This window comes from Sarcophilus harrisii, chromosome 2, assembly GCF_902635505.1.
Source record: "Sarcophilus harrisii chromosome 2, mSarHar1.11, whole genome shotgun sequence".
In the NCBI taxonomy this organism is placed as follows: Eukaryota; Metazoa; Chordata; class Mammalia; order Dasyuromorphia; family Dasyuridae; genus Sarcophilus; species Sarcophilus harrisii.
The window spans coordinates 115599141-115743319 of record NC_045427.1 but is presented as its reverse complement, the minus strand read 5'-3'; the positions used below and the strand labels follow the sequence as shown (position 1 = coordinate 115743319).

At 38.3% G+C, this 144179-nt stretch overlaps 2 protein-coding genes across 4 annotated transcripts in view; one reads left to right on the top strand and one right to left on the bottom strand.

Annotated features, from left to right (window-relative positions):
* The window catches only part of PRND (prion like protein doppel), an 8312-nt gene extending 2683 nt beyond the window's left edge, over positions 1-5629 (top strand). Inside the window, exon 2 of the mRNA XM_023494685.2 lies at positions 1403-5629. Within this exon, the coding sequence (XP_023350453.1) occupies positions 1403-1953 (551 nt within the window). The 3' untranslated portion in view covers positions 1954-5629. The remainder of the gene's footprint in view (positions 1-1402) is intronic.
* Positions 5630-48415: 42786 nt separating this feature from the next.
* Positions 48416-124606, bottom strand: RASSF2 (Ras association domain family member 2). 3 transcript variants are annotated; one of them, XM_023494688.2, is made up of 12 exons: positions 124426-124606; positions 123419-123548; positions 88006-88098; positions 77941-78016; positions 72986-73137; positions 71165-71253; positions 65967-66127; positions 64817-64918; positions 63537-63588; positions 61218-61339; positions 57568-57665; positions 48416-53871 (listed from the first exon to the last, which is right to left on the bottom strand). In XM_023494688.2, exons 3-12 carry the CDS (start codon positions 88062-88064, stop codon positions 53802-53804), a joined length of 981 nt encoding a protein of 326 aa, XP_023350456.1. In that variant the 5' UTR covers positions 88065-88098; positions 123419-123548; positions 124426-124606; the 3' UTR covers positions 48416-53801. The 3 variants fall into 3 exon arrangements, with proteins under 3 accessions (XP_023350456.1, XP_012395402.1, XP_012395403.1); XM_012539948.3 differs by lacking the exon at positions 123419-123548; XM_012539949.3 differs by lacking the exons at positions 123419-123548; positions 124426-124606 and adding an exon at positions 92473-92513.
* Positions 124607-144179: the final 19573 nt, after the last annotated feature.

The following is a 144179-nucleotide window of genomic DNA, read 5'->3' as shown; positions in this document are numbered from 1 at the left end:
CTCTCCTTCTGTCTGCATAGGATATCATACCCTATGTATGCTCTGTCTAGAGAAATATAAATTTTGATTGCTGAAATCTCACAAAATATCTTGGAGTTTACAGAGTAGATTTCTTTTTTTTTAAGCATCATGTCTAAAACCTAAATCACTCAGACTCCCACTTATTAATCAGCAATCAGTCCCAGCCCAAGTCTACCTTCATCATGAGGTTCTGATTGCCTCAGAAATAATATAAATAGTAATTGTTTTTGTTTTGATCAGAAACTCTGAAGGTCTTCCTGTCTCAGATATTTTTTTTTTACTAGAAATTATTATCTAGCCTTAATCAATGAATGGGCTTCAGACAAACTGAGACCTAGAAAAGATTTTAGCTTAAAAAGTCCAAGGCATAGCATTGCAAACCAGTCCATTGTGACTCATCCTGATCTATATCTAGCCACTGGATCCAGATGAGTCTGGAGGAGAAAGTGAGACAGGTGACTTTGCACACGCTTCCCTCACTTAATCCATGTCATCACATCAATATCATGGTCCTCTTTGAGAAGGACAAACAACAATCTAAGCTACCATTTCATTGTTATACAAGTTTTCAGAACTGAATTTTCATTCCTTTATTTTCTATTCAGCTATGGAAAATACTCTTTAGGAAGAGGAAAACAGCAGCCAGCCTTCCACAGAGCCTCCAGGAGACGCATTTCTCACTCTCTCCATGCTAGCCAGTACAGATGTGATCATTCATATTTTGATGTTAGTTTAAGTCTGACAAAACTCTTTTCTCACAACAATTAGATAAGGTAGGTGTTCCTCTCCCCATTTCAAAAATGAAGAAACTGATTCTTTTTGGCCTGAAGTGATTTGTCTATGATCATATTCAATTCTAGTCAAAAATTGCTTATTAAGCACCTACTATGTTCAAGGGTCTGTGTATGATTCTGGTGACTCAAAGTCAAAAATGAAAGTCACTGCCCTTAAGAAGCTTACATCATCCTGGGGGCTTCTGGGTGCCCTGGTGGATGGAACATAGAGTCAGAAAGACTTGAATTCAAATACGATCTCTAACACTTACTAGTTAGTTGTGCGATTCTGAACATTTTACTTCTATCAGCCTTAGTTTCCTCATCTGTCAAATAGATATAATAACACCTAGGTCAAAAATTGCCCCACCTAAGTATTTTAACTCCCAAGTTTCAGAAATTTTCCACTAAATCATGCTCACTCTAGTACAACCAATTTGCTTCTTTTAATTCATTTCAATAACACAACAAATATATATTAAGCATTTACATTCAGGGTCCTGGGATATGGCCTTAAATTACTAATCCAGCTCTTTCCACTACTGAGAAGGAATGTCTCATAATTTACAAGATTAAGGAAAATTAATCATTACTTTTTGCATTTTCAGGTTTTTATACAATGAGGACACCTTTGGAGACTTGGTGGATAGCCATTTTCTTCACTCTGCTCTTTAGCGACCTCTCCTTGGTCAAGGCCAAAGGTATAAGGCAGAGGAACAAGTCAAACAGGAAAAGCTTGCAAACCAATCGAGCCAACCCAACCAGAGAACAGCCCTCAAAGATACTCCAGGGCACTTTCATCAGGAAAGGCAGAAAGCTCTCCATCAATTTTGGGGAGGAGGGAAATAGCTACTATGAGGCCCATTACAAACTCTTCCCTGATGAAATCCATTATGTTGGGTGCGCTGAGTCCAGTGTAACAAAGGATGTCTTCATCAGCAATTGTGTGAATGTCACTCACACAGCCAACAAGCTGGAACCCCCAGAAGAAAGAAATTCAAGTGCTATTTACTCCAGGGTGCTGGAACAATTAATAAAGGAATTATGTGCCCTCAAGTACTGTGAATTTGGGATGCAGATAGGAGCTGGCTTTCGACTTTCTTTAGATCAATCCATGATGGTCTACCTGATGATTCTGGCATTCTTTATAGTAAAATAAACAAACACATTGACTGAGGAGGACAGATTGGGTTGAACAAGCAAGCCACAGGCAAAAGACCTAGTTATCCTAGACCTCCTTCTTCCCCTTTACAAACAAAACAAACTACCAAACAGTAGTGAGTGTTGTATGCCATAGACAATGTGCTTTTTTGTTCCACAAAAGCGTACTCAAAATATTCATTTCATGCTTAAAATATTCCATGCTTCTTACTCTAATGTCCATCAGGATGCCTTTCAACTTGGACCCTCAAGGCTAGGCCAGCAGATTCCAACATCTGTCAGGTTCTACAAAGGTGTAAAGAATTCAAGCACAGATTTAGTGGCAGGTTGTATCCCTATCCAAGGACCAGGCTGGCTTAATCTAAAGAGTCTCAGTGCTAGAAGATTGACCACCAAATGATAACTTCTTTTGGTCAATGAGGGAAACTATTGAACGCTGTTAACATGATCTAGAGGAACTTCGATCTGCCTCAGTAGGAGATCCCAATGAAACCACAGATCTGTTGTAGTTACTAAATGTATACTTAACTCCAAAACAATGACTTGTGAGCCTTTTTAAAGAAACTTTTCTCTATTCAATCTGGACCAGTTCCTTTTGCCACCAGAGAAAGATGGTGATGAGAATTATTAGGAAGAAACAACAATGCTTTAAAAGAGATACCAATAGATACTACATGCATTTACTGGGAATGAGAGCACAGACAGTGCCATCACATTAAAAATGTCAGCACCCCAAAAGACTAGCCCATGGACTCCTAGTAGTTCATGAATTACATATGGAGAAAATCCAAAGTATCAATTATACTTTAAAGTAAGTTTGTTATAAAGAGCATGTATAGGTATACAGCTATTGTTATTTTTTTGATGTTGGATTGCCCACTATTTGCAGTGTTCTTACCAAGGATAAGCTAGAGAAATACTTAATGTTGATGGTACCTCACTCTTCCATTCTTCCATAGCTCTTATTCTTTCTCATATTTTTATGGCAAATGGAACAATATCTGACTAGGGAGATGTGGGACAGTTAAGCACAAAAAAGACAATCTCCAATCTCCTGAATGCCTGGCACACTGACAAAAGTAATTGTGTCCACTATTAACAATTTAATCATAGAAGCAGATGGTATAGTCACTATGTTCTATGTCCATAGCTTCTCTCTGATTTAAGGGAGCATCTGACCATCAAATCTAATTGCAAAAGAACCTCTGTGGACTAACAGCTACTAGCAGATAGCAGCTAGACTCTCTTGGTTCATTTTGATGCCCCAATTAAATGTCATATTTCTGAGAAAGAAATGAACATTTATGGTTTGTGGCTGGAATTTCTAGTCCTGGACATATCTCAGCATTGGAGAGAACTGGTCTTTAGAGAAGAAATAATGGATTTTTAAAAAATCTCTAAATGTTTATAACAGTAAATTGCTTCAAGCACCTTTGTACAGTATATTTCCTGAACTTGCTGCCTACTCTCATTCTAAAAATATTAGCTTAGGAAATCAGATTTTAGAAGAACAACAGATTTGACTTGGACATTATGTATCTTATGGCAGAAGAAAAAGTTTTTGATCAGTTATTTACAGTGGAAAAGGATTTTAGTTGAGTAATAGGCTGGATTCATATCTTTGTTTTTCTACTTATTGTATGACCTGGGGTACATAACCTTCCTTAGTTTCAAATTCCTCATCTGAGAAGTGAGGGCAAGGATATTTGCTCTATCTTGCAGAATATTTGTAAATAAGATATTTTTAAGCTATTAAGTATTCTAGAAGGGTAAACCATTATTTGCAGCAAATTAGAGATGCTCAGGTAATGCCTATAATAATTACAAAATGCTCATCTTGGCTCTATTACCATTATCACCCCCTCCACACTTGTAAAGAGAGAGTAGGTTAATTCTGTGCATTCCTTTAGGGCCCTGAACTTTTGGAGCTAACTTAAATACTTAAATGGATCCAGAATGGGATTGATTTGGAGGTTTCTTCCAATGATGCAGTCCATAACCAGATATAAGACTTTTGTTAACTCTACTTTACAGTCTTGCCTATAAATCAACTTTAAGCTAGCTGATAAATGTAACCATAGAGTGTTATCAAAAGTTTGTTATATCCTGAGGGAGAAATCATTATTCTGTCACCTCCCCACTTGCAGGCCCCTCAGGAGAGGATGGATGTATCTTTAGCTTTTCCCTGATTGACCAGATTTCACTATCTCTATCCATGGTACTAGCATTGATGAGGAAACAAAGGTTTGTGGCCATTGATTTCTTTTAAATAAAAGGGAACAGATAAATCATTAACAGGATGGAAAGTGAAAGGACAAATGGTCACAGCTTGTAGGCTATAGCAGTGGCCATTGCCAAGTGCTTTTGATCACAGAAGCAGAAAATTACTTTTCTACTTGGATTCCTTCTCACTCATGGAAAGAATGGAGAGATAAGCCTTAAAGGAGTTGCTCATTTAAAAGCATAACAACTTTCCTCAACTCAGCTGAAGGGGAAGAAGGTAATGTCTCTGAGGGGTGCTTGGATTATCTCACTGTAGACCTTAATCAAGGCAACACTTACCCTCATCAGCCTAAACCCCTGCAGTTCAGCTGTCTGCTACCATCTTTCTGAAGATAAAGGCTGGGGAGGGACAAAACATATGAGTTTTTGGCTTCCAAGGTGGAGAACATTATATAAACCAAAATCTGTCTCCCAGAATTCTTCAGGCAAAATCCTTCAATCTCTCAGTTCTACATCAGTGCTGATGAATTCTGGGAAAGTGTCATATACCCCTTGGCAATACCAATGCAAATTTATGTGAATTATATATTAACATTTGTATTATACGGCAATGATTTAAAGAAGTTTATGGTAAAGATGATGAATGGGCAGTACAATTTTCCAAACTTGATTTGGTCCAGTTTTGCTTAAAGCTAGATATTGTTAGGTCTTGCCTCACATTCTGATGTAAATAGGAATTTCCCAATGGGCAGTTTATATGCTCAATTGTTATAGGGAATTAATGCCAAGAACCACAGTTCATTTAACAGCTTGTTCTGTAAGATTCAGAAACGTGCTTTCAATTAAGGGAGAACTGACATGTGGTCTGTTCCCCTACATTAGCCTGCACATGCTCATCTAGAAAGAACATTTCCTTGGACTCCTCTCTTTTCCTTTAGGGCAAGAGCTAATGGAAATACTACCCCAAGGTGTGCCTGAATACGTGTCCAAACATGTATATCTGTGGTCCCCTAAAACCTAGAGCAAATAAAAGGTTTAATTTACTCTTAATCCTACTGGTAATGAGGCCATAAATATTGGATTCACTCCTAACCACCACCAAGTTTTCCTTTCAAATGTCCAAGCCTCAATAAAGGATGGAAGCTTTCAATAGGAGGAAAAAATCTCAAAAGGTTTTCTGCTCCTCACTTGTCTGTCTGTCTGTCTGTCTGTCTATCTATCTATCTATGGGACTTTGGGACTTTTCCACTATGTAATCATTGGGAAAACATCATCCTGCAAGATTTCATCACCATGGGAACTCCATCTTATCAATATCTTCTATTCTTCTGACTGGAGAGTGGGGCTATAAACTCTAAATATTTCACTTAAAGAAGGAATTCAGCTCAGATCTTATTTCTTACCTGGGATAAGGTCAGGGTGGCATTCTTTCTTAGTTTAAAATAAATATGTGACAAATTCACAATAGCCATTCTCTATGGCAAAAGATAGGTTTATTTAGGAGGAGAGGTTACAGACAAAATGAAGATGTAAAATAGGTAAATATGAAATGGATTTGGGAGAGCAATAGGAGCTTGGAAGAATCCATTAAAAAAATATGCTTGAGTATGCTAGTGATTGGAAAGTTAAATCCATAGAAGAGTTTAAAAGTTTAACCAGAGTTAGCTATAGTAAGAAGAAAGGTACCATTAAAGAGGGACGGAGGGGGAGGGACAGAGGGAGAAAGAGAAAGAGAGTGAGAGTGAGATCGAAGGAGGGAGGGAGGGAGGAAGGAAGGAAGGAAGTATCTTAGTCTTGGAAAGGACATAGCAAAAATCTTTATGAGCAGATCTTTTTTAAGGGAAATACAACTTTGGGGGTTTCTCAGGGAAGGATGGGAAATATCAGGGAAGAATTTGGTATCTCAGAAGGAAGCAAGGAGGAGCTAGGTGGAATGCACCTGGCAGACCAGGTCCCAGACCTGTCTAAAGATATGCTAATGAATATCTTAAAGGTTGCTTGAAGATGCTCAGAGGTTTGAGGGACAGACAGTGGAAGTTGGTAAAAAATCCATTCTTACAAATCACGCTATACAAACAGGATAATTTGGGACTTGGTTATGCCTGATAATAGCCTCCTGACAAGAGGAAAGTAAGCTCTCAGCACTGCTTTGGGACTTTTTAGCAGGCCCTCACTTTTCTTTCCCCACCTCTTTCCAGTTTTCTTTTGTGTATTTTCTTCCCTAATTTGATTGTAAGCTCTGAGGGCACGGATTATGTCTTGTTTCTAAATTTCTATTCCTAGAACTTAGTACAGGGCTTAATAAATGTTAATGACTGACTGAATAAATTTATTTTCAAAACATAAAGTCTATCTATCCCTCCCTGAATTGTACCCTTTTCATTTCCCTGGAGCTGAAAGAATTTTAGAAATCTCCTAGTGCTATCTCCTCATTCTACAGATAAAGCCTCCAAAAGCAACATATTTTGCCCAAAACCATAGCAGTACTCAGCCTCTGAGCTATAGATTCAAGCCTAGGTACTTATATTTTACATTCAATATTCACCCTACTGCACCATAGGAAAGCAGCATCAGGTCTCCAGGACATTACCTGACTCAATAGTATGTTTCCTAAATGAAGCTGTCAGACTAAGAGGTTGTGAACTTGAGGTTGAGTCCATGTTTCTATTGTTAGAAGCCATTTAAAATTCCAACTCTGTACTACCTTGATTGTATAGCAGGATCCCATAGAAGCATGGCCCTTGGTATCTTCCTATTCAATAGACAAAGAAATTGAGTTATAAATCAGAGATATAGCTAAGAATTATATACTGAAGTCCTAGAAATAGGGAAGAATGTTCAACTAAAACCCCAAGTAAAGTACAAATGCCCCAAATTGAGCATATACCCTAAAAACCTGAGTGATAATAAAACTGTTTCTGGGGTATTCTTATAAATGTTTAACCACTGGCTCTGAAAAAAAGTACCCATAACAAGCTTTTAAGTTTAATTTACATTATTAACATTTTCTCCATTGCTTTCTTAAGTCTAGACAATCAATAAAACAATAAAAAAAAAACCTCCTCGGTTTATTGTATTTGCCAATTTTTAGGACCATTCCTGGTATGCTCTGGAGAACTGGTTCCAACACAACTCTGTCCCAAATCTAAACAAACCCAACAGTTGGGAATCAAAAGAAAAAGAATCTGGATTCCTTTTATCCTGTCCTAACAGTCCACACCAAAAGTTAGCATTTACAGAAAATATCACTATTAATAAAACATTTCCAAATGGCAACCTACGATTCAGAGTTTCAAGGGACTTAAGGGTCACATATGCTTTCCTACTCACTCACACTCTGGCTTTGGGTTCACTGGCTCCTTCACACTTCACATTACAGGTGATCTCTTTTTCTGTGCATAGAATACTAAAACCTTAAAAGAAGGTAATCAGATATGGGCACCAATATTCAACCAGCTGGATAGCCAATACCCAGAGGTACTAGATGAAAAATGCATTTCTCCCCATCTCCATGTCTTCCATTCACCATCCATACAAAAGGATTATCTACTAAGCAGCCTGAAAGATTAAAATAATGAGATAGGGAGGAATACTGCTTCATTAATATTTAGATAATACTATGTGGAAGGCATAGCTCTAAGACACTAAAAAAATTTTTTTCCAGAGCTGATTTTACTCATCTTAATGCCATTTTTGCAGAGATAAAAAGTGCTCTCTTAAATATTGCAGCGGTCCAACTAACATCATGGAGTAAGTGACCAATGGAGACACTATTTATTCTTTGTTCTGGATGATCATCACCATAATACTCATGAAAAACTCTTTTCCCAAGATTGAAACTACCCATTCTTGCCACTTGTCCTAATGGTGGGAATCGGAGGGACCTTAGACATTTTAACAATCTCCCTAATCTCCCTCACCTCAAATGCTTCCATATCCAACTCTACTTCAGAAGCTCAACCACAGAAAAAATTAGAGAATGAAAACACTAAATCATTAGAGGGTGAAATGAACCAGATTGAGATCTTCCCATGCAATCCTACCCATTTATTAAATACTATATCTTCATCCCACCCACCCACACCAAGAATAAACTGTCCAGTGAAACTAATATCACCAAAGAACTACATGAGTAAAAAGTGATGAGACGAGCAAGAATCTAGGAAAGTTTCATTGTAGCAACTGGAATTACCTCAAAGTCTAGCTCTGGTTGAAATAAAAAAACATAAAAAGCAGATAAAAAGCTGTATATTTTCTTGTTCTATTATTTAGATTTGTGATTCACAGATCAGTGATTTTGTCAGTGTGGAAACATCTTCTAAGGACACAGATAATGCCCCTTCCATGCCTTGGTAGATGACTTTCAATCATTCTATAGCCAACTCACTAGGGATAAGCCCCTTCATATTTAATTAAATTGGTCTTTGAACAACAGATCAAATATCCCATCCTTCCCCTAAACATTAAGTTAAGTACATTCCCATTGCTGTGATTGCAAAAAAAAAAAAAATAATAATCCATTTCCTGATAACCATCATTTGGGGATGTCTATCTCTGTACCAAATTAGAATTTTAGTCAATACAAATGCACTGGCTGTCATTGAACATGTCCCAGAGTTTGGGCTCCACTGATACAGTTATAGAGAACCCAAGGTCATCCCCACTCCATACTCTGCAAGAGAACTCCATTACTTTCTGTAATGAAGATTTATTTTCAACATCTTATCAGGGACTAGCTACAATAATTTTAAACCATGTCACTGGGATTGCAGGTTGAAATGAGGGGTTATAACTCAAAGCATTTCATATCTAAACAAAGGATCAAAAAAAAAAAAAGTGAGAAGACCAAAAGTAACTAGTTTCTAATTATATACATATATTGTCTTTCATTAAGGAGATGAAAGGGTTTGAAGAGTACTACTTAATTTATCTATATCATATCATAATATCACAGAGACATAACTATTACCTTCAAAGTCCAGACCAAAATAAATTCACCCAAAGCCATAAAGCATGGCCACCCCATGACTGGGAATGGGGTGTAGACCTAGATCTCTGGGAACAAAATAAGTAAGGCTCGCCATTGCTTCCCTCTGCTCTATGGGTAATGCTGGGTCACTTATGCATAAATATACCTATACATGTGTGTCTCTATACATACATACATATATGTAGCACATGTGTATGTATGTGTATATTGGAATTGTACTGTTATAATACCATTGCTAAGCCCTTTGGTGTCTCATTATGTTATGGAGAGGATGACTCTGGGGTAAGAGAAGCAGGAGCTCTGGAAGGTCTTACCAAGGTGAACAGGTTTCTAGTACAGGTTGGGGGATTGGCAGTTCATATGAATCAACAAAGATCCTAGAGAGAATATGGAGACAGGCACATGCCCAGAAAGTTGGCCACCCCTTAATGATTTCTTTTCAGTCACAATAAATATGAAAGCAATTCACCTAGTGAATGGGGAAAGGGAGGGGAAAGAGAAGGTACTGGTCTTCAGGGGCTTGTTACTATGGCTTTCTTCAGGACATAGGTACTCTGCAGCCTTACCCTGCAGCTGTCTCATGCCCTTCCTGCTCTTTGCCTCTCTGCCATCCCCATCTCATCTCTCATACTCTGGTCCTCTTTGTCTCCTTTATGGAATGGCTCCAAATTCCTCTGGACCAGCCTAGACCCATCCTTTCCTTCAGGACTTGGCTCAGAACATGCCATGGCTAATGAAAGAAGTATTTCCTACCTCCTCACTTGGGCAAAAATTGTTCCATATATCTTCTTAATTTGATCAAGTTCCTAAGTTATATCTTAAACATCTGTCATCTCTCCCAAAATGAGTATAAATTCTCTGATGGCCGGGAAGAACAACAATAAAAGCCAAGTAGTGTAGTGGAAAGAATTCTGGGTTTGGAGCCAGATCTAGGGTTCCAGCCTTAGTTCTGTTGCTACCTGTGCCATCTTGGACCACTCACTCTTCTCTTTTCCTTATCTATAAAATGAGGAATCTGGACTAGACAATCTCTAGGGTTCCTTTCTGGCCTCTTAGTCTTTTTACTGTTTACTCAACCCCATCCCAGCCCTATCCCCAGACTCTGTGATCTGGCCTTTTTGCCTTTCTTCAAACAACTCCACTGGCTGTGCCCCATGCCTGGAATGCTCACTCTCTCTCCTCATCATCTCTGCCAAGAAAGCTCTCTTCACATCTCCATCTCCTGGCTTCCCCTACTTCCTTCAAGTTCCAGCTAAAATTCCCCCTCTTCCAAGAAGCTTTTCCAATCCTATTTAATTCTAGTGCCTTATTTTTTTGTTGATTATCTCCAATTTATCTTCTATTTATCTTGTATACACGTGGTTATTTTATGTCTCCTGCCCCATTAGACTTTTTGTTTCTTGAGGGTAGGGACCATCTTTGGTCTTTCTTCCTATAACCCGGCCCTTAGACTGGTCCTGGCACATAGTGCAATGCAACCCTTTTCTTTTCTGCTGCCCCCGAATTGTGCTCTCATCAGCATTTCAGAAACATGCCCTTTAAACTTGAGCCAGAACCACTGAGGCATGATGCAACTGGATTCAAGGCAATCTGACTCCCCTTCTTCTCTGACCTCCCAACCACATGAAAGCACTCTGAGATACAGTCAAACTCCAATCTTAGCTGAGACACATTTCCAGAGCCAAACCGTAAGCCACAATGGATATTTACAGGTACCTCCCTTGATTGTATCAGAATCAACCAAAGGGAATTGGGACAATGTCAAAATCCTACTGCCTCAATGAAGTCAAAGAGCAAATTTCTGCAGCATTTTCAGGTTACAAAACCCTTCTACCACAATGGACAGTACTGTTACCCCACTGTATGGGAAAAGGAGACAAGCACTTATTAAGCACCTACTATGATGCAGGCATTATGCTTAGGGCTTTACCAAAAACCCATTTGATCCTTACAACAACCCTTAGAGATGGATGTTATTATTATTGCCATTTTATAGTTGAGGAATCAGAAATAGAAAAAGATTAAGTAGCTTGCTCAGAAACACACAGCTAGCAAATATCTGAGGACATATTTGAACTCAGGTCTTCTAGACTCCCGGGTCACTGTGTCACAAAGGTGTCCTTGTGCCTGGAGAGACTTACACGAACTGATGCTGAGTGAAATGAGCAGGACCAGATCATTATATACTTCAACAACAATACTAGATGATGACCAGTTCTGATGGATCAGGCCATCCTCAGCAACGAGATCAACCAAATCATTTCTAATGGAGCAGTAATGAACTGAACTAGCTATGCCCAGAAAAAGAACTCTGGGAGATGACTAAAAACCATTACATTGAATTCCCAATCCCTATATTTATGCACACATGCATTTTTGATTTCCTTCACAAGCTAATTGTACAATAATTCAGAGTCTGATTCTTTTTGTACAGCAAAATAATGTTTTGGTCATGTATACTTATTGTGTATCTAAGTTATATTAAAATATAACTTAGCATCTACTGGTCATCCTGCCATCTAGGGGAGGAGGTGGGGGGGGTAAGAGGTGAAAAATTGGAACAAGAGGTTTGGCAATTGTTAATCCTGTAAAGTTACCCATGTATATATCCTGTAAATAAAAGACTATTAAATAAAAAAAAAACAAAGGTGTCCTTGTAAGAAAATTAAGGTTCAGAGAGTTTGTGATGTGCCCACAGTCAATCACACAGCTCATAAATTTTGGAGCTGAGATTGGACTGAGCAGATTTTTGGTTGACTTGAGAAGGTTCCCTGATATCAAGTCCAATGCTCTTTCCACTGAATTATTCTTTTTATCCAAGGACAACAAGGGTTAAGCAGAGGGGCAGCAAAATGGCCCAGTAGATAGAGTGCTAGACCTTGAATCTCAAAGTCCAGCGTTCAAATTTGATCTCAACACTTACTATTCATGAGACTCTGTTCAGGTCATTTAACCATTGTCTGACTCAATTTCCTCATCTGTAAAATGGGGATAGTATTAGCACCTCACTTTCAGGATTATTGTTAGGATAAAATGAGACAACACTTTTCAAGTGCTTTGCTGTAAGTAAATGCAATGTAAGTGTTAAGTATTATTGTGGTTATTATTATGATTATCTCTTCTCTAATTGTGTTTTAGCTCAAAAGTCTTTGATTTTAGGATTCTGGATATGTTTGGCATGCATAAGGTAGGGAAGATTCTCTGATTTCTCAGAACCCAAGAGCCAAGTTTAATATCACAGATCAATTAGTCTTTAAAACTGAGGTGAACTAGAAGCCTGAACAGCTGGGGACAGAATAATAATGCATCAATTGCTGTGGACTCTCCCTATCTCCAAACTACATCCTGTAGTTTGATGTGGTCTACCCCTTGAATTTCTTCTTACCCAAATTACAAATCCAACACAAAGAGAAACTGTCCCCTTTTAAATAGATAAAGCATTTGAGATTTTAGTATGTGCCAGCCACTGTACTAAGTCCAGAGAAGCAAATATAAGGAGACAAGAAAGTCCTGTCATCAAGGAGCTTATATTCTAATGAGAGAAGACAACATATATATAAAAAAAAAAACTGGAAGAAGGGAAGAGGAAATATCACCCCAAAAGGATGGGCTTTGCTTAGGAGACCATAGAATGTAATATAGAGACAGCCAGATAAGAAGAGGAGAAAGGTTTGCCTATCAGAAGGGTAGGTGGAAAGGCCCAAGTTTCTGAGGGGATAGAAATGGTTGGAAGATAAAGCCATTGCTAGCAGACTGTAGAATGTCTTTTGCCTTTGTTTCTTCCAGTTTCTTTATTTCTTAAAGTTCTAGACTTTCCAAGTTAGTTGGAACCTTGTCCAATCCAACACATACCTCAGCAGGAATTTCTTTTACCCCTTCTCCAAGATGTGATCATCCAGCTTCTCTGCTCAAAGATCTCCCTTTAAGGAAAGCTTACTATATCCTGAGGCAACCCATCCTCCATTAGAATGTGAGCTCCTTGAAAGCATTTTGTTCTTGTACTTGTATCTGCTGAGCTCTTAACAAACTCTTAACAAATTGTGCATTCACTCATTCATTCATTCATTCTACAGCTTGATTTAACACAAAATTTTTCCATATAAGGAAGATTAAATTTAGAAGCATGACTTGCATACATAGAAAACCTATTGTCAAACATTTACCAATCCATTCCTGATACTAACCACTTATCCAGCATCTCTTTCACATACTCTTTTTTTAAAAATTATTTTAAATAATATTTTCCCCGGATTACATGTCAAAACAGTTTTCAAACATTTGAGTTTTTTTAAAGTGTTGAGTTCCAAATTCTATTCTTCCCCTCCCTTCCCCTGTTCTTGAGATGGTTGGCAATTTGATATAGGCTATACATGTATAATTCTGTAAAATATTATTTTTAAAGATAAAGTCAGTTGCTTAAAAAATCTGAAGGGTTATCATATGGAAGAGGGATTAACTGTGTTCTGCTTGGCCCTAAAAGGAAGAATTGGGCTATTTGTGTAGAAATTGCAGAGATGGACTTTGATTCTAATGTAAAAAAAGTTTTCCTAACAATTAGAGCTATCTACAAAAATAGATTACTTTAATATGCAGTCAACTAGAGCAGAGACTGGTGGTGAAGGAGATTACTACTCAGGGAGGCAGTCTAGTTGGGTTCCTTTTAACTCTTGGATTCAGTGATTCTGTGACATGTTTATAGCTCCCTCTGCTGGAAAAAGTGACAAAGGGCCTCCTAGGTTCTAAATTTTCTGAATTTAAGTCACTTGAAGTCAAAGATCTCATCTTCGTTATCACTGTAGCTAGAGTAGTGTTCCATCTAATTCCTTGACCTTTCTTTAGCACAGACTATTGATTTCATTGGTGAGGAAAAATTTTCAACGTGGAAACTTCCTCCATTAACACAAATTCAGCAGTTTTTCTGTAACTTACTCCCTTAGAGGATTGTCTAGGATGACGAGTTGAGGGACTTTCCTGTAGTTGTGCAACCAGCCTAAGTTACAGCAATGATTCTCTAAGGGTCTTTGGGATTCTTCCAAAAAATTCTTGAATCCAAAACTGTTTTCCCAATAATGCTGACACTATTTGCCTTTTTCATTTCCATTCTCTCATGAGTGTTTATTGGAGTTTTCCAGAGGTTACAAGACTTGTGAATGAAAGATTTAGCTGCAGATGGGAAGACTACATTAATGGGTCATCTGCAGAATTATACTTTTGCCTTACAAATGGATAAACGTGTCAGACATGGTTAGACTTGCTGTTTTGCTTATATTCCTCTGGTATCAGCACCAACTAATTATCACATCAGATCTTTTATGTGAATGTTTGGCAGCAAATAAGGAGGTACAGAAAGAGTCAAAGTGTTGAATAACCTTTTAGAATCTCATGGTTTATCCTGAAACAACTGCTTTGACGTTTGCACTGATGATATAAAAGCAATGGGAGGGGGGTTAGTAAAACTGTTGGCACCAAAGCAGGAATCAAGGCATTGCCAAGTCACTGGATTATTCATTGCCATGCACTTGCAGCAACAAGACAAACAGACAGATAGACAGACAGATAGATAAAGTAAATAAATAAATGAGCAAATAGGTGAATGAAAAAATGAATAGACAAATAAATAAAGGAAGGAAGGATACATTTTTAAAAAGTCAGTTTCACTTAAGAATGTTCTGGATGAAGCAATAAAAATTATTAATTTATTAAATCTTTATTCTTGAGTATGACTTTTAAATATTCTTGTGGCAAAATGAGAAGTCTGCTTAAAGCAAATGTTGTTGGATTGTTTTTTCACTTCATCATGTCTTCATTTGGTATTTTCTTGGCAATAATACTGGAGTGGTGAACTGAGACAGGGTCTCAGTGACCCAGGGTCACCCAGCTCAGGTCATTCTGATTCCAAGGTAGGCACTCTATTCACTGCACCATCCAGCTGTTCCTGAAATATATAGAATTTCATTAATAGTTACTAATTGATGATACCTGTTCTACAAGCCTCACAAACATATTTTGTGGAAAATAATTTTAAAACTTAAAGTTCTATTATAAGTAGGGGTGGAGCTAGACAGAAGAGGACACTCTTTTACCTATACAGCTCACCATCTCTTCTATAAGTCAAGGTTGTGTTGAACACTGAAAGGGAGAAGGAAGGGAAGGTTAGAGAGGATGGAAGAAGGAAGGAAGGAGGGAGGGAAGTAAGTAGGGAAGGAAGAAAAGAAGGATAGGAGGAAGGAAGGAAGAAGGAAGAAGGAAAGAAAGAAAGAAGAAAGGAAGGAGGGAGAGAGGGAGAGAGGGAGAGAGGGAAGAAAGAAAAGAGGGAAAGGAGGAAGGAAGAGAAGGAGGGAGGGAGGAGGAAAAGAGAAAGAAGGAAGGAAAAAAGGAAGAAAGGATGGAGGGAAAGAGGCAGAAAGAAAAAGAGGGAAAGAAGGAAGGAAGAAAGAAAGGGAAAGAGGGAGGGAGGAAAGGGAGGGAGAGTAGGAGGAAAGAAGGAAGAAAGGAAGGGAGATTGAAAGGAAGGAGGAAGGGGAAAAGGGAAGGAATGAGGGAAGGGAAGGAAGAAGGGGAAAAAGGAAAGAGGGAAGGAAGGAGGAAAGGAAGGCAGGGAGGGAGGGATGAATGCCTCAAGTTAGCTTTGTGACCAGGAGCTCATCATTTAATCTTAGTCTGTCTCAGTTCTGTCATTTAAAAAAATGGGGATAATAATAATGCCTACCTCCAGGGTTGCTGTAAAAATCAAAGGCAATATTTGTGAAGTACTTTGCAAACTATAGGCCATATGTGCTTCAGAAACTGTGCTAATTTGTAGGACATAAATAAAAGCAAGCAAGACAGTACCTGCCCTCAAAAAACCTTATATTCTAATAGAAGAGGACAACACATAGAAAGGGGTAGTAGTCAAAAAATAAAGCTTTGGAGAGAAGTCAGAGGGAATGGTTGTTGGAACCATAGGGTAATAGGGATTTATTAAGCACTTACTAGCGCCAGGCTCTGTTAAATAATGGGGATTTAAGAAAAATGATGCTCTCCAGGAGCTCATAGTCTAATTAGGGAGACAACATGCAAACAATTAAGGACAAACCAGCCACAGGATGAAATGAATGTAATCAATGTCCAAATGGTTGAAGATCAATGCAGTCCGAAAAAGCTTCCTGTGAAAGATGGGATTTTAGCTTGAACTTGGAGGAAACCAGGAAGGACAAATGAGCAGGCAGAGCCTTCCAGGTACAGGGGGAAGCCAGGGAAAAGACCATCCCCAATCCCATTTCCTAGATCCTTGGGCAATTTTGTGAGGTGGTTGTGTTGCTGCTCAGAGATGGTGGCAAGTGTTTGGATTCAAATTTATCTCTACAGCTTACAGCCTGGATGACTACCTCAGACTTTCTCTCTCTCTGTCCCTCAGTTTCCTCCTCTAAAATGAGGGTGTCTGATCAGATAATGTATAAATTCCATCCAGATCTATATCCTGTGGTTCAACAGTAAGTTCATTACACAGTCTTTTGCAATGTGCTGTCATCACCACTAGGTGGTGATTGTTTTTAACTGGTATCCGTTGGGATCTGGTCCAGCAGTACAGGGATGGGGTTGGGTGAGCCCTTTGGCTCTCTTGAAAGTATCTTTTAAAAAGAAACTCTGAGACTCACCTTGCCAATTGAAAATGTGGAAATTACAGAATTCTTCCTCAGTTCTCCAAGGACACCTGTGTGCACAAGTGCTCCTTTTCATCATGGGATTTCCTACTAGGTTATTTCATGAGTTACAGGACCCAGCACAATGTTCAATACATAACAAGGCAGGTGGCGAGTAAATGCATAATTGATTTGAAAAATAAAGGGTTTGAAGAAATGAAAAGAGGACAGATTGGGGAAACTATGCTTACCCAATGATCTTACTGAGAACTGAGAGTGGGAGAAAGAAGAGAGGGATAAAAATCAGAAGCAGAGGCTTACCTAGTCAATTGTGCACCTGGAGCTAAGGGGAACTACACTGTGAGCCAGTTCTTGTGGGATGCTATTGAAGAGAGAGTCTCAGAGTCCCAGAAAGTAGCAGGGTAGAATTCAAAATTATGCATGCCAAAGTTTTAAAACTCAAGTCTTCTTTATTGTGTAATTCTTACTCAGGCTCAAAGGATCATTCAGTCTCAAAGATGGAAAGGACCTAAAAAAGTCATGGGATTAGATTTAGAGTTATAAGAGACCTTGGAGGAAATTAAGTCCAGTTCCCTTATTTTAGAGATGAAGAAAATGAGGTATGGAGAAATTAAATGACTTTATCATAATCACAAAGGTAATCAGTGTCTATCTCCAAGCTCTATTAACTATATAGTGCTGCCTTCTCTTCATCAGAAGGTAGTGCAGTGGACACAACACTGGGCCTGGAATCAGGATAATGTAAGTTCAAATTCAGCCTCAGACCTTTACTAGCTGTGATTGTAATATGGGGATAGCAATAGTACCAACCTCCAGGGTTTTGTGAAGATAAAAAAATAGTATTTTGCTTGTTCCCTCTCTCTGCCAGATGCACGAAACTCTTCTATTACACTCCATCAAATGATAATTATTACCCAGTTTCATTTAAATATCTCAGGAAAGAGAAACTTGCATCTCATAATGGAAGATCTTTTACAAATCTAACTCCTCCAATTCTGGGAATTTCAATCAATCCAGGTATGGCTTAGTTTTAAGTCTTATCCTAGTCTTCTGGTCACTTTCCTCTAGAGTCATTGTTGCATGTCAATATTCTTTCTAAAATATGGCACCCAGCATTGAACACAGATCTTCAGTTGTCATCTCTCTCATATTCTGGGTACTGCTTCTCTTAATACTCTACTATACTGATAGCTTTTTGCCTACAAAGTCATACTATTGTCTCATGCTGAGCACTCCATTCCCTGGGAACCTCAAGTCTTTCTCCTTTGAATTGCTACCCATCCTGTGCTATTAGACTTGAGTTAATGATTCTGAGCATTTACTTTATAATTATCCTCATTAAATGTCATCTTATTACTTTCCACCTATCTTTTTTTCATTGTGCTGATTCTGATTAGCTATCCCAGCTTTGGGTCATCTACATTTCTGGAATTCCCCATCTCTGGGCCTCAGTTTCCCCATCTTATAAAAGAAGCTGGACTCAATATTCTTCCCAAGACCCCTTATATCTTTAAGATACTCTGGGAAAGTGGCCTATAATATTAGATAGCTCACATAAACAAACAACACATGCATATGTGTGTATATATATATATATATATATATATTCGTGGGGGTGTGTATATGTATGTATATAATATTATTTGAACCACAACTTTGTGAGGATAGGTACTGCAAGTGTTATTATTCCCATTTTATAGAAGAAGAAACTGAGACCAAAAAGTCTAAATTACTTGTTCAGCTATTATCAGAAATGAAATTAGAAAAAAATTCTTCCTAATTCCAGATTCAGCATTCTTAGTACTACTAAACCTTATATTTGTTATTACACTGGAACTATTTCCATCCCCACAATACATTCTCACCTTCATCTCACTTGCTGATAAAAATGTTAATGAGAACAAGACCAAGAACACAGTAGAACACATCACTAGAGATGTGTCCTAGAAACTTCTGTCCAGATTGACATCCCTCCAAGGGCCTGGAGTCAGATAAACTCATTCATGAATTTAAATCTGGCCTCTGACACTGACCCTAGCTGTTTGATTCTGGTTAAGTCATTTAAGTTAAGTCTGGTTTGCCATTTCCATTTTTTCCCTTCCTCCCTTCTTTCCCACCACCCCCAAGATAGCAATCAATATGATATGTTATACATGTACAATCATATTATATATATTCCCACATTAGTCATATTGGGTCAGATTCTTGTTTGATTCTACCCCTTTCAGCTCTAAAACCCAGCGATCCTGTAAAAGTCATTTCTAAGTGAACACATTTGCAAAGCAGTTTGGTTTGGTTTAATCTGGTTCAGAAGATAGAAATTCTACCTCCATCCAACACACACACATACACACACACACTCACTCCCCTTTATTGTTGTCATCTCTTGGGCCTGTTCTTACAAGCTCATTTCAATCGTTGGCAGATGTTGGATGCTGTATTCCTGGGAGAAGGCTTTAGCAATTATTTCAAAGAACTGTACCTTCCTCCCACTCCAAGCATCTCTAGGTCCAAAGTGGGATGGGGTTTGACCTTGTCTCCTTTTTGAAGGTTGAAGTCAAAAGCAGATGCCTGAAGCCAAGAGTTCCAAGGCCAAATGACACCATCAGCACTTTCTGATAGTATAATAACCCTGCCAAAAGATAAGCACCATGGGTGTGGTACTCAGGCTCCTGAGGATTAATATAGCAGACCCTAGAGATCGGCATGGCTTTCTTAATTGCCAAGTCAATCCTGCCTTTGGGCAAGCTCTTACTCCAGTTGGTACACCCATGTTCTCCAGAGATAAATCAACCTCTGTATTTGAAATGTTCAACAATGAAGTATCAACCAAAGGTCCTAGAGATAAGAGCTGGGGATGAGAGGTAGATGATTATCCAGCTGTGTACTCCACAAAGGGGCAGGGTCAATTTACCCAAGAGATGCAGAATTTGTGGCTCTTCAGATGAGCAGCACAAAGCATCGGTTCTGGTCTGGACTATTTAAACTCAACTCTCTGTATTCTGTCTACTTTGTTCCTTAGAGTGATTGGATCTCCCCCATATTTTAGCCCAACTTATTGAAGTCAATCTTGCTCACCCCATTCTAGACTCTTAGACTAGAATCTATTTCTTCTAATTCTTCTTCTTCTGTAACCATCACCTTGGACTATATCTCCCAAGTAGTTCTTCAAGAAAGACTTCCAGTTGGTCACCATCTTGTCTACCAGTATAACTTCCATTTTCCCTCATGAAAGAGATCTTTGGAAAAAGCCAAGGATGTGCTGGTAAATGTTCAACAACTGGCACTGGGTAGGGAGTATCTACTGGGCATAGGTTTAAGTTAGATTTTTCAGCTTAATGTGCATATTTTTATTTTTATTATGTTATAGAAAAGATGCTTTATTTTATAAGTTAAAAATAATATAAATGAAGTTTTATAAAGAAAGAAAAAATAAGGTTTAATTTGCATTGTTGATATTCTCTCTATCATTTTCTTTTGTCTAAACATTCAGCAAAACACTAAATCAAGCCCTAGCTTGTACCATTTGCTGATTTCTCAAGTGCAAATGCTTACACTGAAAATTTAACAATAATCTCAGAAGCTAAGTTGAACTGAGTCCAATATACCCTTGAACTGTCAGCCCATCTACTTTTGGTGGGCAAAACAATGGAAAAAGTATTATGATAAAGATTATTCAGAGAAGAGAGAAGTACAAAGAATGATCTCTGATCTGGAAGAGATTACACTCCATTTGATGATTTGGGACACAAATAAGGAAATGATGAAATAACACAAAATGGTGGAGAATCAGGAACTAAATTCTGCAGCTGATAATAAATGATAGAGAAGTCCCAATTCCTTCTGTCCTGGGGAATGTTAATGATCCAAATAGTTCAGGTAGAGAGGTTTGAGATTAAGCTCAATCTAATCTTATTCTGTGGGAATCCCGAACAAGGTCACAATTAGTTAAGAGGCAGAGCAGCCCATCTCTTCTATCTATCAGGGATATAGAACCAAAAGAGAGAGAAAGAGATAGAAAGATAAACAGACACAGAGACAGAGAAAGAGAAAGGATAGATGGAGAGATAGAGACAGAGACAGACAGAGGAACAGACTCAAAATTCCATAAAAGGCACTTAAAGATCACTTATGTACTGTATTTGGAGTCCAAAGACCTGAAATCCCAACTCTGTTATTCACTATGTGAATGTGGGTGGACACTTAACCTTTTTAGACTTTGGTTTCCCTTGTTTAGATTTCCTTTAAACTTCCTTCCAATACTAATTATATTACTAAATAATAGGTTAACTAGGATATCACAGTAGATAGAGTTCTGGGGCTATAGTCAGGAAAATCTCCATTCAAATCCAGCCTCAGACTTTTATGTGAATCTGGGCAAGTCACTTAATCCTGTTTGACTCAGTTTGCTCATCTGTCAGAAATGAACTGGAGAAGGAAATGGCAAATTATTCCAGTATCATTGTCAAGAAAACCCTTTGTGGCAGGGGTAGGGGAAGTGTCAGTAAGGAGTGAATAATATTTATATGATCCTAATTTTACCACGAGGGGGCACTAATAACCAATTCCTGGGACTTTTTTTTTTTTCTTTTTTTAATTGAGCTGAGAACCCAAATCCTGGTAATTTTTCTCTTTGGAGTTTTTCATTTCTACTTAACACCATTGAATTTTAGGGATACTATCAACTTCTCCTATGCTTCTCAGAGAATTGCTATCTTTGTTCTACACTTTATTAGTTTAGGAGTTCTTAACCTGGAATCAAGAATTTTTTAAAATGTGTGTATACATATCACCCCTGAAGTCAGGAGGACCTGAGTGCAAATATAATTTCAGACATTTAACACTTCCTGGCTGTGTGACCCTGGGCAAATCACTTAACCCCAATAGCCTCAGCAAAAAAAAAAAAAAAAAAAAAAAAAAAAGTGTATATATAGATATAGAAAGATGAATGGAGATAGAGATATCTATAGATAACTATATTTCAACATGATTGATTTCTTTATTTTATTTCATTTAAAAACATTATTCTGGAAAGGAGTCTGTAGATTTCAGCAAATGACCAAAGGGGTTCATTGCAAAAGGAAGGAAGGGAGGGAAGGAAGAAGGAAAGGAAGGAAAAGAGGGAGGAAGGAAGGAAAGGAAGAAGGGAGGGAAGGAAGAAGGAAAGTAGGAAAGAAAGAAAGAAGGAAGGAAGGAAAGAAGGGAGAGAGAAGAAAGGAAGGAAGGAAGAAAAAGAAAGAAAGAAAAAGGGAAAGAGGGAGGGAGGGAAGAAGGGAGAAAGGAAAAGAGGGAGGAAGGAAGGAAAGGAACAAGGGAGGGAAGGAAGAAGGAAAGTAGGAAAGAAAGTAAGAAGGAAGGAAGGAAAGAAGGGAGAGGGAAGAAAGAAAGGAAGGAAGGAAGGAAGGAAGAAAAAAAGAAAGAAAGAAAGAAAAAGGGAAGGCGGGAGGGAGGGAAGAAAGGAGGAAGGAAAGAAGGAAGGAAGAAAGGAAGAAAGAAAAAATGAAAGAAGGAAAGAAGAAAAAAGAAAGGAAGGAAGGAAGGAAGAAAGAAAGAAAGGAAGAAAGAAAAAAAAGAAAGAAAGAAAAAGTTGAAGAACCCTATTGTCTAGGGGCTGTGGCCAGTGTAAATTTATTCAGTTATAATCTGGACTTGAGCCCTCATTCAACAAGGAAAGTGCTATCCTCCATGGTTGACTATATTGCAGTGAACACTAACCATCTGAGCACAAAATAAAGGAATGTCAGTCTTAAGTATGGCTTAACTATAGTCTTTACTCATGATATAACAAAAGAAATCAAAGGAATATAATAAAAATAAATTAAAGCAACTACCACATGCTCCCATCTTCTCCCAGATTGTAGCCACACGCATGCAGACATGCTCCAAATCTAGGAGTTCCCAGACATAGTTTCCAATGACTAGACTTAGTCATTCACACTGGGAGTAGTCCAAATGTTGGATTTAACAAACAGCTCTTTGTTTTCTCATTCGTGAGTCCAGTGAGTTCTCTTCTTAAGGCTTCCTAGATGATCAAGTCAAGCTACCAGAGCAGCTTCCAATGTCATGCTGGTCTGTTACATATTTGTTGCTAGAAGCAGTCTTTGAACTTGCGGTCCAACTGCTGTAAGGCATGTCTCTTCATCAGCTAAATTGTATAGGATGTTAAACACGCCTTGTGGCTTAGTTATCCATATGGGTGGAAGGCAATGTAGTCAGTGGGTGTTTTAAGGTCAAGGGATAGTCAGGTTCAGAGAGAACTCCCTTGTACCTTCTTCCATCTTGATCTTGAAATGCCAATCTGGACATCTGCCACCATCCATACTTTATGATCAGGGATCCAAGGTCCACAGCTCATTAGAGAGGGTATAGATATAAACAGAGGTGTGCAGGAGCCAGCTCAAACTGGCTCTTGAGAACTGATGGTTATTTTTTTTTTAATTAAAGCTTTTTATTTTCAAAACATAGGCATGGATAATTTTTCAATATTAACCTTTACAAAACCTTGTGTTCCAATTCCCCCCTCCCCTTGATGGCAAGTAATCCAGTATATGTTAAACAGGGTAGAAATATATGTTAAATCCAATATATGCATATATAGTTATAAAATTATTTTGCTGCACAAGAAAAATCAAAGCAAACAGGAAAAAATAAGAAAGAAAATAAAATGCAAGCAAACAACAACAAAAGGAGTGAAAATACTATGTTGTGAACCACATTCAGTTCCCACAGTCCTCTCTCTAGGTGTAGATGGCTCTCTTCATCATGAGATCATTGGAACTGATCTGAATCATCTCATTGTTGAAGAGAGCTACATTTGATGGTTAAATTTTCTTTTTCTTTTTTTTTTTTTTTTGTTTTGTTTTTCTGAGGCAGTTGGGGTTAAGTGACTTGCCCAGAGTCACACAGCTGGGAAGTGTTAAGTGTCTGAGGCCAGATTTGATCCCAGGTCCTCCTGACTTCAGAACTGGTGGATGGTTAAATTTTCTTTTCTTTTTTTAATTAATTAATTAATTTTATTATAGCTTTTTATTTACAAGTTGTATGCATGGGTAATTTTACAGCATTGACAATTGCCAAACCTTTTGTTCCAATTTTTCCCCTCTTTCCCCCCATCTCCTTCCCAGATGGCAGGTTGACCAATATATAGTAAGTATGTTAAAGTATAAATTAAATACAATATAAGCATACGTGTCCTAACAGTTATTTTGCTGTACAAAAAGAATCAGACTCTGAAATATTGTACAACTAGCCTGTGAAGGAAATCAAAAATGCAGGTGACAAAAATATAGGGATTGGGAATTCAATGTAATGATTCTTTCTCTGGGTGTTGCTGGTTCAGTTCATTACTGCTCTATTGGAACTGATTTGGTTCATCTCATTGCTGGAGATGGTCACATCCATCAGAATTGATCATCATAGAGTATTGTTGTTGAAGTATATAATGATCTCCTGGTCCTGCTCGTTTCACTCAGCATCAGTTCGTGTAAGTCTCTCCAGGCCTTTCTGAAATCATCCTGCTGGTCATTTCTTACTGAACAATAATATTGATGGTTAAATTTTCAATGTGAGCCCATATATTTTGAAAACTGGAAAATGTTATAAATCAGGGTTTGATTTATTGTTTTTGTTGAAAGAGAAAATGTGGGGTGGGGAACAATTAAACGTAAAAGTATTGCACGGATTTTTTTTTTCCTGAAGAACTAGCCTATCTATCCCTGGAAATAAGTCCTGTGTTCTTATGGTCCTACCCCTAACACCTTCATTTGCAGATGAAAAAACAGATTCATTAGCGTGCCTGAAGCCTCAAAGCTAGCTGATAGTTCTGGAGGCCGATCTTTATCCATAAAGCACTACTTTTCCAGGGCTTTCTGCCTTTTTCTCCATTCAGATGCCTACGGTTTTTACTTTTCACCTACTTTAGGAAACTACCTCGTCTTCAGTGCATCACTAACAAGCCATAACAATGAAGTCATCTGGAGGGCAATTCCTTGCCCCAGGGCCTGCTGGGGTGGTATTGTTTACTTTTTCTGGAAGGGTATGTTCCAAACTATTGGGAAATGGAGAGTGAGAGTTGTTCCTGCAGAGGTCTTCCCCAGAAACAAAGCTTCAATAGAGGGATGAGTCAGGCCTCTCCAGGCTAGCTCCTGCTGCAGCATCCAATGCCCCCTGAGACCCAGAGCTGACTTGTCCTCCGGGTGGTCCAAAGCTGCCCAGCTGGAGTCGTCCTTTGTTGCCAAACCCAGCATCCTTCTGGTTAACCCCACTCTGGGCCTTGGGGCACTGTGGATGAAGGAGGCCGCCATCAGCATTGCTCCTCTCCCCCCCCCCCCCCCCCCCCCCCCCCCCCCCGCCTCGCCCCCCAACAGGCTGCAGGAGTCCACTTCATTCTCATGAACCTGTACAGGGACACCAGGCAACAAAATGAGTCCCCAGGGAAAGACTGAGACAGGCGTATCAGTCCATGTCCTGCCCAATGTGCATGAAGTCTGTACTGGGGCAAATACGTCAAATTTGGAGAAATCACCAAGAAATAAGAAACTAGAAACTTAATCATCAGTCTGAAGGAAAAACATCATTTAGCCTGCCATGGTCACAAGATCTTAATAACAAGGGATTTGGAGTCAGCTGACTTGGAATCTAAGACTGATTATTTTCTCTACCTGTTTGACTTTTGGCATAACACTTGATATCTCAGGGATTTAATTTCCTTATCTGTAAAATGAAGGGACTAATGTAAAGACCTCTAATGTCCTTTTAAAATCCTTTGATTCACAGTTAGATAAAACCCTAGAAATCCCAACTAATTACTAAAGAAAGAAATGCTTTCTTTCAAGAAAAATCATGACTGATTGTAAACCATCTGGCTACAGGAATTAGAGAATCATAGAATATTTAGAATTGGAAGAGACCCTGGAAATGACAAAGATTTTAAGCATGGTTTAGTGGGGAAAGAAATTAGTTTGGAAGAGAAAGTCTGAATTTAAATCCTGCCTCAATTTCCTCATCTGTTAAATGAAGGTTTAAAAAAAATAAAGAAAGGAATTGAATTAGATCATCTCTTAAAGCTCCACCTAAGGAGTCTAACTTTTAAGTTTATGATCCTATAAACCCCTTAATTTTACAGATGATGAAACTGTATGAGACACCTTCAGAATTACAAAACTGACATTCAAAATTAGGTCTTTGGTTAGTCAGACCCCTTTCAAAGTATTATTTTCAATCTGGGAAACCATATTTGGGATGGTGAGCAGGGCTTTCTGTAAAATCGTTCACAAGCATCCATCAATACTTTACCCATGAGATACAGGATAGTTCACATAAAAGGCATTTTATTAAATGACAATTTAATAATAACAACAAAACACCCCCACACACCCCCCAAATAAACTTGAACTTGTCTCATAAAGGTAGGCAAATGTTATGGAAAAATATAGCCTTTAGGACACACACACATATGTGAAAGGATGCCCACATAGGAAACATATGTAAGCAGAGATCTTACAAAGAGGTGCCATTCTAATCCATAAATGTGCTAATATTGTCTAGCAGTGTCATTTCTTGTGCTGCTCTCTCCTGGACCTGCAGAACAACAGAGAGGACTCTGCTCCTCCCCATCACATGTTGAGCCTTACCTGTTTCTCAATGGGCTCTGCACTGTTCCATGAAGGACACCCTATCTTGGATGCAATTGGTCTTTAACTCAAGGGATCCAACAACCAGTAGAGATTCTATTGTTATAGTTTTTTTATTTTTATTTTTAAATCATGTCTTTAAGCTACCATTTTCACTATGGTAGGAACAATACTTATTCCACATAAGTGAAAGAAGGAAGGAAGAAAAAGAAAGAAAGAAGAAAGGAAGAAACAAAGAAAAACAAAAGAAAAAGAAGGAAAGAAAGAAAAAAAACAAAAGAAAGAAAGAAAGACATAAAGAAGGAAAGAAAGATAGAGAAATTCCACATAGGCTAAGCTAGTTTTCCCTTAAAAAGGCAAGGAAACCACCTTTGAAATTTAATTGATTAAGAGGACTAAGGTTCAAATTATTGACAGCATTTTCCAGTTCCCTAAGTATAGACGCCCTCTGCAGAAGGGACCAGAACTCTTCAGACTTGATGGATACCTTGCTGCCAAAGAAATACGCCTTTCTTTTTGGGCATGTCAAACAATCAGTTCTGATGTGATAGGAGTTACATCTACCTCAACCAGTGCGGTATCCTTGTTGAATACCCTTCCTGTGTTATTGTTAAGTAAATATATTTTTGTATGTGGGCTACAAGTGTCTCTTTTTATCCTAATCCTGAACCTAAACTGATCTGGCCCGAGTCAAATTGCCAAAATGGCAATCCACTGAGAAGTGTGGTTAGTAATAAGCCTCTCCCTAAAGAAGGAGGACCACCTTCTTCTCAGTATCCTTTTGTGTCTTAGAAGAGGCACCATATTCTGGGCTACCTGTAACTGTCCTCCATCTACAAGAAGTAATGATTAGTAAACTGTTCTCCTGCAAAGGGAGCTACCTCTAACCTCTGCCAGTATTCTCCTCTGCCAGTATTTTCAGTTAATAGCAATAAATCTTTCTTCAACTTCTCACCAGTAGATACGAGGTTCTCTTTCCTTCAGGCTGGTTGCACCAGAAAGCTCAGAGTCCTAGGCTGAGATCCAAGTTACTCTGTGATCTCTTTTTAAATTCTTCTATTTTCACTCTTCTGTGAACTTACATATTTCTTCCTGATATCTACTGCTTCCCAGAGTCTTTCTGTTCAAATGTCACCTAACCTATGGTCTGAAATCTATTTTAATTTTAAAAACATCTTATCCCCTTTTTGAATTAAAGCTCCTTAGGGCTCTACTTTCTCAAATGGAAAAGGAATTGAGAGACACTGTTGGTAGGAAACATCATCTGATTAGCTTTGATCTGCTGTTGATCTTTGTCCTGCTTTCAACAGCACAACACACAACCTGTTTCTCTCAGGAATCCCTCCATGTATAATATTAAATGACCTTTATGGTCTCTTCTAGCTCCAAGTCCTATGATCATAAGGAGCTATATGTTTTATAAGAATATTAATACCAAGTTTTTTAAAATACTAATTATATTTTTCCTCACAATTGTGTATCTCTTTTTTATTGTAGTAAATTTATTTATTTTTAATACACATTGCTTTATGAATCATGTAGTGAGAGAAAAATCAGAACAAAAGGGAAAAACCATGGGAGAGATTTAAAAAAAGAAGAAGAAAAAAGAAGTGAACACAGCATGTGTTGATTTACATTCAGTCTCCTTAGTTCTTTTTCTGGATGCAGATGGCATTTTCTATCCAAAGTCTATTGGGATTGCTTTGGATCTCTGAACCACTGAGAAGAACCAAGCCTTTCATAATTGATCATTGCACATCCTTGCTGTTATTGTGTACAATGTATCCCTAGTTCTGTTTGTTTTGCTCAGCATCAGTTTGCATAAATCTTTCCAGGCCTTTCTAAAACCAGCTTGTTCATCATTTTTAATAGAACAATAATTTTCCATTACCTTCATTTACCACAGCTTATTTAGCCATTCCCCAATTGATGGGCATCCATTCATTTTCCAATTCTTTGTTACCACAAAGAATTTGCAACAAATATTTTTGCACATATGGCTCCTTTACTCTCCTTTATGATTTCCTTGAAATACAGATCCAGTAAAGGCACTGCTGGGTCAAAAGTTTTATACCCTTTTGGGCATAGTTCCCAATTGCTCTTCAGAATGGTCGGATCATTTAACAACTCCACCAATACCTTAGTGTCTCAGTTTTCCCACGTGCCCTCCAACATTTATAATTATCTTTTCCTGTCATCTTAATCAACCTTAGAGATATGAGGTGGTACCTCAGAGTTATTTTAATTTGCATTTCTCTAATCAATAGTGATTTAGAGCATTTTTTCACATAACTATAGTTGGCTTAATACTAATTACAATTAAATATACTTAAATTAAGATATGATTTAGAATGTAACTTTCTAAGGATGGCAGATTAAAGTAATAGAACTTGAAGTAGGAAAAAAAAAAACCTAGGCTTGAATAGCATCTTTGCCATTAACTAATTTGGGCAAGTCAATTAATTTCTAGGAACTTCAATTTCTTTTTAATCTATAAAATGGATGGGGATAAAAATATTTTTGCTTTCACCCTCATAGATTTGTTTGGAAGAAAGTGCTTAGTAAACTTTGAACTTGATACTTCACTAGATCTGTGATCCCACTGCAATGCATGTGTCCTTTATACATACTAAAATTATGCTACTACTAAATATGCTACAGTAAAATGGGAGCTACTGTGATGCTAATGATGTCATAATTGACATAAAGTAAAATCACATGTACTATAGGCATTTTGTAACCATAATCATGCTGTTGCTTCATTCACAAACATTACTTTATTTCCCCCAAATCTTTGAAAACTCCACAGTAAGCTTTAGAGAATAAGAGAGTTATTCTTTCCCAGAGTTTTTAAGGGTGTCAACAGCAGAGCTCCACTGGATCCTTATTGCATTTAGGATAAAATATAAACTCCTTAGCCAGATATTCAATACTGCTCACAAACTGGCTCCTGCCAGTCTTATTTTGCCCCAGTTTTCCATTAGAGATACTTGACTTATAATTGGAATTTCTGGTGATTTCCCAATCTCATCCCATCTTTTTCCAGTTTTATGCTACACAAACCTTATTCTGTTCTTTGATTTACCTCCTTTACATCTCCACCAATACTATCTTCTTCATGAAGTCTTTGCTCATCCCCACCCCACCCCACAGTTGACCTCTCCCTTCTTAAATAGGTCTTGCATATTCTTTTTATATCTTTGGATCTCATTTTTGCCTCATCACATACTACTTTGCCTCTTATTTGTATATTCATGTCTTTGTAAAAATAAATATAATGTGCTACTTGAGATGTTTTATTATTTTCTGTATTTGTTAATGTGGATCTAAAAACCTATTGCATCTTATCCGTTTTATCTAGTAAAAAAAGTAATTAATTGTTCTATATTAGATACTCAGATTGTACCAGATTATACACTCTTTCTATACTCATTTTACTATCCCCCAATATAATGTTTAGCACACAATGAGATGGTAAATAGATGTTTATTGAGTTGAATTTCGACTCTTTTAGCAAAAAAAAGAAAGTTCATAATTGAGACAGTAACCACTTAGGATTACTGAAAATTGACAAAGCAAGATATACAATTTTTGACAGAAAGAAGATGGATGAATCATTTCAATCATGTCCAACTCTTTATGACCCCATTGGAGTTTAATCATTTGGGAGGTTTTTTTTGTTAATAATATTTTATTTTTTTCCAGATACATGTAAAGACAATGTATAACATTTTTTAAAATAAGTTTTGAGTTCCAAATTTTCTCCCTCCTTAAGACAGTGAACAATTTGATATAGGTTATATATGTTCAATCATGTAAAACATATTTCCAAATTATTCATATTGTGAAAGAAGAAACAAATCAAAAGAAAAAAAACATGGAAAAAATTAAGTGAAAATAGTATCCTTTGATCTGCATTCAGATTCTTATCTGTGCTTTTTCTGAATGTGACCCCTTTGGAGTTTTCTTGACAAAGATACTGGAATGATTTGCCAATTCCTTCTCTGGTTCATTTTGTAGATGAGGAAAATGAGGTTAGGTGACTTGCTCAGGATCACACAACTAGTGAGTGTCTAAGGACAGATTTGAACTCATGAACTCGTGACTTTGAACTTCATGGGCTCATGGTGCAGACAATTTTTTTATAAGTCTGATGAATTTGTTTTGCTTGACTATTTGTATTTGTTATAAGGGCTTCATTTTTCTTTAATGGGAGGATACATAAAAGTAAAAATAAATTTTTGTTAGTTAAAAAAATTTAAACAATTTTTTTAATAACTGAGGACTACATGTCTATATCAAGAAAAACTAATTCAATAACAATCCATAACAATAAGAGAAGAGTTGTTACAAGGCCATTTAAAAAAGGGGCAGGGAAAGCTTAATTAAAGCTGTGGTTTTCCTATCTCCATTTTCCATTGAGTTGTGAAGAATTTAATGTCCTTTTTCAGGTATTGTATTTTTTTTTTTTTTTTTAAGAATCCTAGGACTCTGTTGGAGCAGCATGGATCTGGCAATGGCGGGCAACTTGGCCATGAACTGGAGAATTACTGAAGAATCCAATGGACTCCAATGCCAAGTACCACTGAACCAAGTATTGCAAGTTAATTTTCGGGTTAAAAGGGGCTCTGAGTGAGTGGTATAAGACAATTGGACTTTTTTTTTCTAAAAAGAAACATGAGTTAACTTGGAATGGGAGTGGAGGGAACATAGTCTTCAAATAATTGCAGAGCTATCAAGTGAAAGAGTAGTAGAAACTCATTTTACTTTCCCAGAGGACAGAATTAGGAATGATGAGCAGTTAACTACTGACTCTGACCTAAGCCCAAGAGAATGACACCTCTGAAAAGTTTTGCTATAAAGCAGAGGGAAGCCTGGAACACAAAGTCCTACCCAGGGAAGGCAAGCCTGGGAAATGAAGGAGGGAGCAGGGTAAAGGAGCTATGGAGTGGGAGAATTCCAGGCATCCAGAGAGTGCTGAATGCCCTAGGGCTGAGGGAGAAAGACATGGAGAGCCCTTAACTTTCTTTTCCCCTCCTTTTGCAATTCTGAAAAAAAGAACATGCCAGGTATCAACCTAAAGAGATACTTGTGCTCCATCGGCACAAGCTAGATAGCTAGAAAACTACCCTAAGGAAGCAAATCTGGTAGAAGGTTTGAATGAAAGACATGTAGAATCAGGAAATCTGTGTTTGAATCCTCATTCTATTATTCTGACAAGTCACTTCATTTTTCTATATTTCAGTTTCCATGTATATAAAATAATAGCAAGGATTTACATACATATTATTTCATTTAATCCTTACAACCACCTTGTGAGACAGATACTATAATTATCCCCATTTTTCAAACGAAAGAGCTGAGGTTATAAAGTTATTTGACTTCATCAGGATTACATAATTAAAATGTTTCTGTGAGAGGATTTGACCTCAGGTTTTCCTGTCTACAACATGGCCAGCAAAACATAGAGATTTCACCACCTGGACTCTCTAGCTCACTGGTTTGTTGAAAGGAAAGAACTTGGTGTCCTCTCATACATTATAAAAATAGCATATATCATTAGTAGCAATATACCCCATTTCTCAGGGGGTATATTCTCAGGGGACCCTAATGAAAGCGTCAAATTTCTATCTTTGATTCTGTCTTCATCCTATAGTAAATCTCCAGGGAAATCTCTTAAGCAAAACTTAGGGACTCATTTCTAAGGTCTCCTCAAAATGTGAGTATCAGGGTCTCTTCTGAAAAATGTTCTTGGTTTACAATATAGGCAACAGGGATAGGACAGCCCCAGAAACTTCCTAAGATATAAAAGGCCCATGAGCAAGCATTAACAAATAGAGAAAACATAAAATATCTCAAGTAGCCCATTACACTCATTATACTTTTCCCAGAAAGGAAAGACAAGATTGTTAATCAGATATTTCTCATTTACACCAATCCAAATGAGAGAAACTTCCAAATAAAGGGTGAAGGGCCAAAAGAGAGGGGTAAAGGCACTTCTACAGCTTTGATAGACTGGGGAAAGGAATGGGTAACTCCTCTTAAGAAGAGCACATTCTCTTGACTCTCAGTCTCTCACTGGCAAAACTTTATTTACCAGGGACCCATAAGGAGTTTCCTGTGTGATTCTAGCGAGGTGTGTATCTCTCAGCTGGGAGTCAAAATATGTCCAGCTCCTACTACATGAAAGTTTACCCAGTCTAGTATATCAAAGATTCCTCTATCACCCTTGCTAATATTGTATGTAAAAGCTCTAAAAAGAGAAACCATGGCTTGCACATATATGGTGCAAGTTAGGTGCAAGATAGCTCTTAACCTGGGGATAAATGGGAGAGTGGAAGGAAGGAAGAAATAATCCTAAAGTTCTCATTCTTTTCCTCCTTTAGTGACAACTTTTCCTGTATCCCCTCAGATACTCAGGGTCCTTAAGTTCTCTCCTTAAAATCTGTTCTCAAGAAAGTTTCTAATGCTGATTCATAGACATTTAGAATCAGAAATGATAGATTTAGAGACCTATACAGGGGTCCTCAAACTACAGCCTGTGGTCCAGATGCAGCAGCTGAGGACAATTATCCCCCTCACCCAGGGCTAAATGAAGTTTCTTTATTTAAAGACCCACAAAATAAAGTTTTTGTTTTTACTATAGTCCGGCCCTCTAACAGTCTGAGGGACAGTGAACTGGCCCCCTATTTTAAAAGTTTGAGGACCCCTGCGTATGTTTACAGATAAGGAAACCAAGGCCCAGAGATAATAAGTGACTTTCCCATGATCATAAATAGCAGAGCTGAGATTTGAACCCACAGCTTTTTGCCTCCAGATCAATATTAATTCCATTGCTCTGTCAGGAGACGTCAGGAGTCCTTGCTATTGAACTAAAAGGCTCTCTAATGTCCCAGTTAGGAGGTACAGTGAATGGAGTGAAGGGGCTAGAGTCTAGAATACTCATTTTCCTGAATTCAAATCCAGCCTCAGACAATTACTAGTTGTGTTACCCTGGACAAGTCACTTTACCCTATTTGCCTCAGTTTCTTCATCTGTAAAATGAAATGGAAAAGGAAATGGCAAATCACTCCAGTGTCTTTGCCAAGGAAACCCCAAACGGAGCCACAAAAAATCAGACATGATTGAAATGACTGAATACCAACAACAATGTCCCTTACAGGTCTTTCAATAGCTTTTTTTTTTCTTATAAGTATAAGGACATTGCAGATTATCTACATGTCTACACCATCCAACCCATGATAAATGCTTTCTCTTTGAGAAACTACACTCTTAAGACTAGAACAGAGATTGCTTCTCCTTCGAGAAATTTCTTCCCTTGTCCCCACTAGCCAGAGTGGGCATAGAGACTGGGCCCTCCCTAGCTGAGTCTGAGCAAATTTATCTAGTAGTACAGTAGTACTTGGGACAAGGTTAGACAGCAGACACTGTTCTCTTCAGTACATATGAATACACATACACAATCTAGATGAAGGTAGCAAGATTCTTGGAAAACAATGTCATCCCCCCATTAGAAAAAGCGGATTAGAATTTTTATAATCACTTTAAGTCCCACATAACTGTATGATTCTGTATGGAACAAGATATATTAGAAGTCTTCTTAAGATCTGCTGGAATAGAAAGCTGCTAGAAATTTTCTGGTTAAGTGCTTTAAAAAAAAATAACACAGATTTCTTACTGAACCTATCAACACAGTGCACAAAAGCAAAATGGCAGGATGAGTCTTTTAAATAGCAAATTTCTTATATCCATACCTCTGCAGACAGTTTCCAAAAGGGGAAGTTCGTAACATTTACTTCTTTTTTCATTAAAGTTTTTTTTAATTTTTAAAAGCTATGCATGGATAATTTTTCAACATTAACCCTTGCAAAACCCTGTGTTCCAATTTTCCCCCCTTTTCCCCACTCCTTCCCCTAGATAGCAAGTAATCCAATATATATTAAACATGATAAAAGTATATGTTAAGTCCAATATATGCATGCATATTTATTTATTATTTTTTGCAAGCAGTTGACATTCATTTCCCAGTGTTCTTTCTTTGGGTGTAGCTGCTTCTGTCCATCATTGATCAATTGAAACTGAGTTAGATCTTCTCTTTGTCGAAGAAATCCACTTCCATCAGAATGCATCCTCATACAGTATCGTTGTTGAGGTATATAATGATCTCCTGGTTCTGCTCATTTCACTCAGCATCAGTTCATGTAAGTCTCGCCAATGCTCTCTGTATTCATCCTGCTGGTCATTTCTTACAGAACAATAATATTCCATAATATTCATATACCACAATTTACCCAGCCATTCTCCAATTGATGGGCATCCATTCATTTTCCAGTGTCTAGCCACTAGAAACAGGGCTGCCACAAACATTCTTGCACATACAGGTCCCTTTCCCTTCTTTAGTGTCTCTTTGGGATATAAGCCCAGTAGTAGCACTGCTGGGTCAAAGGGTATGCACAGTTTGATAACTTTTGGGGCATAATTCCAGATTGCTCTCCAGAATGGTTGGATTCGTTCACAACTCCACCAACAACGCATCAGTGTCCCAGTTTTCCCACATCCCCTCCAACAATCATCATTATTTTTTCCTGTCATCTTAGCCAATCTGACAGGTGTGTAGTGGTATCTCAGAGTTGTCTTAATTTGCATTTCTCTGATTAATAATGACTTGGGGCATTTTTTCATATGGTTAGAAATAGTTTCAATTTCATCATCTGAAAATTGTCTGTTCATATCCTTTGACCATTTATCAATTGGAGAATGACTCGGTAACATTTACTTCTTATTGGTACCAGATGACAAGGTATTTGGGTTTCTTTAGACAATAGGATGTAGCTGAAAGAATGCTGAATTTGAAGTCACAAAAGCTGAACACAGATCCCAGCTTTGTTACTGACCAGCCTGTGGATAAGTAATAATAAAGTAATAATTATTAATAGCAATTAGCATTTACATAGCACTCATGATGAAAGAGATACTGCTAAACACTTTGCAATTAGTATTCTACTTGATCCTCACAATGACTTCCCTGGACCTATGTTTTCTCCCCTCAATAAAACGAGGGTGATAGACCACAGGAATTCTAAGGCGCCTTGAAATACTAAAGCTGAGATCTGTTTTTATGCTGGTAATACTTAAGCCTAACTTGAATCTTCTATAGCATCTCTTTTTGGAATTGCCCCCATTTTATTCATTCAATTCATGTGAATTCAGTGAGAAATGGGACAATGTTGCTTCTCTGTTGCCAAGATCTTATGGATCCTAAAAGTCCCCAGCAACAACCAATGGAAGGGAAAATGGGACATTCCCTTCCAAGTTCATAGATTCACTCACCAATGCCTATTTAGAGGGTTTGTATATTTGCCTGGTTGTCTTTTGGCTGAAACTGTGATTTCATTGGCATAGGGAATTCCTGAAGAGGAAACGACTTCTACTTATGCAGTTCATTGGTTACTCACAGTCATAGAGTGTGGGTGGTGAATGGTTAAGCCACTTGCCCAGTGCCATCCAGTTTGCTCACTCTATCCACTACATAGCCAAATGCTCCAGGACATAAGGCACCTGACCTAGAGTCAGTTTGACTTTGGTTTGGAGCAAGTCTTACCAGCTGGGTGACTTAGGCAAGTCCCTTAACCTTTTTTCCCTCCAGTTTCTTCTTATGTAAAGAGGGCACACTAATAGCACCTACTTTCCAAAGTTGTTTTAAAAATCAAATGATACCCATTTGGAAAGAACTTTGCAAACCTTAAATATTATGTGATTGGTAGCAAATTGTTTGTCCTGTTACAGCAGCTTCTCATGTGTGAGGATTTTTTCCCTTTCCTTTGCTTCTTTTTCTTATTCCCTCCCTCCCTTTCTCCTTTCCTCCCTTCCTCCTTCCCTTCCTCCTTCTCTCTTTCCCTCTCTCCTTCCTTCCTTTCCTTCCTCTCTCCCTTTCTTCCTTCTTTCCCTCCTTCCTTCCTTCTTTTCTTTCTTCCTTCCTTTCTTCTTTCTTTCCTTCTTTCCTCTCATTTCTTTATAAATTCAGAAGACTTTTAACCCCTTTAAAATATGTTTTTTCTCTCTTTAAGCCAGATCTGATATGAGTAGAGTTCCATCTAAAAATCCCTGCCTTATCCTCCCCCCTCTCTATCCACTCACCTTCTTATTTCTTTCTGAATTTAAAAACTTTCATATATACATACATAAATATACACATATACATATTTATGTATGTGTGTATATCTTATTCTCTCTTTGAGCTATTCCTGGTGAGAATAGGGTTTCAGGATTACCAACCCTTTTCCCCCATCTAATTCCTCTGATTCAGTTCTTCCTCTCACACTTCATTTGTATAAGATAATTACCTTTAATCTTTTCCACACAGTTTTGCTTCTTAGAATTACATTGTACTCAACTCTACCCCAATCTTTTTTTTCCAAACTGTCCAATTACTAATGGCAACCTTAGACCTATGGTATACATTTCAATATATAAAACAGAAATAATTTGTCTTTATTAAATTCCTTATAATTAGACTTTGATATTTACCTTATATGTCAAATTTCCTATTATGCAACAAATCCTGAAAGTCTGACAATTCATTAAATGTCCATTTATTTTTTGTTCAGAATTATGATTAACTTTGCTAGGTATGATATTTTTGACAACAACTCCAGTTATTTTGTTCTTTGATTTACAGTGTTCCAACATCTATGGTCTTTTAAGGTAGCCTCTGATGGGTCTTATGTGATTCTAATTGTGGCTCCAGCGTTTTGAATTGTTTTTTCCCTCATTCCTTGTAATATTTTGCTTGGATTCTTTCTCCTTTGCTTTTTCCCTCGTTCCTTGTAATATTATGCTTGAATTCTTTCTCCTTAGCTTGCTCATTTTTGTTTGTTTTTATAATAGCAGCTTATAAGTTTTTAAAGCAGTTTGTAATAATCTGTAGTCCTGGAGTACAAGAAATGGTGTCTCTGACTGTAAGCCCTTTTTCTGTTATCCCCACTAACCTGGAACTGAAACCCAAGAACTCCTACCTTTCTGTAAGTGCCCACAACCACTAGTGTATATGGGATATATGCTGGTTCCATCTCATCCATGGCCATGTCTCTGGCAACACAGCTAAACTTGACATCCCTAATTAGCAGAGGTTCCCTCAGTCTCCTTCATCTTCCATGGTTCTTCACACTGTCTGGGGTGGCAAAAATTTCTGTGTTTGGAGCTGAGACTCCCTTGCAACACAACTAGTCCAGAGTTCACACTTGTTATTTCAATGGAATTAGCCTGGAGATGTTTACACTTCATAGGGGCCAAATCTCCATCACGGTATCTTTCTTCAGATTTTTTCTGGCTGTCCCAGGAAGACAAATAAGACAAAATAGCACCTCAAGAGTTAGAGTTGAAGAGTGATCTTCCTGGGAACATACAATTGAGCAAAGATAATGTTAATATGCGATTTTCTGAGTCAATATGTAGCCCATGGAGATTAAGAAAGTAACATCAGAGGTGAGACCTAAATTGAAATGAGGAAGGAGTGTATACCAGGAAAAGGAGAAAGATTTCTAAATCTATGTATTCAATTCTTGTCCCTATCCTGAACCACATCACCAACTGCCAATTGGATCTTTTGAACTGGGTAGTGCATTGTGCCTTGATACAGATCTCAGAAAATACCAGAACCTGAGGCTTGGGGCATTATTCCCTATACCTTGGGACTACAACTCAATTATACTACTAGCTGATTAAAAAAAAAATAAAGCAAAAAAATAAATAATCAAAAATGAGTAAGTTAAAGAAAAAAAAAAACAATGACAGATAATCATTAAAAGGATAGAGAAGATCTGGATTCAAATTCAGAGGAAGATAATGGAGCTAAAAAAAAGTCACTCGTTTTTCAGTGAGAAACATCAAACAGTCCCAAGCACAAAAAGAGTTCTTGGAGGAACTTAAAAAGAGACTTTAAAAATCAAAGGCAAAAAATAAGAGCAATCCAAGAAAATCAATAACATTGTGAAAAGAAAGTCAATCAATTGAAAATGAAGAATCAAAAACTTGGAAGAAAATCATTCCTTGAAAACTAGAATTAATCAAGAAGAGTCAATGATTTTCTAACTCACTAAAAAAAATCACAAAAACAAAATCAAAAGAATTAAAAAATGGAATAGAAAGTGAAACAGCTCGTTAAAAACTGGAGAACAGATCAAGGAAAAATAATGTAAGACTAGTTAGACTACCTGAAAATTATTATTAAAACAAAGGAATCTCAATATATTATTACTTCAAATTATCAAGGGAAAATGCCCTTGAAGTTCTACAATAAGAAGGGAAAATGGAAATAGCAAAAAATCACTGCTTATCACCTGTAAGAGATCCCGTGAGGAGAAGTTATAGGAATATCATAGTCAAGAATCAAAGCTTCCAGGTTAAGGAGAAAATATTGGAAGCAACAAGAAAAAAGTAGTTTAAATATCATGAAGCCACAATAAGGATTACACAAGACTATGTTGAAGGACCATAAGTCTAGGAATGCCACATTCCATAGAGCAAAAGAGTGGGGTTTACAACCAAGGATAACTTACCAGCAAAGTTAAATATAATCCTGAATAGAAAAAAAATGCATGTTTAACAAATTCAAAGACTTTTAGATTTTTGTAACAAAACCCCAAAACTTAAGGGAAAATTTGACATTTAATATACAGAAGAAATAAATGATAAACATTAAAGACCAATTATAAGGGACTCAATAAGGTTTAATTATTTACTTCATATATATGAAAATATTAGCAGTACTCTTAGAGTTGTCATCATTATTTAGGTAGTTTGAAAGATATGAATTGAAGTAAGAATGATAGACTGTTTCTTAAAAAATAAAACTATATGGAGAAATAAAAAAGAAATTATCTCATACAAATCAGGCATAAAAGGAAAAATTGATACAGAATAAACTAGTGGGGGGAAGGTGGGTAGTGTAGAAACCTTGCTCTCATCAGAAATAGATTAAAGAGGGAGCTAGATATAGGTATATGTCTTCTAAATCCAGAAAGAAATAAGAAGGCAAGAGAATAGGGTTGGGGGAAGAAGATAATTAAGAGATTATTAGAGAGATGGGTAGGTTTAGGAATAAGAAGGCAAAGTAGCAGGTAGAAATAAAGCAGAAGAGTGAGAAGGGATAGGGTAAATAGGATAAGAAGGATAGTAAGGAAAAATGGGAAGGAGCAAACTACACAACAAATAATTGTAGCTTAGAATGTGAAGGGGACAGATTTGCTCATAAAATGGAAATGGAGAGCAGAATAAAAACTTGAATTCAACAATAGGAAATATTATAAAAACGAAAGATACACACAAAAACTAAAATAAAGGCAGGAATAGAATTTAGTATTTTAAAAAAAGCAGGAATAATAATCATGATCTCAGAATAAGTTAAAATTAAAATAGATTTAACCAAAAGTGAAAAATAGAGAAACTACACTGTGTCAGCAATATTATTCAGTATTGTTTTAGACTATTTAAAATACCTAAACACTATAAAACACTTGAGTATATACTCATCAAAACCAACACAGGAACTATATGAACATAAACATGGAACACTTTTCATACAAATAAACTCAGATTTAAATAATTGAAACATTATTGTATATGGGTAGGTAAAGCCAATATAATTTTTAAATGAAAAATTTACCTAAATAACCTATTTATTCAATATCAGCACAATTAAGTTATTTTTAAAAAATATTTCACTGAATTAGAAAAAACAATAAAGTTCATTTGGAAAAATAAAAGGTCAGGAACTTTGAAGAGATTAGGGGGAAAAGATGTAAGGGAAGTAGATTTAGCAATTTCAAACTTTAAATTATATTATATAAGATGAGAGTATTGATGAAGTGTGAAAATAATAATTTTTGATTATTTTTTCATTAAAATTTCCTTGTATAAATAAAATCAATGTAGCCAAGAATAGAAGAAAAGCAGGAAAGTGATTAAAAGCCTTCAAAGACAATCTCTCACATAGGATGTGATCGGGTCAGAATATTGCTGTGGTGTAAAAAATGATTAGCTGGCTGATTTAGAGAAACATGGAATAACTTGGCTTTATGAACTAAGATGCCATCCACTTTCAGAGATACAGATAATAGGAAGAAATAGCATACTACACCCTTACATATATGTGTGTAGATAGATAGATAGATATCTAGAGGTATCTATGTATTTTGTATGTTTGTGTATGTAAATGTATTGACAGTTAATTGCAGCTTTATTTTGGAGAGAGTTGGGGAAGAAAATAAAGGAAAATATGCACAGCAGAAACAAAAGAAGACCAAAAAGGAAGCAAAGTTGAGCAGCTTTGAAAACAATGGGTAATATTTATGTAGGTTTTCTTGAAATGGAAATTTATTGTTTTAAGGTCTGCTGTGTACATTTTTTTCTTTTCTCATTTTGCACTTGTCTAAAATTTTAAAATTTAGTAAAGAAAATTTTAAAAAGAATGCTTATCAGAGGCATCTGAATTTTGTTTTGTCCTGAAAAAGAGAAACTGAATAACAGAGTGAGTGAAATTGTCAACAGAAGATTTACAAAATGTTGCTAACTTGAAGAAAAGGAAATTCTGGCAGCATTTTCACATATTTGAGACTAATGGATTACCAGATGAAAGACAAACTTAAAAAGCATCTTGTTCAAGCACCTCATTTTGCAGAGGAAGAAACTGAGGTCCAGAGATAAAGAAGTGCCTTGTTCAGGGTCACACCTTAAAGTGAACTGCAGAGCCATGAGCTCAGATCTGACATTAATTGTGATATTCTTTCAATTATGTTATTGATAAGAATACCTACATTACAGAGATGTTCAATTTGCTAATTAGAGATTTTCCTTGGAATTTAAAGTTGTCAAAGAGTTCTTGGCCCTCACTCTTTCCCATGAAGGGAAGAATGGGCACCCAGGACATTTTCTCCATGAGGGCATCACTCAGCAACAAATACTGGCAATCCCAGGACAAAATGGAGCCTGGACTGTTGATTGGCCATGTCACCACAATGGTTGGCAAGAAAAATGCAATCACAGAAATCTTTATTAAAAAAAAAACAAGTTAGAACAACTGATTCGCTGGAACCATTATTAATTTTCCACTACATATTATCCAGAGGCAGGTGTGCCAAAAGCCTGCAGATGAATCACAGAACGGAAACTCATTAAAGTTGTCAGCTCCATTCATGAAAGGGAATTGAGCCATTCAGCTGAGGTCATTTGACTGTCAAAGGGAACTCAACACTGGTACAGAGAGTATGGGAGGAATGCCAGGTGGTAAGCTGTGGATTTGTCCTGAAGTCATGTTTGAGCAGTAGAAGGAAATACAAAGTTTTAGTTTATTTATGATTTGGGAAAGCAACCAAAAACATTAAGGAATTAAGTGACTGTCTATGGATAACTGAAGGAGGTTTTTTAACCCCCTCTTTCTGATGGCTATAACACAAGAAATGATCATTTGGTATAATACTGAATCTTGAGTCTGGTATTATTTTGACTTCAAATCTCAACACCTAAAAGCTGGGTAACTCTAACGAAGTCATTTTGGTTGCAATGGAAGGTGTGCTGAATTTGGGTTTAGAGAACCTGGCTTCATAAACTAAACTCTTTGAACTTCAGATTTCTGCCGTTGGCTGCGGGCAGAAGGAGATAGAGCAGATGAACTCTGAGGTCTTTTCCAGATTGAATCTTTGATTCTGTAACAAGACAGTACCTTTAGCACCATAAATAGCAATTTAGAATAGGATGTGCACAGAACAAAAGCATCTGGTAATAAGGAAGATATATATATATATATATTTTAACTAATTATTCTTATTACCTAGAGACTAAGCTGAATTTGTTGTTGTTGTTATTGTTTGTTTGTTTGTTTTGGGGGGGTCATGGTAATTGGGGTTGTTATTTGACCAGCTAGTAAATAAGTATCTGAGGCCAAATTTGAACTCAGGTCCTCTTGATTCCAGGTTGGTGCTCTGTCCATTGGGCCATCTAGCTGGATGGGCCATTCTAGGTTGCTGGATACGCTTCAAATTCTGATATTCTAGCATAAACCATCCATTTTTCCCACTCTAATCATTACTTTGGTTCCCTTCCCTGTAAAACCCACTTATTCTTCCCTTACTAAGAAAGCCCTTGGCAAAACTTAAAAACTAAAGAAATGAGAGTAGTCATTATTAACACTTGAATTGTCTAAATAAAAAAGCTAGAAGTAAAACAGTATATTCTGGGAAAGTTGCCTCAAATTAAGGTTTAATGCTAAGTTTATATTAAAAATCTCATTATTTTGGTCTTTCTTGATACTTAGGAGAGGTTGCTTGGCTTAGGGACTAGAGAGTTGGTCTTAGAGACCAGAAAACATGGTAGATCCAAGTCATACCTCTTAACCTCTGATTTTGGTTATGTGCAACTTAACCAAGTTACTTTACTTCTCAAAGCTTGAAGTTTCTCTTTAAGATGAAGTCTTAGAAGAGGTGCTATTTTTATGGAAATGTTTTGTATAACTGTGCTTCTCAGTGAGAGGCAGGGGAAGGTTGGAGAAGGAGGAAAGGAGAAAATGTGAAATTCAAAGTTTTAAAAAGAAATGAAAAAAATAAAGAAGAGAAGATGATGAATGACAATGGTAGGTAGCCTGGGAATTTCTTCCACAGGTGAAATCACAGGTTTAGTGTCTTCCCTCAATATGTAATTCTTTCAACCCTTAAATTTCTTTTATTTGTTCCTTCTTTCTGAGACAATCAAGGCTAATTGGCTTGCTCAGGGTCACACAGCTAGTAAGTGTATGAGGCCAAAAATAATCAATAATATGACAAGAAAATATTCTTGCTGTTATTTAATGAAAGATTTAAGAATTTGAACAGAGGCAAATCCCAGATTTTTGACATGCTTTCTTATGGTCTTTGAAATTTGATATAGACCAAAGGACATAACAGTACAATGGTTAACAAGCCAGCTTCGGAGTCAGGGGAAATGGGTTTGACCCATTTCTTATGTATACTGGCCATGTACTCCTGAGCATGCACTCAATCTCACTGTACCTCCTAAAAATTCTCTAAGACTGAAGTTTCGGATAAAGTACTGATTCTTCAAAGAAAGATCCCTATAAAGATATATAAAGTTCCAGTTTAATTTACAAAAATATGATGTGAATTCAACCCTGAAAAGTATATAAATGGAGCTGATTACTTTTCAGTGTGATTTTATCCTCTAAAAATATTACAGAAAACCCAAATGCTAGATTTTGAGTCAGGTTTGTCAAAGGATCAATGTTTTGGGTCTTTGTCAATGAGAACGCTAGCCAGCTACCTGAGACAACCCAAAGAAGTCTTTACAGATGACCTCATGCACCTAAAAAGAAAAGCATATAAGGAATACTTAGAGGGGGCAAAGATTCACAAATTTCTCTCCAAGGATAATAAAACTTTCAGAATCCAAATGGTGTCACCTGCCTAGCCACCTATACTATCAAATGAGATTGATTTTTTAAAAAAATCTTTTTAGGATACTCATCCTTGTAAAAATTATGTATCATAATCATATTCTAATTAAATCTCTATTTTAAATTTTTAAAAAATGAGTCCACGAGGAAATAATTGATAAGTTTTTCACACTTGAATCTATATAAAATATTTCCAGCATCACTTAAGAACTATTCAGAATGTTAAAATATGATTAGATATCATACCAAATGTTTTACAAATCCACCATTCATTCCCTCTCCTTCCATCCCCAATTTTATATGGTATCATAGGGAGAAGCAAATTGTACCAGATTTGGAGTCAGAACAGTAAGTATCAAATCTAGACTCTAGTACATACTACATGGGAGACTTTGGGCAAGTTGCAGTCTTCCTGGGCCTCAGTTTCCCCATTTTTGGAAGAATGGGCTGGACAGTTCTGATAATTAAAACTATCCAGAAAGGCCTAATATAATCAGTGGGACTTAAATCATGCTTTAAAGAAAAATAGGAATTTTTCAAGGTAGGGGTGAGGAGGTTTAAATGCATTTCAAACACAGGGAACCAACTATTCAAAGACATGGAGGTGGGAGATAAAATTGTATTTACAAGAAATAGTCCTTGGAAGTTTTTCCTCAGTTGACCATTTTCTTTCTTATTTGAGAAGTATTACTTTTGTGCAAAAGCTTCTCAATGTCATATACTTATTTCGTTTTATGTAATTGTCTCTATTTGGGGGTTAAGAATTCATCTCCCTGACTGTGAAAGTTATAATTTGCTTCTCTTCTAATTTCTTATGGTGTGAACTTTAATGTTTAATTTATTTAAAATATGTTTTGAACTTATTGTGGAATATAATAGTCTAAGATCTGTTTGGTACTTTTCCTTTGTCTTGCCATTAGGAGTTCCAATTTCATCTTATAAAGATACCCAAACAGGGACAAAACCAGGTTCTCCTTGAACCATTGGCAGCATCCCACTGGGCCTGGGGGGCTTGGGATATCTTACCTTATATCTTGCAAACAAGAAATGTCAGAGGTGGCTGGTGCATGTTGTGACACATGGGGCTGAATGCCATCCTGCCTTGCTTTGTGGGCATGTCTGCGTGCTCCACCCATGCTCCCAACCCCATCATTGTAACCCGTATTATTCACTGTCCACTCCTGCCCTCCCCTAATAATCCCCATACAAAGGCTGGGTGAGAGTTCTGCAGGAGCCTATTTCACAATATGGCTGACAGCAACAACAAGAAAGCTTCATTCTCACGCGCTACTCCCTCATTAGATATTTCCACATCCATGACCTGATTTAAACCTCATAGTAACCCTCTGAAGGTAGGTAGTAGGACACAAATTTTGCAGTGAAAAAGCTGAAGTCCAGAGTGATCTGTCAGTATCACACAGCTGGGCAATAGCATGGTTTCCCGCTCTTAATCCAGGACTCTCCCCCTTAATTTTATGTCTGCTGGGGATATTTAGGTGGAACATTGGACCTGGAGTCAGTGAGACCTGATCCTAAGATACTTACCAGCTGTGTGACTTTAATAAGTCATTTTGTCTTTATTTGCCTCAGTTGCCTACTCTGTAAAATAGGAATAATAATAGCACAGATCTCTCAGGGTTACTGTGAAGATCAAATGAGATAATAATGATATAGAGCTCAGTACAATGCCTGGAACACAATAAATACAATAGATTATTGTTCAATTATTTCAGACGTGTCCTATTCCCCATGACCCCATTTGGGCTTTGCTTGGCAAAGGTACAGGAGTGGTTTGTCATTTCCTTCCCTAGTTCATTTTACAGATGAGGAAACTGAGGCAAACAGGATTAAGTGACTTGCTCAGGATCACATATATATTAAGTGTTTGAGGTTAGAATTTAACTCGGGGAGATGAGTTTCCTGAGACTATCCACCATGCCCCGAAGCTGCCTGAAACACTATATAAATATTAGTTATTATTTTCATAGATCATTGAATGCTAATGGTCAAAAGAAGCTGAGGGATCTTTGGTCTAAGATGAGGAAACCCAGGGAAGTTAAGGTACTTGTCTGAGATCATATAGGTAGTAAGCATAGAAATAAGATTTGTTCAACACTGCCATTTTTGCAAAGGAAGAAGTTGAATACAAAGGACAAAAAACAGGAGCGAATTCCAAGTCCTAAATTCAAATTCTAATCCCAATCTCTCCTGCTAATGAATCTCAGCCTCTGACCAAATCATTGCTTCTTTTTGGCCTCTGTTTCCTCAGCTAAACAATGAGATGGTAGGGCAGGATGGTCTCTAAGCTTCTTCAGGCTCTGGGATTCTTTTATTTTCTAAGATGCCATGAATTAACCCTTTTCCTTGTAAGACTTACCTGCCACTTCACAGGATGTTATGAAGAAACTGCTATATAAAATACCAGAAATACTTCAATCCTTCCACTGATGCAGATCCCCACCCCTATTCCCAACTGCTGATTGTTGAGTCCTTGGGGCTGAAAAAACAATCACCCAAAACTCTGACAATATACCTCTTCACACCTTACCAGATAAGCCCTTGAAGGAGAGACATACAGCTCTTTCCCAGACCCATTCTTCCCCTCTCCCTTTTTGGGAGGTTAAGTGATTTATCAGGATTACGCAGCTAGTAAGTATCAAATGTTGGAGGTCAGATTGGAAATCAGATCCTCCTGACTCCAGAACTGGTGCTTTATCCACTAAGCCATCTACAACCCCTTCCCAGGTTTATTCTTGAAGTTTTTCCAGGCAAGCTCTGTTGAGGTTGCACTCACTAACACAAACTTTGAGAATACCACCTGAGGGTAGCGGCTCTGTGTCATAGTGCCGTAGAGTGGTGGTCCTGAAGTCAGGAAAGATTCCTAAATTCCAATCCAGCCTCAGACACTCACTGGCTGTGTGATCCTAGGCAAATCATTTAACCTACTTTGCCTTAGTTTTCTAATCTAAAAAAAGAGCTAGAGAGGGAAATGGCAAACTACTCCAGTATTTTTTGCCAAGAAAATGCCAAATAGGGTCACAAAGAGTCAGACAACTGAAATACCAATGAAATAAGAATTCTGGATAAAAATTGAATTATGGGACATTATCAGTAATAACAGGAAGAATATAGATGGAATTTCCACTGTGTTTTAAGACTTAAAAAGTGATTTACATCTTCTCATTTATTCCTCAGGAATCCTTTGGGAAGTAGGCACTAGAATTATTACTATTTTGTTGTTGTTTGTCCTTCGTTCTCTCAGAAGACCATGACATCAGAGAAATGATGCTGTGAATTGGATTAAAGTGATGGAGAACTGGGCAAAGACACCTGCCTCACTTTCTGGGTTCAGTGGTCAGATATAGATCAGGAGAGCTGGAGATGGCCCTGAAGACAATGGCATACTTTGGCCTTTTTAAGCTAAGGTCTTCAACAGGTCTCAGTGTGATTGAGATTGCCCCATTCAGTGATTAAGGCTAAATAGAAATTGAGGCAAAAAATCTCCTTTCCCATCTTGTCCAAAAAAAAAAAATCTAAATTAATGAATGAATGAATCTGGTAGGGTTTCTGGCCAAAGCAGAAATGACTGCTATTTACATTCACTCTGAGTCAATCAGTACCTAAACAATGACCAAATGGGGTTTGGCCTAGGACCTATTGGTGACTAATTAGAATCAGATTGTTTTTGGTTTAAGGTCTGATAGGTCCTTAAGAAAGAAATCTAGCCAGTAAACTCCAAGATATCTTGGAAGGGTTTAGAAGCACAAAAGAGGGAAAAAATACTTTAAGAGCATCTTTAGGTAAGTATATGATACCCTATGTGGAAAACTGAGGTACGGAAAAATTAGTTAAATGACTTGTCCAGATCACAAACTAAAGTGTCTCAGGATTTGAACTCAGGTTTATCAAGTTCAGCACTGTATGCATTGTACCACATAGCAGCCCAAACACAAGAGATATGGTGAACAGGGCTAGGCTCAGGGCCAAGAACACCTCCCTGAAATCCTTCAAATACTGCCTAAAAGATATATACTAGTTTGATTGTGAGCTCCTCAAAGGCAGGATCTGTCTTTAGTCTTTGTCCTTTCTTTGTATCTTCTGTGCTCAGCACAGGGCCTGGCACACAGCAGGGGGCTAATAAATACTTACTGATTGATCATGGGCAAGTCACTTCAACTGGTCATTGTCTCCAAAGCAACAGTCTACGTATAGCAGCTGAGTCACCTCTCAGCAGACCTGTATCAGTGAAGGGGTCCTCCCTACTGGGAGAACCTCCGCCAATAGTGAAATCACAGATCCAGAACAACAACAAATCAAAGGCTTAATTAACTTCCTTAATTTGATTCAGTAACCATTGTTTGGATTTTAAAACCAATTCCCACCAGTTTAATACCTCAGGGCCACAGGAAATCCATGGTTATGAACAGGAACAAAAATCATTCTTCCCTATTTTCTCCTATCCAACCACCCACTCCCAAAGGTCCAATTCACCATCAAAGCAGGATCATGTTGGAGAACTAAGACTAATGAACCATTCTCCACAAAGTGCTTTATTTAAAGAAGACTAAATCATGTGCTTCAGACTGTTTCAATGTGTTACATTAACATTCGCTGTTCATTTCCAACTGAGGCAGTGTCAAATCTTGTGCTTAAAATACAAAAAATGAAATAAAAGCAGTATCACTTTATAAGTTCATGTACCATTTTTGAGGTGTAAATAACAGGTAAGTAAAAGATATTTTCAAAGCTAAAGGGGGGAAAGGAATGGAGAGAGCCCAGGGAAAATATTATTAATGACATGAGAAACCACTTCTAAGTCAACTTTAGAAACAGAAATGCCTACAGATTGGACAACTGTCCTACTGGAAATACTTTAAATTTGTGCTCACATCCTAATTTGCCATCTCTGCCTTGCTTTACTCTTCAGAGAAAGGAAGTAGCTCTCAGTGTCCCCTCCACCACAGGGGGAACATCTGACCTAACAATGCTACATGGAAAACCTTATTTAAAATATTCACTTTCAATTAAGAGTCCAAAGCTCTTTTTTCTCCCTCAGAAATTTTTAAAAAGTGACAATCTCTCCCTTTCACTAACTATACCCCACTTCCCATAATCAATATTTGGTCACCAGGAATTCCTACTGTCTGTCCTCTGCCATCATTCCCAAATGGCTAATGTCTTCAAGGCCCCAAGCTTTTTCCAGAAGGGAGCTTTTTTCCATCAACACCTACAACTCTCTAGACAGTCTTCACCCACCCCCTTCTATCCACTCCACTGAAACTAAGTCACAATCAGAAGATTAAGAAAATCCTTAATCCTTTAGAAAATGATCACTGAGAACAGAATAGCATGTGTATGCCAGGGTTTTTGTTTGTACTTATAGGTCACAGTTTGAGTTACTAAAGCAAGAGTTTTGTTGTTGTTGTTGAATTCTGCTTGAGGGGATAAAAGAGCTTTCTCTTTGGCATCAATAGACCTTGAAGGAACAATTGCACTCTGGGGCTGATGGTCTTAAAATGGTTTAACAAAGTAGGGAGCAATTCCAACACCCAATCAGGTAACCAAGCCACCAACCTCATCCTCTAATAGTTGTTAAAACTTCGTTGTCCAGTGTTATTAATGTGCAAAAAAAATCTCCCTACACAGTGTGGCCATGGACAATTAATTCTGTTTTGTGTTACCTGATCTCTTTAATACCCACCCTTCGACCATCCCATTAAAAACTTGGTCATTCAAGTCAAACCACAGGCCCTCCCCTGTGACGCGAGCACAGATTAACACCATCATGTGCTTCTTCCATCAATACCTTTGGAAAGAGCCCCAGTCCCTTATCTGCCACCTGAGCTCAAGACTTTTTCTTTTCATTAAATCAGCCTATAAGCAAGTTGAATCATCTTTTAAGAAAGAAACATACAGGCACTGAGAAACAGAAAAAAGAGAGGGAGAAATGAAAGGAAGGGATTTAAAAAAACCAGGAGAAAAGAAAAAAAGGGGAGAAAAACCTTGCTTTTTATCTTAACCACATTTCAGGGCTCACAGCAAACAGCTGCAGAACCCTACAAATCAGTTTAGCATTTCAAAGCATCAAAATTCACAGGATACTGGTGGGAAAAGCTTGGCTTTCTTTGCAGGACTCAAAACATCTCCCCACCCCACCCCCACTTTGCCATCTGCCAACACTGATAGCCCAATTTCCTACAGCAAGAATAATATGGCTGAGACAGTTTCTAAATGGGCAATTTACAAATCAAATGGAGAAGTTTACTGTTCTGTGTTTATTCCTCTGCTCCTCCTTTCGGTTTCTAAGAAAACATATTTTGGAACTTTGGGGAAGTGGAAATTGAAGAGTGGTGGGACAAGGGGAGATTTGGAATCATTTGTCAACCAAAGGTTTATGATAATTAATGCTAATGGGATCCTAAGTTTAAATCACAAACAACTTTGGCATCCCAGATGTGGTGTCCAAAAAAAAAAAAAAAATAGATAATGGTGAGTGATAGATAAACCTAGATTCTTCTGACTTCTATGGGAAAATTTACAGGGGCCAAGGAAGTCAGAGCATAGCTGATCTAAGAACACACAGTTATTAAATGGTAAGAACAGGATTCAAAGTCCAAAGTTAATGCTCTTTCCACCAGGCTAATTGTCCTTCCTAAAGATACTGGTTGCTCCTCAAAACAGAAAGATGCCAGATAGTCCTCAAACAGTTCCAAAACTCAATAATAAAACCACAAGACTGAAATTTTTAAAAGGGAAAAGGAAGAAAAGAAGAGTCTCATTAGACTTGGAAATTCTCATTCTGAACAATCATGCTGTACTGTAGGTACTCGGCTGGGAGCTGGGTAATTCAATGATAGTACAGACTTGAGGTTATGAAAGCTGCCTCAGCTTATTAGCTTATTAGCTGTCTGGCCTTGAGAAATCACCTCACTTCTGTCTGCCTTAGTTTCCTCATCTGTAAAACAAAACTAAAAACAGTACCTACCTCCTAAGATTGTTGTTGTGAGGATGAAATAAGAGACTTACATGTAAAACTTAGTAAACCTGAAAGCATTACATAAATGCTGCTTATTATAATAGTTCTGTTTCCTACAGTCAACTACAAATGAACTTTTGAAACACGGCCATTTCTAAACCTTCCTGTATATTCTCTATTTTGCTTTAATTTGGATTATAGGTAAAAGTTTAAAATCTGGTAATTTTCTCTTTAGGAAAGAAACATCACCAGTTTGTGTATTCTAGGGATTTCTTAACATTCCAATAATTCTGGTGGGAGCTGATTTGTGAAGGGATCATGAAATGAGCTCCAAGTTCTTCCATCTTTTGAGTCTGTGATTCTTTGAGGAAGCGATGCTATAGAATAAAGAATGAGAGATTTTTGGTACCCCCCCAAAGGATGGAATTGAAACCCCAGAAACCCCAACTCTGTTACTACCTGTCTGATCAATTAACCCTTTCTTGGCCCCATTTTCCTCCTATATTAAATGAGAGAATTGGGCTCAATGAGCTCCATGGCTTGATCCTATCCTAAGTCCCCACAGAGCAACAAAAATTTTAAATACACAAGTGTCATTTTAAAATGTTGCCTTAGCCACATACATATGATTTTATCTTTCTATACAAAGGCTAGGGAAGGATTTCTTTTTTATCACTAGGGAAGGGGAAGCAAGTAAGTGCTGTCAATACTATTTAATGATTTTAAAAGAATTAAGCTTACACTTGAAACCTGTGGTTTCAGCTCAAAAGCTCAAAGAGATCCCTGAATGACAGGAGGCAAAGCCCTCTCCTGCTTCCTTCACCCAAAGCAAATAAGCACCTTCTATTTGGGGATCAAGGGGGAGGACCCTAAAGGCCCTTTCTCATAGAAATACTCTGTCCATTTAGCACAGAGCAAGCCAAGGTCAAGAAACTGTGACATGGATAATATTCTAAAAGGAAATAGGCTTTGCAAGGGTATCCACTCTTATCACTGAAGCCTAGCCTGTTCTCCAGCTTGCTAATGGAATAGAGAAGGGGGAGGGGAGTCCTTGATTGGCTAAAAAGTGCCCCTCTTTCTTTATTCTAAATTCCTGGAAGATTCAAGGTATCCCCTCATACTTCTTAGCATGCTAAGTGGAAAGGGTGCTGAATTTGGAATCAAAGAATCTGAGTTCAAATTCTAGTTTTGCCACTTACTATTCATGTGACTTTAAGCAAATCCTAATCTCTTTGAATCTCAATTTCTTCATCTATGAAATGAAGGAATTAGACTTGATGGCCCTAATAATGAGCTTCTCACTCTAAGTCTATGATTTTATATTTACCTGTAAGGACAAGCTCTCTAGGCTCAGTAACTTTGAGTCCTACCTTGGTGATGTAAGCACTGATAATGCTACCGGTGATTTCAAAAAACGCTCCAGTTTGAGAAATCTCAAAGAGGAACAAGCAGGTCATATTTTGCTCCAAATTCTATTTGTTCACATGTACTCTGTCTGTTCTATTTGTCTAGCTATAAGATTCAAGGTCCTGCTAAAAAATGGGGGTTGGCATCTAAAAGTTATGAGTAAGCCCTTCTTACTGAGGAGGCAGGATTGTGCTAGTTCATTCCTTGATTTACACAAAGACCCAGTAAAAACTGTGGATTGATTGCAGGGAAAGAGAATTCTTTTCATATTTAGGATCACCACCATAATGCATTCCAGACATTTTTGTTTTCAGGAAAGACAAAATTGCCAAGCAACAAGCCCGAAGTGAAGGGTCACACCAGTGGTCAAATGGGCAGCCGCATTGTCCAGCTCTGTTAACCTCTGCCTGGTTCTTTCAGACATACCAGGAGTATGGTCACTGACTCATTCTTTTCAAAAAGAGTTTTGTAAAGAATGCTACAGGTGGTGAGTTCAGTGTACAAAATGAAATATTTTTCAGAACTTGTCAGTGTGGGAATTGGTTTTCTTGATTATATATTTGTTACAAAGATTTTGTTTTTCTTTTCTTTTTAATGAAATGAGAGTAGGAGGTATAGGAAATATATTTTTAATTGAAAACATTTAAATTTAAAGGAAATCCTGCAAAGATTTGTTCATTAGCTAATTTTTGCATGTTTGTTAGATCTAGCTGGAGATCCCAACCTCAGCTACTCCCTTATTGGAGAGGCAATTGTGAAAAGTTATGAAAAGAACTATGGAGTTTTGAGCCATTCAACCTGGATTTGAATCCTGATACATGGCTACCTATGTGGTTTTCAACACTTCCTCCTGTTCTTTGTAAAGACAACAAATCATCTTTAAATACTAAAATGTAATTCCCAAATGGTAGCATCATTTAAAAGGAGAGCAGTAGGAACCATGGCCTCTGAACAACTAGCCCCTCTAATCAAGAGCCCTAACTAATCCTGGGGCCCTGGCCCTTATTATCTATCAGAACACATCATCTTGGTCTGAAGCATTCATTTCTACCAGATTCATGGCCCAGTTGCTGGTTGTTTGGAATTTTTAAATTGCATGTGAAAATACTCTGAATATTCAAAAAGAGATCCTTTCCCAATTTCCCCACAAATATACATATACTTCTCTCTTCCTCCCTCTTCCTCCACCACTCCCAAGCACACACATACAAGCCCTCTCATACAAGTGCACAAATGCACATACATACACATACCACAAACATACACATAATGAAGTCCTCTAGACACCATAAATCAAGATTCTCCCCCAGAGAAGAAAAAGAGGCAATAATTAAGAGTATCCAAGAGTTGTCTGCTGGTGTGTCTGCTTCCAGGTCCAAGATGAGGAGAGTAACTTGTATTCAAAAAGTTCCAGGTTGGGGGAAGGGGTTTATAAGGTCCATCAGGAGGCCTCCATCCTTCTCCATCTTAGGATTTCTTCATATAAGCAAAGGCTTAAGACTCATCTGTTTCCAGAAGTGCCACAACCTGGCTGCTTAGATTGTTGCTGGGCTTTCTGCTATCTCCTCTAACCTCTGTTCAATCATTAATCTGAGCACTGTGTATCTGTGAAAAGGAATTAAACATGAGGCATCAGTGATCTGCAAAATGCTAAATTCAATTAATCCCTAAATTTCCAAAGAGAGTTGGTAGGTAACATGATTTGTGAATCTGTGCAGGTGCCTTTACTAGTATTCAAATTAGGATGGGACCTTAAAGACAAATTAGAGTTTAATTTCTTTATGAAGTAGAAAGAGAATCAGATTTGAGGTCTAAAAACCTGGTTCAAATCCCACACTTTGACAATGATTCTGGGAGGCCACAAGCAAATAATTCCAATTTTCCTGAACCTTAGGGTTTTTAATCTGTAAAATAATAATAATGAGCATTTCCATGCCATTTTACAATTTGAGAAACATTTTACAGATATTATCTCACTTTATCCTCAAAACACTGGGAAGTAGATGCAGTTATTATTATTATTTTTAATAGCTTTTTATTTACAAGTTATATATATGGATAATTTTACAACACTGACAATTGCCAAACCTTTTGTTCCAATTTTTCCCCTCCTCCCCACCCTTTCCCCTAGATGGCAGGATGACCAGTAGATGTTAAATATATTAAAGTATAAATTAGATACACAATAAGTATACGTGACCAAACCGTTATTTTGCTGTACAAAAAGAATCGGACTCTGAAATATTGTACAATTAGCCTGTGAAGGAAATCCAAAATGCAGGCAGGCAAAAATATAGGAATTGGGAATTCAATGTAATGGTTCTTAGTCATCTCCCAGAATTCTTTCGCTGGATGTAGCTGGTTCAGTTCATTACTGCTCCATTGGAACTGATTTGGTTCATCTCATTGCTGAGGATGGCCAGGTCCATCAGAATTGGTCATCATATAGTATTGTTGTTGAAGTATATAATGATCTCCTGGCTCTGCTCGTTTCACTCAGTATAGATGCAGTTATTCCATGTGCCCATCTAAAATAATCTTGTCCATTCTTGCCATTTTACAGGTGAGGAAACGGAGGCAAACAATAATTAAGTGATTTGCTCAGGATAAGGCAGCTAAGTAAGTCTCTTAGGTCACATTTAAATTCAGGTCCTTCTGACTCTAGGACTGTCCTCTCCAAGATTTTGAGATAAATTGGATATTTTTAACTATTTTTGTATCATGGATCCCTATGGCCAATATGAGGAAGTCCACAGACTCCTCAGGATCATATTATTAAATACATTAAACAAAATACACAGGGTCACCAAGGAAACCACTTATACTAGAATATACTTATTAAAATATCCTTAAAAACAAGTTCACAAATGAGCAGAACCAGGAGATCATTATACACGGCAAGAACAAGATTATACGATGGTCAATTCTGATAGACATGACTCTCTTCAACAATGAGATGATTCAAACCAGTTCTAATTATTCAGTGATGAAGAGAACCATTTACACCCAGAGAGAGGACTGAGGGAACAGTGTGGTTCACAACATAGCATTTTCACTCTTCTTGTTGTTTGGTTGCATTTTATTTTGCTTCTCTTTTTTTCTTGTGCAGCAGGATAATTGTATAAATATGTGTGTATATATATATTGGATTTAACATGTATTTCTACCATGTTTAACATATATTGAACTACTTGCCATCTAGGGGAGGGCATGAGGGAAGGAGGGGAGAATTAGAGCACAGGGTTTTGCAAGGGCTAATGTTGAAGAATTGTCCATGCATATGTTTTGAAAAATACAAAGCTTTAATAAAAAATAAAATAAAGCTAACAAACATTGGGGAAAAAAGTTCACAGATTCCCGGTGAAGAATGCCTGAAACAGATGATTTCTAAGATTCCCTTCCATTCCTGACATTTCTGAAATATATTGTAATCAGCAGTTCACTATAAGAAGGTCTAGTTGAACAGTTCTCAAATTTGGGGGATTCTGGACTCCTTAATATTTTTAAAAAAATAGTCTCTTTGTTCCCTGGGCTTTTGTTGATATGAGTTCTGTCTACTGATGTTGCTCATATTAAAAATCAAAATGTATTATTATGTATTATTGTATACAGTATTAATGTTGTATATAGTATAATAATATATTAGTATTATTATGAAAATAGTTATGACTCCCTATTAGAGTCTTAAGGATGGCAGCCCACACTTTTGAGAACCATCGGTCTAAAGCAACCCTTTGACAAAGACAACATTGTAAGGCATCAAAGACATGCCAGATTTCATCAGTGTGGGGTAGTATCCCCTCCACTAATATCATTATAATAAGTCAGTCAATCAGTAGTGCTTTATTAATACCCTTTTGTTCTACACACTATGTTAGGCACTAGTAGACACAGTAAAACAAAGATAAAATAATCCCTTCCCTCAAGAAGCCTACATTTTATCATAACTTCACTAGACTTAAGCAGATGTTATTCAAGAGCTACTATGACTAAAACAAAATATTGCCCTGTGACCCACAAGATGATGAGTTCCTCAGTCCTTTGCTAGTCTGGCCTTTGAACAAACACACTACATTGAATGTATGACTGGGCACAAGATGAACCAGAAATAAACTAAGATGTTCCAGACAATCCAGTCTCACAAAGGTGACTCAGTTCTGGGAGGAATCAGCTTTGTTTGCTGCTATGATCTGCATCCCTGCTCCTACCTAACTGCTTATTAAAACAGCTTAACTCCTGGCATGTGGAATTCCTGACTCAGGGGATTTTCCTCCTTCCCCCAAGATCTTTCCCTTCATTACATTTCCACATACACACCCCCCACTCTTGCTTGTTAATCATTCCAGGGAAAGAGACATTCATTGCTGGGGGCTCAGTTCTTTAATTAATGCAGTCATGGACAAGAATGGACAAGATTATTTTAGATGGGCACATGGAAGGCAAGCCTGGAAAATGAACATTAAGACTAGTCACTCATTCTTGACACAGATCTATGCTAAAACCTGCATCAAGATGAAGACGGCCCATTCTGGAAGATGGGGAATTTGATGCTGGGAGATAGGAGAAGGGGATAAGAGAGAACCCTAACAAATTAAATGGAAGGGATAAACTGAGATGAGAAATAGAAATTCTTGCATTTCAGTCTCTCTTTTGTGTCTGGAGAGCCCAGTCAGAGTTTTAAAAGGTCATTCGTCTTATAGTTAAAACCTAAGATACCCAGATTAAAGTAAGCAGAGGGAATAAACTAAAACCAGATCATGATAAGGGGGAAAGGTATTTGTCTTAGAGTCAAAAGAGCAAAATTTGGGCTCAGATCCTAAATGGTGCTTTATCCCTCCCAATTCTGAATCTTTTCTTTAGGATCCCAGGATATTATTGAGGAAGGCCTTCAGCATGTTGGGAAGAATCTCTGGGAAAGAAGCAATGACTGGCATAGGCTAAGAATGGTATAGGTATGGGTGGCTTGTGGAAGGAACATCTGCCTCAAATGGGGCATTGATCCATTAAGAGTGAGAAAAAAGCTTAAAATGAGGATTATGACAAATGAACCACTTCCCAAGATTCTTGAGGGAAAAATGTTTGGAGAACTTAAACTAACACAATAATGTAAATTATCATATATTTATGGTGAATCATGGTACTGTTATAATTAATAAATCTCAATGAATATATTTTTCCTGTCAAGGAGTGTCCTCAGACACCTCCAGGCCCTTGCCATCCCAAAACCTGTCCTGGAAAGTGCACATGGCCACAGAGCACTGAATCAAAGCACCCCTCATCCCAGAGGGGCCAAGCACTCACTTGCGCATTAGTTTCTTTACTTCTCGGTCTTCTTCCTCTTTGAGTTTTTGAATGAAGCTCTTCAGGACTGGCATTTCAAATTTTATGTACTGGGCCACCTGTGTGGAGGAGTCAAAAACAAAGGAAGAATATAAGAGTAGGAAGAGGAAGCAGCTAGGTGGCTCTGTGGATAGAGCACTGGGCTTGAAGTCAGAAAGACTTATCTTGCCAAATTCAAATCTAGTTTCAGATAATCAGTCGGTCTTTGACCCTAGGCAAGTCACTTAATCTCAATTTACCTTAATCCACTAGAAAAAAGGAAATGGAAAACCATTCCAATATCTTTGTCAAGAAAATCCCATAGACAGCATGGTCAATCAGACATGATTGAATGGGTAGGAAAGGTGAAAGGGAAAGAAGGGGAGGAGGAGATAAATCTGACAAGGAAAATTTCTCAGTTAACACCTTAGTCCTAAATTCCCTTGGGCTGACTTCCTCCCAATGTTTAAACAAATTGCTTTAGTCTTCCTAATCTTTTTAGCACCTCTTAGACTTCAGATTCAAGCTACTGCCCTTCCATTATGCTGTCACAGACCCTGATCTTGTACCTTATTTCTCTTTTGACTCATTGACTCTGAAATGAAAGCAAAGCATCTTCCTCCAAATTGCTGATGGCGAGACAGGAAAACACAAAACATAGTATCCCTTAATCAGGCTGTCATCTCTCTGAAGGTGGAGCAAAAGTTCTCTCTCAGGGATGGGATGAGGGGCAATAAAGATAACAGGAATCCAGGAATCCTTGTAAACACTTATTACCTGTGCGGGAGGCTGATTCCTCCCAAGACTGAGTCACCTTTGTGACAATGGATTGTCTGGAACATCCTAGTTTATTTTTGGTTCATCTTGTGCTCAGTGACATAGTATGTTTTCTCAGAGTTAAAGGGATTCATTGTGGTTGGTCACAGGAAAATAAATTTTTTTTAACTATGATAAATTTTGAGTAACATCTGCTTAGCTCTCATGGGGTTATAATAGAATGTAGGATCCTAAAGGCAGGAATTGCTTGATCTTTGTGAAACATAAACTAAGAGCTGGGTGTCACTCTGAGGAAGAACACCGTGTACTTTGATCACCTCCCATTCTATGACAACAAAGTATGGCCTGAGGGATGAGGGACAACTCAACCCCATCCAAGTTCCCAAGTAGAATCCTAACACTTGAAAAATCTGGGATTTCATAGGTTCATCCGATTTAGAGCTAGAAAGGACTATAGAGACCATTCAATCCAATCCCCTCATTTTATACATGAGTGAAATGAAACCTGGAGCAGGGAAGAAATTTGCTTAAAGTCATATTGTAAATCAGCATAGCAAAGCCCGGAAGCCAGCCCTTCCAAATCCCATGCTCTTTCTACCACAACTCAACTTCGAGAACATCCTCCCCACTAAAAAAACTGGAGTCCTTCTCTCTGCCTCTCCACCCCCACCCCTTAAATAAACCTTAGTAGAAAATATCATGAATTGATGTGGCCATTATCCTGTGGCCTGCCTGAGTCAGGCTGGTCCTTCCACAATCAATACATAGTCCATCTGAGGCCCATAGTGGATATCTGTCCAGTGTGGAGGAGTTTATCAGAGCATGGCTTTCGAGAGCCCCGAGCCCCCTCCCTGCTACCATGAAGATTCAGAAAGGGATTTCAGGGGAATCCCCAAAAGACAAAGGAAGGTAAACAGGTGAAGGTCAGCTCTAGGAAGTTTTCTGCTTCTATGCCTCAGGATGGACACCAGGGGGCAAAAGCCAGCTATTTTCCAAAAGCATCCCCATGAGCCAAACTCGTCATCAGGCCCACATTGCCTTGGGTTCTTTCATCAGCCAGACGATGAACATTCCCCTGCGCTGGCCGTGGATCCCTGCCAAGAAGATGGACCCCCAGGGCCCAGTCCTGCCCCTGACAGGCCAGCAGAGTGAAACCTCTCAGAAGGAAAAACTGCACGTAAACTGACTTCTGCTCTGCTCCTCATTCTCTGAGCGCTTGACAGCTCCACGGGAGCTGACACATCGAGCCCTGGGGCCACCCACCCCATGGGACAAGCCGTGCTCCCGGGAGAACCGGCAGTTCCTCTACTCCAACAAGGGAGATCTGGAAGGACTTAGAGATCGCCTAGTGCCAAAGGGTCTGGCAGAGGGAAGCCAGTTACATGGAATTACGTGAGAAACACGCAGAGAGAGGCGAGGGAGCCTGTCCCAGAGCCCGAGGGCTGCTCTCCTCAGCAGGCCCCGACCCCAACCCCAAAGCACAGCCTGGTCTCGGCTCCTTCTGCTCAGGAGGGAGGCTGCTAACAGTGTTGGGGAGGGCTTGTTTAAAAGCCCAAATGCAGCGGGTAAAAGGACTTTTAGTCCTTGGGAACAACCCTTCCTTAGAGAACTGGTATATGTGTGTGTGTGCACATAATATACATATATGGAAATGGATTTGTATAATATATGTATATATATATATATATATAATAATATATATATGAGGGGGGTTGTGAGTATATATATAATATATGTATGTGGTATACACTCATGGATGTATATATATGTGTGTGTTCTATATAGTATGTACATATACAGACTAAGTGTATATGCAATGCTCATCATATAGTATATCTACATTATACACATACGTTTGTGTGTATATATATGTAATGTATGTGTATGTGGGTAGGTGAATAGAGGTATATATATATATATATATATCACCTGCATGAGTGTATAGATTATATATGTATACACATGTGTGTATGTATGTATATGCATGTACACACACATAGGTATGCATGTGTGTATGTATAGAACACATTGTGTGTATATGTATATACAGCACAGATATGTGTGTATCGATACAATATTGTTTGTGCATAAATGGATGCACACATATAGGTGTGCACGTATATATTATGCAGTATATATGCAGCACATATATGTGTGATATATATTATATATGTGTGCACACAAATACAGTGTGTGTATATACAGCACCTGTCTCTTTGCACTGTGCATATAATATATATGTATACCCACATATGGGGGTGTCTATATATACAACACATATATGGGAGTATGTTTGTGTATATAATATTATTATATATGTATATGTATACACTCATCTTTTGCTGACTTTAAATCTATTCTCCCACTTTTAAGCAAGAGATGGCCTTTAAATGCCTCCCTACCCTTTCTTCTTCTCTCCATTTTTTTTCATCAACCACAGTGGTAGATGGGAAGAATTGTTCTAATTTCCTTCATAAGGTGATAATGTGGTAGGGAGAAGATTCTGAAATCAAAAGTCCTGTATCAAATCCTGGCTTTACTATTTGTTGTTTAAGTGACACTGGGCAAATAACAACTTCTTTTGATCCCAGTTACAAGTCATTAGACTTGTGAGCCTCAAGGATCCGTTCCAGTTTGAATTCTGTGATTCTTTCTAAAACAACTCTTCTATCCTATATACTCCTGCCTGATTCCCTCTTCTCCTCTAGTCTTCAGCCCTGCGAGCTACCTAACTTACAGATATTACGAGAAGGGGAGGGAGGAGATAGTCGGGAACACATGGCTGCATAAACCTGGGCATGAAACACGAGCCCACAACACTGCAGAGACCGATGGCCTGTGCAAAGGTAACTCACATCATAGGTGACCTCTTCCACTTGGTCCTTCTCCATGAGGAAGACTTTGGAGACCTGTTCGCACGGGCCTTGGAGGATCCTGGCAATCAGGGGGTAATCTGTGACCTTTAGCTTCTGTTTCTCTGGAACAGATAATCACAGGCCAGTCAGCCCTCTGAGCACAAAGTTTCTCACTTTGGTATCACTCTCTCTCATACTCCCATAGCTAACTTTGACTCTGGGGTATTCATGCCGACTTAGGACAATCTGGGCCTGGCCCTGGGCAAGTCACGTACTCTATTTGCCTCAGTTTCCTCATCTGTAAAATGAGCTGGAAGAGAAAATGGCAAACATTCCAGTCTCTTTACGAAGAGCATCCCAAATGGGGTCATGAAAAGAAATGAGTGAACAACAACAAAATGGGGATTATAATAGCACCAACTCCATTGTGTTGTTATGAGTATCAAATGAGATCATATGTATAAAGTGCCTTGTAATTTTAAAGTAATATATAAACATTATCTATTATCATCATTATTAGCTAATGTAATAATCTGACTATGAAGTAGTCAGTTTAATTTCTGAAATTCCTTCCATCTATTTGGTCTATATTTTCTTTCTGTTTAATCTCTGAGATTCCTTCTATCTATTTGGTCTATATTTTCTATGTACTTAATGTCTTTTCCATTAGATTGTGAGTTCCTTGAACATGAAGGATGTTTTTTAATCAATTTTTATATCTCTAATACTTTGCATGGTACGTGACATACAGCAAGCACTTAATTAATGCTCACTGACTTGACTTATAAAACAATGACATATAACCAAAGGTTCTTAGAAATGTAAGAAACTCACCATCCAACCTACAGTTGTACAGATGAAAATTAAAGCAAAAACAAACAAACAAACAAACAAACAAAAAAAAACAAGTGTAGAGTTGGGATTCCAACTCATGCCCTCTGACACTAAATCCAGAGTTCTGTCCCTAGGATCTCGCTCCCCTATTTAAATATCCAAAGGGGATTCTGGCAATCCCCGGGGTAATCTGTGGAAAAAAGGTAATCCCTTCTGATTCTGTGAAATTCTGTGATTAAAATAAAAAAAAGTATACTCCATTGATGCTACCAGGTTCAAAATGTTCCATTCCTTGTTAGCCACTGTCCTCAAAGATTTTCTATGAGGCATACAAAAAAAATCAGTCCCAATACTTTATAATCATAATTTTACATCTAATCCCAAATGTTCTTCCCCAGCTTGATTACCAGATTTCATTCCTAGGAAGTTTGGGCTATTTTCCAAAATCAAACTCAATCCATTTCAATAAACATTTCTCAAGTGCCTTGTATATGTTAAACGCTGGGGAAAACACAAAACCTTTAAGAAATTTATATAGGAGATAAAAATTCATACACAAGTAGCTAGAATATACAATGTTGGAGAGTTATATTCCAAAAATCAAATAAAATAACTTATATAAAGTACTTTATAAATACTAACTTATATATGGGCTGGATTATACGTCTTCTGATGATCTTTCTGATTCTGTGAAATTCTGTGAGATTCTATGACCCTGTGATCCTGAGGGCTGGGATATAAGTTGGAGGAATTTAACATGGAAAAACAGACAAAGAAAAAATGACATTCCATTTATAGGGTATAGCCTGAGCAAAGGCACAGAGATGGGAAAACACTACTCCTGTTTGGAGGAAGGAGGGTAGAGAATTGCCCATTTGGAAGCATTATAGACTGCACAGAATGGGGAAAATACAAGAAAAAGCTGAAAAGTTAAGAGAGGACCAAAATGGGGAGGATCTTAAATTCTAAAGAACAGAGTGGGAGCTTTACCTAGAAGCTAACAGGGCAGTCTAGTTTTCTGACCAGGCTGATCAAGCCCACTGTTGTCATTCTCCCACATTTTCCTCCTCTTTTGGACAAGGTACAATTCTCTGGGTAACAGAAAAGTAGGGGGTGCAAGGTGGAAGTCCTGCAGAGAGCTTGTCCTCCCACATTACCTTTTCTCTAAACTTCTACTCTAGAATCCTAAGCCGTTCTATAGCCAGGAGCCTGGGGCCTGGAGCTTGGATGGCATCTCCAGCTGTCTTTCACTAGGGCTGCTTCTCTGGCTTAAAATCTTTGAGCTACTTTGAGTTACTTTGAAGTAACATGGTCAGATCTACAAATATAGAACAAAGACTTGTTCCCACCAAAGAGCTCAAAAAGACAAGTCCCTAAGTAAGGGCTTGGATATAATCTTATGTAAAAAGTCATCTATAAGTAATAATTAACAAAGTAAGAAATGCTACTTTTAAAAAGTTGAATTACAAACATTTTCAAGCTTACCTCCACTAGTATGAACGATATATAAAGCAAATTCCTCAGCAGAATTCTCAATCTAGAAACAAAGCAAATGTTATCAAGAAGGGTTGTTAATCAAACATCATGTACTTAAGAACATATCATGTACTGTTAGTTTTTTTTTTTATGAAACCATTTAATTTGAATTCCCTCTTCTTCTATTCTCTTCATGTCAAAAACCCTTAATATCATTTCCCTATTCTCTCCTTTCCCCCAGTCTGACAGTTATCTCATCTACTTGTATACTTGATCTCATCCCCCCTCCTATATTCTCCAACCTCAATCATCCACTTTTCCTTATCAACTATATTTTTCCTACTGCCTTCAAATATACCCATCTTTAAAAATCTTTACTAGATTCTATCATCCTCTCAAGCTATACTTGTATACTGTACTATAGTTTTTCTCCATTTCTACAGGTGTATTCCTTGAAAAAAGCTCTCTGTATACTTCCTCTCCTCTCACTCCTCAACTCTGCAATCTGGATTCCAATCTCATCACTCAAAGTGATCCTGCAATCATCAAATCTGATATTCTTTTCTCCATTCTCATCCTTCTTAGCCTATCTGCTGGATTTGACACTATTATTCGCCCTCTTCTAATAACTTTCTTCTCTGTGTTTTCAATTTCTCCTTCTATATGGCCAATTGCCCCTCTGTCTCCTTTGCTGGATCATTACATCTATGAAGTAGCTAAATATGTCTCTCTCTTCCCCTCCCTCACTTCACCTCTCCTCTTTCCCTCCTGGGGACTTGCCCAGGATCACACAGCTAAAAAGTGTCCCAAGGCCAGCATTGAACTCAGTAAGGCACACTTGGGTTCAAATCCAACCTCGGTTTTGTGATCCTAGCAAGTCAGTGAAACTGTTTGCCTCTGTTTCCTCAACAGCAAAGTAGGGCTCATAACAATACCTCCCTCATAAGGGTGTGATCAAATAAGATAATAATTGTAAAGCACTTAGCATAGGGTTTGTCATGGGGTTTTAATAAATGCTTGCTTCCTTTCTTTCTAGATTAGAATCTAGTGTCAAATCACAATGTTTTGACTCTCTAATCTCTCACCTATGGATTCCACTCTCCCTGCCTTTAGAGAAGCCGTTTGGCTATTGTCCTGACTCTACCCATGGGTATCTTTCTCTTGGCAAACTTACCACTACCATAATACATGCTAAAATCATCCCAGTAACCTTATTCTGCACATATACTATCAGCCATCGACTATTGCCCAGAGGCTGCTGGTCAGGGCAATTCTTGAAGACCACTTACCTTAAATTTATTGAGTAGGAGCTTAAGGACCTGAGGCGTTGTCATGGTGCTGTTAATCCTGACATTGGTGATGGAACCATAGGCTGGGGTGAACACAGATGTCTACCAACAGAAGAATACATTATTACAGTTCTCATTAGAGTCCCCTGATGGGAGAAGGAGGAGAAGGAGCAAGAGGAAGAGGAGGAAGAGGAAGAGGAGGAGGAGGAGGAGAAGGAAGAAGAGGAAGAGGAGGAAGAAAAAAACTCTAGAATCTTGAGGCAATGGTCTATTGACCAGGGCTTTCTGGGCAACCCCTCTGCCCTCCCACAGAGTCAGGGGAACCAGGTCAAGCCTAAGAGACATCAAGAGACCACCTTGAAATTTAAATGTTTGTGATACAGACAAATGGCTAGGCAGACTGCTGCTTCTCCCTACTGTCGCATCCTGGAGGGAGAAATCTCCAGACTGTTTAACAGAGAAACTACAGAAGCTTCATTCATTCTGGAAACCCAGATTCCCTATGTGGCTTGCTTTTTATAGGAGCTCTACAGAGCCCTAGAAACACTAACTTTAATATCCCTTCCTAGTGGCGACTAGGGATTTGTTGACCATCCTTCTCTTTTGACTATAAAATACACCATTCTGTGGCCCTTTACCATAAGGTGGGCTTCTTGGGCAGTATTTTTTTTAATAGAGAGAATAAAAGGGGCTGACTCTCAATTCTGAATCATTTGCCCTTCACTGCCTTTTTCACTTTATTTATGCCATATGTGTCCCTCCATAAACCCTTATCCTGTAGAGGGATTGGTACAAAGGGATAACATGTAAAGGTGGGTTTTACAGGTACTGGTGGTTTTGGAGGATGCCCTACTAAATATGCCCAATTATCAGTAAACTAGAGATTTCTGCAAGTATGGCTGTCAAAATTAGGGCCAGTTTCATTCCTGAGACCTTGTGGAAGGCACCTGATCAGTAGTTACATCTGCTCCTAACTATCCCACCAGCCTAAAATTCAGGAAGTCAGTATGTCTCCTCCCCAAGATGTTCTATCCCACCCCATGCCCTTCTTCCTTTGAAGAGGACCACCTACCCACAGCCCTGACTATAGCTACCCCATGTCTTAAGAGAAGATACAACTCCCCTCTCTCTGTCCACCCTTCCACTCTACCTTATGGTTGTAGTAGTGGCCATTGATGGAGAAACGGTGCCGCTTGATGCGCCGTTGGTCACTTGGGGTGCGCACGTTGCCACGGCGCCGAACCCCAACATCACTGTGTGTCCTCATCAGCTGAGGAGTGTCTTCTTGTAGAGGCTTCAGGTCTCTGGTCCCTGGAAGGAAAACGATAGATTATGAGCCTCACCTCTGGATCCATTCTCAACTAGAGACCATCATCTTCACTCAGTCACAAGTTTGGTTGGCCACTAGCCACATTTTCAAAACTCCATGCCTACAAATGTATGCCCTAATAAAAACTACACTGACAACTCCCAGACATCTCTTTTTGTCCAAATGTCTCAAGAAATTATCAAAGGGATCACTCCTGCTTTTCAAAAGCTTCTTTGTAGGCAGCTAGATGGTGGTACAATAGATCGAGTCCTGAACTTGGGACCAGAAAAACTTGAGCCCAAATCTGGTACTTCTTAATTTCTGTTTGCCTCAGTTTCTTCATCTATAAAATGGAGATAACAATAATAACTATTTTGCAGAATTGTAAGAATCCATGGAAAGCGCTATGCTAGCTGTTATTTCCATGCCTCTCCTCCTGCCTCTGTCCATTCCTTCTGTCCCCTGGGCTGGGACCTCTTCCTCCAAATCTTGAAACATGAGGTGTAAAGGGCTGAAAATCTGAGTTGATGCACTGAGGTGGGACAATAGAGCACGTAAGGCTAATTACCAATTGGACAATTCTCTATTAGCATATGCTGGAAAATAGCCCTTCCCACTATTCTACGCTGGTTCAATCTTTTGGTGTATACAGAGAATTGTGGTAAGCATTAGGGGATGGAGTAAGACAAGGCAGAGTCACTTTGGTGGGAGAAGAGAAGAAAGGAGGTTGTGGAGATCCTACTTCCATCCAATTCAATATCCTATAATATCCTATAATAGTTTATGATAATTTATGATAACACAGTTTATAGTAGTGAATGGTAGTTTGTGGGCTTGAGTTGAGCTTAATTACTGTTTACCCCTAAAGACCAAGAATAAAGACCAAGGACTTTTGCTTATCCTGACTCCAGCTGATTCTAAGGTGTCCAGGGAGCTAACTCAGTCTTCACAATGAGAGGCCCCTGCAATTCAGGAGCTTAAACTGATTTTGACATCCATGCTCTGATTTTAATCTCTTTTTTCAGTATCATTTCATATTATTTCCTTCCACAGACAAATTAAACAACTCTCCATTCCCCTTGTGATCTATCCTTTTATGTCCTTTGTCCTTTTTTCTTCACTCCATTCTTTTTTTGTGAATGTTTTACCATCACCATATGTTGAGGTACTCTTTCAAGGCACAATTCATTGCCCACAACCTCCATAAAGCCCTTGGGACCACACACAAAATCCTCTTTACACTGATCTTTCTTTTTGAAATTTGTCTTAAGAGGTAGCTTGACATAGTAGATAGAAGACTGGCTCCAAAGCCAAGAAGTGATGGGTTCAAGTCTTGCCTCTTAAAATACATTGCGTATTAATCTCACAGTGTCCCAACAATCTAAGACTATAATATCAAGCTACCTTACAAGAGGTAATTTTCCCTTTGAGTACTCGAGTCCTTGACCCATAAAATCACTAGTTTAAACCAAAACTACAACTGAGATCCAAAGATATCACAGGTCTCTTCTTTAAAGTGAAAAGTCTTATAATGAAATTAGTAAAAAGAGATCTCTGAACTTAGATGGATTTGCTTCAATACTAGAGACAGCATCATGTACTTGAAAGACCTCTAGAATAAAAAGATCTGGATTCAAATTCTGTCTCAGACACTTATTATCTCTGTGACCACAAGTAAGTCAGGATTTGATGCCTGTCAGCATTTATTACAGCTTTAAACATCGGAACTTTATTAGAATTCATGTTTCTGACATAGCTATAGGAGTAAATAGGATTCAATCTTTCATATCCTCCTTTTGTCCAATCAAACAGAATCAGTTTTTGTATTTCTTCTCCTTAGTAATAATAATAGCTAGTGTTTATAATGTTTAAAATTTGCACTTATTATTTCATTTAATCCTGAAGCCTGTGATGTAGGTATGTTATTATTATTATGGCCATTTTTACAGATGAGGAAACTGAGGTAAGTTGCCCAGGATCATACAACTAGTGTCTGAGGCTGAATTTAAACTCATATCTTCTTAACTCCAAGCTCAATGTTCTATCTACTGTGCTACTTAATTGCCTCAAGAAACTTCTCTGTCACTTTTCTGAGTTTACAGCTCCCAATGGTCCTGGGAATATTTTCCTTAGTTATAACATTTATTTACTATCCAAGAGAACAAAAAAGGTAGATAAATATTCTGAAGTTATACCTCCCAGCCTCTATTACCAAAGAATAGTCAAGGAGCTCCCCTAGAAAAAGAGAGTGAAAGGATGCCCATCAATTGGGAAATGGCTGAATAAATTGGAATATGTGACTGTCATGGAATATTATTGTTCTGTGGGAAATGAGGAGCAGGATGCTCTCAGAAAAAAAACTTGGAAAGTACTCTATGAACTCAAACAAAGTGAGATGTACCGTGTACAAAGTAATAAAATGTTCCAGGATGACCAGCTGTAAATGATTTTGCTATTCTCAGTAGTACAATGATTCACCACTAATCTGAAAGACTTATGACGAAAAATCCTATCCATACCCAGAAAAGAAACTGATTGTGCTGAATACAGATTGAAGCATAATAAAAAAGAAAAAGAAAAAAGAAAAGAAAAGGAGAGTGAGAGAAGTTGGAATCAAACTACCAGAGCTCAGCTGGGATTTGAAAGCACTGCGCCAGCATCGCCAGTCTGTTTTAGAGTCCACAGGAAGAGTCCCATGTGGGACCAAAGTTGGCCCTGGGGTGTGATATGATGGGCAATCTTCCTCAATGACACCTGAAGGAGGCAGGTGCCAGGGGCTGACTCAATAGATCCCATTCTTAGGAACTCTCTACTGACTTTTTAACATTACCCTAGGTGGACTCTAGCCATAAGTAATTTATTCTCATTAAACAGACAAGGAATTAGTCATTCCTTTGGCTTAAGTAAGGCCTTTCTCTAGAGATCACTTTTTATTTATTGTCAAAGTAGTGCCAAGATAAAGAACATATTAACTGTGATCCCAAGTTCCTACCACTTCAGAATAGCCTCACTGATTCATCATTTTCTTCAACTACGGACAAGAGAAAATTAGGAACAAAGAGATCCCTATTGGTCTGGCCTGGAGGGAGAAGTTTTGGGAAGGAGAAGAGAAGGTGAGAAGGGAGGAGAGAATAGAAGGGAGTGGAGGGAAGCCCTTTTCATTCATTTCATAAAATTCTCTAGGACTAATGGATCCCACATGGTCCTAGCATCTGGGGAACTAGAAATCCAGACCCTCTTCTAGTCTAGAGAATTTCTCTAAATTGATTGGATCCTCGCTCAACAAGGAATACTCCTCATATATTATATAAGCTTCCTGGAGCCTGACTAAAAGCAGAGGATGTGTTTGCTACAAACCCATATGTGTGGCTCAGCAGCACATAGCTCCTCCTGCACCCTCCCTAAAAGTGTAATGAGGTTGTCTCTTATCACCTCTTCTTATCCCCTAGCCATGTCCCCCCATGTCCCCACCTCTAAGCAGGAAAGATCTGAATTTGAATCCCAGTTATGCTACTTATTAGCATATGCATTATACCTAATTATAATTTAATTATATATAGTTAATATGCATTAACCTCTGTCAATCTTCATTTTCCTCACTGGATAGAGCCTCAGACACTTACTAGTTGTATGATTCTAGGCAAGTCACTTTACTGTTTGCCTCAATTTCCTCGTCTATAAAAAGATCTGGACAAAGAAACAGCAAACTATTTCAATACCTCTGCCAAGAAAACTCCAAATGGGGGCATAAAAAGTCAGACATGACCAAAATGTTTAAGCAACAAAAAAAAATCCCTCGTTAGATTGTTATGAAAATTGGAGAGACAACTTTGGATAGACAAAAGAACAATGGATTTGGAATTGAGAGCCTTGGGTTTGAATTCTAGTTCAACTTTCATTTACTACATGACTGATAAATCTAACAGTAAAATGAAAGTACTGGAATACATGACATCTCGTGTCCTTGCTTGTAATCAAGTTATGATTCTATGAGATCATGTGATCAACTGTGATGGACGTGGCTCTTTTCAACAATGAGGTGATTCAGGCCAATTCCAATAGACTTGTGATGGAGAAAGTCATCTGCACCCAGAGAAAGGACTTTGGGGACTGATTATAGATCACAACACAGCATTTTTGCCATTTTTCTTATTGCTATTGTTGTTGTCTGTTTGCTTTTTTTTTTCTTTCTCATTTTTTTCCTTTTTGATCTGACTTTCTTATGCAGTATGATAAATATGAAAATATGTTTAGAAAAATTACTATACTTAACCTATGTTGGATTACTTACTGTCTAGGAGATGGAGGTGGAAGAGAAGGAGAAAAATATGGAACACAAGGTTTTGCAAGGGTTAACATTAAAAACTATCATTGCATGTATTTTGAATATAAAAAGCTATTATTTAAAAATAAATAATGCAATCACACATCTGGACCTATATTCAGGAAGACCTGAGTTCAAATGTGACCTGAAGGATATCACTTAATCTTGGTTTACCTCAGTTTCCTCATCTATATACTGGGAATAATAACATCTCTTATTTCTCAGGGTTATTGAGAGGATCAAATGAGATAATACTTGTAAAACAGTTAGCACAGTGCATGGTATTTAGTATTCACTATAAGAATGTTACCTGTCATTATGTATGTCAGGTGTTTATTAACATCACTCAAAGATTCAAGCTGACTTCTTGAATAAAGCAAACCTATTTTTTCTCCCCATCCCCTCCAAAAAAAACCATTTCTTCATTTCTTGGGGTCACAAAAGAGAGGAGGGATGGGAAGAGCTGGGGAGAAGAATTTGAGATAGAAGCTAGACACTCTGGCTCCCCGCATAATCCTGCCCCTTTCTGGGCAAGCTCATATACTGGCCCCTTCAATTTTTCCCAAGCCTGAAATTACTCATTTCTCAAGTTAATCTGAGTCAAACTCAGAGAAAAAAAAAGTCAGGAAAACACATTGGCATTGAGATCTAGTATTACATCTCTTAATGGGCCTGTTCCCTGTGACCATCCCTCTGAATTTCCCCAAAGTTTTACCTGTTGGGCTAAGCCTCCTGTCACTTCCAGGGTTTGCATCTGTGTCTGTTATCTGAATATCTGGAATGGTAACAGGCTTCATTATAGACCTAAGAAACAAAACAGACAGACTATGAGCTCCTTGATGGAGTTATTTCATTTTTGCCTTCATTTTTCTGGGGCCTTTGCACATAGCAGGTGCTTAATAAATGCTTGCCAAATGGAGTAGAGAGGCCAGTTGAGTCCACAGCAAGGCAGTTGTCGTGTGGCTTGCTTGGGTCTTTCAGAGGTGACAAAGCTCTGGCTCTCTCACCAGTTCTCAGAATGGTACTAGCGTGTGGCAGGGAGTGTAGGGAACCTTCCTACTGGGCTGGCCCAACTCCCAACACCTGAGGATGAAGGCCACCTACAGAAAAGACAAGGGATTCTGGCACTCAACATCTGCAGCAATACAATTGCCCATTTCATCAAACTCTGGGCCAGAGAACAAAACCAATTTGTTGCCTGTGGTCGAGACTCTGAGTCCATTTGGGCTGTGTTGTTTATTTGGGAAAATGCTCACAGAGCTTCTTTGTTCAGAAGGATGACATCCTGGAGAGGTTTCATCTCTGAAGGATTAATAACTTGGGAGCTGCTTTTAGGAATCTTAAAAAAAGAACACCTGGAAAACCCAGGCCTTGTGGAAACAGAGCACGGACAAACACCTGGTGGGTACAATCACGTCTCTTACATTTCTCCATCTTCTTTGAAACAAAGCCCACCCACAGGGCTGGAAGAAAAGGAAGCTGGGTACCAAGCAGCTTCTTGGTGACCTATGACTTGATGACATCAGATCATACTGTGTCATCTTTCCCCAAAGCCATGGTGAGAGTGGGGGTGGAGAGAATGGGAGAAGACAGAGCAATACACTCAAAATCATTAAGGAAGCTAAAAAAAAATAGGTCAGGAGGGAAAAAATATCATTTGAGAATATTTAAAGCGTGATCAAAAAGCACATATTTCATGTAGTCTAGAGAATGAAATTTTTAAAAAGGAAAATTAAGGATGAAGCTATGAATTCCTGAGCAGTCCATAAAAGCATTCTGAAGAACAGCTCCCATAAGGGAAATTTCCTGAACTCATTTCCATCTCACTAGAGGTGGAGGACAAAGAGCAGACACTGTAGGAGCTGGGGGGCTCAACAGAGAAGGAATATCAAAGAAAGAAGCAGAGCTGACATAGACCTAGGCTGGGCTCCTACCAGAGCATAAGTTCTCCCACAATGAGCCATGTATGCAGGCCCTAGACCGGGTTATACCAAGGTTAGTGCTTGTGAATGAAAACAGTAGTGATGTGTTCCAACTCCCATGATAACTTCCTTTTCTTCTCTCCTTTCTCATATCCTCCTAACAAAGCTCAAAAGACAAAGGATCATAGATTTATATTTGAAAGGGACCATAGAAGTCATCAAACCTAACCTTCTTATTTTTACATAAAAGGAAACTGAGATCCACTGAAGTAATGACTTGTCCACATTCACCTAATTAATAAATATGAGGTGGGATTTGAATTCAGGACTTCCTGCCTTTAAGTCCAACTTTCTATCCACTACATCATTCTGGGAACAGATTGGTGAAAAAAGAGAAGAACAGATAAGGCCATAGTTAGGGAGAATCAATGGACTTCAGGACCCCAAGTCCAACTTTCTATCCATAACCCCAGAATGGGGGAGGGAGAAGAGAGAAGAATGCATAAATTTGGGGTTAATGAGAACCATTCAAGTCCCTTTCTTCCCCTACCCAAGCTTTTATCATATACATACACAGAGCTATCCCCCCAAGAGGAGGCTGCCACAGTACTGACCCATGGGCTCCCAGGTTGCAGCCAGAGTGCCAGGAGGAAGAGGAGGGAGGAGGTCTGATCCGTTCATTGTCATCTTGCATCTGCAAACGGATAGGCCGGCGCAGGCCCCAGAAGATGTTCAATAATCCCTCCACGATGAATTCATCTTCTTCCTGCTCCAGAAAAGCAAGGAGCTCATCAAAGCCTAGAGGAGGTGACCCTGGGCCCTCACCCTCTTGACCAAGTTGTCCATGCCCTAAAGCCTCATCCAACCTCTGGATTTCATTCTCACTGAAGAGAGAATGGACATTTCTGTTGAGCCGGGGCAGAAGGGCCATGGAAGAACTGGAAATATGTAGTAGATAAGGCTGTTATGACCACGGAAGGGAACAACAATTAGCCAGTTCATGATTCTAGCCTCTAGTTTTGTATTTATAGGATGGTCCTTTGTTAATTTAAGTAAACCCCTGGGTCTGATTGATCAAAGGTAGCAGCCAAGAGGTCCCCACTCTTAAAGTCAATCATGCTTAGGGAAATCCAGAAACATTATCATAGACTCCTATGTATGAATATCTTTAAGGAAGGCAGAATCTCAAGTAAAAATGCCCATATACATGTATATGTGTATGTATGTAAAAATCTCACTGACCGTGGCTAAACATTAAATATGGATCCCAATCTTCCCAGCTCAAATCCTACCTCCTTTAGGCCATCTTTTCCTATTCTTTCCTGACTTAGAAGAAATCTCTCCCTTAAATGAATTCCCATGAATTTGTTGGTGTCCGTGAGATGGCTCCTATCTTGTGTTACAGCACAGTGGTAAAAGCTGTAGATTTGGAGTAATAGACCTCAGTTCAAATATTACAGCTGCCCCTATTATTATGATCTTAGCTAAATCTGTAAAATGTGGTGGTTCTGCCTTGTAGTATCTGTCTGGGTTCAGATCCCACCTTGGACACTTACTAGCCATGTGATATAAGGCCCAAGTGCACAAATATATGTAAAATGTTTTATAAACTTTAAAGTGCTACATAAATATCAGTTGTTTTTTATCATTGTTGTTGTTATAATAATAATAACTATTTAAATGAGGCGTTTAAGGTTTGCAAAGCACTTTACAAATATTTTGTCATTTATCCTCATAACCACCTTGGGAAGTAGATGCTACTATTATCCCCATTTTATAGGGGAGGAAACTGAGGCAGATAGAGGTTAAATGATTTGAATTCATCTTTCTGATTACAAGTGTCACACTCTGTTCACTGAGCTAACTGATTCACTGTCCCCTGAAGGGGATGAATTAGACAATCTCTAACGTCCCTTATATCTCTAGATCTTATAAACCTCAATGCTTCAAAGATCTGGGACCTCATTAAGCTAAATCTTCCTTCCCCTAATACAGCTCACAAGTCCTCGATGATTTAGAAGATGAGTTTAAAAAGAGTTTCTCTGGCCAAATGATTCATCACCCAGCAGCTAAATTGGTGCTGAAGCTTTCTGCATTTATCCTGCCTGGTCCACAGATGACAGGCAGACAGTCTATTCCCGGACCTGTCCTCAAAACCTTTCCAGCTTGGGAGCAGCTGCCAAAAGTTGACATCCAACTGGCACAGCCTCCAAGAACTCAGGGTCACCTCCATACCATGATGAGGCATTGAAGTAAGAACTTAACGGAAAATAAGTCTATGAAATAGTAGAAGCCAAAATTATATATGTGTAAAGTGTCCAGGATTGGCCAAAAATTTTGTGACCAACAAAATGGGTAGTTAATTGCCTCCTAGAGGGAACCATGGAAGGTGCACCCCATGTCCTGTGCCCAAACTTGTCTTTCAAAGGCTATCATGATGACTGAAATTCTTTCATTAGAAATTTGTTTCTTTACATTAAAGGATTAGTTCATATTAATGAAAACACCTTTGGAAATGGCAATATTTCTTGATTCTGTAACTTACTAATATCTTGTTAAGAATTAATTAATCAGACGGTTTTTTAGACTTGACAGCTCACAGTACATAGGACTCAAGTCTCTAGATGGGCAAGTTTTTAATTGAGGATCAGAGATAGCAGGGAAGAGGCCTAGTAATATCTATCCTAAGCAAAGATACTTTTCAGGTGAAAAGCCAGAAGTTCTGTCTCACAACTGAAAATCACCACCAGAACAGACAAAAGATTTGCTGAGCATCATAGTTCAGCAATTACAAGAGAGAGAACTCATTCCCATACTTCTAAGACTCTAGAAACAAGCCTACCTGGCTTGAATATGGAAGAACAGTCTATTACAAAAAACATAAATGTAATGCATAAATTTGAATAGAAACTAAGTATTTTTTCATTATGTCTCAGACTCACCCAAATATCACTTTCACAGGAGAGAAATAATATGCTATTTATATGCTACAAGGACCACCATCATTCACATTTCTATAGCACTTTAAGGTTTATAAAAACACTTTCCCACTATTCTGGGAAGTAGGTGATCTCAGTTTTATAATTCCCATTTAACAGAGTAGGAAACTAGCATTCCTAAAGAGTAACTTGTTCAAGGTGGAACAACTAATTATAAATAAAGAATACAAGTTCTTAGTAGAATGTAAACCCTTTGAGGAAAGAAACTGCTCATGGTGATCTTACTAGTTTCCATGAGTTTAATCATCTCTATATAAATGATTCCCAGATCTATATATCTAGTCCTAACCTCGCTCCTTAGCTATAGTCACACATCATCAACTGCTTTTTGTAATAGCTTTTTAATAGAATCTCTGGGGTTCTCTAAGTGTACCATCATATCATCTGCAAAGAATGATAGCTTGATTTCCTCATTGCCTACTTTAATTCCTTTAATCTCTTTCTCGACTCTTACTGCCGAGACTAGTGTTTCTAATACAATATTGAATAATAATGGTGATAGTGGGCAAGCTTGCTTCACTCCAGATCTTACTGGGAAAGGTTCCAGTTTTTCCCCATTGCATATGATGCTTATTGACGGTTTTAAATATATGCTCCTGACTACTTTAAGAAAAAGTCCATTTATTCCTATACTCTCAAGTGTTTTTATTAGGAATGGATGTTGGATTTTATCAAATGCTTTTTCTGCATCTATTGAGATGATCATATGGGTTTTGTTAGTTTGGTTATTGATATAGTCAATTATACTAATAGTTTTCCTAATATTGAACCATCCCTGCATTCCTGGTATAAATCCTACTTGGTCATAGTGTATTATCCTGGGGATGATTTTCTGTTATCTTTTTGATAATATTTTGTCTTTTTGCTAATATTTTATTTAAGATTTTAGCATCAATATTCATCAGGGAGACTGGTCTATAATTTTCTTTCTCTGTTTTCAGCCTACCTGGTTTAGGTATCAGTACCATGTCTGTGTCATAAAAGGAGTTTGGTAGGACTCCTTCATTCCCTATTTTTTCAAATAGTTTATATAGCATTGGAGTTAATTATTCTTTAAATGTTTGGTAGAATTCACATGTAAATCCATCTGGTCCTGGGGATTTTTTCTTAAGGAGTTGGTTAATAGTCATCAACTGCTTTTTGCACATTTAAAATTGCATGTCATCTCAAATTTAACATGTCCAAAACTCATTTTCTTTCCCTAAAAACTTTCCCTTCTTTCAAATTCCGTGTTACTATCAAGGGCACCACTATTGTCCCTGTTATTCAGGCCTGCAACCTCAGTGTCATGATCAATTCCTCAATCAGTGGCAAGATTTTATCATTTCTCCCTTCTCAATTCTGGTCGTATACTTCTCCTTCTGTCTACTCAAAGCTACCACCCTGGTACAGGCTTTTATAACCTCATGCTTGAACTATTTCAGTAGTCTTCTGATTATTATCCCTATATCAAGTCTCTTCCAATTCCAATCCAGATTCCACTTGATTGCCAAAGTGATTTTTCTATAGAGCTCAGTGAAATCCAATGACTTCTTATTACTTCTAGGATCTAATATAAAGCTCTATATTTGGCATTGAACGTTCTGTATAATTTGATGCCTTCCTACCTTTTCAAGTCTTCTTATATCTTGTTCTTAACTCCACTCACCCCTTATACTCTACAATGCAGTCAATATGGCCTTTGTGTTCCTCACACATAACACTCCATCCTCCACTCTTCCTGTACTAGAATGCTCTTCCTTCTTACCTCAATCTCTTAGCTCAAACTTTGAACTCTCAACTCAATTTTTCCATAACAAAATAAGCCTATGGTTTCCTTCAAACAGAATTCTGGGATTCACATTAGCATACCAAGATAATATAATCACTACTACTGAAAGTCCAAAAAAGGTAGTTCTTGCTACAAAATTCCTTGGCCCTGTCAAATGGTTCAGTATCAGAAATTGATATAATTTTATCGGCATTAAAGAAGAGTGTCACTATCTGCTATGCTTGTGAATAGGGATCTTCCCAACTGACTTGCAATTGAAGCCTTCCATGTCTATTGTCTCCCTCATGAGAGGGGGATTTGTCTGCCTTCTCTGTATTCCTGATGCTTTACACAGAATAAGTATTTAATAAACTCTTCATTCATTCATTCAATGAAGGAGTAACTAAAGTGAGGAGTGACTCTCATCATCTGTTTTGGGGATTATGAAATGAACAGCTGGAAGGGAATTTCTATCATCTAATCCAATTACCACATTTTGCACATGAGGAAACTGAGTCTTAATGAGGAGTTTGTCCACAGTCACAGAGGTACTAAATAGCAGAGCTAGTAGTTGAACCTTGAATTCTAAATCTAGCAGTCTTGACATTATATCCCCTTGTTCATCATTTAATCCCTTTTGATTCAAGCATTGCCATCTCTGGCTGGAGCCAGGTAATGTCTGATCCTTGAAAAAAAGTCCAATTCATTGCCATTATCATTGATGAGGAATCTATTGTTTGAGAGGTATTGTTTGGTGGGTCTTGTTCTTCCTACCAAAGTAAATAAGGCCATGTGTCACTTACCATCTTGGATTTCTTACCTCTCGATGCCGCAGTTGCAAGTTCTGACCCTCATAATATAAATTATAGGTCTTCAGATGTACCAGAAGTTCATTTCTTTAAAAGGGGAGAAAAGATACACATGAGAAGGCATGAGGTTTCCAGGTGTAATGTAGGCAACTCAGTCACTGATGAATTGTTTCCTCACCTCCAACCCAGCTTTGACTCCAACACAAAATGTCAGAGCTGAAAGGGAAACAGGCATTTACTACAACCCAAACCTGGACAAGAGTCCTTCTACAATAGCCTAGCAAAGGGGGTTACCCTTCAAGCTTTTGCTTGAAGCTTTACAGCAAAAGGCCAGTCAATACCACCTAAAGCTATCCATTCCACCTTTAGAATGTGTTCATTTTTAGAAAGCTTGATCTTAAATCTTTCACTGATTCTCTTTTGGGCGAGAAGAAAAGAAGTAGATGGAAAAGGAAGAGGAGAAAGCAGCAGCTAGCATTTACATAGCACTTTAAGATTTACAAAACACTTTCAATACATTAACTCATTTGATTATTGCAACAACTTTGTGAGGTAGATATGATTATTATCCCCATTTCACAGATGGGAAAACTAAGGCTGAAAGGGGGTGAAGGGTTTTGCCTCAGGTCACATAGCTAGTGTTAGAAGCAGGATTCAAATTCAGGTCTTTCTGGCTTCTAGTCTAGTACTCTATCCCTTGTGTCATCCAGTATCCTTATACTGATTATTATTAGCTAAAGGATTTGTCATGGAAATCCACCATCAACAATTTTATAGTTATTTAAAAATGCAATTTCATATGTTTCACAGCATCGAGAACTAGAAGAGATCTTAGAGAAATCCAACCTTTTCACTTCATAGAGGAGGACACAGGCCCAAAGATGTTAAAAGATTGCCTAAGGTTCCACAGCTGGTAAATGTCAGAAGTGAGATTTAAATCCATGTCTCTCCTGACTGACGGTAGCCTCCTTTTCATTACACTACCATACACTTTTCAGGGTCTAATCACAAAGCAGTGGAGACCCAAGATTGTGGATTTTAGAATTTCATTCCTTTTCCTTTTGTAATATTCCCCTCCTCATCCTGCATTCTACTACCATTTCACTGTCCTGAAGGTCCTCTCCTTGACATATAATTGGATCCATTATTTACGGCTGACCTTCCTAAATGAAGCAGGATCTCTTAGATAAGAATAATGATTGACTTCTATTTATAGTGTTTTTAAGATTTGCAAAGCACTTTCCATACATCATTTCCTTTAATTCTGTGCACTCTAGTTTAAAAAAAAAATTAAGATGTTTTTATTGCTGTTATTTGCTAATATTTCCTGGACTAAAGCTAATGTAGCTTTTATTCTAGCGTTTCCAAGTAATTTTTAGAAATCACTCTGCTGGTATTTCAATCATCTTTCAAAATTAATTTTTGCTTCTTTATACCTTTCAAAGTCAGTGGAGATGAAAAGAAATTAGGGCAAGTCTACCTTTAAGCATCATCAATCAAAAGTCACTCAATGATTCATAAACATTTATTAAAAACCTACTATTTTCTAGGCACTGTACTAAATGTACCTGGCTGGTGTATTGCTTATTGCTTTACTCAACTGTACTTATTTGTTATAAGGGAAGGTTCTATTGGGCAAGAAAACATCACTGAGAAAATGACAGTGACATAGAGGATAAAAGCATCAAAACATCAGTTAAATCAATCTAATTTTTTTTTTTCAATTCCAAATTCTCCCTTTCTCATATCATCTCTCCCACATGGAGAAACCAAAAAATAAGAGAAAATAAAACATGGAGAAGGAAATAAAATAAAATATGCCAATTTGTATAGTCAAATAAAACAAATTTCCACATTAGCCAAGTCCAAAAAAAAAAGAAGGTAGATAGCATGTTTCATCCTGGGTCCTCTGGATTGGTGGTTGGGTCCACCTCAGTAAAACACCTTTAAAAATTTAAAGTATGATCCTAAAAATGATGACTTTAATTCTGAGTGCAAAAACTTCCTTTCAGTGTGTTTCTTATATGTCAGTGGGAATCAGCACCATCCTCATAACTAACATTTGGATAGTACTTGAAAATTTGTAAAGCACTTAATAAATATTAACTTATTTTATTTTTATACCCTAAGAGATGGATGAGATTATTTCCCTCATTTTGCAGATATGAAAATTGAGTCAGAGATTATGTGATTTATCCCAGTCACCCAGTTAAATGTCTAAGACCTGATTTGAACTCAGATCTTTCTGCCCCCAGAGCTAGCATTCTATCTATTGCACAACATAGGTAGTTTCCTATGTTGATAACCTAACTCTTCCTCTCACTCCCCAAATCCAAGCAGTCAAGTCTTGTCCCAAGATCTCATATCTGTTTCCACTCCTACCTCCCTTCTCTTTTTCCACTGCCTAATCCCTAGTACAGGTTCATTACCAAAGACTCCTAAATATTTATCTTGATCCAATTTTCTCCCTTTCCCAAGCCATTCTTTTGTAATACAACCAGACTCAATCCCCTGTGGAAAATTCTGCAATGTCTCCTTGGCGCCTTCTTGGCCAAACTCCTTGACCTACCTAGCCCAGCATTCAAGGTTCTCCACAATCTGGCACCCAGCCATCAAAATCCAAAATAAAAACTTCAAAGCCCTTCGCCAGTTGGCTGCTTCTCCTTTCCCAATCTTCTTATACTTTATTTCCTTTATACTTGTCATTTCTCATTGCTCTTCATCCCTCAGATCTGGGCCTCAGAACCAGAACTCTGGCTCCATGCCTTACCTCTGCCCCTGGCTTCCTGAAAAACTCAGCTCCTTCACCCCCTCTGATCCCTACTCCCAGTGCCTAAATAGGAAAAGCAATTGGGGCAGAAATCCTTCTTTGCCATTCTTTGTATCCATCATTCATGGTACAGAGGAAGCCCTTCATAAATGCTCACTGACTAACTCTCCTCCCAACCTCAAGTCGTATTATCCAATACTCCCTTCACAAACTCCCCTCAAGCCAAACCAGACTATTTCCTTGTTTTCAGCACATATCTCGAACTCCTGTGCTCTCCAACCTTCATATTTTTGATGAGACTGCACTCTGAACCTGGAGAGCCTTTTACCCCCTTTTCTGTTGCCGGATGAAACTTTAAAGTCCAGAAAAAAAGCCATTTCCACAAAGTCTTTTCTCATCACCCCTCAGGCAGCTAGGTGGTGCAGTGGATAAAGCTCCCAGCTAGATGCCTCATCTACCTGAGTTCAAATCTGGCCTCAGTCACTTACTATGTGATCCTGAGCAAGTCCCTTAACTGTATTTGCCTCAGTTTCCTCACCTGTAAAATAAGCTGGAGAAGGAAATGGCAAACCCCTGCTAAGAAAACCCCAAAGGGGGGTTGACACAATTGAAAAAGTCATTTGATCATCAGTTAAGAGCTGGATAAGACTTAAACAACCTTGAATCGAACCCCCTCGGTTTTATAAGTAAGAAAACTGAAATCCATAGAGGTTTAAGAATTTAACCCAGAGTCCCACAGCTAGATAGCATCTGAGACAAGTCTTACTATTCTAAATCCAGAGCACTACCCACTACACCATGCTGTCTAATCCAATAGCACACAAAGAACAGAGGTCCAGAAAGATTATTTCATTTCCCCCTACTTAATTGTGAATACGACAACAGAGACCATGTATCACCTGACTCTCTGAAGTTAAAGATTTAAGGGAAGGAAGCAAGAGGAAAAACTCTTCCGTTCTGTCACTTAATTTCATCCTCCCAGTTTAAGAGCTGTTCTAGAATACTCTCTCCAGGTCCCTTTCTTCCTTCCCTTTCTCAAACTTCAAAGACATGTATGAGGGTGTGAGTGAAGGTGAGAGAGCAAGGAAGCAAAGGGAACATGATCAGGGTGGGAATTTGCTTTCCTTCCACTTTAACATGCTGCTGGTGCTGCTGCTGACTGAGGGAAAACAGTCACCAGCTGAACAGTTTTCACTGGAGTTTGGATTCCCTTAAGTGATCAGTCTGGCTACCTCAGGCAAATCAAAATTAAGACCTTATTGTCAAAAAAAACCTTCATGCTTGTTATTTTCTCATCGGCCTTCAACAAAGATAGTGCATTTCAAAGACCACCTACATCTTCCAGGGAGATTAGATTCCAGGGCTACAACCAATGGGCCAAGTCTTGCCCATAAGGGAAACAGGTTGGCTTTGACTCTGCTAAGGAAGGGGGGGCTTCCCTCCCAAAAGAACTAAGCCAAATGGACAGCCAGCCAGACAGTGGGTGTACCCACACAAGATAGTTTCTTCTTTTTCTCCTTGGACTCCAACCGAGATCGGCTACTTACTAACCTGGACAGGTCCCAAGCTCTCAGGGTCCATTTTCCTCATTTACAAAACAAAAGAGGATGACCAGCAAGATTTCTGAGATCTCTGCTTATTCTAAATCCTCTGATCCCTTTCAAATGTTAGTCACAAGTTACTGAAAAATCATAGGAAATTCACTGGGCTCAGTAAGCTTTGAGTTCTTTTAAAATGGCAAGATTAAATCTAGGTCTTTGAATTTCACTCTGCATGGGCTTGGCCTTAATACCCAATCCAGTCCAACAAGCATTTATTAATCTATACTTGTTCTTAAGATTTGATCGTATCCAAGTTTTTTCAAGCATGGAATTTAAACTGGCCAACTTTTTCATTTCAGGACTATAAGCATAAGGCTGTAAGCTGGTGGAAATGAAGGAAGAAATAGAGGGTAGCAGCTCCCTCTTCCTGATTTCCCCCCGTTGTTAGTATCTCTCCCCATTACTGTGTTGTTTCTGTGTGTGTGTGTGTGTGTGTGTGTGTGTGTGTGTGTGTGTGTGAATATTATCTCCTCTTAGAAGGATGAAATCTCCTTTAAGGATAAACCTAAAAACTTATATATTCCTGACAAAGGAAAGGAAGGAGGAAGGAAGGAAGGAAGGAAGGAAGGAAGGAAGGAAGGAAGGAAGGAAGGAAGGAAGGAAAGAAAAAGAAAGGAATATAATAGTAGGCATCTAACAAACATTTGTACATTGACTTATTCAGTTCTTAGAATACTTTGATGTTTAGAGAGGTTTTTTTAAATTCTTCCTTCCTTCCTTCCTTCCTTCCTTCTTTCTTTCTCTCTTAAGGTAGGTCCCCCAAATACTTTCATTGTCACTTTACAGAAGGAAAACCTGAAGCTCCAACACATTAAAATGAATTGCCCAGACTTATACAGTGATAAGTAGGATTCTAACCCAAGCTTCCTGATCATTAAACCATACTGTCTTTTCAAATAGGGGGAGGGTCTAGCTAGTAGGGGCTTAGTCACTTGCTGGTTCTCCTGACTTTGGGGAGGTAGGGGAGGATACTTAAACTAAAATAAGCTTAAGCCTGATAAATTGGTAAATCCTCATTTCTAGAGACTTTGGAACTAAGAGCAGAGTGGTGACCCAGTAACTTTACAATGTAGCTACTCCCTAAATTCCTAAACATGTGTCTATCCCTAGGAATGCAGTCTGCCAGATTCTAGAGAGCCAATAACATGGCAAAATGGAAAAACACTGATTGGGAATCAGAAAACTTGAGTTTGGATTCTAAATCTGATACCTACCTACCCATGCAATTCATCTTGGTACAGCCATTTTTCCCTACCCCCACGCTCAGTTTCTCCATTTGTAAAATGAGGCAGTTCTAAAGACATTGTACTTCCCTATAAGTGAAACAGAGAAAAAGAGGGAACATAGTTCCTCTGTTCTCATGGCAATCATCTTAGGAACAGAAAATTAAATTGCCTCCAGAAGTGGTACCATCAAATGGTTCAACATCAGAGAAAGAGATGATTTTCTCAGTTAAAATGATATTTTAAAAAGATGCAATTATCCTGCTTTGCCACATTATCCTAAGGATTATGGGAGTTCTCCATCAGACTCACAACTGAAACTAACATGGACTATTTTCCCCTTAGAATATGAGCTTCTTGAGAACAAGGACTGTCTTCATTGACTATTTGCTTTGCACACAGTAAGCATTTAATAAATGCTTTTTCATTCATACATTCACTCATATTTAAGGTCTCTTCCAACTCAAAAATTTCATGATTCTTTAGCATTCTTCATTATGTTAGACGAGATAGGCAGGGGAAGAGGGCACCAGTATAAACTAATGAAGTCTGAACATGGACTATTTTAAAACAATTTAGTACTTTTAAGCACATTTAGTAATTTAGTGAAAGTTGTCCTGACGGACTTTAATGCAGAGATATGAGTTGTCTAGAGCAGGGTTTTTAAAACTTTTTCACTCACAACCCCTTTTCACCGAAGAAATTTATATGAGATCTTAGGTATTTATGTACATAAAACAGGTATATGTATAAATCAAACATTTACTGATATTAAATCATAATTTCACAATCCCCCCCATTCAGTTACATATGGGGTCACAAACCACAATTTAAAAAGCTGGGATCTAGAGGCAGCTTGGTGGATACAGAGTTGGACCCAGACACAGAAAGACCTGAATTCAAATCCAGCCTCAAACACTTAAGTAGCCATGTGACCTTGGACAAATCACTTAATCTTGTTTGCCTTGTCCATAGGGCAAGGAAATAGAAAACTACTCTAGTATCTCTGCCAAAAAAACCCAAACAAATAAAAAACTTGTACAGGGTCATGAAAAGTCAGCCAGAATTGAACAACAACAATGAAGGCTGTGGTAAAAATAATTCACATATTTTCTAGTCTCTGGTTTTTCTGGCTTTCTGGTTCATAAGTAATAAATGATACTATATGAAATAGGAGAGCAGTAGCCTTACAACAACCCTGAAAAAACTGCTTTTGTTTGTCCTTCGTTCTGGAAGACAACAAGGAATCAGGGAAGATGTCATGGCACGTAAGTGAACTGGATTGAAGTGAGGGCTGTGCAAAGTCATCAGCCTCACTTTCTCCTCCAGAGCCATCTGGGTCTCCTGAACAGATCAACAACCATGAAAAGTAGACAAGACACGTAAGCAGGGAAGTAGGAGGAAACAATAGATGAGAGAAGATAAAGAGTTTTCTTACTTTTCCAGCTGCTGATTATCCAAAGTGAGACTGCCCTTTTTACTCAGTATACCATGACCCACTTTTCACAATTGTCTCACAATTTACAATTGAGTGCTTCTAAAGAGCGTGTAATTACTTTGCTCTCTCAAGTAGCATTTCATAGCTCATCTTGCTTCCATTACAATTTGCTTAGCAAATCAAATCCTCTGGCCACAAATTCTGAATTAATGAGACTTTAGGATATAATCAAACAGAAATCCCACACCCATTCATCAATAGCTGTCGAAATCAGATTTTTCCAAATGAGAAACTAGAAATTCTCAGAAAATAAAACCTATAGAGAGGTTAACCTTCTTAGAGCTTCCTTTTCCAAAGAACAACACAGGTCTAGGAAACTATACAGAAATCAAAGACCAGACAGAGAGTAGTTTTTAACATCCTCCTCTATAAAGTGATACTGACACAAACTGCCTCGAAAAAGTCATGGTGTGAAATCCTATATAAATGTTAAAGCGCTATAAAGGGGGATTTATTCTTCTCCCTCTTCTTCACCAATCCTCCTAAACTCATAATTTTAAAATTAAAAACTTGAATAATTCACAAGTCTATATCAAAATCCTAAGCCTCATTTAGGATCCTCCATGGTGTCTATATTTATGTCCATATGTGTGTGTAAATATGTGTGAATATATTATCTCCTCCTAGGAAGATGTAAACTCCTTTAAGGATAAGACTTAATTTCTGTATGCCTGACACATAATAGATATTTAATAAACACTTGTGCAATTGACTTCTTTGATTCTAAGAATACTCTGATGTTTGCAAAGTGGGTTTTTTTTTCTTTCACATTCATCTTTTAAGGTAGGTTTCCCAGTCACTGTCATTATCACTTTATAGAGAAGGAGAAACTAGGCACCAAGGCATTTAAGTGACTTACTTAGAATCTCACAATGACAGGTAGTATTCAAACCCAAGCTTCCTGACTAATACACCATACTGTCTTTCCAAATGGGGGAAGATCTTGGTCACATGCTAGTTCTCCTGGTTTTTGTGGGAGAAGCATCTAGATTAGATTAGATTAGATTAGACTAGACTAGATTAGGAATCAGGAGATTTAGATGCTAGTCCCATTTCTAGAATGCATTTGCTGGGATATGTTGGCAAATTATTCCCTCTCTCTAGACTTTGGTCTCCTCTACACAAACATACAAACATACAAACTTCCTCCTCTAATACAAACTTCATATTAGATGAACTAGAAGTTTCTATAATAAGTTCTGACAGTCCATACTCTAAGATTCCTTCTACCTCTAACATTCTGTGTTCTAAGGTCTCTTCCTTCTAACTTTCTATATTCTATATTTTTCTAGCTTTGATATTCTGTGCTTTTTAAGGATCATTCCAGAGTTCCAACATTTTTTGTTCTATCTTTCAATTTTCTATGATTAATTATGATTGTTTTCAAACTTCACAGTCAACTCTTGATGATTTCTCTTAATTAAGGGAAGAGATGAAAAAGCTGTGGGGTGTGAGTGTGTGTGTGTGTTTATCTGTAGCCAAATTCATAAATATGTGCTCATATTGGTATCTTGAAAGCAATAAAAAATGTTAATAGAAGATTTTTCTCTCTAATTATAACTACCTCAGGCTGCTACTAAAACAAAACTACTTTATTAAAAAGAAGGAAAATGACAAATGTTGAAATGGCTGTGGGGAAAGAGCCCTCTGATCAAGCTGTGAATTGATATAGACATTATAGAAAGAAATTTGGAATTATGCCCCCCAAAAGTTATTAAACCATGCATGCCCTTTGACTCAGTTACACCAGTATTAGATTTTTATTCCAAAATGATCAGAAAAAGAGTGCAATATCCTATATATATGTGTGTATGTGTATACAAATATATATATATATATACACACATACATGCACACATACATGTGTATATGTATGTGTATGGGGGAGAGAAAGATCAACTTTTTTTTGTAGAATCAAAGTATTGAAAACTAAAGGGTAATCATCAATTAGGGGATAAATTAACACATTATGGTTTATTAATACAATATTTTTGTATTATAAGAAATTATGAAGAGAAGGCTTCAGAGAAGTCTGGGAAGACTTGTATGAACTGATAGAGCATTGTGACAGAGCCAAGAGAATATTTTTTGCTATAACAATATTGTAAAACAAGCAATTTTGAAAGACTTAAATATTCTCATTAATGAATTGATCAGCCATGATTCCAGAGGACCACTGAAAGAATGTTATCAGAGATCCAGGTGTAAAATATTTCCCAGCACATCTCTAGGTATTCAGTTTCAAATCCAATGTTCTTCTAAATGTACACACTATCATATCCTTCTACCAGATTGGAACACCTGATTAATTGCCCTCTTTCTGTTCTCAATACTCTTTGCTCATCCTATACACAGATTAAGGGAATTACTGTATATTGATTCCATATAGTATCTTGGCAGATTTACCCCATAATGTAACAGTATTTAATCACCCCCCAAAAAACTGAGATTATAGAAGGCATCTTGGAAGTCATCTAGGGTAGTTTCCTTGTTTACACGGCTTTAGTATAGGTCACTTATTACCAATAATATTTTGTCACAGCCCAAATCAACAGTTCCCAGTTTTAGTATTGAGAAACTACCATCCTTAAGATCATATAATTGGGAGAAATAGGAAATTGGTGTATAAATCTTATCAGAGCCCTCATAGAGGAGTACATATTAGTAGATGTTACAGCTGAATAAGCTGTTCAATTACAAGAGACAGGACCTAAATATTGTCAGGGAGCTTCACTTATGATGCCCTTTCCTTGGAACTTAATAACATTCTAAAATCTATGTCATATAACACTTTGAGACAGGGTGAAGGAAGGGGGATAACCCCTGAACTAAGCAGTAACACCTTATAGAAGTTTAAAAATTCTCAGGAATCATTGCCCTAGAAGCTGAGAGCTTCTCTATCCAACCTATCACTTGATTCCCATGAGCGTCCATAATAAAGTTAATGTGGTTTTCCATATGCATGTTATAAGTGGAAATCTTACTTGGAAATGTATTTATCTTGTCCACATGGGACTAAAGTTGTCTGGCTGCAGTAATCCATTCTCAGTGTCTTCTTTCATTAGTGCAGGAGAGATCTGCAGTTAGAAGAGGAAAAAGATTAATTTCATTAAGTCCTGGGAATATATATGCACATGTCTTTGTGTTCTAAAAAGTTAAGTAGGGCTACCTAAAGGGTGCAGTGGATCTGGCTCTAAAGTCTGGAGGACTGGAGTTAAAATCCAGCCTCAGACACTTAACACCTAGTAGTCATGTAACTCAACTGTCTCACAAAAAAACAAACACAAAAAGAAAATTAAGTAAAAATAGCAACCAGGACAAAAAGAAAATTAAGTAAAAATAGCAACCAGGACTATTGTATAAACCAGGACTTCTTAAACTTTTTTTACTCATGACCCCTTTTCACCCATGTTTATGCAACCCTGGATATGTAAGCATATAAAATAGGTATACATTTGCTGATAATAAATCATAATTTCATGACCCCCACATTCAATTACATGACTTCACATGGAGTCGTGACTCTAAGTTTAAGAAGCTTTGGTGTAAACCATTTTCCCCTGTAAGAATCCTCTTGGGACATCTAGGTGGGGCAGTGGATAGAGCACCAGCCCTGAAATCAGGAGGACCTGAGTTCAAATCTGACCTCAGACATGTAACACGTCCTGGCTGTGTGACCCTGGGCAAGTCACTTAACCCAAATTAACCCAAATTCAGCAAAAAAAAAAGGAATCATTTCCAGAGTCCACCAGTATGGGTAAAGAGGTAAACCATAGCTCCTCCACAGGCCCTGAAATTCAAAAAGGCTAGAAAAATGTCTAACAGTTGGCTATTAATACAATGTACTTCTGGCTTCAGTGCAATGACCTTCCAGAGGGGCCAAGACCTTTTGGGCACTGTTCACAAAAAAAACTTTTTAGAAGCAGCTGTTGAGAAAACAAAAGAAGGAATCACCTAAAAATTCACACATGTTAGTAATTCCCATTCTTTGTGGGAATTTTAAAATAAGAATAATAACTAATAGCAAACACTGCTATAGTGCCTGTATCACGATTAGTATCTTATTTAATCTTCACAATAATGGAGATAAGGGCTATTTTTAGCCTTATTTTATAGATGAGGAAACGGAAGCAAATAGGAATTACTTGCCCAGTGTCACACTGCTATTAATTATCTGAAACTAGATTTGAAGTCTGGTCTTTCTGTCTCCATGCCTAGTTCTCAACCTATTGTGCCATCTAGTTTCCCTAAATATGTTAAATATTCTCCCTAAATATGTCTCTTTGGGACAGTTCAAATTTTTTCTATAAATTCATGAGTAAAACGTGTTGAAAAGAGTAATGAGGAATTGGACTGATAAGGCAAAAAAGCATTCCCAAAGAAAAGCTCCTGTTGTCAGGATATCCTCAATAACTTAATTTAATTTTAACTAGACTTGATTCTACTGCCTTCATTGCTACTAGTCTCCTGAGGATATCATTATTCGAAGAGTCATTGAAGCACAGGATTTAGAACTGAGAGAACTTTAGAGACCATTCCCACCCATCACTGCTACTGGTCCCCCAGGATATCAGTCATAATCACTAAAGAATTGGGAGGGACCCAAGAGAACTCTAGGTCCAATCTCATCATTGTAAAGAAAGAGAATGGAAGGCTCCCAAAGGGGAGGTAACTTGCTTGCTTAAGGGTACATGGGAAATTAGTGGTAAATCTCTATATATTCATCTTTCACATGACAATCTGTGTAATCTGGGGCAAGGTCCTGTTGCTTCAGTTGGCAGTTATCCAAGCTATAAAATGAAAGGAGCAGATCTAATGATCCCTTAGCCCTTGACCCTTGGAATTCTTGGCTCCCAAGGTCTTGTCCTTCCTACCACACTAAGCTACTTAGTTTGCTTCTTGATTTTTTAAAATTCAATTTATGTTCTCTCTTATCATGATTTCTTAGATTTTAAAGTGGGAAGGAATTTAGAAATTATCTTGTCCATCTTTACTTTACAGATGAAAAGACTGTAAAGTATCAGAGATACTTTATACCATGTCACAGAGGTAGTAAGAAATCACTAGGACTCAGTGAGTGAGCTTTGCTTCACGATAATAGGGACAATCAGCATATATATATATATATATATATATATATATATATACACATATATGTATATATCTACACACAGAATATATACACACATATATACACTCAGATACACACAAATAAGTGTGAGTTATGATGGATACTAAGACAATAGTACAAGTCTCCATTAAAAACAGTAAGAGGAAGGGAGCAAGCATTTTGTGGAGCACCTACTACGTACCACACTGCATTAAAGCATTTTAGAAATATTATCTTAGGAACTGGAAATATTTAAAGGTATATCAGTTGCTTTGGGATGGGATTTTTTTGGTTTGTTTCATTTTGTGTTTGTTTTTTGTGGTTGAACTAGAAGCATATTTAAATAAAGACTTTTTCTTTGGGGAAAAAAAACAAAACCAAAAGCAACAAATATTATCTTAGAGTAGTTAGATTTTATATATCTTGTCCAGGATTTCTCAGCTAGTTAAGTGATTTAACTTAAATCTTCCTGATTCTAGATCCAATACTTCCTCAGAGAGAAGTTAGGTCAGAGGCATAGGCATATATGAGTGAAGCAGAAACTTCTTTTCTCACTTAGACTTAGAGCTATATTTTAGAAGCCTTCCAGTTTTTAAATTATTTATCTTCATTTTACAGATGGAGAAATTGAGGTCCAGAAAATTAAGTGACTTGTACAAGGTTCAAGTGACAGAACCAAGGTTTAAATCCAGATCCTCTGACTTAAAAATCCTCTGTCCCTCTTCACTGAAGAAGAATTAAAGTCAAAGGAGGAAAAACAATTACAAATTCATTATAATTTGGTTGGGGAAACTGAGTCACTAGGTGAAAACCTTGTGGCTGCCAGTAGCCAAGCCAGTACATGTGCAAGGATCTGATCACAAAGCAAGTCTCCAATACAAGTTGACTTGGAAAACTAGCTTGTTTATTAGACAAATAACTTTTCCTTTCTATAGTTATAACAACTGTATATTAAAAAACAGTAGTATCAATCTACTATTTTTTAAGGTTTGTTGAGAGCAGGAGTTCTTGACTTAGGTGTGTAAACTTGCTTTTTTTCTTAACATTTTGATAAGTATATTTCAAGTGTTAGCGATTTCCTTTATAAGATTATGTATTTTAATTTAAGGAATTTAAAAATATAATTCTGAGAAGGAATCCAAACATCTCACTATACTGCCAAAGGGGTTCATAACAGAAAAAATTAAGAGCCACTGGTTTAGAAAATGAATACTGGAGGGAAGATGAGGCTCATTGCTTGAGCACTCATGGCATAGTGCCAATAGATAGAGAGAATTCAGCTACTACAATGGGAGAAGAATTGGATATGGAACCAAACTGAATGGTCTTCAAAAGGGATTCGAAGATAGTTGAAATATAACCCCATCACAGGCAAAAAGACAGTTAAGACATAAACAGTTACCAGACCTAAATATCTCTTGCAATCTATATGAATTGAATCAAAAGTGTCAAAGGGACTTGTAGAGGCAACTAAGGAAAATCACGGGGGACAGAAAATTTTATTAGAATGGATTGGGCCAAAATGTTCACTGTTTTCCAAAAGTCAGGAAGATACTTTTCAGTACACTTTGTTGCCAAGCATACCACACTGATTCCTCAGTCATGCTATGAAAATTGGGAATAAATATTATAACAGCATCCTGATCTGAAGTCTTCAATCTTTCCTGAATGGAGACTCACTAGTGTCCTTCAAAAAGAACACAATTAAAATAAGGAATGTTTTTAATTACCTTTAAATTACAGAACCAATATTTCAAAATGATTAGAAGTTTATGGTAGCTAAACTATGAGTAGCTTTTTGTTGACCAAATGAGAAAATTTTTTTAATTAATTAATTAAAGAATGTTTAAACTAATTAAAATTAAATTTAAATACATAAATAACAAAAATATTTAATTTAATTTTATACAAATTAAAAACTGGTTCTTTATTTTACCTTCATATAGACTTGAAAGAGGCAGTAAATAGTTTGAAAAAGCTGTGTTTCTCCAAGAGTGTGTGTCCTTCTAAAAAACCCTAAATGAAACTAAATAAATGGAAAAAAACCAAAAACCTTGTAATTTCATTTTGCCACTGTTGTATTTTTCACCTTTTGTTTTTAAAAATTACTCTACAATATAAGCTGAACCATTTAAGAGAAGCCTGTTCTGATCTAGCAGATTGAAAAACAAAGTCAATGTGAGCCTTTCTCCAAGTAGGATGCTTGTACACTTAATAAATAATGTGTCTGGTCGAGCTGGCAAAAATGCAAGAGGAGATTTTTTTTTCTCCTGTATTAGATAATGGTTGGGCAACTAGGTAGCACAGAGTGGATAGGGTACCTGGAATCAGGAAGACTCACCTTGGTGAGTTCAAATCTGGCCTCAAATACTTATTAGCTGTGTGATCCTGGGCAAGTCACTTAACTCTGAATTGCCTCATTTTCCTTATCTGCAAAATGAAGCTAGAGAAAGAAATATCAAATCATTCCAGTATCTTTGCCAAGAAAATACCAGGGTAACAAAGAGTGAGACACATCTGAACTACGAAAGAAAGCAATTGGGATCAAATGAGATATTTGTTAAGTGCATAGCACAGTGTCTGGCATAGGGTAGGTGCTTAATAAAATATGGTTCCCTTCCTCATTATGGAATGTTATAAGTAGCTAGAGAGAAGCAGTGAGATACAGTAGAAAAAGCAGTGGACTTCATGTTAAAAAACAGTCCTGCCTTCATCCCCTCCAAAAAAAAACCAATAAACCAGAGCATAAATGCTGATATCCAAATTTCTATTATAGTTTTTTTAATTTTTAATTTTTTTGTTTTGTTGTTTTTATTTTTTTTTCCTAGTATGGATTCTTAAACACTTTGTAAGCATTCAGGATAGGGGGGAGAAGTGGTAGGTGTTAAGAAGCAACAAGAATTCATTAAAAATAAATTATGCCAAAAATCACATTTCATTTATGGTTAAGATTTTAGATCGGTAAAAAGCAGAGTGGTACTGTAGACTGGGACTGGAGTAAGGAGAGAAGATGAGAAGAGAGAAGAGGACAGGAAAAGAGAAAACAGGACAGGACAGAACAGGACAGGAGAGGAGAAAAGAGGAAAGGACAGGAGAGGACAGGAGAGGGCAGGACAGGACAGAACAGGACAGGAGAGGAGAGAGCAGGACAAGAGAGGACAGGACAGGAGAGGACAGGACAGAAGAGGACAGGAGAGGAGAGGACAGGACAGAAAAGTACAGGACAGGAAAGGGTAGGACAGGACAGTACAGGAGAGAGCAGGACAGGAGAGGACAGGACAGGAAAGGACAAGACAAGATAGGACTGGACAGGAGAGAGCAGGACAGAACAGACTAGGAGAGGAGAAAAGAGGAAAGGACAGGAGAGGGCAGGACAGGACAGGAGAGGACAGAATAGGATAGGACAAGGCAGGACAGGAGAGGAGAGGAGAGGAGAGGGAGAGGGATAGAGGAGAGAAGAGGCAGGAAGAGGAGAAGAGAGGAGAGGCAAGGACAAGATAGTACAGGAGAGGAGAGGACAAGAAGCTCACATTTATTAAGGTGGCAGATGACACAAACATGGGGAAAGGTAGTTACTTCTTTAAAAATAAAATAGGACTCAAAACTGTTTATCTTACACATGGTAGCTATTCAGTAAACATTTTTCTGAATAAATGCACACACATACACACACACACACAGATAGTGCTCAATAAATGCTTGCATTTAATGTCTTTCCTCAATGGGCTGCAATAGTGGCCGAATATTTACACAGGAATAAAAAGTAAAGTAATACACCACAAAAACAAAAACAAAACACCTGTTCAAAGACAGGTAACATAGAACTTAAAAACAGATCACACTGGGGCAGCTAGGTGGCACAGTGAATAGAGCACCAGCCCTGAAGTCAGGAGGACCTGAGTTCAAATCTGATCTTGGACTCTTAACACTTCCTAGTTATGTGACCCTGGGCAAGTCACTTAACCCCAAATGCCTCAGGGGGGAAAAAAAGTCACTAGTCTTACACATAGTAGGCACTTAAATGTCTTAAATGCTTATGGAATTAAATTGCATTTACAGGTGCCATAGATACTATGCTGTGGCTAAAATAAAGCTGACACAGTCATGGGCTACATTAAAGGAATGGTTAAGTCCCATAAAGGTAATCAGAGTTCTATTGTGTTCTATATCACATTGAGAGTATATTGTACTCAATTCTGGTTTCCACCTTTTAAAGGGGCCATTGACACATTGACACGCAAGCAGAGAAAGCCGACCAAAATGATCTCAGAACCATGTCATCTAAGGGCTAACTGAAGGAGCTGGAGAAGAAAAGATTTAAAGGAGACTGATATCTGTTTTCAGATATCTGAAGTGCTACATTAAATAGAGATTAAATTTATTCTCTGTAGCTTCACAGGGTCAAGATAGGACTATTGAGAGGCAGATTTAATCTGAATAAAATAAAACAAATGAAACAAAAAACAAACCAAAAAAAAAAAAAAAAGGAAAGAACTATCTGGTGAGGTAGTGAACTCTCCATTGCTGGATGTATTACTGTAGTGAGCACACAACCATCTATCAGGTATGTTTTCTTGTTTTGTTCTTTTGCGACAATGGGGGTTAAGTGGCATGCCCAAAATTATACAGTTTATAAGTGTCCAATGTCTGAGGCCATAATTAAACTCAGGTTCTTCTGACCCCAAGACCGTTGCTCTATCTACTGAGTCATCAAGCTGCCCCATCTGTCAGGTATGTTAAAAAAAGGATGCCTAGAACCAGGTAGGAGAGTCAACTAGATGCCCTTTAAGGGCACTTCCAACTCTGTGTAATGCTTTGATTATACATTATCCCTGAAAAAACAGAATTTCTCTTTAGAAATCTTTAGCCTGCCATCATAATCACCTTTCTTTAGAGGCAACTGGTGAGGCAGTGGATAGAGTCTACTCTGGCCTGGGGTCAGCAAGGCCTGAAGTCAAATTTGGCCTCAGACACTTACTATTGGTGTGAACTTGAGCAAGTCATTTAACCTCTAGAGATTTCCTCAACTGTGAAATGGAGATAATATATAGTATTTACCTCTCAGTAAATATTTGTAGGGGGAAAAAGGATCCCTTCCAGTATAGCTCCTCTCCATGAAGCTTCCCAGAGAGGACACACTTCCCCACTGTGAAGATGCTCACCAGTGTTCCAGACACCCAGGTATGACCTCTGGAGCCTTTCACAGAGGCACACCCCAAGAAAACAAAGCAGGCCAATTCCCCTCCAGTCCTAATGTTCTGCACAGTCCTAATATTTAGCACAGTTCCTGGCATATAGTAGACATTTAATAAATTCTTGTTTCCTCCCTTTCTTACAGGCCGTGAAAAGAAAAACAAATTTTAATAACACCCTTGGATCAAACCAGGTAGAAAAGCTAACAATAATAAAAACAGGAAATTCTGTTGTATAATAACAGTTATCTCCCATTTCTGGTCTTAAGATTGCTTTGCTTTCTTCACAACCACCTTGGGGGTGACTCATACAAATATTATGCCCATTTTATAGATGAGGAAGCCAACACTCAGAGAACTGAGTGGCCAGCCCAGGTCAGAAAGCTAACAATGGAGGCAAAAGCTAGAATTCACGTAAACTTAGGTTTTCTGATCTCTCTTTCCAATATGTGGAAAATTCCTCCCACACTTCCCCCAAATCCAGTTATGGCAATTTTCCTTCCTCAGAGTCTTATTTCTCAAATCTCAAAGATACACAGTGAGGGAAAAGGAGAAAGAGGAGGAGGGAGGCTTATGAGGATGGAATGTAAATTGAGCTGGACACTTTGTCCTCAGGGTTACTTTTGTTTCAAGGCCTGCTGAGGCCCTGTTCTCACTCTGAGATTTAAAACCTTGCTGGGCTGGGAGAGAATGAAGTACAACATCCAAGTTGCAATTAGCTAGCCTGCCCTATGATTAGTTAACATTTAGAGACCTTTTGCTTTATAGAACATTTCCTAAAAATTGTTTACTGTCATTATTTGACACACATAACGTGGCAGTAACTATTCTTTTGCCAGAGGGGGGACTGAGGGAGAGACCAGAGGTGTCAGGGTCAGAGTCATTCTATATCCAGGAAACTCAGTGCCTATAAGTATCAGGGGCCTAATATATACAAAACACTACATCTAATCCATGACTAAAATGGAAATTTATGAGAGCATTGATTGGTAGAAGAACAAAAGAGAAGGAACAAGACCAAGGAGTAAAGAAAAGACATAATTCAAATTTGTTTTTCCTACAAACCTTTGGCTGAGAATGAACCTTGTCAAAAGCCTTTTGAAAGTCTAAATAAATTACATCCACTGACTCCCCTGCTGATTTACCCCCTTCCAAGAATCTCAGGCCTGATTTCCCCTTACAGAAATTATACTGTCTTTCACTAGATAAATTACATTTACTTCAGCCCTGGGTGATTCTTCCCTTAATTATAATTTCTGCCAACTTGCCAAGAATGGAAATGAGACTCATTGCTCTACAGTTCCCAGGGTCCCCCTCAGCAGTGCTTATGAATGGAAGTCACGCCAACAAATTGCTGACACTTGGGCACAGTAGCTGTTTGTAACAGGTTACACATTTTGGCCAAAAGTTCCCATTTTCCACAGTTCCCTTGGAGCTGTTGGGAGGATGCCATCTGGTTGCACTGATTTTATTCACATCTAGTTTGGTCAGTTGAATCTAGAGCATCCTGTGTGCTTACCGTGACTTGAATATGTCCCACCTGCCTAGTCAAGAGACATCTGGGCAGTGAGAATCTTTGTAGCATCATCAAATACCTTGGGGAAAAATTAATTGCATTGTTACTATTTTCTTTGTCATATTAATTTGATCTTTTCCATATCCCTCATTTCACAGATGGAAAACTTTACAGACTTTCTCTCATCCCATCCAGAATGTATCTAGGCTCAATATGAGGCTTTATCTTTACCCTCCAGATAAGGTACAATCCAAGTAAGAGTGAGCAAGAGTGGGTCAGCACCAAGGTCAAAGGAAAAGTTTACTGGCTGGTCAGTGACAGCTCATGGGACTATCAACTCTGTATCACACACCCTTGAACTGCAAGAGAACAACTTCACAGCTGGTACTATCTGTCAGAGGGGAATGGGGGCCAAGGACAATGGAAAGGAATAACAGATAAAGGAGCCCCAATTATCAAGTCACTGACAAAATCCTTTCCTTGTTTCTCCTTCCAGTATCGCTCCTCTCCATGAGGCTTCCCAGAGAGGACACACTTCCCCACTGTGAAGATGCTCACCAGTGTTCCAGACACCCAGGTATGACCTCTGGAGCCTTTCACAGAGGCACACCCCAAGAAAACAAAGCAGGCCAATTCCCCTCCAGTCCTAATGTTCTGCTTTTGCCAACCCTGAGATGAAATGGAGACAGAGAGTCTAATGGAAATCCTCCAAGTTTGGCTGGAAAAACCCCATCCAAAAACAATTCTCTTCATAAGAAAAAAACAGAACCCTCAACTCAGCTGTTAACCCTTGGTTTTCATTAATACCCCAAACCACTATGGCTCTAGGACTAAATGGGGCAGAGAGAAGGAAGCTCCAAGCCGACATAAAGTATCTGCCTTGAAGCACCCGTGTTCATCTGCTCCATCATAGCAGGGGAGAACCCTGAAAACTCCCGTTTTAACTTCAGCTTCACTTTAGTAAATGTCATATAGTCCCCTTTCTAGTTAGCCAACTAAAATCTTAAATGTCACAGGAAAGATTTCTCAGCTACCAAGGACTATGGGGAATAGGGAAGAGTAAATCCACAAATTCAGAGTTGGGTAATCTTGGGCAAAAACAAATAAAACTAAAAGAAAAATCCCCTTATATTATATCTCATGGATTCCTTGAGTGTGGCAGAAATAACACAGAACAATAATCTAAAAAGCAAAGAGACCTTTGGTGCATCTAATCAAAGATGACAAATGCTCCAATAGACGTGTTGAAGAAACCCTAAATCTAAGAAAAGGAGATGGGCTGGTCATGTGGTGAGAAGTAGACAATATGGCAAAGGGACAAATGTATACTGGAACTTACACTGCCACATTTCAGGGCTCCATTGTTAGACTGAGGTCAGTTCTTCCTCTATTAAAGCAGACAACTCTGGATCTTACCAAAGTCTCTCATGAATTGCTATGGCTGAAAAATACATCATCTTAGGGCTAATTAGTAAGAAGTCTTTCCTATAGCAACAGATAAGGCACTAAACTTGGAGTTACAAAGATGTGGATTCAAATGCTGCCTTAAGATATTTCTAGCTGTATGGTCTTGACCCTTGACTTTCCAGATATTTAACCCAGCTTCCCACAGCTTCAGTTTTCTCATAAGTATAATGAGAAGTTTAGACTCATTCTTCACTAGGATTTTTTCTATTTCTAAATCTATGATCTTATCAATCAACAAGCATTTATTAGCAGTGCTCATGCTATAACATCACAGCCATTAATACCACAGCACCTCTTCCACATGAGAAAGAGAAGAGAGCATCTTTAGTTAGGGGTTGCACATTGATTATCCACAAGATATTAAAGTAACAGAAAGGATTCTATACTGCAATTTAAAGTTTCCAAAGCTCTTTACATATATTATCTCATTGGGTCTTCATATCATTGTGAGGTAGATCCTGTTATCTCTATTTTACAGATAAAGAAACTGAGGCTCAGAGAGAGTTAGTAAATATCTGAGGCAGGAATTGAGTATTAGGTAGATTGTCATTTGAAAATTTAAGTTAGAAAATGGACAAAGATCTCCTCAGAAACATTAGTGAGGGCTTGCGATGTGTATCCAGAGTGAGAGCATTTACACAGATAATATCACAGATTCATAGAAATAGCCCTTAACTACAGAGGATTCATTTCTGAGTCCAGAAGGCCACTAACAAAATGTATTTCCTTTTTCTCGGTACCACCTTAAAGTCTTATTTTTCCAGGTTATGTGGCAGGAACTGGAGCTGAGAATTGCTTCTCTCCTACTTAGAAAAATAGAACAAAGAGAAAATAGAGAATGGGGGAGAAGGTAATGTGCAACAGGTCAAGCTCCCCAGAAAGAAGAGTGGAAGGGAAATTTTGTATGGTTGGGTGCCAAAATGTTTTTGGAGAAAAGAGCTAATGGAGTTTCCATTGTTTGGGCCTTTGTCCAAAAGACAGCCAACATTTATAGAGTGCTTTAGTTTTCAAAGTGCTCTGCAAGCATTATTTTATTTAGTCCTCAAAGCCATCCTGTAAGGTGGGTAATACAATTATCATCACCACCACTTTACAGAAGAGGAAACAGAGGATGATAGAGGAAAAGTGACAGCAAATACAATACTCAACTTCAAGTCTCCTGACTTCACACTTTTCATATTTTGTAGCTGCCTCCAATCCATGAGGCCAGTGTAGAACCACTCAAATAACTGAGAAAGAATGATGGATAAAGGGAAAAGGCAGAAGGCAGCTACAAAGGAAGCCCATTTAGAAAGAGTTCCCAAATTCTCCAAGGGATCAACACAGGCAAGAAAACAATAAGCCAGAACTCAACATGATATTTGTAAACCTAGGGTTAGAGGAGGAACATACCTGTATTTTCCACCACATCTGTTGTAGAGACAGCTTAGGTTACATTAAAGAGAAGCAGGTGATAAGAGAGGGGGGGAGGGAGGAAAGAAAGAAAGAGGGGAGGATGGAAGAGAGAGAGAGAGAGAGAGAGAGAGAGAGAGAGAGAGAGAGAGAGAGAAGGAGAAGGAGAAGGGAGAACAAGAGGGGAGAGAGGAGGAGAAGGGAGGGAGGGAGAAAAAGACAGATAGGATGAAACAGGGGAGAAAGAAGGAGAAAGGGAAAAGGAAAGAGGGAAAGAGGAAGGGAGAGGGAGAGGGAAGGAGGAAGAGAGGGGGAGAGAGACAGAGAGACAAAGAGACAGAGACAGAGAGAGAGAGAGAGAGAGAGAGAGAGAATGAGAATATAAGAAAAAATAAGAAAAAAATAGAGACTGTCTCAAAAACATGGGAGACACAATGCCTGTCTTCTTTCATACCTATATCATATTTCTGGAAGGATATGGATCAGCTTAATCAAGTCTAGAGAATGTCGACCAGGATTTTGGGGAGTCTCAAGCCCATTAATTGACCAAAGGAAGTGGGGATATTTAGCATGAAGAAAAGAAGATTTAGGGTAGATATGGCAGCTGCCTTCAAATACAAGGTTGTATTGTGGAAGAGAGTCCAGATTTGTTCAGAAAACAAGTCTAGGAACAGAACAAGGTGGAAATTTCAGAGAGGCTGATTTAGATTCATTTAGAGGAAAAACTTCATAACATTTAGAACTGTCTAGAAACAGAAAGGGATGATCTGTTAGAGGGTACTGGGTGTCCTCTCATTAGGTTTTAAAAGGGAGGATGGCAACCACTTAGTGGTATCATTATGGAAGAGATCCTTTTGTGGGTTCAGATTAGATGATCTATCTCTACAGTAACTTCTAATTCTCTGATACCTAAGGTGACGGTGGACACTCCATATGGCTCTCCAAGAGACTTTCACAAGTGATTTCTCAGAAGGGAAATGGAACAATGGTAAGTAATACAGGAAGACCTATGTAAGAACACACAGACATCCAAGAAAACCAGAGACAACAAAGAATTTTTCCTCTGATTTGGGTAACAGTTTTCAAACTCTAAGAATAAGATTCAAGATAAAATTGTGAAGTAAGGTCTGACTGAGGAAAACATCCTCTTTCCCTTCTTTCTTTCTATGCCCTTTTCTCCCTGAAAAATACTAATCCTAATTACTAATTATTATCTGTGGAACAAAGAGTAACACTGCTTGATTGGATTTCAAGTCATCTGCCCCATGGCATTGATTTTGCTATGTAATTTTTATTAAAGTAGGTGACATTGCTATTAAACTAGAAGGACTCCTTCCCTCTTATGGAACCTGCTTTCTACTCAGGTGGTTCCCCACAAATGTCCTTCTATAACAGAAGCTCTAAACCTGAGACACTTAAAACTTATTATTTTGTATTTTGTAATCCTATGTGTTATTTGATAGACTTAAAAAGAACACAATTCTGAGAAGAGATCCAGGGATGTCACCAGACTGCCAAAGGATACTGGACAAAATTCCTGTTCTAGAGGCAGCTGTGTGGCACAGTAGCTTGTACACTGCCCTAGAATCAAGACCTGAAATCAAAACCAGACTCAGATACTAGCTGTGACCCTGGGCAAATCACTTTCATTGTGTATATAATAGATCATGTGTAGATGATAGACATTTGTGCATGCATATTATAAATATTATATAACACATATATGTAACAGAGAGGAAAGTAGCAGAGCTGGTCTGCTGGGGGCGGGGCCCATTCTGTGAGACACTAAATCTAAGGTCTTTCCTAGAGAAACATAAGGCTCAACTCCGAAGGGCTTGTCACTCAACATTGAACAAACAAACTTTAAGTAGTCCTTAGGTTTCCCTACCCCAATGTGCCTAGGAGAATTGGGTTGGGGGTGAGAGAATGTAATTCCTGGTCCTATCTTAGTGGGATTGACCACTAATTTGATTCAATGGATTTTAAAGGAAATATTCATGAGTGGTCTCACTTTTCCTCCTGCCCTACTCAATTCTCTCTCTGTCTCTCTCTCTCTTCATTATTCTCTCTCTCTCTTCCTTTCTACTTCTCTTCCTTCTCCCTCTCCCTCTCTTTTCTTTTCTCTTTCCCTCACTGTCTTTTCTCTCCTTTCCCTCTCTTTCCTTCCCTCCTATTTCTCCTCTCCTCTTTTTCTCCCCATTTCTCTCTCTTCCTCTTCTCCCTCTTCTCTACTTCCCCTTTCTCTTTGTCCCTTTCTCCTCTTTTCTCTCTTCCTCCTCTGTCTCTCCCCTCCTTTCCTTCTCTTTTCTTCTCTCTCATCCTTTATTCATTTTCTCTGCTCTTCACTTTCTCTCTCCTCTCCCCAGCCCAATCTGCCTAGCACATCAGAAGTCTTCTAGCCTCTTCCTTTGAGGAATTGGTAAACAATGGCATGCCCTTTCTCCATTCTGGAAGGAATGGCAGCTAAAGCTGGGGCTCACAAAGCTTTGGGCTTTTTTAGGTGCCACTTCAGCTTTGTGTTTTCTTTGCTGAGCACAAGCCAAAAATTGATGCTGAGAAGGATGTGTCTGGCTTTGGGGCAGATGCTCAAGTTCAAGAGGTTGGAAGTAATGAGGTTTCTCAGTAGGAGTTCAAAATGTGTTTGTATATATACACATTTCCCATCTCCAGTTGTCTTTCAAACATCTCCAATCGGATTTTCAGTAGACACCTCAAACTTAGGATGTCAAAAACTGAACTCATCTTACTCCCTAAACTCCCTTAAACTCCCCTCCAAACTCCCTATTACTATTGAGTACAGTCATATCCTTCTGGTCCTCCAGACTTATAACCCAGACATCATCTTCAACTCCTATCACTCCTCCTCCATACTCACAGAACTCTTGCCAAAGCCTCTTGATTTTGCCTTTGCTACTTCTCTTAAATACACTCTCTTTTTTCCTTTGACAGAGCCACTACTCTAATGCAGCTTCTTATCACTTCATGCTTGGATTATTCCAAAAGCCTGCAGATGGGTCTGCCTGTCTCAAGTATCTCCAAGTCTATTCTTTACTCACTCACCAAAGTGATTTTCCTAAGGTCTGACCATGTAACCCTCCCCTATTCAGTAATCTGCAATGGCTCCCCATTGCCTCCAGGATCAAATACAATATTCTTTGTTCTATTTCAAAGCCCTTCATAACCAAGACCCCTTCTACCTTTTCCAATTGCAATTGCAATTTGTAATTTCATACATACATACATACATATATATATACATATATATATGTGTGTGTGTGTACGTATGTGTATATATATATATATATATATATATATATATATATATATATAAGCCTCCTGGCTGCTTTACAAATAAGATACTTATGCCTGGAATGTACTTCCTGCTCATGTCTGCCAATTAGCTTCTTTGAAGTCCCAACTAAAATCTTTTTTTTTAAACAGGAAAACCCTCAGGTCTTCTTAATCTAGTGTCTTCACTCTGTATCATTTCCTATTTATCCAGCGTATAGTTTGCTTTGTATATATTTGTTTGTTGTCTCTCCAATTAGATTGTGAGGGCAGAGACTGTCTGTTTTTTGATTCTTTTTGTATTCCCAGAGATTAGCACAATCCCTAACACAGAGAAAGTGCTTAATAAATATTTATTGGAACATGTATGTGTTCACATGATATACATGTAGAGTGGAACAAATAATAAAAAGTGCTTTACAAACTTAAAGAGCTACATATATTGAACCATTCTTATATAGCGAGTTCAAATACCTAAATATTATATATTACATATAATATGCAATATTATGTATATGTCTACAGATATGTTGTTTTCCCCCAGTATAACACAGTATCCTCTGTGTGTGTGTGTGTGTGTGTGTGTGTGTGTGTAAAACACCTTAGACTCTCTCTTCTGGGTCATCCCAGAAAATATTTCTGGGCCTCTAAGTCTGAAATGTAGTCATCTATCCCATGATCAATCCCAGTGGGCTAACAGAAAGTTTTAACAGGACTTTAAAGGACTTACTGTATCCCTCAAACAAGGATGATAAACTTTTCAACTTTCAAGAAGCTTGTAGAGAAGTCCCACAATGCTCCAAAGGCTTTGGGCCCCTTAAATAAAGGGGTGTTTGGGAAGCTTGCTGAAGCTCCTCTCTCTTCCTTGTCTGGGAGCACTGGGTGGGTGTTCTTAAAGAAGCCCAAACTTCTGTAACTGATTATGTGTTGGGCGAAGGCAAAGTTGGCAGAAGCATCTGGGTGTGTACAAGAGAATTTAGCCTCAGATTAGAAATGAACATGTATGATAAAATAACCGGAGCCTGAAAATACCAAAAAAATGGCCTGACCACCCATGAAATAAATACCAGAGATTACATCTTGCCAGTCATAGAAATTCCATGTCTTATAAAATACCGACAAGTACAGCAGATGCTGGTGCTTGAAATAATTAATACCAGTTAACAGCACCTGGGCTCCTTCAGTGTTATTGATTATTGACAAACCTAGATACTCTAAGGACTATCATAGACGCATACAACTAGACCTGGCAGAGAGCTCAAGAATCCATTTCTTCCAATGACTTTGTTTTGCAAAAGAAGAAACAGGATGTGCCCAAGGTCACACTGATAGTAAATGTTAGAAGTGGGATTTGAACTCAAGTCTATGAATTCCAGAATCAGTGCACACTGTTGCCATTTGTACTGATCCTACAAGTTTAAGCAGTATTGCTACTTGGTTGTTATAAGGTCAGCTAGTGGCTCAGTGAATAGAGCACTGGTCCTGGAGGAAGGAAGACCTGAGTTCAAATTCAGGTTCAGACATTTACTAGCTATATGACCCTGGGCAAGTCACTTAATCCTGTGTGCCTTAGTTTCCTCACATGTAAAATGATAAAATATTCCAGTATCTTTGCCAAGAAAATCCCAAATGGGGTCATGAAAAGTTTGATATAACTGAATAATACTAGTCCATTTGGTGATCTCATCTACTTCCAAGGATTCAATTATCATCTCTAGGCAGAGGATTCTGAGATCTATTTATCCAGTTCTAACCTCTTTCCCAAACTCTTGTCATATCTTAAGATGAATCTTGCATCTCAAATTGGATGTCTCTAGACCTTTTAAACTCAAAATGTCCAAAACTAACTTCATTTTTGTCCTTCTCCCACCATCAGCCTTTTTATCTTCCTAAATCCCCTATTACTATCAAGTGTACCCTTATCCTTCCAAACCCTAAGCTCCTACTTCTCACTATCTCACCAGGTTCTATTGATTCTACTTTCCTAAAATTTCTTTTAGTGCTTCCTTTTGTCTTCTGATACTTTCACCATCCTGGGATACCTCAGGACTTTTTTAATAATAAAATTGATTTCTCTGCCTCAAGTCTCTCCTTTTGCTAGTCCATCTTCTATAGTCCATCAGAATGATCTTTATAATAATAATTATCATTATTAATTATTATTATATAATCACATAGTATCATGATATCTTATAATACTATGGTATATTTATGATATGAATTATATATAATATTGTGATTACATGATACATTTATAATATATGTGATGTAGAATAGTAATATATGATGTATAACTAAAAGCAATATAGAATGTTGTATATAATTGTATATAATACATTAAATACAATCATGTCTTCTTATTATAGTTAGAATTTATATAACACTTAAAGATTTACACAGTGCTTTACTAATATTATCTCATTTCATTTTCACAACACTGAAAGTTAGGTATTATTATTTTCCCATTTTTATAAAGAAAAAAACTGAGGAAGACAGAGGTTCATTCAGTTGCCCAAGATCACAGAGCTACTTACTTGAACTCAGCTTTTCTTCACTTCAAGTACAACATTAACTCACTTGCCAAAACTGCAGGTTTAGCCAGGTCATCCCACCTTCCTATTCAATAAACTATACAATTTATTAACTATTAACTGCCAGGATCAAATGAGAACTCATTTACTAGGCTATTGAAAGCCTTCATAACCAGAGGCCTTTCTTAGCTTTCTAGTCTTTTTACACATGACCCCCTTTCACAGACTTGGTGACCCCCAACCCTGGTCTTCAGATCTTCCATCTTCACATTTTCATTGATGTCTCTCATGTCTGGAACCCTTGCTTCCCTGGCTTCCTTTGGGTCCAAGCTGAAATCCCACTTTCAGCAACAAATCTTTCTCAATCACCTTAATGCTAGTACTTTTTCTCTATGATTTTCTTCAATTGATCCTGTATATCTATTTTTTGTACATAACTGTTTGCAAGTTCTCTTCGCCATTAAACTGTGAGCTCTTGAAAGCAAAAACTTTTTGTCTTTTCTAGGACTTAGCATAGCACCCAGCACATAGTAGGTACTTACTACAATGTTTGCTGACTTGATTAAATCAGATTACCAAAAGAATTTATGATTTTTAAAAATTTAAGAAGCTTTGTAAACTTTGCCTCTAGTTGACTAAGAGTTTCTGTGACCTGCCTCCAGTTTGTGTCAGAGATGAAAAATCAGAGGCCAATTCTATCCACTCTATCCATCACATTGCCCCATCATATAGTCAGTCAACAGCAAGCATTTAATAATAAGTGTTTACTATGTGTCTGACACAAATGTTGGCTGAATTGAAACAAATTAAAATCCTTTCCTACTCAAACCAGGAGAACATTGTACACAGTAACTTTATCATTGTACCACGTTGTACATCTGTATCATTGTATCACATTCAGTTCTTCTCAGCAATACAATGATCCAAGACAATTCCAAGGCACTTGGGTTGGAAAATGCTTTCCACATAGAAAGAATTGTGGAGTCTGAATGAAGATCAAAGCCTACTATTTTCACTTTTTTTTCTTGTGGTTTTTTCATTTTGTTCTGAATCTTCTTTCACAACAAGACTAACATAGAAATATATTTAAAATGATTGTACATGTACAAGCTATAATAAATAATTTGCTTGCTGTCTTGGGGAGGGGGAAGGAAGGAGAGAGGGAGAAAAATTTGGAGCGCAAATCCTTACAAAGATGAATATAGAAAATTATCTTTACATGTAATTGGAAAAATAAAATATTATTAAGTAAATGATACCTTCCTGGTCCAATTCTATAATTCTATATTGAAAGAAAAGGGGAGAAAAGACAAAGGATGTTTTTCTAGAGTCATTTTAAAAGTTGAGCTACCAGGATCCAAGGGACCAATGAGACAAATGCCCAGACTCCCTTTACTCCTAACAAGGCCTTTTAAAACCGGCCTTCCAACCCTAAGAGGAAAAAAAAAATGATCCCATCATTCTTAATCCTATTCAAAGGATTTATTCATATAGTATTAGAGAGTTGGCTTCTTATAGCAGGTGGTGTTTTTTATACTCTTCTAACCTCCACAACATCAGGGAGTTTCTGTTCCTCTTGTAGTTTTTTTTTTCTCGTTTCCTTAAACAGAACACTCTTTGATGGCCAGTATTTCCTGTTTATTGACTTGTTACCAAGCTGCTCCCCAACTCATTTCTGATATCACATCCTCTTCCTAAAAAGAACCTTACCCATTCTTCCTTTTTTGGTGCTGTGAGATGACAGACCTATAGGTTCAGGTTGAACTCAAGCACTCCACCCTCTGCCCCATGGGCATTAATACCCCAGTTAATTTTTAAGCCTAAATGATGGGACATGGAGGGAGAAGAGGAGGAGGAGTGAGGGCAGGAGAGACTCTTTGAGGACATCATCGGTGCCTGTTAAGATTTCATTAATTCAAAACACATTCATTAAGTGTCTCATTAATGTGCCAGACACTGGACTAAGCAACTGGGAATACAGACCCTTCCCTAAAAGAGTTTCAACTGAGGACAAATAACATTTACAGAGATGAGTCAATACAAAATATATAGAAAGTATGCACTATATGTTTTATGCATTATTATGGTAGTTAGGGAGGGCAATAACAACTAGGAAGGATAAGAAAAAAGGCTTCATTGGAACTGAATTTTGAAAGCAGTTAAAAGATTGAAGGTGAGGAAGGAGGGCATTGTAAGCATGAGGTATACAGCTTTTGCAAAAGCAAGGGTATGGAAATGTCTTATACCAGGAAAAGCAAGGAAGTTAGTTCGGCTGGAAAGTAGTATACCTGAGAAGAGAAATAGGAGATCAGTCTGGAAAGTTAGGTGGGAGCCAGATTGTGAATAAGTTATCATTGTCTTTTGAGAAGCAAGAGGCATGAGCACCATGGGTAATAAAAACTGTTGACATTTACAAAGCATTTTAAAATTTGCAGAATGTGTAAAATTTTTATACATTATTTTATTTAGACAATCCTGTAAGATAGGTACTACAAGTGATTTTAGGGGGAGAAGAAAGAGAGCAGGACCTTTGTGTGTGTAAAATGCAGGTCTTAAACCTAAGTCTTCCTGACTGAGGCTTCTTCTCATTCACTAAAGGCATTAATATTTCCATTTTACAGATGAGGGAACTGAGACTCTAAGAAGTAAAGTGATTTACCCATAGTCACATAGCTAATAATGTTAATAATAAAAAATGTTAACTAGTATTTATATAAAGCTTTAAGGCTTGCAAAGGGATGTATATGTATTTCCTTATCTGATTATAAACGAAATCAACCTGTGAGGTAGGAGCTATTATTATCCCCACTTCGCAGTTGTGGAAACTGAGAAAGGTTAAGTGACTAAAAAGTGTCTGAAGTCTTCCTGACTCCAACTTTGGCCCACCAGTTACTGTGATACCCACTGTGATTCTTAACTCCAAATCTAACAGGTTTTCTACTACACATATAAAATGTGCCTCTTCTGGGACAATTTATTCTCAGGACTCTGCTGGGTAATTCATTCTCCCATCACAAATCTCATGCTCTTTAAAGAACAAACACCACAACAAAAAAAGCACAAGACAGGATTTGGGACCCAGCTTCCTCCTTGTAGCTCCACTCCTCACTGACTATGGAACCTGGGATAAACCAACACTAAATCCTCAAATTAATCTGATAGCCAAAGAAAAGAGTAATTTAATCCCAGGGCTGCCACTCCCCAGTCCACCCTGGAAATACTATTATCAAGTGGTACTCCAGAGGGAGAATACTTCACAACTCTACTAGTCATAAATATAAAGAGGAAGGGGGAAGTGCACCAGCTGTTGGATATTTCCTCATTATGACAGCAGGATTTAAACACAGCCTTGAATTTCAAAAACTACTTGTACCTGTTCTCCAGGGTGATGAAGAACCATCTTGGAATTTAAAGAATGTTTTCTTCAAAGGAGTTCAAAGAGCTTGACCTTGCATTGCCCTAATTATACTCTCCAAGCAGAGGACAGAGGCATGAAAGCAATAGCTTGCTTCTCTCCAAGGTTGCTCCTGAGCTCAAAATCCAAGTCTTTCTCCCCATCTGGTCCCAGTCCACCAGCTTTTCAGGATGCTAATTTAAGAAAAAGCTCAAAACATTTGGGTAGGAAATAAGTTCCTCAGGTTATATATAAGATCACCGACTAAGAGCCAAATGGAAACGAAGGTTATTGGGTCCAATACCTTCATTTTACAAATGAGGAAACAGAAACCCAGAAAACTAAAAGGACATACTCAAGATCAGTGAATCCAAGAAGCACTGATTAAGCACTTTTTATGAGCCAGGCACTTGTGAATACATAGATCAAATTAACACGGGCCCTAACCTTAAAGTTAGGAAACAACACATACCCATACAAGTATATACACAATATATACAAAAGGGGGAGGAGGGCAGCTAGGGAGGCGTGCCAAGGTTGGAGTCAGGAAAACTTGAGTTCAAATACATCCTCAAACACTGTGTGACCCTGGACAAATCACTTCATCCTACTTGCCACCATTTCTTTATCTATACAATGGGCTGGGGAAGGAAATGGCGAACCACTCTAGTATCTTTGCCAAGAAAATAGCAAAAGGATTCATGAAGAAGAGTCAGACATAATTGAAAAAGTATTGAACAATAACAACAAATAGGGTGGGACAAGAAGGGACTGAGGATGAGGTCGGGGAGAAGGCACTAGCATCTAGAGAAGATAGGCTCACAAAAGGCTAAATGTAAAAAGTGGAATTAGAGCTGAATCTTGAGAGAAATATTCGAGGTAGAGATAAAGAGGGAGAGTATTCCTGGAATGGTAGAGACTATAGAAAGACAAAGAGATGGAGTATCATATGTAAGAAACAACAAAAGCACACAGATAATAAGAGACAGAAGATAAAATTTGAACCTAAGTCTTCTGATCATTTGTATTGCCAAAAGGACATAGAGCATTTTACAAATGAAGAAACTGAGGCACAGAAAGATCAAGCAACAATCCATCCAAGTTGACAACAGGACCCAGAATGACATAGTAGAAGGGCCCTGAACTTAGAGTCAAGTTGAAATGAAGGTTCTGCCACTTCCTCATTGAATGTTCATGGGCAAGTTGTTTCTTCTTTGGGGACCTCAGTTTCCAAAAAACAGAATAACAGACTTCAGGAGCCATCTCATCTAACTCATATTCAAGAAAGAGCCCACTCCTTAACACCCTTCAAGTGATCTTCCATCCAGACTTTCCTGAATGGCTTCCACTGAAAAGGGACTTCCTTGCACCATTGGGTGCTCATTCCAACTCTGGATAATAATATTAGGAAGTTCTTCCATAAGTAAATTTAAGAGATGGGCTCATCTATCTATGCTCCTTGTTCTCTCCTCCAGAAGAAATTCTTCCACATGCAGCCTTTCAAGTTCTTAAAGAGAGCAATTATGTTTCTTCTGAATGTTTTCTTCTACAGAGAGTATCCTCAGTTCTTTCCAGTGATGTTTATGCGGATCCTTCACCCTCCTAGTTACCCTTGACCTCTAGGCTATAAGGGTCCTGCCTAAAATGTGGTATCCAGAACATAGTACTCCAGACATGGGATGATTATCACCATATTCTTGGAAATTACTATAGTCCACAACCACTTTGATGTTTTTTGCCTGCCATATACAATTCTGATGAATTGAGGTTGTTGTTGCTGCTATTATTGTTGAATCATTTCAATCATGTCCAACTCTTCATGATCCCATTTGTGATTTTCTTGGAAAAAATCATTGGAGTGGTTTGCTATTTCCTTCTCCAACTCATTTTATAAATAAGGAAACTAAAAAACAAAACAAAACTGGGTTAAATGACTTGTCTAAGGTTACACAGCTAATAAGTATCTGAGACCATATTTGAACACAGGAAGAAGAGTCTTTCTGACTTCAGGCTAGGTACTCCATCTACCGTACCACTTAGCTGCTCCAACATTGGACTTGCAATCCACTAACACCCTAGGATCTTTTTCTGGCAAACTATTGTCTTACTATGCCTCCCCTTTGTTATGCTTGAGGCTGATTTTTTTTTTTAACCCAAACCTAAAACTTAACATTTATTCCTATTAAATCCCAATGAAATAAGATGATTGGACTGGACACTCCCTTTCAACTTTCAATCTTATGATTCTCTGACTTTGCATGAGAAGTATATATGCTGACTCCTTCTCTTCTCACACATCATGGGATGGCCCCAATAGTGCCATTTCAGCTTTGGTTGTATTTCATTTTCTTCAGGAGACCACAACTACTTCCCCTTCCAAGAAATCTTCATTGCAAATATTGTCCCTCCTCTCTGTTCAACTAGAATAGCAGGAAATCCCCACAAAAGATTGAAATGAGAGGTCTGAATCATGGTCCAAGGTACTGAAACGTAATCAAGAGATGAGTAGGGCAAAAGTCAACCATTTCACCTACTATCCTATTTACAGCAGTCTATAAGCAGACTAGTAATTCTATCATCTTCTTCATCAGGCCCTCCCACAATAAACTTATTACCAGATATTTCACCAGGAAATTAATCACCTTGGAGATTGTCTCAGCAATACACTCAGTTGATTCTGTGGTTGTTCAGTCCTTTTCCAGCCTTGTCTCTTTCTGAGCCCATTCTTGGTAGAGATACTAGAGTGGTTTGCCATTTCCTTCTCCCATTCATTTTACAGATGAGGAAACTGAGGCGAACACAGCTAAGTGACTTGCTCAGGGTCACACAGCTAGTAAGTATCTCAGACAATCTGGCCTCACCAGATTTAAACTCAGTAATTCCTGACTCCAGGCACAATGTTCTATCTCTAGCACTACCTGGGTTCTATCAGTTGCTTCTACCTCCTCTAATAAGAGGGCTAGAGGGAGAAGCAAGAAAACTCCTCCCATACTTCCCCCTTTTTAGAGGGCTCAAAATGCCAGCTAGCTCATTTGCTACAAGATGTTCTGCTTAGTTTCAACTCCATCTTCATCTTCATCATGTTCTCCTTCCCCCAGCAGGTACCTCCTCTTTTTTGACTTCCTTCTGTATCATCCTCCCCCCTTATTAAGCTCCTTGAAGGCAGGAACTGACTTCTTTTTTTATTTGTGTCCCCAGCATTCAGCACGGTGCTTGACCAATAGTGAGCTCTTAATAAATGGATCATATGTAGCTATTTTAAAAACCCAAGGTACTTGTCATCCTTTAGCACCAAAGAACCAACATAACTTAGCACCCAATTAGAAAGAATAATCACTATAGACAATTGCCAACAGCTTGCTTTCTTTCCTTCTCCCCTCCAACCAAGATTATGTCTGACCCATTTTCAGTTTGGGGTACTTCCCTGCAATTGAAAAAATTTCCAAATAAGGTTTTCTTTATCTCTAAGGGTAGGTGTCAGATTCAATTCCTAACCTAGATCACTTGCTGCAAGCTTTATGTAAGTCAACATGTTAATAAAAATTTAAGCACCTATTATGTGTCTAGTATTATGCTAAACACTGGGAGCAAGGGAGGGATACAAATAGAAGTAAAAAAGAAAGCAATTCCTGTCCTCAAGGAGCTTATATTCTAATGGGGGAAGCTGAAAAAGTTGGGGGAGAAAAGAAGGGGAGGAGAAAAGGTTTCTGAATGAGAACATGGTGGTAAAGTCTAGAAAGTCTGAAGATGGGCTAGGAAAGGAACAAAGGTGTGACTTTGCCCTTCCTCAAAATGGCAGTTCTAGAAGGAACTCGCCAATGGGACATGTTCTAGAATGAGAAAGCCTTGGGGGCTGAGAGATCTTATGTTTGCTTGCATGTATAAGGCAACCAAGGCACAATCCTGAGAATTAGAGCCAGGAGCAGAAATCCCCCATCCTCTGAGAAACAATTCTAATTCCAAGGAGGAATAGGATCACATTCTGAAACAAACAACAGAGGCACTAACCAATACTAAGGACTCCGGGAGTCAACCAAACCTCAGAGACAAAAATAGCAAAGAACCCACAGATAGCAAATCATAGCAGAATCTGGCATTGGTTCCAAGGGGACATGAGAAATAAAATCATGCAGGCAACAAGCAACCCTGTCATTTAAAAGAGCTCCTTTCTCATTATGACCTAAATATATCTCCAAGCTGAAAAGGAGATTTAGCAGCATGGTGTAGTAGAAAGAGTGCTGGATTCTGAGACCCAGGTCTCAGTTTGTAATCCCAGTTATGCACAGCCTAGGAGTGAGATGTTGGACAAGTTGGCTCTTCTGGGCACCAAATGAGGAGTCTAGAATGGACAGACTTTAAGGTCCCTTCTAGGAATCAGTCTAGACTCCTATGCCATTGCATGCTGCAAAGAGAGGAGCTATCTTCTTCGTAGAAACAGGTTATTGCTATTATGCTGTCATGGCGACCGCTTCATATCTCCATTTGACATTTTCTTGGCAAAGCTGGAATGGTTTATCATTTCTTTCTCTAGTTCATTTTACAGTAGAAGAAACTGAGGCAAATTGGGTTAAGCGACTTGCCCAGGGTCACTTAGCTACGCCAGATGTGAATTTAGGTAACTCCACGCCTAGTGTGAACTGCTCCATCCAGTTGTCCTTAGAAATAGGTGAGAGAAACCTATAAAATCATGGTAGACAGAGGTTCTTTTGGTACTGAAAAATCCCATTCTAATCTCTTAGACAGGGTTCAAAAGTAGAATCTTGGAATTTATAGTGGAGCATACACTATAACTGAATGTTATGTTATATAATGTTTCCAGTCTAAAAGAGTCCTATTTGATGCTTTGAAATAGTTTCCTTTTTTTTCCTTTTTTTTCTAGAGTAGATGAAAGAGGTCAGAAAGAGGAAGCAAAAACAGTTCCTTTTTTGGCTTTCCTCAAGCAAAATTACTGAGAATTATACAATATTATAGACAGAAGTAAACTTTAAGACCATCTAGATCAAAGGTATCCTATTATACATGACCCAGAACATTCCTGAGGACTGCTCAAACCAGATTAAAAAATGTAATTAGGAAATACTTAACAAAATAAATAAAATTCAATAAAGCATAAATAATGTCAATGTGATTTTTCTAAGTCAATGTGCAGCCATTAGGGATCCTTTGTAAATTTTAACAGCCCCTATTTCTATTTAAGTGTGCTACCACTGGCCTAGTAGTGTCCCCTCTTTCATTTTATTGAGAAAAAAACTGAGACCCAGAGAAGAACCTCATGTGCCCAAAGTCACACAATAAATTAGCAGTAGTGCCAGGACTAGAATCCATATTTCTTGACTCCGGGATTAGGTGTTTTTTTTTTTCTTTTTCTGCCTAAACCTGAAAAGAGGATTTTGTTTCAAATTGGAGGACTTAAACAATGGGAAGGTACCTACCCCAGGGCCACCTTCTCTCCTGAAGTTTTTGTATGATCACTAATGTTAGCTTATCATTTCCTAAACTAAGTCAACAGAATAAGATCAAAAGTCATGCCATGGACCTAAGATTCTCCTGTGCCTTAGTTTCCCTACCTGTAAAATGAAAAAGTTGGTGTTGATGATCAAAAATGTCCAGTTCCAAATCCTATGATCTGTCATATTGTATTTTATTTTTATTTTATTTTATTATTATTTATATTATTTATATGGTTTTATTTTACTTATCTGTTTTGTTTTGTTTTTTATTTTCAATTAATTTTTTTCAAGTAACAAGCATTTGTTTGGCATCTCTCTTTAAGATCATCTTGGTCTCTATGCCAACTGATTGGGGTAACTGTGGGCAAGGGTTCCACATTAGACTTTTGCCACCAGATCATGGCTCCTGACCCAAATAAACTTCACCAACCTTTCATCCCTGATGATTACAGACTGCAGGGCCCAGAATCCCCAGATGACAGAGGAGCCATTGGAGTCAGATGATACCCATGTTTACACAGGCCTGCCCTTCCTGGGGTACCCCATTTCCCTCCCAGGCCCACCCTCTGCATCCTTCCCAGGAACACAGAGGAAGATTTAGTGTAAACAAAACCAATGACTACCCAGCTTGTGGTGGTGACCCATTTCCAAAAGACTTAATCTAAAACCATAAAAAAGGGAAACATGTTTTGTTGTTGCTGCTACTGTTATATTTTTTTAAGTGACAATGTCTTATCAGCTTCTTCTGGGTAGGATAACTGTCTGGCCTGCACATACAGGTGGCTGGGGAGGAGAATTCAGAAGATCAGTCCTGCAATTGTTTTAAAGACTCCCAGCCCGGCCTCCAAGGCTGGCTAGTATGCTAAGGAATATCCTTTTTCACCAAAGCAGGAGGCTAAGTCATTGTGGGAGTAGACTCAAGAGAATCACAGAATGTCAGAGGAACTATGCGGCCTCTTCATTAGACAGTCTAACTATAGCATTCAATTAATCAAGCACCTAATGTGCTGAGCTAGGCAAGGAGGTAAAAAACAAAAATTAAAACAACCGTCCCTGCGCTCAAGAGGTGTACATTCTTTGAGAAGAACCAGCTCTGATATCTATCAGTATATTCAAAATGTATGGAAGGTAAATTTTAGGGTGGAGGGAAGTACTAACAGGGAGAGGAGAGGAGAGGATGGAGTTCAGCATCAACAGGAGCTGAGCTTGAAGGAAACCACGGATTTTGAGAGAGGCATTGACAAGAAAGAAATATAGTATACAGTCTGTGTGGCCGGTCAGAGATGGAAGATGGAAGGCGAAGTGTTGCTTTTGAAAAATAAACCAAAAAAAGCCATTTTGATTGTACCATTAAGTAAGGGTATTAAGGGAAGAAAAATGAATAGAGGACCATGGCCTGGAACTGGGATTCAGGATTAATAATCCCAGCCCTACCACTAGCTAGTGTCCCAGAAGACCTAAAGCTGGAAGCTCCATTTTCTAAAATGCTCTACAATTTACAAAATATTACCCAGACAAAAACCCTATGAAGGAGACAATGCAACTTTTATTACCTCCAATATATAGTGAGGTCCGGAAAAGAACCATAATAGCTTACCCAGGGTTCTATGCATAGTAAATATCAGAGCTGGGATTCAAGCCCAGGCCTCCTTATAGATTTATAGATTTACTTCAGAGGTCACTGATTCAAAGCTAAAAAGGAACTTAAAAACCATCTGGCCTAACACCTTCATTTTACAGATAAGGAAACTGAGGTCCAGAGAGCACTTGTCCAAAGTCACACAGGGTGCATCAGAAGTAGAATTCAAGAGAAAGTCCTCTGACCCCAGATCAGTCAGAATTTCTTCAACTGTGCCAGGAAGATGCCTATCTGGCTCCAAGCCTTCCTCTCTTCCCACAGTACCTATTATTCTTCCACCCAGAACCAACTAGGATGAAGCTCCTTTTGGAAATGTCCCAGAGAGTTTGGGGGAAATGTTCTCTATGCAAAGAATTAGAACAGCAAACAAAACAAGGCTGCTGTGCCTTTGGGCTAACAAAGTCCTCACATACTAATTCCCATACTTAGATCCTCTCCTTTGCAGAGAAAGCAAGGAAGCACCAGACGGTCTCAATTGTGAAGGGCCACAACCAGTATCAGCATTCCTTAGTGTTTCATCCAAGCAATAGGGAAGGCAGGCAACAAACAGGATAAATAAATAGAAAAGTTGAGAGCCGCACAGCCAACTAATTCCCTCATTTCCCCAGGAGCAGAAAGGAAGATTTGCCTAAGATCACACAGCCAAGGACCAACAAAGCTAAGACTGTAACCCAGGGTTCTTCCCATTTCATCATGCTGCCTGCCCTGTGAGGACTTCTGATCCTGTCTTCAATGTTTGACTTAAGCTGAATTCACCTGCATAAAGGGAAATCCCCTGAACACCAAGAGCCTTGCACTCTTTAAAGACAACCCTGCATTGTCCAGAATTTTAGATCAGATCCAAAAGCCCCAAGATTGTCATGTCTACATGGACATGGGAAAGAGAAAGGGAGGGAGGGAAAGGGGAAGAAAGGGAGGAAGGAAGAGAGGGAAAGAGAAATGAAAGGAGAAAGGGAGGCAGGGAAGAAGGAAGGAAGGAAGAAATTACATTCTTACCTAGGAAGCACAAGTGTCTGTGTTTTTATATTGGGTGAAGATATACTTATTATCCAGAAACCAATCCAGAGAGCCACTGCTATTGTTTTTGTCCTTCCTTCTCAAAGAGGGCCATGTCATCAGGGAAGTGATACCATGACATGCAAGTGAATTGGATTTAAGTGAGGGAGGCTGTGCAAGGTCACTTGCCTCAGTTCTTCCTCCAGAGCCATTGGGTCTAGTAGCCACATATAGATCAGGACTGGAGATCAAGATCTTTTTCTTTTTTTGGCTAGGTATAAGAGGAAATTCTTTGCCTCAATTGCCACCTAGCCTTAAGCACTGAATAGGTGCTGCTTCAGTCAAACTGAGACCTGTTGAAGACCCAAGCTGACAAAGACTGAGGTCCCATTGCATTCAGGGCCATCTCCAGTGGTTCTGATCTAGATCTGGCCACTGGATCCAGATGGCTCTGGAGGGAAATGTGAGGCAGCTGACCTTGCACAACCCTCCCTCACTCAAATCCACTTCACTTGCATGCCATGATTTCACCTCCCTCTGGTCCTCTTGGAGAAGGAAGGACATATAACAGCAACAACCATCAGCCAACTTTAACTTTGAATGGCCTCTCACCAAGAAGGCAACAGCAAAATGTATGTTTTCCATGGAAACCCTCAAAGACCAACTCTACCCACCTGATTCCTTGTCAATCTGAGAGCTTGCTGTCTTTTGGAGGCCTCTGGTTGAGTTTACTAAAAGGAAGGCAACAAAGTCCACTAAAAACCAAAATCTAGCTGAAAGCCTAAATGTGTAAAGGATCCTTCATGGGTTATGACACCTAAGGCCCTATAGTGAAGCTTGGGCCACATTACCCAGGACTAATGCTCTATTAAGAGCAACAAAAGGAAATCCCATAGCTAAGCCCTGGAGAGTGATACTTCCACCACCTCAGTTTTCATCTTCTGAAAGTGTTTATTTAAATATTTATGTTATGACTAGAGGCCATGGAAGGAAAAAACAATTAGCAAATCCATTGTTAAAATCCAAATTTTACTTCTTTAGTGATGGTTGCTTGCTTAATAATATAATAACAACAGCTATCATTTATATAGTGCTTTAAAGTTTTGCCAAGTGCTTTACATAAACTTCATTTGAGTTTGTCAACAACATTTGGGATCTAGGGGTTCTTATTTCCCCCATTTTACAGATGAGGAAACTAAGGCTGAGGGAAGACTCAGGGACTGAGGCAGGATTTGAACTCATATCTCCTGAATTTAAGTCTCTCACTCTATCCTTGGCACTGCCAAGCTACCTTATTAAGATAAAAGAGAACTTTACTTTGTGATAGAGTAATCAGAACTCTGTCAACTCTAAAATCCGGCATTCATATAAGTATTCTTAGGTAAGAATATTGACTGAATCTGTGTCCCTCCTGCCAAATGCAAATTTTATCAAATTTAAACATATTACAGCACAAATAGGGCTCCAAAAAAGGCATAAGACTTTGTACTCTGCCTTGGTCAGACTACATGGAGTATTATGTTCTAATCCCGAGAAAACATTTTAACAATAAATCCTGGCCATTTTAGAGTATTTAGAGAAGGAAAATCAACAGGATGAAAGAATTTGTACTTAGGCTACCCTAAAAGACCTGAAGATGTTTAGTTTGTAGAAAATAAAACTTGGGAGGTGAGTAGGGAGAGATGGCAGTGATTTTCAAGTATTGGAAGGGCTGCCACAAAATGTGATTAGATTTGTTCTGCTTAGGCCCAGAGGGCCATGAGGCCCACAGGCCATGAATGGATAGAAACTTGCAGGATTTCAGTTTCATGGGAGGAAAAGTTTTTTTTGTTTGTGTTTTTTTGGCATCAGAATTATCCATAATGCAATGCACTGTCCAAGGAAGTTGTAGGTTCTACCAAAGAAGTGTTGGGTAGGGAGTAGTCTTCAAGATGAAACTAGATGACCACTTGTTGGAAACGTTGTAGAGAAGACTGTTACTCAGTATGGGTTGAACTAGATAGTTTTTGAGGCTCCCTCTAATCCTGTCATTGTATCACTTTTTGGTTGACTTCAAATAGCAAATGATCAGAAGTGTGATAGCAATGCTTAAGATCATTGGATATAATACCTTCCCTCTAAGATCATCTCCAGGTGATCTTGCCTATATATTATTTTGGGTGCAGTAGAGGGCTTACAGTCAAGAACACCCTGAATTCAAATTTGATCTAAAATCCTTATTAGCTGTATGATCCTGGACAAGTCACTTAACCTTATTTGCCTCAATTTCATCATTTGTAAAATGAGCTAGAGAAGGAAATGGCAAATCAGTCCAGTGTCTCTGCCCAAAAAAACCCAAATGAGGTCACGAAGAATCAGACACAATATGATTGAACAGCAAGCAATCTTGTTTTCACACAATTGTATATTTGTTCTCCTGTATAGATGTTGTATAGATATCTTCCTTCCCATTAGACCATGAGTTCCTTTAAGAACAAAAACGGTCTTTTGCTTTGCCACATGACACAGTCTCTGGCACATAGTAGGAACTGACTGACACTATACAGGGTGTCCAAAAAGTCTTACTGTAGTTTTAAGCTTTAATAATGCTTTAAAGATTAAATCTGCACTAAGACTTTTGGAATACCCTGTAAATCTAATGTGTACCTAATGATTTTCATATTATCTCTCCCCACCAATTAGATTGTGTATTTTTTTAACTGAGGCAATTGGAGTTAAGTGACTTGCCCAGGGTCACACAGCTAGGAAGTGTTAAGTACCTGAGACCAGATTTGAACTCAGGTTCTCCTGACTTCAGGGCTGATGTTCTAACCATTGCACCATTTAGCTGCTCCAGATTGTATATTTCTTAATGGCAGAACTGTTTTTGCCTTTCTTTATATAATAATAGTGTCTAGTTCGGGTCAATTATGTCCAACTTTTCATGACCCCGTTTGGGGTTTTCTTGGTTTACCATTTTCTTTTATAGCTCATTGTACAGATGAGGAAACTGAGGCAAACAGGATCAAGTGACTTGCCTAGAATCACACAGCTAGTAAACATCTGAGGCCATATTTGAACTCAGGAAGATGAGACTTCCTAAATTCCAAGCCAGGTACTCTATGTACTGGGCAACCTCGTTGTCCTGTAGTGCCTAGCAGTAAACCTTTACTAAATAAATGTTTGTTTACTTGAGTTGTTTTGTCACTGTTGCTCTCTACTTTGTCAGTTAGCTGTTCAATTATTAGCATTAAAGTAGTCCATATCAGCAGCCTCAACAAATAATGAATAGTCATCAGATCTCTGTGATTTATTAAATTGTCTTGTGGAGGTTTCCCTTTCAGCCCATTGACTGAAATAATAAGTGATACTGAGTACTTGAACATTATAGTTTATAAATAAAGACTTTTGCATAGTGGATTTCCTTTCATTAATGCAATCAATCAAAAAATTTCATTTCCCTTTATGTAATACCCTTCTGCCTCATCTTCACATCTCAGAATCATTAGTTTTCTTCAAAAATCAGTTCAAGTTTCATCTTTTTCTTGAAGCTTTTTGAGATTTCCCCAGTTGCTAGTGTCACTCCCCTCCCAATTCTCTCTGTGAGTCTATCTCTTCCCATATATGTGTCTGTATATACATATGTGTAAAATTATTGCATATATAGTTATATAGTTATTATTAGTATCTATGCCAACTTCTGTAAATAATGTCTTCCTTGATTGAATGTTAAGATATGTGAAGGCAAAGAGTTTCAGTTTTGTCTTTGTAGTTCCAGAACCCAGCAGGTGCTTAAGAAATGTTTATTTACTGATTGAATCAATTATGTATCCCATTCTATTTCTAACCCAAAAGCATTTCTTCAATTTAGCACTGCTTTCCAGTGAGCTCCAAAGCTGTGTCTTTTGATGCCATAAAGCAGCATCAAGTTCTCTTCCCTATTCCCTCTTGTTGCTCTGACTACCCTATTTTGTAGTACTTGTTGCCTAGCAAAACTGTTAATTACTTTTTTACACAGTTTGCTTAGAAGGCTAAGAGAGTATGAGAACTTTGGAAAAGCAAAGTTCAGCCTGGCACCCGACAGAGTACATGGGCTTCCTCAGTAGAGTTGGAACCTGGAAACAGGAAAGAGAGATGGAGAAGAGAGATAGGCTGATCTTTCTATAGCAACTGCACTATCTCACAAAACCTTTCCATCTTGGTAGGAACACCAAGAGCTTGAATTCAACTAGCATAGCTTTTGAGAATCCAAATTCATATTCAGCCTCAGGACAAAGCATCAGAAGGATTTCAGTGGAGTTGTATAAATAATAATCATTCAGTAATAAGCTGTCTAAATGGTAATATAAAAATTCCCCCTCCCACTTTCAAAGCAAATAAAATGAAGAAAGTTGTTTTATCCCTATCACATACAGGGATGAAAATATTACTCCAAACTCCTTCTTACTTAAAGCTATCTAGTGGACAAAACACCACTCATTTCAGAATTGATCTTCTTGGTTCCAAAAATCAAAGAATTTGATCTAGAAGAGAAATCCTGAATTTCCCATTGCCCTTAATACTCACTATATATGTATGCACACACATGAGCTTATATGTGTGTATGTATGCATGTATGTATGTATGTGTACAGACACATATTACCTAATTTATAAGGGAAGTTGGGATACACATAATATACATACATACTTATATATGTCTTTTTCTAAATTATTCTCAAAATGCCATATGACATTAAAATTTTTAATGCTATAATTAAAATGGGGGGATAGATTTCTTTTGGATTTTGACAATTTTTCTTCCCATCCCTAGTAGTCTATTAAGAGTACAGAAGAAAAGAATTTAGAAATAGTGGTAATTCAAAATGCATGAAGACAGTAATAGGGGTTGAATTCAAACCTCAGTTTGACTGAGATCCTTTAGACTAGATCCATTGCTCTTTCTGGTACTTCAAACTGTATCTTGACCAATAAACAATAGTCATGTCATGAAATTTTGGAAGAATAGCATCACATGGTGGAAAGGGCAATAGAATAAAAATTACGAGGCTCTGTAATACGAACCAACGCTGGCTCTGTCACAATGTGAGATGAGCATATGAGAACCTCTCTGGGCCTCAGTTTCTCCATCAGTAAAATAAAAGAATTAGATTAAATAATCTCAAAGATCCTTTCCATCACTAAACTTCTTTGTTTTATAATCACAGTTCTTCCTCCCCAAAGAAAATCCATGATGGTGCCCAAGTGACTGAATTTAAAACAAGAGTTGTTTTGTTTTTTTTTTTTACTTCTATCTGTTCACAAATTTCGTAGCAGCCCTTTTCTCTTCTCAAAATAAATGTCTTTCATCCAAGAGTCTAGTAAAATAAATGTACCAGTCATCTAATCTTAAGAAAAACAACAATAAACCTGAAAGATCATCTAGTCTGACCCCCTCAATTTATGGATGAAGAAATGGTTTTAGAAGAATGTCAAGACAGTTACACAACTAGTGATTGGCAGAGCCAAGACACAATTCCAAACATGGTGTTATACTAAATTGCCCTCTACCTTCCCCAGAGGCACAATTCAATTGAGTTTGGCCAATATTCATTAAGCATCTACAAGATAGAAGTTAGGTGGTGCAGTGGTTAGAACACTGGGACTGGAGTCAGAAAGACCTGAGTTCAAATCAGGTTGTACGACTCTGGGCAAGTTATTTAACTTGTTTACCTTAACCCACTAAAAAAGGAAATGGCAAATCATTATATATCTTTACCAAGAAAACTCCATGGACAGTATGATCCATAGGGTTAGAAAAAGTCAAATATGACTAAATAATAGTGCATGTGGCATTCTGCTAGGCACTGGAAAAGCTGGCTTTCAGTTTCTCTACTTCTCTTGTCCAAAGCTCTTGTTCATTAGTAACTCACAATTGCAATTAAATATCTGCACATAAGAACTCAAATATCTGTACATAAGAATTTATCTGTACATAAGAAGAGAGTTGTAGCTCGAAAAAGATCTTAGAAGATCATTCAATCAATCCCCTTACTTTGCAGGTGAGGAACCTGAGGTCCAGAGAGATGTAAGTGATTTGTCAGTAAGAGTCAAAATTGAACCCAGATTCCAGGACTTTAATTAGAAGGCTCATGTCATTCTGCAGGGCTTCCTAGGCTCCATCTACTCCTCAGAGCTTGACTGGCTAGAGAACTGGTACCAGCACCACCTATTAAAGCCTTGGGCCTATTCTAGAAACCAAGAAGAGCAATAAGTTTCTGGAGATAAAATGACTTCTTCACCCCAGCAAAAGACAGACAAAACAAAACAAAATATTTCATTTAATTAGATTTTTAAAAATAAATCAGGCACAAAACCTGAAAAGAGAAGAAACAAAGAGATAATCCCCTATCCTTCCTCCCTCCACTTCTGAAACAAGCCAAGTAACTGAATGTTCCTTCTCACCAGTGAGTGGACAGTGAAGTGGGCAGTGAAGAGTTTAACTCCCCCATCCAGATATGGAGCTGCTTGGCCAAAAGACCTTGACAACAAACCTGGACTGTAGGGAGATAGGGTTACTCCCTCTCTCCAAAAGCTGTTGAAAGAAAAAGATTAAAGGAATGTAATCGATTCTAATTTTAAGTAAAATTAGAAAGGCACAGTTTGCTGCCCCAAGCTCTTTTATTCCACCTTGGATCATAAGGATTTAGAGCAGGAAAAAATAGCGACTTAGAAATCACCCAGAGAGCCCAGCTCTCTCATTCTACACATTCAGAAAAGGGAAGTGATTAGTAAGGCCATACACCCAAAATGAAGAGGGGATAAACAGAATTCAAAACCAAGGCCTCTAACTTCAAAACTTGGGTACTTTCCCACTATATATCCTTCCCCCAGAAACAGCTCACAGCACCTGTCACTCCCATCCAATTGGAAGATTGTCAGGGGAAAGAATCCAGACTACCATCAAAGGAAGTGTAGTTTTTGGGACCTCAGAGGACCTCCAATGGGAGCGACTTAGATCCAATTGCATCTTCATAGGATTAACGAATACTCCAAATTTCTCACTGTACAGATGAGGAAACTGAGGCCCAAACGACGCCGTGAAGTGCCTAGGGTCACCCAATTAGCGGCGCTACAAGTAAATAATAGGGCTCCCCTCCCCGGCATTTGGGGACGGGGAGAGAGGGAATTGGAGAGATGTGCCTACAAAGATGGAGCTGGGATGCTAAACTTTGAGACTGAAAGAGACCTCGGTGCGGGCTGCGTGGGAGGACCCGGGACGGTTCGCTGGGGCTGAGAGCAGGAGATCCACCGGGAAGGACCCGAGCCCAGCTCTACACGCGCACGGGAACACGGACAGACACACACTGAGACAGCCCGCACAGACACACACGGCACCGAGACAAGAGGAAGGGGAAGAGCAAGCCGGGGCTGCCAGGGCAGCCCAGGGGAAGGATCAAAGACCGCTTTACCGTGCACCCCGGGCTAGCAGGGGGAACCTTTGGGGCGCCGAGCTACCCCTGCGGGACAGCTCCCGCGGACTGGAGTCCGGTCCACGCGGCAGCCGTCGCCTCCCGGGCAGGTCCAGCCCATCAGTCCCCGGGAGGGCTCGCGGGGCAGCTTCGGGGAGACAGAGGAGGGAGGACCGCACCAGCCGCCGGGCCACCGCCCTCCCCGCTTCCACCCCCACCCCCTCGATTGATGGAGCCCCCAGCTCCAATCCAGCCACGGCTGGCCTCTGGCTTCTGCATCCTCATTGGCTAGGCGGCCCCTCGCCTCCCCGCCCCCTTTTCTTTTCGCTCCCCCCTCCCCAGGGGCAAACGGGGGCGGGGCTTCTCCCCTCCCTCGCAGACAATGCTGAGGGCTGGAGTGGCTGATCTGGCGGGCGCTCTCGAACATCCAGCCCTTGGATTGTCATCGGAGGCATCTTTTCTTTGCTTTCCTTTTCATCCCGGGGCGCGGGAAAAAGGCTAGTGGTTTGTGAAGATGAGCTGAGCGGGGCTGGGCTGAACGCCGCTCGGGTGCAGCTGCCTAGTGCCGGGCTACTAGAAGCCCCTTCTTGTGGGGATGGGGGTAGCGGAGAACTGAGGGTCTGGAGAGGAGGGGAGACTCCATAAGGTTAAAGCTGAAAGGGACCTTAATTTTAATTGAGCAATAAACATTAATTTAGTTCCTGCTAAGCATCAGGTACTGCACTTGGCGCTGGTGATACGAGGACCCCCTACCAATTACAATCTCCTATAAATACACGCACACACACAAATGTACACCTGTATGTGTATATAGGAAAACGAGATCATAGGATAACAGAATTCAAGCTAGAACAGACTTCAAAAGTCGTCCAGTTCCGCCTCCTCAAGATGAGGAAGCTGGGGCCCAGGGAAGTGACTTGCTTGCCTAAAAGTCACAAAACTTATGTCAGAGACAGGACGTGAATCCGGAGTCAATGAATGCTCTTTTTACTGTTACACTGACAGCCTCCCTCCACCCCCACCCCATAACTGGTCATAGGATTTATAGTTGTAAGTAGGGGACCTTACAGGTCACCAAATCTTACCCACACCATAGAGTCATTCTTCTCTCTCCCATCCCAACATTCAGTCTGTTGCTAATTTTTTTTAACCTGAACAATATCTCTTAGAATTCTTCCCTCTTCTCTTCTTTCCTACTCATTGCCCTAATTGAAACCTTCAGACCTCTCTAATTATGAATCATCAGCAATTATTGTGTTTGATAGCTATCAAGAACTATGCTAAGTGCTGAAGTTTTTTGTTGTTGTTGTTTGTTTGTTTCTAAAGGCAAAAGCAGCCCCTGGTTCTCAAGGAACTTACAATCTAATAAGGGAGAGACAACATATAAATAAATACATATTCCCAATGCATAGAGATGAAATAGAAAATAAAGCAGAGGATCATAGGATCATGAATTTAGACCATCATCAGGTCCAACCTCCTCACTCTCTAAAGGTGAGGTTAAGTAACCTGTCCATGTCACTCCAAGTATAGAGCTTTTCCCACCATATGGCAATGCCTTCAATAATAGTTAGCATTTCTATAGTGCTTTAAGGTTAACAGGGAAGCTAAATGGTACAGTACATAAAATGCTTGGCTTGGCATCAATAACACCTGACCTCAGCTACTTACATACTCTGGATTTACTTTGGACAAGTCACTTAATCCTGTTTGCCTCAGTTTCCTCATTTGTAAAATGAGCTGGGGAAGCAAATGGCAAATCACATCATTGCCAGGAAACCTCTCCCAAAGAAGGTCATGAACAGTCAGACATGACTGAATAATTAAAGTTTGCAAAGCAAATTGCAATTATTTCATTCTATCCTCACAACAACCATGGAAAATAAGTACTATTATTATCCCTATTTTAAAGACAAGGAAACTGAGGCCCAGGGAAGGTAAATGACTTGCCTAGAGTTACTCAGACAAGTTTTGAATTCAAATCTTCTTGGTTAATTACCCAAAGTATAATCGTTTTTCTACTCTTTTCTGTCTCTATCTCCAGGTACTTTTCACAGACTGTTTCCTGGTCCTCTCCAACGCATCATAAGAACAAAAATCTAAGGTTAGAAAGGATCCCAGAGGCCACCTACACCAATTCCTGTAATTCACAGATGGCACCACTCTGCTCCCAAATCTTGGCCAAAGTCACAGAGAGATGGGTCAATGGCAGTACTAGGCTAAAAGTACAATCTTCTAATTCCTACTCCATGAGCTTTCCATGGCATCATTCTGCCAATCACAAAACATTGTCTTTGCTCTCATGAAAGTGAAAAAAATTAGGGAAGCAAAACATATATCAAGCCGTTGGAGAATAATTTCTGTATGAGGATGACAAATCTTTTTCTACCCAACATGCAGCTGGTGCTGAGGTCTTTCCCTCCTCCCTTTTCTAGATGTGTAAGGAAGTAGCCTCAGGGAACTTGAATAATTTTGCTCAGCTGTTCATCAGAGAAAGAAAAGTCACCAGAGAGAGAAAAAGAAGATGTCTCTCATTCCTCCCTCTTTTTTCATCTCATCCTGCCTCCCCTCCCCCTACCCAATCCCTGGGATTTAGTAGACAGGATATGTTGCTGTTATCAGAAGAAAGACCACCCAGGCACTGGGGGAGATGGGATACAAATACAAGTCGTTGTGAGCCAACCAGAATTGGGGGGAAAGGAGCATGTTCTTAAGATATAATTCCAAGTCCCCTGGAGATTACTTGTATTCGATACCAGAATTTGCAGAGCCAGTCTATGAAAGGAAGTTTTTGAAGAATAGAGGAGCTCAAATCATCATAGACAGCCTTTAAAGTCAAGGAAATTGTGGACTATAAAGTTTAATTGACTTGTCCAGGATCTCAAAGTCACTAAATGGCAAACCTAGAACTCAAATGCACATCTTGGCTAGGATTATAATAATAATAATAACAACAGTTATGTAGCACTTTATCTTCATTTTCTTATTTAAGCTTTATAGGTTCTGATAAAGGCCTCATTTCCAAAATATATAGAGAATTGACTCTAATTTATAAGAAATCAAGCCATTCTCCAATTGATAAATGGTCAAAGGATATGAACAGACAATTCTCAGACAAAGAAATTGAAGCTATAGAAATAGCTAGAAAAGCTAGAAAAGCTAGAAAGCCATATGAAAAGATGCTCCAAGTCATTATTAATCAGAGAAATGCAAATTAAGACAACTCTGAGATATCACTACACACCTGTCAGACTGGCTAGAATGACAGGGAAAGATAATGAGGAATGTTGGAGGGGATGTGGGAAAACGGACACTAATACATTGTTGGTGGAACTGTGAATACATCCAACCATTCTAGAGAGCAATTTGGAACTACGCTCAAAAAGCTATCAAACTGTTCATATCCTTTGATCCAGCAGTGTTGCTACTGGGCTTATATCCCAAAGAGATCTTAAAGGACGGAAAGGGACCTGTATGTGACAAAATGTTTGTGGCAGCCCTGTTTGTAGTGGCCAGAAACTGGAAACTGAGTGGATGCCCATCAATTGGAGAAAGGCTGAATAAATTGTGGTATATGAATATTATGGAATATTATTGTTCAGTAAGAAATGACCAACAGGATGATTTCAGAAAGGCCTGGAGAGACTTACATGAACTGATGCTGAGTGAAACGAGCAGAACCAGGAGATCATTATATACTTCAACAACAATAATATATGATGACCAGTTCTGATGGACCTGGCCATCCTCAGCAATGAGATCAACCAAATCATTTCCAATGGAGCAGTAATGAACTGAACCAGCTACGCCCAGAGAAAGAACTCTGGGTGATGACTAAAAACCATTACATTGAATTCCCAATCCCTATATTTCTGCCCACCTGCATTTTTTATTTCCTTCACAAGCTAATTGTACAATATTTCAGAGTCCAGTTCTTTTTGTATAGCAAAATAACGGTTTGGTCATGTATACTTATTGTGTATCTAATTTATATTTTAATATATTTAACGTCTACTGGTCATCCTGCCATCTGGGGGGGCGGTGGGAAGGAGGGGAAAATTGGAACAAAAGGTTTGGCAATTGTCAATGCTGTAAAGTTACCCATACATATAACCTGTAAATAAAAGGCTATTAAAAATTTTTTTTAAATAAGCTTTATAGTGATCCTGTGAGATGAGTGCAGTTATAATCTCTGTTAGAATGTTCTAGTTCTTCATGAGGTTGAGATAGGGAAGAAAGGAGAATGTAAACTGTGCAAATCTTAATGGTGGGGAAAAAACTGAGGAGTGTATGGAATGGAAGTAACAATGAGGAAAAAAGATTTGGGTTTTTAAGATCTATGGAAGGACACAATAATAAAAGAATATAAACAGAAAAAGAAGTTTCTAAATTCATGAGATGGAATTGGAACTCATGGGTGATGACAAGTTTAAGGTTATGACCATGTCTGTGGGCTATAGTAGAGTAGAAAAAAATAGGTCATAGAAACTAAGTAAATTTGAGGAACTGGGAATTTAGAAAATTTGAACAAGCATCAATATATATGTTTAAGTTCCCTGGTGTTAATGCAGGTGTTGGGATGGAGAGGAAACACTGAGCCAGGGGACTGAACTCATTAAGAAAGGAAAAAGAATGTTCTGCCAGGTCAATAAAAAATGGCTACCAGGATCTGGATTAAGTGATAAACTTGAATGGCATATAGATAGATTAAACATTCCTTAATGAATTAAACATTAACCATATTTTCTGGACATTCAGGATGTAGGGTTGAGAATTCAAATAGAAACATCATTTGGTGTACTTCAGAAGTTCATAGATCTGAGCATGTGGCTGGTTCTAGCCAAAACCAGTCTCTAAGTACTCATTGTCTAAGCACATGTACATTTTTAGTCTCTAAATCTCCCGATTTCATTCATTTAGAAACGTCCCATTATCCTATCCTAACTTCCAGAGTAGCTATAGAATCCACTCTAAAGCATGGAGGCAAAATAATTTTATATAATGCAGCAGATAGCAGGGTGCCTTTTAAATTGTTGAGCAAAATAAAGTAGGATTTATGCATTGTTTTTTAGAAGATTAACATGGTAGCTCTAGGTAGGGGTTACCTTTTAATGGTCCAAGCCACCCATCTGGCATTCTAGTATTAAACCTATTTTATAATTGTATAATATGCTTTTAATCCAGGTTAAGGGACTTTCATGCATTAGTAAATAGATTAGATTTTTTTTTGGCAGGGGATCCTTCCACACACACTTAGCATAGAAACTTAAGATACCATCAATGTCCTCAAGGAATTTACAACTTGACTGAGAAAGTGAGATAAAATACATGAAAAAATAAATGATGCAACATAGCTCTATTAGAGCTAACTTGAATAAGAACCTCAGAGACCCAGAAAAGATGAAGGTGGGTGGCAATTTCCTGATCAATGCCAGAAGAGCCACCACCACCAGCAATTGCCTCAGATAATGCTTCCCTCAGTTATCCTGTTTATATACCACCTCAGTTCCCAACTGGTAAGAAATTAATAAAATTAGCCTCAAACCTATAAAGAACACTAGATATCAACTAAAGGACCAAGGTTTACATCCCTGGCATTCACTCCCTGTGTAACTTTGAGTCAGTTTCCAAATCTTTAGTAATGGGGATAATAGTATCCTATAGGAAATAGCCTATATGAAGTGCTTTGCAAATCTTAAAGCAACACATAAATGCTAGCTGTCATTATTATTCTCATTATCATTAAGCCTCTCTGGGTCACAGATTTCTCATTTACAAAATGAAGAGATTGTATTAGAAAATAGGGAGTTTTAACCTTTTTTATGAGATGAACAATTTTGGCAATCAGGTGATTGCCTATGAATGTGAAGTCTATGGACTCCTTTTTGGAAAAAATAAAATATATAAATCATAAAATAAATTAATTATAATGAAACAAAGTTATTAATATATTTCTTTTAAAAATTGCTTCATGGATTCTTGAGCTAGATGATTCCTAAGGTCCTTTCCAGACAAGGGTGTGCTTTGTAAATGTTTAATAGTCAGCTTTTTATATTTGGGGTGTGGGGGATTGTTGCATATAACACATTCTAAAGTGCACTATTAACCTTTTTCCCATCATTTTCTTAAATATAGACAATCAACAAAACGATAAATGAAGTCCTGATTTGCAGTTTTTGTAAATTTCTGAGGTGTAAATACTCACATTGAAAATTGTCCCTCCAGCAGGACCAGGAGATCATTATATACTTCAACAACAATACTATATGATGACCAGTTCTGATGGACCTGGCCATCCTCAGCAATGAGATCAACCAAATCATTTCCAATGGAGCAGTAATGAACTGAACCAGCTACGCCCAGAGAAAGAACTCTGGGAGATGACTAAAAACCATTACATTGAATTCCCAATCCCTATATTTATGCCCACCTGCTTTTTGGATTTCCTTCACAAGCTAATTGTACAATATTTCAGAGTCTGATTCTTTTTGTACAGCAAAATAATGGTTTGGTCATGTATACTTATTGTGTATCTAATTTATATTTTAATATATTTAACATCTACTGGTCATCCTGCCATCTGGGGGAGGGGGGAGGGGTTAAGAGGTGAAAAATTGGAACAAGAGGTTTGGTAATTGTTAATGCTGTAAAGTTACCCATGCATATAAACTAAATAAAAGGCTATTAAATAAAAGAAAAAAAGAAAAAAAAGAAAAGAAAAATCTTATATCTACAGAAAGTACATTAAAAACAATAATTTTTTCCATGAAAAAAAAAAGAAAGAAAATTGTCTCTCTTGAATCACTTCAACCTAGCTCCAATATATCCCTGCTCTCTGGTTTAAATCTTATAATGATGCTCTATCTAATAGTCCTGTAGCATATACTTGACTAAATGGGATCTCACTTTCTTTTACTCTCTCAACAAAATAGTGCAATGGATAGAGCTTGGAGCCTGAAGTTAAGAAGATTCAAGTTATTTGACACAGCACAAGTCACTTAATTTCTATCTTGGTTTCCTCAACATTAATATGAGCATAATAAAAACATCTGCCTCATAGGGTTGCTGAGAGAACCAAATGAGATAATATTTATAAAGTATTTGTCACAGTACTTGGCACATAATAAATTATTATTTCCTTCCTTTTTTTTCTTCCTTCTAAATTAATGCCAAATTAATTTTACCAATGCATAGGACTACATTCATGAACAGGAAGTCTCGTAAGCACAGAAAAAGCTTTTCTTCTACCATGCTAGAAATGTCTCCAGTGTGATTCAGCAACAGACTAGGACTATTATATAAGCATCATCTTGGTTAATATAGAAAAGCTCATCATTAGGAAGCTGATCACAGCCTACAGGCTTTGGAGTTCAGAGGTCATCTAGTTCAAAATTTCTTAAACTTTGCATTGCAACCCCATATGAGATCTTGTAACTGAATATGAAGGTCATAAAATCATGATTTATTATCATCAGATGTTTGCTTTGTAGACCTACTTTATATACCTATATACCTAGGATTGTGTAAAATTTTCTTGGGCAAAAAGGGATTGCGTGAGAGAAAAAAATTTTAAGAAGCCCTGGTCCAGTCTAACCCCTTTCATTTTAAATATATAAAAAAAGGTTATTAGTAAATTTAAGTGACCAACGTTATTTAATTAGTAAATAAGTGATGAATTTATCGACTATGACAATCCATGAAATTCATGAAACATGAGTGATCTTCAGTCCTGGATGGTCTTCTTTCAGTGAAAGTATAGAATGATAGAAAAGGCAAGAGGAGGTGCTAAGATTCACACAATTGGGTCAGAATATGTCTGTAAATATTAATTTAGCAGTTAATACTTTAAAATGAGTTCTTATAATAAGCTGCCATACTTCTAGAGAAATTGAATTATAGTACAATTAACCCTCATTTCTTAGACTGCACAGGGGGCCTCATAACTGAATGTGGGGATCATGAAAGTCACCAAGTATCATGTAGTACATAGACTTGGTTTGAAAAGTGGAGAATATTTCTCGACCCTCTCATTCTCTGTGACAGTTGCTGATGTTTGAGGTGCAGATGTTGTCATGGTAGTCTTTTTGCTCATGTTCATTCTGAGCACTGACAATGGCCTCATGAAATGACCTTTTCCCAATCCTTTATTTGCCTCTTCAAGGGGAACTTATGAGTCATTCTTCCATTCACCTGAAACTTCAAAATATCTTTTGGTGTTATTTAAAACAGGGCATCTTAAACTTTTTCCACTGGTGACCTCTTTTCCCCCCCAAATTTTTGTGACCCAGAGTTTATAAGTACATAATAGACATATAAGTCAGTTACTGATAATAAATCATAATTTCATGATCCCCACATTCAGTTGCACAGTAGATAGAGCACCAGCTCTGAAGTCCGGGGGACTTGAATTCAAATCTGGTCTCAGACACTTAATGCTTCCTGGCTGTGTGAGTCTGGGCAAGTCACTTAACCCCAAGCGCCTCAGCAAAAAAGAAACAAGAGAGAAAGAAAGATGGACATAGGGGAAATGTTAATATAGAATATATATTTGTATTTATACATAAACATGTTATTTGAAAATATATGCATATATTTCTAAAACATATACATAGTGCGCATATTTACATATATGTATTTATGCATATACATATAAATGTGTGTGTATATATGTATTTGAAAATATGGTTCAGAGCTTTAAAGACTCAAAGAAGTTAAGTAATTAAAACTGCCTGGGTCAACTTCAACTGAAAGGAAAGAGTACTGGGGATAGTGAAGTGGGGGTAGGTGATAAAAGACAGTCCCCTAACAGATTTAGACTATGAGCACTTTGAGAGAAAGAACTGTCTTTTGTCTTGTTTTTATTCCAGCACTTAGCACAGTCCCTGGCACATAGTAGGCATTCATTGACCCAAAGTCTCAGTGCAGTTTTAATGATTAAGGCTTAAAAATGAAATTTGACTTTTGGGACACTCTTTATACATAATTGTTTTCATGTCATGTCCTCCCATTGGACTGTGTGCTCTTTGAGGTCAGAGACTTTGCTTTGTTTTGGGTTTTTTTTTTTTTTGTATTCAGAGAACTTACTGGGGCTGCTAGTAAGCCCTTAATAAATAAATGCTTATTGACTTGAGTTGATTTGATATAATTGCTCCCTACTGACTGGAATGATGGTGGATTCCCCTGGCCTTGAACTTCTTCAAGCAGAACTCTTAGAGGCACAGCCAATTCTGTTTTTCCTGGAAGGTAGGTGCTATTATTATCCACATTCTATAGGTGAAGTACATCATGGTTGTTCACAGACCAGGCTTGGAGAGTGGCAACCACATCTCTTCTTGGAGCATGCTGATGAGGTCAGAGGAGCAATTCTTATTTTAAAATATCAGGGGTAAGACACATGTAGCAAATTCACAAGGGCTTTCTCCTTGCCAAAAGGCACCTTTTTTTAAAAGAAGAGGTTACAAAATGAAGAGATAAAATGTACCTTTTTTAAGAGAAGAGGTTACAAAATGAAGAGATAAAATGTACCTTTTTTTTAAGAGAAGAGGTTACAAAATGAAGAGATAAAATAGGCACCAGGAATGGTAAATATGAAATAGATTTGAAAGAACAATAGAGTTTGCAAGGAAAGAGATTTGCAAGGAAAAATCATAAGGTGTGAGTATGTCATTAATTGACAAGATAAATTCATAGAGGAGTTTAACAGACAATCAGAATTACCTATAGTAAAAAGAAAGGACCCATTAAAGGGAAGACACTATGAGGATGGAAAGAGTATCTCATAGCAGTGCTAATTCTGAAAAAGACTTAGGAAAGACCTTTACCATAAAAACATCTTTTATAGGGGAAAAATAACCTTTAGGGTCTCTCAGAGGAGGAGGAGAAATGAAGTTGGGAACAAGGATGTATATTGAGATGTTGAGACTGCCTTGAAGATACTAACACAGGCAGTCTGGGAAAGCCTGACTTCCCATCATAGATATCTTAAAGATGTTAACTAAGGTACTTAGGGCACATCATGGTTGTCTTAACTATGGCAATAAGACAGTCTAGAAAACGAAGTTCCCAGGATGAGTGTTTTAGCATCCTGGAAAAGAAAGAGAATAAGCTGATTTCAGGATGTACATCAATGTTATCCTGGAAAAACTGAAAGCTTCTAGATCCCTAGAACTAACTCTATGGCAGGAATAAAAGTCTCTTGGAAAACAGTTAGAGAAAATGAGGCTAGAGATATCTGTTCTGCCTTCCTTACAGCCACACAATTACAGCCCCTCACAATATGTGCTCGCTCTCTCTCTCTCTCTCTCTCTCTCTCTCTCTCTCTCTTTATTTGGTGCACTACATGCATATGGATGCTCTGCTCATAGGAATATGATTTTTGGTTTCTTATATTTTATAAGCTTTTGGGGGATTTGGAGCTAAACTTTTTTTTGTAAAAACTGGCAAAATTTACTTTTTTCTCTGTGCAGTTTTTATTTATTATTTCTTGAAATATAGCTCTGAAAAAAGTCTTTGAAAAAACAATGACTTTAAAGGAATCCATTGATTTGTTTTAAATGGAACTTCTTGTGTCTTTAAACCAAAATCACTTAGACTTTCACAGAATGGATAATAATAGCCCCAGATCACGACTCTAGGGTTCATTGTTCAATTTTGATAGCTTAGAATCAATGTAAATAGTAATTGTTTTCTGTTCTGACCAGAAACTCTGAAGGTCTTTTCCTCCCAGATAATATTTTTGTGGTGACAAATTTTTTGTCTCAGTTCCTACCTAACACTCAGTCATTGAATGGGTATTGCCTCAGATAACTGAGGCCTGGGAAAGACCTTAATTTAGAAAGGTTACCATCATCTAGTGTATCTCAAGCCATCCCCATTTTTTTTTTTTTTTGCTTTTGTCTGGCAACTGGACTTTGATGACTCTGGGTTTTTTTGTTTTATTTTGTTGCAAGACTGACAACTTTGTGCAATTCTGCCTCACTTAAATCCAATTGACAAGAAAGTAGAGACATCACTCTCATGATATTGTTGAAGTTCAGAAGAGAACCCAAAATGTTGGGGTCACAGACCAGTGACAAGAAGCGTCTCAAAAAGAATTTTCAGACTTGAATCCATATCCAAGTCAAGGGACAAAGTTTATTATAACTGTAATGATAAAAAAAAAAGCGAGCTAACTTCCAAAAGAATTTAGCAAAGAACCAGGAGTAAGAAGACAAATTTCTCCAATTCTTCATGTCACTTATTTGCTAATTTTATGGATTACAGGTGGGTTTGAGGATGGTCTATTCACTATTGTCTCAGGAACATCAACACTGATCAACAGATTATCTATCTGATAGTCAGTAATGCTTGTAGACTATTCTAAATCCAGAAGATTTTAGAATTATTGATAGATTGTTAGAGCAATAACACTCTAAGGTCAGAGGGCCTCAGGATCACTACTGTATCTTCCCTAAAATCTAAGAGAAAAAATAATACTATATTTCTAGGCCAGAAGACTTTTACAATCATTGATGGGGAGATTGTTAGAACAGTAGCACTCTAAAGTTGGGGGAACCTCAGGACCATTGATTATAAAACCAGAAGATTTTAGAATCATTGACAGATTGTTAGAACAGAAACATTCTAAGGTAAGGGGATCTTAAAATTATTGCTATATTTCCCCTAGAAGCTGTTCCCTACCTTATCATTTTTCCCCTGTCAAGCAGTTTGAACTCAATTCATTTGGGACAAAAAGATGGAGATCTCATCTTCTGGAACTGCTCCATGCTGATAAGGAATATAGAGCTGTCCCTGCCTGGTGGGGTCCAGATTGAGAAGGGGAGCCATGAGACTTAAAGATAGCAGCAGCAGGGGCAGCTCGATGGCGTAGTGGATAGAGCATCAGCCCTGAAGTCAGGAGAGCCTGAGTTCAAATCTGATCTCAGATATTTAACACTTCCTGGCTGTATGGCCTGGGCAAGTCACTTAACCCCAATCGCCTCAGGGAAAAAAAGATGTCAGCAACAGCATCCAGGGAGTACTGAGCATCAGAACCAGTTAGTCAGAATCAGATTGAATAAGTAGTTGGAAGTTCATAGCTTGGAGTCTGAAGGAAACAAATCTCACAAATAGGTTAAAAATTCAGGGGCCAAATATGAGCAAAAAAAAAAAATTAAGTAAAAGTGATGTAAGTATGGAGGTTACTAAGGACCATAACCAGGAACCCTACCCAGAGGAAGAGTTGGGTGGTTAGACAAGGCTATTATGAATGCTTCACATCCAGACAGCTTTTCCTAGCATAAATGCCAAAGAACATTTCCCCCAAATCCCAACTTTTGTCTCTTCAAAGGAATAGAGGTAATGGGTAGAGGAGTGGCATTATACACAGGTGGCCCAGGGTGCAAGCACTATAGTATTTAAAAGGCATTAAGCATTGGCTAGAGAGGATGACATGCAGAGTGGAGATAATAATTCATCTTAAATGGGTTTGATCTCCTTTAGCAAAAACCTCTGAGCTTTTTCAGTCTTACAAGGAAAGGCTTTTACTCAAATAGTAAAGATGTCAACAAAAACCAAAAGCAGTTTGAAGCCCCTGAGAGAGGAAATATGTGTAAAATCTATCTGCCAGTCTTCCCCTGGGTATGTAGCCCTCCTCTGGGTGGGCTTCAGGATGGGGGCTTAACAGCCCTTTCAGGGTTTAATTGGGCACAAACTGGGCAGACCCGACAGATCTGTTGAATTGTTTCTCCCAGCTTGTGAACGGTTAACGTGAGTTTCACAAGGGATTGGAGAGCATTTTTTCCCAAGTGAGTAGCTTGGTGTGGGCCCAAGAGAACTTTCTACTGACTAGCCTCTGGGATTAGAAGTGGCCTGAAAGTGTTTGAAACCAACCATAAAGAGAAAGTATGTACCTCCTTTCTTTAGCAAGGGCTTGTTCCTGGGAGCTTCATGAGAATGTAGGAGCTGGGGTCTTAAAGGTGCCATGGTCAGGGGCAAACAGGCAGCAGCATGGGCAGCTGGATCTGCAAGCCTGCTTCCCTTGGCCTGAAGTGAATCCCCCCTCTGGTGTCCTTTACAGAACATACAAAAATCTCTCTAGGTCCATGGACAGCTTTCAATAATTGTAGAATTTCCCTAGCATACTTAATAGGGGAATTATTTGTTTATTTTTGCTTTCAAAAGTCCCTTTTTTTCCAATATAGCCCCATGAGCATGCAAAATATGAAAGGCTTATTTGGAGTACGTATAGATGTTCACTCTCATTCCTTTCCCCAATTCTAAAACTCTGGTTCTGAACCTGGTGGGGGACTTAGAATCTCCACTGATTTGTCTAGTTTGAGCTTAGAGGCTTCCCCAATAAGAAGGGTTATGGCAGTCGCTGCTCTAAGGCAGGAGGGTCACCCCAAAGACACCAAGTTTCTTTGAGAAGCAAACAAGGAGTCTGGGATCAGGTCCCAGGGACTGAGTCAAGACCCTTAGGATCTGGCCCTGCCTTTCATTAAAGCATAAAAGGCTTTAATAGGAGGCTGGAGCAAGAGATTAGTTTGGCTTTCAGGGTCTTAAAAGCCCCGATCAGGGACTCATTCAAGGGGAATTGTGTCAGAGCTTGGCAATAACCAAAGTTAGGTATCCAAATTCTACAAAAATCCAGCCATGCTCAGGAAAGTGCACAGCTGTTTCTTTGAGGAAAGTTCAGAGAGTGATAAGATTGGTTCCTCTCCACAGTGAGCAAAAGGGATGTGGGAATTAATTTATCTCCCAAATACTTAACAGACTGATAAGCAATATGGGCCTTCAGACAAAGAACCTTCATAGCCTTGGGAAGGGGGGGCAGGAAGTTAGGGGTTTTTTATGGTTGCAGCCTGAGCAGCCTCTGGGGTTGGGCTGCAGACCAAGCTCTCATCTACATCCTGGATAGCCAGGGCCTGTCCAAATATGTGGGGGCTGTCCTGGAAGCCTATACATGACAGTATAAAGCATCCTTAACTCTGTTTGACAGCCAATCATACTGTAATGATTCCACTTCACAAATGCCAGAATCAGGAATAATCAGGTAGGAAATAAAGAAACAGAACTGGGAAACTGAGTCAGAAGGTTCCCACCTTAAGCAGAGGCTAAGGTTGTCCTCCCAGCCCTTGCCCAGATAAGATGTCCTCCTATGAGAGTTCAGGAAGCCATTCCTCTAAGTAACTTATATTTCCCTCTAATCATGAGTTATTGACTTAACGATGAGGGAATCAAATTCAAAACTCAAAAGATTATCAGTTACAGTCCCAAGAGATTTTATCTCTAATAACAAATTCTACTAATCATAGCTTAGGGCTAGATCCATTATTTTAAGTTTACCAGGACTTACACACATAAGAGATTTTATTAAACATGTTTTAGATGTTTAAACTTATTGTGATACAAAGGATCAACCATTAAACAAGCTTATAGATTCTTATCAAACACATTCTTAGTAAACACAATCATTAAACAAGCTTATCGATTCTTAGTAAACACAATCACGACACAAGCTTATTGATCCTTAATGAACACATTATATTGAGTAAGCTCATTTCTCAGGGCTGATGACTTTGCTTACCCTGATGGTTTCAAGAAAAATGGCAAGCTTACAAATTAAGGGAGGGTTGACAGAGACCCCAGGGAAGGGGCTGAGCTTGTTGATGCCTACCCCAATTATTCTTAGTGTTTTTATGGTCTGTGCTGTTTGTTACTTTTCCCCACTCTGTGAAGGGGGAAAAAAGTATGCAATACTCATACTTGGAGGTGAACTGATAAGGCTTTCATTTCCTCCCTCTTATTCCACACACAATAATTACCAATTTTTAGTTTAACATGATGACAATAACTCCAAATAGCTTAGTTAACAACTTTAGAATTTTCCTAAGGAATAGTCAAATAGTATTAGGTGAAATTTCTATTCACTTAAATAAGTTTCCCTTTTGTTTTAGGGAGAAAACAAGACCATTCTTAAACCTGAGATAGAATACATTTTAAATTTGACTTAACTTTTAATGAGATTCCCTAAATTCTAGTTAAATGTCCTAGACAAAGTTAATTGCCATTTGATTATTTTCCAATTCACACAAACCATTTCCTTTTAGTGAGCCAGGAAAGGGTTAAAGTGTCATCTTTTTAAACTGAGAGGCCCCTCAGAAGTCTGACTCTCAATAACTCAAAAACAGGGTGTTTGTTTCAGAGTCTTTAAAGTAATAGCAAACTGCTTTTCTGTTTTCCTAAAGTTCCCAAACTCTTAAATCTTTTATTAACACTATCAGTGTAAATAGATTACAATTTACATATCCCTTTAGTGGGCTTTAATTAGAACTCCTTTAAAATAGTACTTTTACTATCACATTTCAAATAACAAATTTCACTGAACTGAATATGTTTCTTTCTCTTCCTGTCACCCCTTCATCCATGTATTCCTGCTGCAGTCAGGGAAAGAAGGGAGGGAAGAAAGAGAAAGAGACTCTCTTTCCTCTGTGCATTATCCTCTTAATCCTGGGGAGGCCTTAGTTTAGTTGAATTTGCTTCCAAATTACTTTACACACACATAGAAATCATTTATTTCAACACTGACACTTTATGTTGGTCACATTTAAAAACCCATAAAGTTATCAAATATAAAGCAATTATATTCAATAAAGCAGTTAACATTCATATAGCATTTGTTTTATGCTAAGCACTTTTGCAATCATGTGAACTTCACAACAACCACCACCATTATTGTTTTTCTTTACAAATCTGAAAACTAGACAGAGATAAAATAATTTCCTATAAATTACATAGCTAATATACCTCTGAAGCTGAAACAGAGAATGGTGGGCTTACCAAGTGCAGAGGCTGGCTGGCTTTCTCACCTCACACTGTCATGCTGGATGTGCTTCCCCAGGCAGTTCCTGGACAGAACCCACTGAAGGCTGGCCTGACTTGTGCCCAGGATCTCTCTGTGATGGTAGTTTCAGGAGCCAGGGTTCAGGGAATGCTGACCAGGGAGCCTGACCCCCACTCCATCTCCATTTCCCCAACCTGGATTGGCAAGGTTGTGTGGAGTCCCTATGGCTGTAGCTGCTTGCCCCTATTTCTACAAGTGAGGTGGAATTTGAATTTCCCTACAGTTCCTTAGCATTCTCTTTTCTTAATCTGATCAGAAATGAGAGGAGTTAGCAAACAGGAACTTGGGCTAGATTGATCTTGTTAGCAATCCCCACAACGGAGATACACTCAAGATTCTGAAGAGTGGAGTGGAGAGGGTCCCTTAATACCTTCTGGAGTGTTTTCCCAAAGGACCAGAAGGGGACTCTGGACAAGATAGGAGTCAAGGAAGAGTTAAAAAGTTGCTATTTACCTAGTTTGTTTTTTTCTTTTTCTTTTCTTTCAGAATGGGCTAAATTCCTGGAATTATCCCCAATGTTTCAAGAATTTTTCTTGCAATCATAAAATGACTAACTGCCAAACTTATTAATCATTGCTTTTAAAACTTTGAGAATCCACTAATATGTTATTTTAATTTTAATTAGCTAACTTTATTGCTTGGCCAGAGCTGAAGTTCACAGGAAAAAGTTAGGCTTTTTCCCTATTTAAGGTGGGAGTCAAGGATGTTAAGAAATCTTTCTGGCATTCTAACTACAGCATAGAACATTTTTCTTGCTAGTTGTGTTATAAATCTTTAGGTAACAAAATCTACTCACAGAACAAACATGACAGAGATATTCTGCACAGAGAAGCAGACACGGACAAAAATGACATGAAAGAGGATTGTCCCATCTTTGCCAAAAGCCATAAAATTTCTTTGCCAAAAGCCATCCTATAGTACTTTGTCTCCTCTGGCATCCCAGAGAAGATGAAAAGGTGGCAAAGGTTCCCTAAGAACTTTGCTGAAAATTGCAAGAATTTCCAAGTCCAATCAAGGAAAATTTGCTGAGCATGGAGCTCATTACTGTTCAGATAAATCTTTTCCTGGTTGCTTGGGGTTACCCAGCTATAGGATTGAGAAAGAAAATAACTGGAAGTTTACCTTGACAAGGAGGAAATCAAACCAGGGGAAGTCAGACTCTCCCTGTATGGGTCACCCAATGTTGAGGTTCAGAAGGGATTCCAAAAGGTTGGGGTCACAGACTAGTGTCATGAGGTGTCTCAAAAATTATTTGCTGGCTTGAATCCACATCCAAATCAAGGGACAAAGTTTATTGTAATTGAAATGCCAACTGAAGTGGGCTAAGTTCCAAAAGAATTTAGCAAAGAACCAGGAGCAAGGAGACAAATTTATCCAATTCTTCATGTCACTTATTTGCTAATTTTATGGATTACAAGTAGATTTGAGGAGTGGTTTATTCACTATTGTCTCAGGAACGTGATTATCACTGACCAACATATTATCTATCTGTTATTTATTTATTTATTATCTATCAGTAATGTTTGCAGGACTATTCTAAGGACAGAAAACTTTAGAATCATTGACAGACAGATTGCTAGAACAATAGCACTTTAAGGTCAGAGAACCTCAGGATCACTAATATATCTTACCTAAAGCCTAAGAGAAAAAATATTATTATATTCCTAGGCCAGAAGACTTTTGCAATCATTGACAAGCAGATTGCTAGAACGATAGCATTCCAAGGTGGGTGGGGGGGGGGGGTGAGAAGAGGGAAAACCTCAGGATCACTGATTCTAATGTGATTTAGAATCATTGACAGATTGTTAGAACAGAAGCACTCTAAAGTCAGGAGATCTTAAAATTATTGCTGTATTTTCCCTAGAAGCTTTACCTCTCCATATCATTGGTGCTCCTTCAGAACAAAGGACAAGCAACAAGAATTCCTTCTAAGAGGAAGATTCATCACACAGAGAGTCCTGGAGTAAGATCATTTCAGGGAAGATGCATGAAAGCTTGTATTAAGGAATGATTTCAAGTCTTCTCACACATTGTGGTCAGTCTTTAGGTTTTTATTAAGGAATGCTCTTTCTAAAATGTGCTGCCCAAAACTATTTAGAGATTCCAGATGTTCTGTTCTGACCAGATGTTTACAAGGACAACTTTCCAAGGGACTATAACCTTCCACTGGATCCAAACTAGAAAGGGACAGAAGACGAGAGGAGCTTTTACAAGAATTTCTTCTATATCTCTAACTGGTGATTATAGGATTTTAAAATTTAGAGCTATAAAGAACTTCAGCTTAAGAACATATTTTTATTTTCATTTCATTTTCAGAAATCACTAAGCATGAGAGAAATGCCTTGACAGAGATCACACAGCCAGTAAGTAGCAGAGCCAGATATCAAACCCTAGAACCTCTGACTCAAAATTCAGTGCCATTTTCACTAGCAATCATATCTTAAGTACTTACTATGTGCCAGAGGCAGGAGATATGGAAGTAAAAAAGAAATAGGCTCTCCCACTAGACTCTTATGTTCCATGAATGGAAACATCATGTGTATATTTAAATATATATGAAATAAATACACAAATACAAGATGAGGCAAATGCTAGGTAGTAGAGAGAATGAGGACAGGCTTCATCTAAAAGATGGAACTAAAGTTGAATTTAGAAGGAAACAAGAAATTGCAAGAGGCTGAGATAGGAAGGAGGATATTTCTTGCATTTTTGGAGGGTGGAGAAAAAAGAAGAGCCTGAGCAAAGACATGGAGGTTGGAGATAGAGAGAGGAACCATCAGAGAAGAACCAATAAATCTCATGAACTATTAACAAAGTCTTGAAATGTAATTTGAAATCAAGTTTTAAAATGCCTTAAAAGCCAAACAGAGAAGTTTTTACTTAATCCTAAAGGTGTTAAGTAGAGTATAAATAAAATAGTGAAATGGTTAAAAAAATGCATTGTACTTTTAAAAAATTGCATTGCAGCATAAGATTTCTCTCATATTCATTTTTGTGGTTGATATAGATCAAAGTTTTAGACTTTGGTGAGGAAACTAAAGAAAACAGGTTAAGGACCAGGTCTGGACATCCAGATCATTCAGATAGAAAGCTCACATGGCAACTTGGTTAATTTTGTATAAAGATGCTTTAATCAACCAAGACCTTGGTTTGGTAAGTGTAAAATACAAGCTAGCTCCCTGTAGGCCTCAGGATCAGCCAGAGTCAGGATAAATTACAGTCCTTGGTCTTTAGGGGGAGAAGTGAAAGAGGCAGACAAGCAAAATCCTGGATTCTGGAGTCCAGAGTCACCAACCTCTTTCCTCCTCTTTCTGTCCCTCTCCCTCTGCCCTCCAGTCCCTGCCTATGATTATCTTAACACCAAATATTCAGCAAGCACTAATGGTGAGAAGAGCCATTTATCCAAAACATATGCTAATAGAAATTATCTGGGCAATTAGCCTTAAGTGCTTGGTTGTCTGATTTAAACACACCTTTTTGGAGTTTCAGCCCTCTACAAGTAAGCTTATCTCTTGATTCATTCAAGATTTTGAAATTAGTCTTTCTCTGTCTCCAAGCTAGGAAAAGGAATCTGCTTTTGATTTTTCAACAAAATCACCCAAAAGATGCTGGCAGGGAGACATCCAAAATATACTCTTGCTCCTGGCTTCTGTCTGTTTTGTTCCAGGGTGGGCTGCTCAGACATTCTCTAAGCTATGCTTTGTTTTCCCCCATCCTTCAGTGTTCTGGGATCATATCTCTCCTCCCCAAATATGATCTTTATACAAATAAGAGGATTTAGGAAACAAACTAACATCTCCCCTTTCCCAAGGCAGAGAAAGCAAAGTTCTTACAATGAAACAGAAGACCAGCAAGTGTCTAGGGGATACAA

Excerpts from the sequence above, each read along its gene's own strand:
- RASSF2 (XM_023494688.2), bottom strand. The coding sequence starts at position 88,064 with ATGGATTACTGCAGCCAGACAACTTTAGTCCCATGTGGACAAGATAAA. Across the intron at positions 61,340-63,536 it reads TATCGTTCATACTAGTGGAG|AGAAACAGAAGCTAAAGGTC; the intron begins GTAAGCTTGAAA and ends TATCTGTTCCAG. Across the intron at positions 57,666-61,217 it reads TGGAAGAGGTCACCTATGAT|GTGGCCCAGTACATAAAATT; the intron begins GTGAGTTACCTT and ends TCCTCCACACAG.